The 144,179-nt window shown below is 39.7% G+C and overlaps 2 protein-coding genes and 2 long non-coding RNA genes across 11 annotated transcripts in view; 2 read left to right on the top strand and 2 right to left on the bottom strand.

The window, feature by feature from the left end:
• diaph2 (diaphanous-related formin 2) overlaps positions 1-13,641 on the bottom strand; it is a 346,005-nt gene extending 332,364 nt beyond the window's left edge. For 5 of the 8 annotated variants that reach the window (XM_077021909.1, XM_077021914.1, XM_077021915.1 and 2 more), the window contains exons 1-3: positions 13,521-13,572; positions 12,432-12,781; positions 364-396 (exon numbers count right to left, since the gene is read on the bottom strand). In XM_077021909.1, coding sequence (XP_076878024.1) covers positions 364-396; positions 12,432-12,518 — 120 coding nt within the window. In that variant the 5' untranslated portion in view covers positions 12,519-12,781; positions 13,521-13,572. Of the gene's footprint in view, positions 1-363; positions 397-12,431; positions 12,782-13,139; positions 13,279-13,520 lie in introns of those variants that run through there. The other 3 variants (XM_077021911.1, XM_077021910.1, XM_077021913.1) reach the window with 3 other exon arrangements.
• A 10,660-nt stretch (positions 13,642-24,301) lies between these two features.
• Positions 24,302-26,763, bottom strand: LOC143527641 (uncharacterized). The gene is made up of 3 exons (XR_013134198.1): positions 26,549-26,763; positions 25,209-25,636; positions 24,302-24,754 (listed from the first exon to the last, which is right to left on the bottom strand). It is a non-coding gene; the product is annotated as an uncharacterized LOC143527641 (long non-coding RNA).
• A 1,717-nt stretch (positions 26,764-28,480) lies between these two features.
• On the top strand, positions 28,481-41,502 carry LOC143527642 (uncharacterized). The gene is made up of 3 exons (XR_013134199.1): positions 28,481-28,526; positions 38,774-38,914; positions 40,701-41,502. It is a non-coding gene; the product is annotated as an uncharacterized LOC143527642 (long non-coding RNA).
• A 40,089-nt stretch (positions 41,503-81,591) lies between these two features.
• On the top strand, positions 81,592-129,429 carry glra4a (glycine receptor, alpha 4a). The gene is made up of 9 exons (XM_077021908.1): positions 81,592-81,893; positions 108,536-108,669; positions 110,947-111,014; positions 111,243-111,466; positions 113,366-113,448; positions 121,816-121,953; positions 122,051-122,265; positions 123,073-123,222; positions 127,982-129,429. Exons 1-9 carry the CDS (start codon positions 81,820-81,822, stop codon positions 128,273-128,275), a joined length of 1,380 nt encoding a protein of 459 aa, XP_076878023.1. The 5' UTR covers positions 81,592-81,819; the 3' UTR covers positions 128,276-129,429.
• Positions 129,430-144,179: the final 14,750 nt, after the last annotated feature.

Here is a 144,179-nt window from a genome sequence, read left to right as displayed (position 1 = left end):
GGGGGGGGGGTCATGCCGGTATGATGAGATGGGAACAAAGGAGAAACACACTAATCAGAGCAGACTGTAAAAATGAAACTGCTTGAGGAGAGACCAAAGGCGAACACGGAATGACAAGGACGGCCGGGTCAGTGTGAACGCCCTGAACCGCTCCACGATAACCGACCCAACACTGAAGCACTGACCGCACACTGACCCACTGACCACACACTGACCCACTGACCGAGGGCTGACGTGCTTTGGGCTTTGATCTCTCCACTGTCTGTTTCAGTTTCACAAAGAACTACGCAGAGATGGAAAAAAAGGCGTGGCGAAATCAACAAACGCACACAAAACAAAAACCAAAACAAAAAACCACCTTACCATGTCGTCAGCCAATGTTTTTATGTGTATATTCTGTTGAAGGGAAGGGACAACACAGAAATGAGGGCCAGTGTGACCACTATTGTGTGTATGTGCCCATAAGGGAGTGAGCCCTTGTTGTTTGAGGCACATACACACACGCGCACATTCATAGACCAGCATGCAGAACACGACACATACATGAGACTATGAGCATATATTAGAAAGGAGACTTTTCTGTGCACATGAACGTCTGAGCCACGCAGAGGGTGTTGGTTTCCGCAAGTATCTGTTGGTGATCAGGGCACAAATGCACCCATGTCACCACTGATGAAGTAAATGAACCCAGCAATTCAAGGCCTCCCAAATCCATTCACAAGTAATTGTTTTGTGTACTGCGTCCATGGCCTGCTAAAACAGCTACTCCTTATGAAGCACTTTTGTTTACAAAAAGAAACCAAAAAAAGAGACATCCTGGAAGGTGAGCCCCACTTTACCAAAGTCACATGTGGGGGAAGCACTCTCTGCTCCACACACACACACACACACACACACACACACACACACACACACACACACACACACACACACACACACACACACACACACACACGTGCGGCTGCTCTCTGCGGCTCTGAGGGAGCTCGCGCGGGCTGCAGGAAGGGACGGCTGTTTGCAAGGCAGCGCACACAGGAGGAGGAGGAGCCGGGGCTCCATATGGTGCCCAGTGTGAAGAGTGGGCTAACGAGCACGCCCGCGCCCAGGAAGCGCCATAAAGAGGGGCCTCCCGCGGGCCCCCGCCCTCCCCGCACGCCTCATCTGGAGCTCACGCCTCCCCGGGCCTCCTCCCGTTCAGCCATTACCACGCCGGCCCGAGGCTGCAGACAGCACGCTGTCTGATGGAGCACGCACCGGAAGCCCACTGCATCTACAGCAACAGTTCAGATGGGAGGACTGGGTCCATTAGGAATAAATCAGTTCCAGTCTGAGCCGGGAACAACCGACTACCCATACAGAACGCTGTTAGCCTTTGCTTTCGACTAGAGAAGAGTTTTAAAAGAACGTCAGTCACAACTCCTGGTCCTGACTTCCAGCATAATTGAGACACGCAGAACTTTACACAACATTGTAAACACTCTTATGGCATGGTTAAAGAAGGTAATTAAACAAACCAATTGACCAACAACAATTTAATAAGGTTGTATAATTATGTTCGGCTAGCCAGCAATATCAAACAGATTATTATCATACCAAAAAGACAACACAGCAATTTGTCACATAATAATTTAAGAGGAAACAGCCCTTAGGGCTACTGGAATTATTAAAATCTTTATTAAAATCAACTTTTTCATTATAAGGAATGCACTAAATGTCACAATTGCATTATTAAACTAGCCCTTAGCATATTAATAAGGGAAAAGAACATGAAATTGTGCTGTCACATAGGTCAAGGGTCCTTCACTCACAGTGGGGCTGTGCTTTCAGTACTGCAGAACCACAAACTAGCTGGTAGCGGTTTCATCCGCCGTGGTTGTTGGAATATGGGGTGATAAAGGGTGCATGTCAAGACCGTTTTTAGAAGACTAAAAATTGTGTGAAATATTTTTAAATACTTTATATATACTTTTTAAAGACTAAAGACGTGTGTCTACTGCAGGTGTCTAACAATTTTATTCAGTCTAAAAATACTGAAAGAAAACAGAATATTTTATGATAGTAAGAGGTCATTATTACAATGTGACAGTGACATTTGGTGAGCTTCTTGTCTCTACGATGTTCAGCTAGAACACACCGCCATCAACACCACCAGCTGCATTAAGCAAGAAATCAGTTTATAGCTTAAATCCAGAAAAAGAAATAAACGGCTACCACTGTAGCTACATTAGTGAAGCAGAACCATTCGGTTCTGTATTATGACCCAATTAAATGTTGGCCCACTAGGTGGCATAGAACAGACAATTTCCACAGAGTACTTCTGGGTTCATAAATATGCCTAACACAACTTTAAAAACTGAAAATAGGAACATTGTAGTTCACCAAAAGACCACCATCTGCTCAGGACATTGTCTGTTGTCTCATACTGAAAAGTGCCAGAAATGGCAACATAAGTCTTTCGGGGGGGAGGGGGGGGGTAGTTTGGAAAGACAAGTTGTTTTAATTAGTCTCAATTATAATCAAACAAAAGACCACTTGGCGCGCTGCCATGTCTCCCATGCTACGCGCTACCGTGTGCTGCTCACAAATCCTGGCGAGTTCCTGTCATTTCATCACGCACAGTTGGACCCTGTAAAACGCTCTCCTTTATTTGAAGTTTTGTTTAATCGACTCATCTAAGAATTACAATGCTGTTCCGTCACAACAGCTGAACGTTTTGTGATGGGATGTCAACCCGAACACAAGGAGCACAAGCAGTTGGGAATGTTCCTCACAACTCGCTAAGCGCTCAAGCTGCCAGTGCAGTACTACAGGATGGTGGTAAAGGTACTTTGCTTGCTGTAGTGTACCCTTGGATTCACTCCAAACCTGCGCCACCTGCCACTGATAAGCCAACTTCTTAGCAATAGAAGCAATAAATCTAAGAAGAGGACTTGAAGACACGAAGACCCTTGAGCTGACCGAGTGCCCCTGGACTAAAATGCTGCAAATCCTCATTCTCAAAATAACAGAGGTGAATCTAAATGAATTTAAATGAATCTAAAATCTAATCTAATGAATCTAAAAAGAATTCTAACCAATGATGCTACACAATAAAGTTCAAGTCTTTCAGTAAATATCTGTAGTGGTCCATATATGAAACATGAGAGCCCAGCTCACATCCTCTGGCCTCCCAAACTGTCGCCCCCTAGTGGTTGAATATAGAGGCACGAATACGGCGGCCCTCAACGAGCTTCAATTGTTCGTACAGGACCAAACAAACCCTTTGGGATTTGACATTTGAGAGTGACGGTTGCTTATCTAATTTGCCTTGCTGTGCAGAAAAGGCCAACACCCCTGCCACCCCTTCTTTCACAACTCCCGAATGGCGGAAACGTCATGATTTCCTCAACAAGGCAGGCTGTCCGCCTCGATACACGCAGCTCTGCAGTAAAAAAAGAATACAGTAAATAATTGGCTTTATTTTACAGTGTGCAAAACACCCGTCAGACAGCCTTGTGGAAAGATAACAAGACTGAAGTCTGGCCTTTCACAGACCTTGAGCCTTCATATCTTTACCATGCTAAAATGGTGCAGCCTTTTACGAATCACTGTGCTGGTCATATTATAATGTCACACTACAGTCTTCATCCTTTCAGTTTTATTTTACTGCTTTTCCAATCCTTATTATTCCCAAACAGGAATGTTCTCCAGTGGAAAAGTATGTGCAGGAAAATGGTTAAACATTACTAGACTTTATCTCAATACTCTGACATAAAGGCTGTATTTTTTCCAATACACATCTGTCTAGTTTACATTACTGGGAGTTTGAAGGCTAAATGTCCCTGTAGTTTCCTGTGCTTGGAGGAGAGCAGTGAAAAGAGCACTTCACCAATCAGCCATCTGCCCCCTGTGTCAAACACAGCTGAGCCCTCAACCTAAAAAGTTTGTTTTTCATCTAATTTACCTTTATCTTATAAACAGGCAGGCAAAACATTGACTTACCAATGCCAAATATGAAACAGGTCAAAGCAAAGGCTTCATTAACATTAAAAGGGAAAGAATTTTGGGGTTGTTGGTTATTTCAGGAAAGCTGAGGAAGTTGTTAAGTTCTCAGCTCTTGTGTCAGGAAAATGCAATGTGTCACAGAAGGTAGTCAAAGCTACGACAGGGTCACAGAGAAGTTGCTTTTTAGTAGCAAATTCTGTACAACTCTCTGGAGGCTTGTTAAAAAAAAAAAAACAATCAAGGCACACGTCTTGACTTTTGAGTAGAAATGACAAACACTGTTTACAAACTCTTGATTAGAGAGATCAGCATCCGAAATGCTTTACACGCCTTCTGAACTAAAAGCTCATATGATGCGATCACCCCTCCAGCAATACAGAGTGAGTTTCTGGCTGTGGACCAAACATTTCCATTTGAAAGGGTGATATCAGAGTGGACAGTCCCTGAGTCTTCTCCCCTCTCAGCCCAGCAAACGGCACCCAGACCAACTTCCCTTCTCTGCTTCCTGTGAACTCAGAACCATTCACACATGCCACATTTCCTGCCGTTTCTACACAAGTCCATAAAAGACACCAGTCCGCTCTCCTTGTGTCTGCTTGAGCAGTGGCCCATCAAGGCCTTCATGAGTCACACTGTAGAACGTTTCATTTACCACCTACACTATGAACATCGCAATAGGTCATGTAGCATTATTTAGTTCTTGAAGCCTTGCAACTACATTTCTTCTGATTCTGATTTTACTTCTTGGTTGCTTAAATAATTATGGGAATATTGTAATTTGGCTGAAAGTGTAAACATTTTCAACTTGGCTGTTCTGATATTTTTGTTTAAACAGAAAAAAATATGCACCATCCATAACAAGAGAAACAATGTTGGCTATATTTGTAACTTGCCCTGTGAAAGCTTTCTAGCCAAAAACTTTCGTCTCCCAACAGAGCTGCGACACATTTGGTTTCAAGCAGTACAACAGCTGTCTTTGTTTAAATGTTCTCATGAGAAATCGCTTAAATTAGAAATTTCTGAAATTGTGCCTTAGGACTAGTCAAAGGACAGTTTTTGTTTTATGGTTCAGCAATGCTGTTATAAACTCTCAATGTGGTATCTCATAAGAGTATTTCTTCTTTGGTTAAAATAAACAAAAAAATAAAAAATATATCACCAGATGAAGCTATATGGGCAACATGGTTTGGCAGGAGTTTACAGGACTAAGGTTTATAGGACTAATCTTTAAATACCCGTGCAACCATTTCATTTGGATCAGGAATGTGCTGAGACATGCTCTCCTTCACACACCCATTCTGTCTCTTCACACCTATGTTAACAACCGGCAGACTAGATAACAGAGCTTTCAGTTTTCCTACACACCTACAGCTTCATCTGAAAACAGCCTGTTTTTGAGCACAATGAGGAGTTATCTGTTCATTTTAATTACAGAGAAATTAAGAGTCTTTAAAAAAAAGCATCACTCACAGTTCCGCTACACTAATCCACAATTTGGTACATCACTTTACATGAAACCCAAAAGGCTTATTTTCAGTTTTGAGAAAAATATTAATTTGTGTAGGAAACAGGAAATTTGTTAGTGGGCCCTGTTCTACACTGGATTATCTTAAAACGGTCTGCCACAAAGTGTTCAGAGATACTCTGCCCTTCCTAAATTTCAGTCACATGACTACGCAGTTATCTAAATGCAATAGAGAAACCAGTCAAGCAAACTCAAACTATTTCCTTATATTCGTTATAGACAAACAACATTCCACTTAACTGGACAAAATTGCTACAGAATTATGTTGATTCAGATAGTCATCAAAACTATTTGTAACTCTACAGGCTACATTACCCAGTGCACAAACTGGGTTTGAAGACATGAAGACCAAACTTTGCTCGGTGTCTCTTTCTCATCTACACCCCACTGTCGAACTCTGCAGTCTCGCACAGAGATAACAATGATCACATCACAATAGTCACTTCAGCCTGTTCCACCACAAAGAACCAAGTGTTATTCAGGTGTGAGTTCATGCATGTATCACAGCTGATTTCTGTTCGATGGCGGGAGTGATGCTAATGTGTGGTTACGTTCGATTGGTCGGTGGTGAGCACCCTCTTATTTGGCGTGAAGGGGCACAGGTTTGATGCTAATATGGGGTTATGTTTGATTGGTTGGTGGTGAGCACCCTCTGGTTTTCAGTCAAGATGATGCTAAGGGAATTCAGAACCTGGGGAGGGGGGTAGTTAGAGTTAGAGTGGAGCTAAGTGTAGATAGGGGGTGAATCTCAGTGTCACGTTGTGCCGGGTACCCGGCCTCTCCCACATGGCCGCTCGTCCTGTGCCAAAGATGTTGCCTGGGCCTGCCGCTGTTGCTAAGTGCCTCTGTTGAGTTGTTGCATTACTAAATGCTTTGAGCTGTTGTTTTCGAGTTCGCTCCAATCGAGTAGTTGCGAAGAATAAAGACCCGCCCAACTTTCACTCGAACTTTCACTCGACACTCAATCCTTCTGTGCTGCCAGCACTCAGCCTGCTAGACAGCATTATATAACACAACTGCCCAAACACTACCCAACCAGAGTGCACCACTGTTTAGGAACCATTTAGAAATATAATGTGTTATAATAAACACAATATGTTATTATTAATGTTATTATTATAACTTATGCTCTTCCTAGAAAATCTGTATTTATTCTTTGCAGTTATTTGGAGTCTGATATCTTAACCTCAGTGCTTTAAGGTTTACATTAAAACTTGTACTAATGCCCACTTCACTCCTTGGTTGTAAGCACAGATAAGTACAGTGAACAACTCCTACAGGCATAACTCCATCTCCGTTTGATTTGATGAGAAAAACCTTCTTGAACCTGATATACAACAGTAAATCTACTGTGGAATATGACCCGTGAAGACCTTATTAAAAGAATGCGCCTGTCAAATGCATCATGAAGCAGGTAGTGAAAGTAGTTAAGGTAGGAGTGTCTGATTCATTGGATGGTAAGTATAACCCTTTTAAACTAAGCAACCATTTTAACAGATAGGTGATCACTGTGGTGAACAGTAGCAAAAATAAATATTTGGCACATTGGCACATTTTGGGCCTCAAGAAAGTTTTTCCGAAATAACTGAGTTACTAGTAAATGTGCCATATTTGTCAATTGTGATTTTTCACCGCAATCGCAATTTGTCCTCCGCTTTTACCCATCTGTGCAGTTAGAACACACACAAACACACACTAGTGATTACTAGGGGGCTGTGGTGCACACGTGTTCAGAGTAGTGGGCAGCCCTAGCCCAGCGCCCGGGGAGCAGTTAGCCTCAGTCATTGCCTCAGGCCTGGGAATCGAACCCACGACCCTCCGGTCACAAAACCAGTTCCCTACCACCGGACCATGACTGCCCCTATTAAAAAGTTTAAAAGAAAATAACATAGGTGGTTAGACTGAGTGTGACCAACATTTTGTCAGTGCATACAGGCTGTATAGGTGGTTATTGAGCCCTTCATGAGCAGCGCTGAAGAAGCATGTATACATGAGTGTGTACGAAGTCACACGGGTCTCGTTGTCTGGGCAGCTGATGAGACTAATCACTCCACACTAGTTTCTAACAAAACGTGCCTCGTGTTTGTAATGGGTGCATTTTCATATGCCTTATTATAGCATTAAAACTGAAAAATAGAATCTCAAGAGGTTTAACCACATTAAATATACAGATATAGAAGTTCGCTGCACTTACGCCAGCAGCAGAACGAGAGAGGGACGTCATAACATGGACGCAGGAGGGCCCAGACACCAAGAAGTTAGTTGTCCATCCCGCTCCCGCACACCCAGATTAACGTATGAAGGGCTTGGTAATTCACTGATGTGATGAATCAGACATGTTAAACCAGTGGAAGCACTACACCCTGTCGTGCTGTTGGCTCTCAGGCCTAGAGCCTGACAGACCTCGGATTAAATAGGAGGTGTTGCCTTAAATCACTTTCAACTGGAAAGTCCCAAGACTCAATAAAGCACATCTCAGCTTCATGCTGTGGCGTAAAGGTAGTAATTAACTTATTTATTTGTCATATAGTGAAGAGCCACTTTCCCTTTCCTGCTGAAAGAGGATATACTATAGCACAAATGTTGGGTGGAGTATTACTTTAGAAACTATTTAACATTTAATGATGAACATAATGCATTAGGCTTAAAACCTAAAAAGCTTAAAACCTTATTGATTCTATTTTATAGAATCATTGTGTTGACAGTGTGGGTTTTCTCTGGGAACTCTGATTTCCTCCCACAGTCCAAAGACATACATGTTAGGTTGATTGGTCACTCTAAATTGCCCGTAGGTTTGAGTGTGTGTGTGTGTGTGTGTATGTGTTGGGCCATGTGGTGGACTGGTGACCTGCTCATGGTTTCCCCTGGTCCTCACCTGATGATGCTGGGATTGACTCCACCCCCTCGTGACCCCAACTAATGGGATTAAGCGGTAAAGATAATGGATGGATGGATAGATGGATCTGTTTGCAAAAAGGCAACCTGAAGTCAGATTCCAAACATATGGAAGGCAATAGAACCACGATGGGGGTTTAGCTTTAAAAGTGTAACTACATTCCAGGCCTTTGCGAACCAACAACTTCTTTAACACCAGAGGTGACTTTCTGTTTCTTGCCTAATTTCATATTTCTCCTCTTTAACTCAACTGGTTTATACGAATCCAAAGTATAACAAATAAAAGCAAACGCAGGTATGCAACAAAATGACTTGCGTCTCGCCAGCATGTGAACTATTACAGATGGCATCATAATGGAGGTTTGCGAGCACGCAGCCTCTTGAACTTCACATTATGCAGTAACTGGAAGACTGCATCAGCATTTCTGAGCAAAATTATATTATACTGAGCCATAGATAAGCTCTTTTTATACTCTCTGAGAATTATAGATTGATACTACAGACCCATGATTAGTTTCCCAAAAGCATCATTAGCTAAAGGCATCATTAAATCAGTCATTAATTTGTGAGCGTTTCCCGAAACCCCTCGTAACTACTGCAGTAAGTAACCTCATCGCTACTGACCATGCTGCATGACAGCCTTGTTCATCCAAAAATGCTCCTTAGATCCTTGTGCTGTTTGTCACCTTGCTACAAGTTATCAGTCACCAAGGACTGCCTGTAAAAGCTAATGTGGCAAATGTAGGAGTTATTTTGAAATTGCTCATGTTAAATCAGCTTAATGTTTAATAAAAAATAATAAAAAAAAACCAAAAGCCGGATATTCGGAATCCGGACTGTCTTTATCTGAAAGCATTTGGGTTTTTTTTGTTATTTACCTATACACATGTTCCAGTGGGCTTTGCCCTCAGCACTCAATTAGCCGACAGCAAAAATGCACCTAAAAATGTATCTGACCACTTGCTGTCTGTGTGTCTGAACACAAATCAGGTTTACATTTAATGATAAAAAAATAAGCAAAACCAGTGTTCATTTAATGATTATAGAGTAACATTTCACACTTCCTTTGCTCAGTGGGCAAAATGATTGGCCCCAATATTAAAAGCTCTACATTCTGTGCAACTTCAAAAGAGTTCAAAGTACCCGAATACCTGACTGTCCTGCAGTCGTTCGCATGGCTATCTGCAGGCCTGTTCTTTTCCAGAATGCAAGACAGACCATTTACTGCAGACATTGCTTTCAACAGAATGAGCTGCAAACACTTAATCTAAGTGCAAGAATCAGCCCAGTTTTGCCTTTTCTCTATTTAACTACAAAAAAAGAGAAAACATTTACTTTTTTGAACTTACTCCAAAAGAAATCCAACAATCGAATAATTGTGATAAATTTGGGGGTTTGGGTTTTGTTTTTTTTTTGGTTAGTTTGTTTCTTATCTATTTTTTAAAAATGCTTCCAAATTGTACTATCGACTTCTTCAGTCAGTCTGTAAAAATTGCACATGGACTGTCAATCGTGACTATTGACTTCTCTGCTACACATAGAGTAGCTGACCAGTGTGTCTAGCTCTGGTTGCCTCCAAGTTCTTTGGGATTTATGTGAACTTGTTTTAATTAAATGAATGCTAAGTTTTAGCATGCCATCTTAGCAACTGATAAAGACTGAGTCTTACCAGTGATCCATGCCTTACGAAAAGTGAGCACATTTTTCAGTAGTGCCCTTTCTAATGACAAATCATCGAATTTACAGCTTACAAATCATCGAAATTACAGCTTACAGTTTCTCTCCTTAAATGGTGGGGTGTGGTACGTTAGTTTAATCCTTTATTTATTTTGTGCGATATGTCTTGTGAATTCACTTACTCTAATTGTCCATGTGGTTTAAATGAGGCACGGCCCTTGGGCATTATTTCTCAACCATGCCAAAAAAGGGCAAACTGAAGCCAACTGCCTGAGCAGAGCTGGATGAATGGGGACTTCCTCCCTCCAGAAAGTTGTTTTGCAACAACAGCCAAAGTAGATCTGTGGAGTTAGGCAACATGGAATATGCCTGTCCCTGAAACAGGACACACAGCAGTGAGCTCACTACTGAGAGGGTGAGAAAAAACGCCTGCATGACATCAGCCCTCAGTCAGGCAGTACGAGAGAGAGCCAGGCTGAGCTCAACTGGGAAAGGGTTATATAAGGAGTGATACAACTTAAAGTAAACCACACCATGTCTAGTAACAGTTCATTTGTTATCGCAATGGTATGTGAAGATATTGGGGCTTTCTGCATTTGGGAAAAATAGATACAGAGGCTCACGCTTGTCGCTCAGCATAAAAACTCAAGACTCACAGGCTGTGCTGAGGGTGACTGCACTGCTGGCCTCAGTGTGTTTTCTCAGCTGCTTATAGGCTAAACTCCTAGCTACAAGTAGCCCACCTAAACCTCAGAACCATTCAACAACCCAATGATATCTAACCTAATTTATAAAACAGTTGGGTCTAACTAGCTCTCGCAAAGAACCCTCAGCACATAAAACCCTTTGAGAAGTGGTGCACAGCAGCACTTTAGTTCAAGAAAAAGGACCTTTGGGCAAAGAACGATAGCCCAAAGCACAATACTCTCTCACTGCCCCCCTGGTAAATTTTCATCACAACATTTTAAGGGTCCTAATGTCAAGAACTCCTGCCTCAGCAGACATTAGTAGAGAAGGCCTTAATTAAAAAGGCAAAGTCAGTAAATAGAGGTAATTTGCAAATCGAGATAGTTAGAGGGGGGAAAAGTGTAGCTAGAATGGCCTAATTTTACTGTAAGTATCCTGAAGCCCATTAAAGCTGGTTACATTCCAAACAAAACACACAGCGTACAGACTAATGAGAAAATCAAAAATATATTGAAATGCTAAACCATGGGGAGTTGAAGGTGTCCTGAGGAGTTGAGTGTGGTAATTAATACATATGTGAGAAGGCAACTTTAAATCAGCTCTGCCCCACATAACTTCTAATAATTACAATTATACCACATATGTAGGGCCAATATCTAAACACACTGATCACAGGTCAGCCAAAGTGTCATTGGAGGCCCGTGACTACTCACGGAAAAGGCCCATCCACATTATGTGAGGTGAAGTCTTCATGCAACAACAGAGAAGTGTTATGTCCAACACAAAGCAATTAAAGCTGACAATGAGAAAACCACTCTCCTCTTACTGATGAGATTTGCTCCAAAAACAGAACTTATCAAGAAAAAAAAAAAGTTTTGCAGCTTCAAACATTACTACGAACGGATGCAAGAGACTAAATGATTCTAGTAACAATCATTCGTCAAATTCATCATTTATGCAGTTTCTGTAGTACTACTGATACGTTCTTAGCCTTTACCTATCTCACTGGCAATCAATGTCACTCTCATGCAGGCAAGACGAAAATACTTCAGCACAGCAAATACTGCACGCAGGATATCAAGTTGCTCAAATCTGCATGTGGAGCATTAACGTACTTAAAAGATACTGAACATTATGCTGCAAAAGCACCTAAAAGAATCATGAGATTAGGAAGTTCAAACTTTGTCATTGCTATCTCACTGCCACATCAACTGAAATGAACTGAAACCACTGTTGTGTTTTGAAACCACACATCTGTTACACTGAATATGAATCCTAATCTTACACAATTTGTGCAGACAACAAAAAAAAAATAAATCATGTGAACTCCACATGCATCGGGGCAGGTTGAGGGTCACTGCTCCTGAAGCCATTACAACAGAGTAAGTAGACCACTTCACTAATCCGCAGTGACGACATCACTGAGGAAAAAGTACGTAAATAAATGAAAACAACTGACCAATAATTCCTTATACGGTTATCAATAGCTGACTAACTAATACTACATTGGTAGCACAGGAAAAGCAACACTAATACCGAAGTAAGAAGTGTGTGTAAATATGAGCCTAACTTTCATAATGTAACTGTGAAACTGAAACGTGGGGGGGGGGGGGGGGGGGGGGGACATGGGGCTCCTCCTAAATGATGAAAGATGTTTACGTACCAGCTTCTTGTTTTTACTCTCATCCTCATTTGATTTCTTTTTGGAAGGTTTATTGGGATCCTCTCCCCCACTGGCCTGTGGATCCATTTCTGATAAAGTTTCTTTTACAATGTTGATATATGCCTTTAAAAAAATTATCTAATCTTTTTGATCACAAAAAAAAAATATCAAGGTTCTTCCAAATCCATCCCACACGTGTGGCAATATGCAGGATTATTCCAGCTAACGGTGAATGGTTATTAAAGTATCCAGACGCTTATAACGTGACCCAAGTAAAGTTGTCAGAAAGGTGTGGTGTGTCTCCAGATACACGGGTCCTGTTTAGCTCTTCGTCTTCACTGTTGTAAGGTCTGTTGAAAAATAAGGGGGTTAAATATTTGTCAACAAAGTGTTCAAAAGTGACAGCTACGAGCTACGTATTTCGAAATATCATAAATCACACGATCATGATCTGAAAATCACTGTCGCAGCAAACGAACAGGAAAGCAAAGCAGTCCAGTTCAACGTGTCTCCGGCTCACGTCAGCCTGCTGTTTAACTTACAGCACATTATATAGATAAATATGTACACACACAAACATAAATATATAAAAATATGTACACTCACACATACACACAACGCACATAAACCGGATTAAATGGTTATGTGCTTAACAGGTCGCTCGTTAGAAGAAACATTGTGGCCACAGCTCGAACAGCTGGTACTTACACAAAACAAACTTGTTGGTATACAAAATAAATGGTGAATTTAACAACATGGACCATAATAACTATATAGTTATAGCCGGAAAACAACACGTGCAATGTTGTCCAAGACTCCGTGAAGATATAACTAAGCTGTACGGATTCATCACGGAAACTGACGGTATTTTGAAATCCAAAAGCACATTTATTGGGAGAGAAATCACCGTTGCTATCCAAGCGGTTACTTTGAACACAGGAAACTGTTATCCCACCACCATGTTCTTGTTAACAAGAGCACAAAGCAATAACAATTTCTAAACGTTTAGACAGTTTTAACCTGCTAACGTGGGCATGTCTAAAATGCAATAAAAGACAAAATATTCATAATATGTTAAACAAAACTCACAAAATCTCATCCATGGCTTACCATCACAACCAAGCGTTAATGCCAGGCCCACTATCGGTCCGCCCGTCGACGTTTCCAATTTGTCCCACGGTTTGCAGCGCGACTGGAAACAACAGTAGCGATTGGACAGCCGGGACGTCAATCTGATCACAGGGATATTTAGAATTAACGGGGCGGAGGCAATTTTATGACGATAAGGTACATTTGTATCTCCATGGTAAGGTCATACCGACATGCCGATTATACCTTACCTCTGTTGCATAAAAGATTAGTGTTGGTAAAAAAAAAAAAGAGAGAAAAGGAAACGAGTTTCCAAATAATCAACCCATCGAGCGTTTGGTAAATATGATAATGTATCGCATATATAACGGCGAAGCAGTAGGCCTATGTGTTTTTTAAACAAAAGATCAGAATGCAAAAACAATATGATAAAAATAGCTTTCAGTTTTGTATAAAAACAGGTCAGTCAACAATCACATTTTAAAAAGAATGTATAGCCGCAATAGACTCATTTGAAGGAAAGAAATTGTGGGCTAAGTGAAGTAGACGGTTAGGAATTGACTATTCAAATTGTGTTTTAAGTGCTATTAAAGATGGTTAACACAGTTATACACAAGAGTAATGCAGTATGTTTTCAGATATTTTAAAGTTCAATTAGGTGTAATAACAGTGTAACAATAAGATAATTAAGAGCACAATAAATGCGCAGTCATGATACACACACACACACATTTCTTCTATATGTTCACCATTGCTGAGCCACTGAGGTGCTGGGGTGGGATGATGGAGGGATACACTCATGTTTACGTAATCTCAGCACAGGAAAGCACTGGAACATGCGTCTGACCTAGTGGTGTAATGGTATAATCAATATTAATCAGGATAATGGTGCACCAGGCAGTTAGATGGAGGGGCACGCCCACTGACACACACACACACACACACACACACATTATTTAACTTGAACACCTGTGCCTTGTTTGTTCTTTTCCTTATTTAAAGCTCACAGGTACTGCACAGGGCTGCATGTTGCTCACCTACAGCGCTTTAGAAGACATTAGCCCGAAGAAGCCTGCTATTCCTCTCCACCGCACCACCAGTTTCACCACCAACATGTGTATATTCGTGTCTTTTTTGGCTTTGTTGTCATCTCAACACTATGCTTTTTGCTTTTAACTTCACAGAGAATAAAGACTCTCCTTACTCATACTCACACCTCACACCGTCCCTGCCGCCGTCACACGCAGCAAACCAAAACCCAAAACGAAGGCCCAGAGAGCACACATTTGAAAATTAAACCACTCCATCACATCTTACAAAAACACAAAAACATAGGAATGCGTGGGAATGCTGTACACTGAGCAATCACCTCAGTTTTCTGGATATTCACTTTCAATTCTAAGGCCTGCACATCTGCACAAAGATTGCCTGAGGTGTGGCCATAGTCATCGGTGTATTGAAGTTCATGAATAGAGGTTATGGTGAATTTCACAGTGGCTTGTATACAGTGCATCAGAACGAGGCTACATTCCATTAGGAACTGTAGCTGGACACTATAATTTGGTTGGCATTTATGGGTCAGGATTGAAATGCATGGCATCATCGAATTGTTGCATGACTTTAAAGAACTTTGATGACTCTTCCACGATGATTTACAGAGCATGGCAATCAATGTTACTAAATGCTTTAGCTAGATCTATTTTAGCAGTGATATTTTTTTTGTTTACCTCTCTGGTCACTAGAATCTGGCGAGGCAGGCTCTAAAGGTTTTGCTTTCTTTCTTGACAGAACTGGTTATTACACAACAGTTGATACAGTTGAACAGTGAAGATATCAAGAGGAAGAAGCCAACTGTGGAAGCTTCTTGCTAGACAGCTGAGGTGAAGTGTTGAGGGGTCACCAAGGTGTTTTCCACTGAGGTCATATATTGGGTAGAAAGAAGGTCTGGTTAGGGCAGCAACCAACCTACAACAGGGTGAGGTAAAGTCAAGGAATACTTTAGCATTTGAAGACCAGCTTAGCAAGTCAGGACTAGCAATTTACCCTTTTATTATGTTTTTGTATGATATAAAGGGACTGGAACATGAACCAAAAATGGAATCTAATTAACCAGTGATCAGTCAGATTTTAGTTCTGTGCATGGCCTGAGTAATGCTAACATCAGATCTACCCTATTAACACATGATACTATAATCCAGACCTACCTTATTGACACATAATATTGTAATCCATCAGATCTACTCTAATGAATGACACTATAATCCAGTGTCTAACCCTAGGATGCACCCAGGTTTTAGATCTGTTTTTCATTTGGAGTAAAAATCAAACATAACAAACATTTGGAATGAAAAAACTAATATGTACAGTTTGTACTGGTTGAGACATTGATGTCGGTGTTGTTCCATCTCACCAACACACTGACAATAAATCTCATGGCACAATGTGAGACTTGGGCTACTGGCCTCCGGTCCATGTGTAGCTCTCCCTCCGTCACCGTAATCTCAGTGTCCTGGGACCTGCACACTAGACGTGATCACCTGCACTACAAATGGAGTAGAACGAGGGCTCTGCTGAACGGGGACGGAAAAATAACCCAGGACGTCCAGCGAAAAGTGAAGACGCAAGGGGCTTCCAGGTCTCAGCTACCAACCATGCTTCATGTTGCCTATGCAGCCGTGTCTTCTGACTTCTGCAGCCAACAGCCACACTGCGTGGACGCCTGCACCCGCCACGCCGAGACAGAACAAACGACTGTGTGTGGAGTCGCCTAGTTGTTCCTCTCACCTGCTCCCTCCGTGCCCATTAACCCTCCGCCGTTGAGCACCAGAGCTCCGTGGATCTACCACAGTAGCCCTGGCTTATTTCGCAGCTATCCTCAGGCACAGTTTCCTTAGACCCACTATCTGTCACCTGTGGATGTCACTGGCACCAGTCAGCCCAATGTGCTCCAAAGTTATCCATGTATTTCCACTGTCTCCTTTATTACTGCAGCTGAATAATGTAACACCTACATCTCTACAACTAAGACTTTGAAACATTTATAGAAATACATATACAGTACTCAATTCCTCACACACACACACACACACACACACACACACACACACACACACACACACACACACACACACACACACACACACACACACTCACACAGAATGCCAATAATGGCTGTGTTCCCACCCTGTTATTGCCTTATTGGACCAGCTGCTCCTCTTATTAAAGGGTAATGTTGACACACATCACCTTTTAAAAAACGATCAGACAGTACTTGCCAAAGTAAGATAATACTGCACAGACTGCAGTTCTTCTGTTTGTCCTAGAGGTAGAACTAAATGAAGGGGAATGTGGCCTATTACAACTTGCACTTTGATACAAACCGCAGCAAAAATAAAAGTACTTGAACATTTTTTGACAATGACACTTTTTCTGCAAGCTAGAAATAGGCAAAGTGACACCGCACGCACGCACACACACACACACACACACACACACACACACACACAGCACACAAAAAAGGATTCTGTAAAATTGTAAGCACACGAACATGATCTGAGGACTCATGTATCCAACATCAAACAGTCTTCTCAGAGAAATGCCAGCGAAGTAAGCTTTCAGGTGTACTTGCTTTGGTTAGGAGATTGTGGCATGGGCTCTCTTGCTTGAAAATTCTATGCACCAATTTTCTGTTTTGGTGTAAGCCAAGAAAGTTTGGTCTAAAATAGCACACTAACACAGCACAAAAAAATGCCCTGTACTGAATCATCTTGTTGTCTTCATTTGTATTGTGCAAACACTGGGGATGTTTCTGCATTCAAATTTATAGCTACCCATATTATTGCATTCAGATTATTTAGATAAATGTCAAGAGCTATTCAGGATACTGTACTGCATTTTAAAAATAATCAGTAGGCTAAATTATTTAATTGTTCTCTGGCTTATATAATCATAGCAAAGATTTGCTAAAAAGCCTCTAAGCCTTTATGAACTGTATCTATAGCAATTATTTATTTTTTAATTCAGTTTTTAGTTTTATTGCTAAATGCAATGGTAGCTTGTGCTATTCTTCACATTTGAGTTTAACTTTTTCTAGTATTTCATATTGTTATACATTGTGGTGACATAGAGATTCAAACATTTGTCTGGCCTTCTGTGAGCTGTTACCATTTCACCTGTCATGAGGAGGCATGATTTGACGCATAATGTGCTGATAATCTGAAGTTGCACACTTTCACAACTGTTCAGATTTCATGTTGGCTTGTGCAGATTTTACCTCTGGTGCTGTTGAGTCATTCAAATTCATGGGCTCCTCTATTATTTTGTACCTCATTAGCTACGCACAACAGAGGATGCTCTTTCTCTGTCAAATTAAAGGGCTTATTGCACCACCACATTACCCAGCTTCTACAGAGCCATCCCTGGATATATTCTCATCAATTACAGGCTGGTTCTCCCACTCTCTCCTGAAGAATCTGCTGCAGCTGGTGGTCTGAAACGGTGAGCCCATACCTGGATGCATGTTCACCCCCTTCAGTGAACTGTTCACTGCCAGAGCAAGGATTTGTGCTCAGAAAATTGAAACTGATCCTGGCCACCCGGATAACCACCTGTTCTCAAAGCTACCATCAGGCAGATGGTATCGAACTACGTGAACAAGACAGCATCCACCACAAAAGCTTTCTTTTCCTGTGCCATGAACCTTATCAAGCAAGACAGATGATTCTAACTTTTACCTTATCCTTCACACCCTATTTACTGCTCTTTAATTGAAAGTTCTTTAATAATGGGCTCCACAATTGGTGTGCACTATTTTATTAGTATGCAATTTATTGCACATTACTATCACATATTACTTAGAAACATCATCAGTGTGTGATATTATTGTCCCAGTATTGTCCTAGTATGATATGGTTGCTCTATGCTTAATTTGCACCGTGTATTTTCCTCTACACCTTTACATTTCAACCTTAAAAGTTTATGCTCTATGTACCATGAACATGTGTTTTATGCACATCTTAAGGTCTCTCGTCTACTGTTTCAAGGTTTCTAATTTTTCTGGTTAGTGTTGATGTCTTGTGAAATGTGAAAATATGTGAATATAATAACCTCCACATGAGCTCCATATTGCAGTCCCCACCTGCCGTGTTCCTTCCTTTCAGTTTGTAAGCTACATCCTAGTTGGATAAGGGTGGATGCCTCCCTCCTATATAACAAATACAATCACTGCACCTTGGAGGACAGCACTCTTGTGGGTGCCCAGACACGGATAGCCCAATTTGAACTGGAGATTCAGTAACAAAACCCCAATCTGCACTTGTGACTGAGCTTCCTGAGCTATCACTAACACACTCATCTCTGTCATGTCAGCACGTATGTCAGCACCCAGGCAAACACACTCCACCAATCACAACTCTCAATCATCTCCTCAGTCCCAGTCTCTCACTTACCACTGCATTCACCTATAACCCATTTCACATTCCTCTGTTAATTCCCACAAGATCCCACTGTCCGATGCTTCATGTTAGCCTACGCCAAAAATAAAACTTGGTTGTTGTCTTTTCTTCCCAGAATACATTTGCTTTGTTAAGAAGCTATCTTGCCTTACTGAGAAGCTACTTTGATTTGTTGAGAAGCTGCATGCTTTTATTTTGATAAAACATTTCCTGAGTCCTGAACTCTCACCTCACACCTCTGTCATCCTGTCACAGCCAATAACAGTGGCCAGATGCTCTGACTTTGTCCAGTGACACCTGTTCCTCAGTTCCTCTTCACTGGACTCAGCAGAACATATACACTCCTCACCTACCCACTGTAGTTTATGGTGTCTTGCTAGTGGGTTTAGTATCTGCACATTACTTAGTGTTGCAACTTCCTGTATTGATTCTCTTTGTACGTCTTTTGTTTGTGCTTTTTGCTTGTCAAATAGTTTGCCTTTTCTGCGTTATTCTGATTTTAACCTACCACTTGTCTGCCTACTCTTGTGGTCCGTAATAAGCATGAAAAACATGACATATAATTTCATGTCATGTGTTTATCCTGTGCAGATTGCCTAACACTGGGTGTAGCTACTGCCTGGACATTCAGTTGTTCATTAATAACGATCTAACTTCTTAAGCATTCCTCTAGTTTTACTTCTAGAAGTTCTATTGTGCGTTTGAAGTGATGTTGAGTGTTCTTTGTGGTATATCTGTTCTCAGGTTCATCCTACATCAGTGGTGAGTGTGAAAATCTCAGCTCTGCCACAACATCCAGTGGCACTTCCTCTTTGCTCAGTAAGATTTAAAGAACTACTTTGGGATGGTTAGGAGGTACAAAACTGTTTATTATGTGAAAGATGTTCTGTGTCAAAGGCTCGCTACAAAGTAAACCTGACATGCCAGTGAAGATGTACATCAAGCAGAACATAATTAGTTTGTTGTTAATACAGTGAACTTAAATAATCATATAACCATGTGCCCTTGTCATCTACACAAACTGTTGATTTAATAAGAGCAAATATATCCGAAAATACAGACTACAAAAAAACCAATTCATCTTTCATCTCAGTTAGCTTCTACAAAATAACATGTTTATTTCCCAACAACATTTCACATATTTATACCAGGTTATTAAATAAATTACACGGAGCACTGCACTAAGGCCATCATTTTATCATGAGTCACTGTGACCGATGACAGCACCCCCACCACATGAAGAAAACATCACACGTCCTTTGAATACTCAGTGTTTTTCCACTGTCACTGTACACAGAAGCTGCTTTCATCACAAGTTTATTTTACTTTGCATGCGATGCCTGTAACCTCTTCGTACCGTAGGATGTCTAAGAGTGCAGTCACTGAACCATGAATGCCTATGAATTCATTGTATAGTAAAGCATAGTATAATATAATATAATATAATATAATATAATATAATATAATATAATATAATATAATATAATATTAGTATAGTATGTGAACCATGTTTTTCATGTGTAAAACAGTTTAGAGAGACAATCTTCATTTGAAAACAGCAAGTCTATAATGCCAGGTGTAGTAATATACCCTTACTTGTTATGTAGGACATGGTGACCAACGCAGCCAGACAAAACAAAAATGGCCATCAAAGGCGTGTGTGAGGTTGCTTCTCAGAGACCTTTAGGATTCAGACAGAAGTACTTGATTTGAGACTGATGTCCAGAAGGAGATCATTCATCTACAAAATCTGCATTGAATGCTGCCTTCGTCTGCTGGTGTTCAGCACTGCTCAGTCACTGATCTGCTTCTGTGCTGCTCTGCGTACTCTGTTACACCCGTTTACACTCGGAGATAAAAAGGAATTTAGTGCTGCATTATTCAGTGCCTCCCTACTGTTATACAAGACTCAAAGACTATACATTTTCAAGTGCAGGTTTTTTTTTCTCCCACATCTCTAAAGTTTACGAGCATCACTTTCAAACAGTGTGAAAGAAAGCAAGTTCATTTTACACTGTAAAGGTATCATTACAAATAATTTGTCATGCGTTATTTGGAGTGGAGGATAGATCACATCTGCAGGAAAAAAAAACAATATACTGAGTAATAATATGTGAATTGCCTTAAAGAAATTAATTTTTTATTTTAATTTTAATTTTCATGTGTTCATTAAACTGCCAATAACCGAATGCTTTTCATATTGCCATGTAAAGTGTTGTCACATAAATAAATAAAAATGTACAAACATTATATAACCTTTATTTATATAGCACTTTAATTTTGCGTCCAACATTGAAAAAGATTAAAACTATTAAACAATAAAACCATACAACTATTAAAAAGATTAAACTATTAAAACCATTAAACTTTAAAACTATTAAAAATATTACCATAATAAAGTACATGAATGAAATAACATAGCTACACATTAACATCACCACATCTCATATCAAAATGAAATGAAATAAAATATACAATAACCCATATATAGGCCAGTATGTATTTATTCTGGGTTTAAAATCATGTCTAGCATGCATTCCTAATAGTTCAGAAGAAATGCATCTTACAAGAAAAACAAGGTGATGGAAAACTTTTTTTTTCTGGTATCTTAGATGATAATGTGATCACAGTGTGATGATAGTGTGATCGTACTGTGTTAGATCTCAGTGTGGTAGAAATACAGTGATAATTTCAGAGCTCGGGGGGACGCAGATATGGAAAGGTGAAAGGAAACGCTTAACAACTGCCAGCCAAAACTGGGAACATATGAACTATTATATAAGGGTCCCTCATTGCTAATAATTCCTAGATGTAAACAGTACTGTGCATTATGCAAAGACCCTACTGCACCAATGGGACTGAAACGGAGGAAATTAACCCTGAATGTTTATCATGTTTATGTATAGAAAGCAGTAGATTTTTGGAGGCTATTGACATTTGTGAATTCTGGTGTTGGAGAAATGTATGTACTTACTTTATTTTTATATAGCGCTTTTATGAAACCCAAAGATGCTTACAATACATAAGGAAACAGAAACATATAATACAAAACATACAAAACAATACAAAGAAAATTATGCAGATGTATAGCTATGACCCAATCAGAGGATGTACAGCTACAATGATACAATGGAGAATCATTAATGACATGATCATTAATGTTAGTTTGCATATCATATTAAATAAGAACCTAATGTTTCTTATTGTTTTCTGTAATGCGTCTTAAAAATAGGCTGCTCATGTTACTACATGGATGTGTTAATGTGTTCTGTCTTAACCAATTTGTTCAATTAATTGTTGAGAAGCATTCAGTCGTTCTCATGCGTCAGAAATCGTCTGAGTTTCCTGCACCAGCCTGTTCTGCTTGAGAAAATGCTGAGAATGTTTGAACATTTGCTTAAAGACACTTGTATGATTTACCTTGATGGAAACCTGGCACATGGGGTTACCATGGTAGCCAAATACTTGAGGATTCTCTCCAAGGACGCTCCTATAGAGCTACACGCACACGTGACCCTGCTGAGAGACTCTGAAAGGAGCTGATACTGGCTGCTTTCTTCTGTTCTGGTCTGAGCAAGTTAAATATGCAGAGAACATATAAACGACATTATATAACTGTGGCAAAAAAAAACTATGTTTTAATTATCAGTAAGATGAGATTCATAATACAACTGCCAAATATCAGAATGTGTTCTTGTTCACTAATCCCAAAAGCCACACCAAATTACCAACACCCACAAAAGTCAATTTATATGCAGATGTCACAGGTGTCACCAAATCCATGATTACTTGTTTGTACATTAATATTTGTGAGCAAATTCCATTTTGTAGTTGAAATGTTTCGAAATATTTTCTCTGTGCTCTGGTTGGCCGGGTGAAGAGGGTGTGCAGGTGTAACCAGTGCTGTGAAGCTCTGGTTAGTGCTGATACTGCTGAGTTGTGATTGTTCCTTCCAGAGCCCCCAACATTTCTAGATTGTTTCTTCTCCTCTTAATTTTCTTGTTTTTACAACTGGCAAAGATGATTTAATAATGAATTTTGTTACTTCATATAGCTTCACATGGAAATGACCTATATTGAGCTAGTTATTTAAAACTTTCAACAGCAAACAAGACAAAAAGAAGGAAGCACAGAAGAAAGATAGGTAGGAAAGGCAGCTATCTTCCCTCCATCAACTTAAAGCATATATTCCTCCACTGAAGTTGTTTTTTCCTCTCGTGTACAGGAAGCTTGAGCAAACGTGCAACAAAAGGCGGAGGAGTCAGCAGGCATAACTCCATGTGTAAACACATCAGGCTTTCAGACCCTATTGTTTAGTGTTGACTAAAACGTCCAACAGGATGTGGACACTGAAAGGGTGGGATTGATCTAACTTAAAGCAGGAAATGGCACCATGAGGTCAAAGGTCACGATAATGAATATGACATTATTATGAATAAAAGATTATTATATTGTGTTACATTTTTCAAATATGGCACTATTATATTCTATTGTATTTCCATATAGTCATAACACATTCTTTGCGCAATAAGTTAAGAATAAGTTTGATTCGTGAAACTGATAGGCCTACTGAATAGAGAGAGCATTTCAAAAAGCACTGGTTTTATATTATAATTTTAATACTGTTGACTAAGGTTAAGAATAACTTAATTCATTAACAGTGGTGATACTAATGTTTATCTTGCAATATTTTGATAGATGCACGTTTAATTGCTATTAATGGTAATTAATGTTAATGTTAATTAAATAATGATTGTAGTACAGGAAATTGTTCAAAAAGTAAAGAAGTAAATACATAAAAAATAAAAAATTAAAAAGAAATAATGAAGAAAATTGAAAATGTGCAACTGTAAAGAATTTTGGTCATATGCCACACTATAAATTTTACTTTCCATCTAAAGTGAAATTTCAACTGCCTAGTAAAGCGTTTAATTGTATTTTCCTGGGGAAAATTGCACCAATGAATCTTATAATTAGAAATAACTTAATGCTTGACATGATTGCAATCAGCGGGGTTGTAATTAAAATGCAAATTCAGAGAGAATATAATTGTTGCGAATAAAGCTTATGTCCCACAGGTAGAGTGAATTAATTAATGGACATTCTCCAAAAACACATAGCCATGCACTTTGCTGAACTTAACACTTTCACTAAACTCAAGTGGGCAAACAACCACACAGGCGCACGATACGCTGAAGGGGTGCTACCAACAAGGGGTGGGGTGGGTGGGGTGGGTGGGGTGGGTGGGGTGGGGTGGGTAGGGAATATGAGGGGTGGATGTGGGGTGGGGTGGGGAGGGGAGGTGTGGGTGGAAGTGCATTTTCATTGATACAGGCCATACAAACTGCATAAAGCCTACACTAACCAAATACATGTACAAAAAAAAGTAATAAAAATCACGCAGTAAAAATTACGACGATGTAATAACTACTAATGAACACGTGAGTTAATTTTGTTGTTCAACCAAAAATGTGTTTCATGCGACAACAATAGCTAAAGAGTAGTAGCTATTAGGACATGTGGTCGGTGTCAACCATATTCTGACATATTCATGATATTATGCTGCATGATTCGAATAGAAGAAATAATCCAATTGGAGATGAATCTTTGGAAGAAGGCCGTTCATGCTATATGTACTTTTAGCACGCGAAAGTAAACTGAGAAGAAGCAAAAATTGAGTGGAAGGTGTAACTTTTGGTGGGCGGGGTGCATCTGTATTCTTTGCTGTTTGCTGTTGCTCACTTGAGTGTGGACACGGCATCCTGATGAAACAGGAGTCTCCTAAACAAATAATTGAAATAGTTTAAATGTATTGTCCCACACGGCCACACTACTCGGTTTATCCATAGACAATTATGTTCTATTTTTTTAATTGAAAATATATAACATTTCTGTTAACTGTTGACAATTGCTAAATTATATATAAATCTTTTGTTTACTTGTTTTTGTATTGCTGGAGAACATTACGTTCCAAGATACAAATTTTAAACTGCATCTTGCAACAAAGATGGAAGTAAAATTTGTTTATATTTATTTATATTTACATTACATCTGCATTTAGCAAATTCTCAGATGCAGAGTGACTTACAAAAGTGCTGTCATTTACTCATAAGTGGTATCCCAGCCAGTACAGTAGGTTAGAGTTCAAGTGTGAAATAAGTGCAAGCTGTATATCAGACCATAATAAGTGAAATAACAATCAATATGAAACAATGCATGCTAGAGTTTCAGTTACCCAACAGTAGAATTAACATTATGGGTGCTGGATCAATGCTCAAAAGTAATCTTCAAATAGATAAATCTTCAATCTGCGTTGGAAGCCTGGAAAGGACTTCATTATCTGGACAGCCAGTGGAAGCGAGTTGCACCATCTGGGAGCAGGACAGAGAAAAGTCTTGACGCTTCTCTTTTTGAGAAGTGTGGTGCTTCAAGCTGAGCCACGCTGGAGGCTTGAAGTACTGGAGGTACAGACCAAGTCTTGACCACCGTCATATATGGAGAAGATGGTGGATTTTTGGCTTTTTAGGTGAGGTTTTTAATCTGATGCGGGCAGCTGCTGGAAGCCAGTGAAGGGAATGCAGCAGTGGAGTGAGGTGTGAACTTTGGAAGACTGAAGACTAGTCACGCTGCTGTGTTCTGGATCAGTTGTAGAGGTCTCATGGCCTGTAGAGGAAGACCAGCAAGAAGTGAGTTGCAGTAGTCGAGCTCAGACAAGAGACGGCACAAGCACCTGGGTGGAGAAAGAGCTGAAGCCTTCATATGTTTCAAAGGAGAAATCTGCAAGACCAGGTCAGATTTGAAACATGAGCTGAGAATGACACCTGGTTGTCCAACGTTATTCCCAGGCTATGACCATATTTATGTACAGTATATTGTTTGTCAAATTTATTAATTTACTATATTATATGTCAGAAACCATCTTTACACACGTCAATCTAAGCTTCCAGTGATCAAGCCAAAGCCAACACTAGAAACGATAGTCCCCTAAGAGAATGAGGAAAGAACCTTTAGAGGAACCAAGACTCAAACTAGTCCATCCTCCTCTTGTTCACACTGGACAGTAAAACAGCTCTTTAACTACCTAAAACTGCATATACTACATCTTTCATATATTATGTATTGTATTAACACAACTATTGTGTTTTCTAAACTGAATGTCACTGGTAATTTGTTGAAGCTGGTGAATCTCCCCTAAAACAGCACGCCTCTCTGTGCTCTTTAATAAATACTCAGCTCATCAGCGTTTTTGTTAATACACCCACGGCTCCACCACATCGTGAAATATTCGTCTGGAGATTATTATTAAGGAGAATTTGAAAGCACATCTAAACCTGTAGGAAATTACACAGGTAATCAGTGGGTGTTCTTTATTACATTAGCAATTTAACTTTAGTTGATTAATAAAAATGTAATGAAATCCTTTCAAATTATCCAACAGTGTTTCTATATATTACCTGATGATTTTGATACAATTTAACTGTATGCTTTCAGTGGATGATGTAAATGGACATCTAACTGATAAACTACAAATAAAAAAGAATTTCTTTAATAATTCTAGTGTTTCTGTTGACTTACCTTCAGAATTATTTCATTTCCTGGCAAGCCTTTTTTTAATCGTCTCATTATAAAGATTCAGTCGCCCCTCACAGTAGACATGCAACAGAAGAACACTAGATCTGTCTGATCTACATTCACAGCATTTCCTGTTTGCACAACATACTGCACACAATCTCTTCTCACCAGTGAAACCTAGCTGGAAGGCTGCACAATGTTTGCTTTCAACAGTGGAATTGGTATCCGATAACACAGGCTTTTGCTGGCAAGAAGAGTAATTTGTGGCTTCCTCTGCCCAATTATCCAGTGAGGATTGTCTTCGTGCTCATTCTGGGGCTGCATGGGTCTGAGAGGCACACAGAATTCACCACAATCTCCCCCAGCTCCTTCTTGCATGCAGGTCAGTGTCAGGTGGTGTTTCAGAGAAAAGCTCACTCATAGCTGCTAGCATTTCTTCAGAGTTCATATCTGAGTTCTCCTAAAAGTGGTTTAGAGGATTATAGGTTTACAATTACCTGATGTAATAAAAATGAAGGGGAAAAAAAGATGGTTACTATGTTTTAAGTGATTACATTTTAGACTTAGACCTGAGAATAACATGACAGCAAGACTTTCGTGTCTTTGCACGCAGAGCATAAGTACTGGGGGTGAGTGCAGTGATTTGATTTGATTTAAGGGTTTTGAGTTATACCAACGCTTGCAGCCTGGCAACTGTTGCCGAGGTGTATGCACATAAAAGTACCAACCATTCATCGCTGTGTGTTTGACTACTAGAAATGGATGGAGCAGGTGAACGACAAAGAGAAAAATAAAATGAAACAAGACATTAAGAAGTCACATTTGTTAAAAATCACCCTTCTGACAATCAAACAAAAATACACTATGGGATAGGAAAATGTTCAGTTATAATTATTACAAGGACAAAAATGTTGATTGTTAGATACTAAAGGAATAGAGGTACCCATCTCTTTCATTTCCCATCTTTAGAGTGAAGAAGTGTCATGTCTCTTCAGTGACTGCTGAACTAGAAAGATGCAACTCCATGGTGATTCTGATAGTCTGGCAAGTTAATGCAATCAAAACTCACAGGCATCACAAACTAATGTGTCATTGAATGAAATGTAGCTGGTTTTGTTTTCTGTTCATTTTCACTTTTTGATTTAGAGTATTTATTTTAGACTGTGTTTTAAATGAATTGTGGGAATGTGTAATATCGGTACATTGCGATGTTAACAGCAGAAGCCTAACTGTCACCGTCTGTTGAAGTGTCCTTATTATTCAGAAAGTCTTGGTGAATTCATAATCTTGCACTGCCACCTTGAGGACATGTAAAGAACTGCACATGTGCTGAAACAAATTACGACGACGTCACAAAAAATACAGCGAATACATGCTGGGCAATGCGCTATGCATGGAATCAGTATTTGGAGAAGTTCTTTTGAAAAAGGAGAACTCAGTAACTGTTGAAGGAGTGGTTTGTTTTGCATCACATTGCACCAATTCTGGAGTGTCAGGTGAAGAAGCTGGGTAATTCAGGCCCATTACTGGTTTCCACTTAGTCATGCACTACTGTAATGCACCAAATCAACACTCTCTCAAGCCTGGTATAATGTCCTGGACAGTTTCATGAGCCATGGCTGATGAAATGACAACCTCTCTGTGTGAAATTACTACACTTAACCTTCAGGAAGGTGAGAGACATCTTCCTGGATCTTTCACAAGGGCTTTCAGAAAACTTAAAGTACTGGAGATGCTTTGTAAATGACATAGTATTGGTATGCAAAATAATTGTTCGTGCGTGTTAACCTCCTTAAATAAAGGAACGCTAGGAAGGATTTTTGCAATGCATTTTTGTATATTTTGTTGCCATCCTACAGGATTGCTACCAAGAAACTGGCAAACCAGACCCCCGATGTAACTTTTCATGTTGTATCTACTGTTTAATTATTACATTCAGGTTGTGTCATGGAAGAACAAGCCGTCTCCTGTTTCTTGCAAGGTGAGAGTCCATCAGTGTCGTTAAGCAAAAGCTTGTCTCAGTGGTTCCCAGTGGGAGCCCTGGTCTGTTTTATGTTTACTCTCCTGTGTGATAGTGAGTGAATCCACAGCCTGTGGCGTTCCATTCGGATTAGATTCCTTCTCTCTCTCCCACTGTCTGGCCCTGTCAGCAGTTTCCACAGACACTAGCTAATCCCTGCCCTCAGAGGAATGACCATTACGGGGAACCGCCACTGCCAATAGAATCACAAACTCACCACAGCCACTAGTCTACACGTACCTTGCTTATCTTTTTTTAAAATCTATCACTCAGAACAAACAGGGAGGCAAACAGGTCCTGTGTAGAAAAAGGCCGGCCCATCACACTTAACAAGCCTTTCCTTTCCTGCTCACGGCCTCTCAAAAGCGTTTACAGTAGCCAGTTGCGCCAAAGCTGCGGCTGCAGTGGCGCCTGCAAAATGGCGCCCGAACAAGGCAATAAAAGCTGGACAGGATGGTGCTTTTACATCTCAGGGGGAAACTCGATTTCAGCGCAGCGTACTTCACTTCACAAACGCACGCACGTCTTAAAAAGAAAACGTCTCAAGTGGCAAACGGGCGGAATTATAGCATGGAGGGTTTCATTAGTGCTTAAAGTGGGTTAAATTACATACTGGTGTGACGGCAAGTCATTTTTGTCCAGGCAATAGCTGTGTAAAAAAAACTAAACAAAACTGATTATGCTGACATGCAGTATATAAGACAGCTTAAGTAACCACTAAGGACCATGTGCGTTTTTTCTGTTTTATAATGAAAGAGTCAAGGGTGTGGCCACATTGTGTTTTAACAGCTTTAACAGAGCTCACGCAGCAGAGGGAGGGATGCATCCTGGTTAAGGCTTAATCTAATTTTAATTCTGGACATCAGCATGTTCCCGCGGTGACAGTAAAGCAGGAGAAAACGCGGCTCAGGCTGTTTCTTTAGCCTCTGGGCTACCTGGCAATAACCACTCCGCTTACCCTAAAGCTCATCAAGCTCTTAAAAGCAGCCACAAACGAGCTCGCACACAAGCCCCTGGCTCAACACCACTTATTACATTTCTATCATGCATTTTTAATGGTTGCAAAGATGAGACAGGTGCCTCCCACACCACGTAGTCCAAATAAGTGAGACCTTGATCTAGAGCAGAACGGGACATAATCTTTCCATATATATTTGTAATAACTTGTTGTTTATGTGCGTCAGCATCGCTGGAACAGAGCAATAATGCTGGCGAAACCCCTGCAGAGATTCTGAGATTGACACTTAAAGGAATAAAGAAAAAAAGTACTATATACATATATATATAATACACACACACACACACACACACACACACACACACACGCACACACACACACACACACACACACACACACACACCGCTCAAAAAAATAAAGGGAATACTACAATAACATATCCTAGATCTCAATTAATAATATATTCCAGTTGAAAATCTTTTATAACATAGTGGAATGCGTTGAGAACGGATCAATGTAAATTAATGTAAATCAATATTATTATCCCATGGAGGTCTGGATTTGGAAACATACTCAAAATCAAAGTGGAACATCAAATGACAGGCTGATTCAACTTCAGTGGAACTTTCTCAAGACAAGTTAAAATGAGGTGCAGTAGTGTGTGTGGCCTACACGTGTCTGTATGACCTCCCTACAATGCCTGGGCATGCTCCTGATGAGGCAGTGGATGTTTACCTGAGGAATCTTCTCCCAGACCTGGATTAAAGCGTCAGTCAACTCCTGGATCTGTGGTGCAACGTGGTGTTGGTGGATGATGTCCCAGATGTGCTTGATTGGATTCAGGTCTGGGGAACGGGCAGGCCAGTCCATTGCATCAATGCTTTCATCATGCAGGAACTGCTGACACACTTGAGCCACGTGAGGCCAAGCATTGTCATGTATCAGAAGGAACTCAGGGCCCACTGCACCAGCATATGGTCTCACAATGGGTCTAAGGATCTCATCCTGGTACCTAATGGCAGTCAGTGTACTTCTGACTAGCACATGGAGGTCTGTGTGGCCCTCTAAAGAAATGCCTCCCCACATCATTACTGACCCACTGCCAAATTGGTCATGCTGGAGAATGTTGCGGGCAGCAGAACATTCTCCACAACGTCTCCAGACTCTGTCACATCTCCAGACTCTGTCATGTGCTCAGTGTGAACCTGATCTCATCTGTGAAGAGCACAGGGCACCAATGGCAAATCTGCCAATCTTGGTGTTCTGTGGCAAATGCCAATCGCCCTGCACGGAGTTGGGTTGTAAGCACAAGCCCCACTTGTGGACATTGGGCCCTCATACCACCCTCATGGAGTCTGTTTCTGACAGTTTGAGCAGAAACATGGTTATTAGTGGCCTGCTGGAGGTCATTTTGCACAAAGGAGGAGTTAGTTGTCCTGCTGAAAAGGTCTGTGGTCACCACCTGCAGAACCACTCCTTTATAGGGGGTGTCTTCCTAATTGCCTCTCATTTCTACCTGTTGTCTGTTCCATTTGCACAACAGCAGGTGAAATTGATTCACAATCAGTGTTGCTTCCTAACTGAACAGTTTGGCTTCACAGAAGTGTTGTTGACTTGGAGTTGTTTACGTTGTTTAATTTTAAAGTTTTATATTATGCTCAAGCAACTTGAATTACATCTGCATTTTATAGCTTTTACTACATTCTGTAAACATGAAAAATTATTCATAGTTCACCTGTAAAAACACCTAACAATCTCAAACAGTAGAGTAATCCCACCAGACTATTGCCTCTGCTGCCAGGTGGCCTTAAGGAGTGAGTATTGGGAAATGATTGTTACCAGATCCAGATGAAAGACTCTTCAGAATGCACTTCTCTAGACTGTTTTGCAAATGAATGATTAGTCTGACTTCATAAATATTCCTGACTGAAATCTCTGTGCTGTTATTGATTTGTGTTTCCTTACCCACTTAATTATCCTACAAGGAGAGAGTGAGAGTGAGAGATAGAAAGAGAGAGAACAGTAGAGGGAGAGAGAGAGAAAGAGAGAGAGAGAGAGAGAGAGAGAGAGAGAGAGAGAGAGAGAGAGGAGAGAGAGTGACAGAGGATTTCCCCAGAGAAACAAATCTAGTTTAAAGTGCTGACAAGAGGCCATTATGCTGCTGCAAACCAATCAATTCACTTTTGTAGACAGAAACTGACTCTAAGGCTATTTGGTAGAAAGATTAATTATTTTGAAAACAATAACCTGGCAAACAAATGGAAATTAATACTCCAATTTAATACTGTACTCACCACATCAGTGCACCTGAGCTGTTTCTTCCACTCTCCTCTAAACTCAGGCACTGCCGTTGTGTTCAGTTTCATTAGGCATATTATGTTTGCAGAAACGAGACTGGGCTTTAGTCTACTTTTCGAATTTGACATGTATGACAGAAGCATTTCTTGTTCTTAGAATTGTAGTGTTATAGTACATTACTACATCATTATCCATCTGTCCTAACAATCATATGAGAACGTATACTGAATATGCATACATACCATGCATATTTGTGAAAGTTCGTGTATGTTAGGGATCTGACAGACTTTTATAGCAGTCCGCTGTGACATGCAGACAGAAAATGCACAGAATGCAATCTGATGTCAGCGTGTAGTTGTTATGAAGAAAAAAAAAACATTTTGTATTCGAGTGAAGAATCCTTATGCAAAAGTACCATTTTTACAAGAGTTTTTCAAAAAACAAACACTTTCATGCATGTTATGCATGTCCTTGGGTTTTGTGTGTTGCGACAAAAACAGCCTTAAAAAACAATTATTTTCAAGCGAAACCTCTTCGGCCTGCTGGATCTTTGTAGGCATGATGACTATGTTCTCTCTCCCAGGGAACCAGCATGACTGACACAAGTGCAGTGCTCTCTGTGTGTGATTCCCCCGGAGCATTTGAAATAACTCCAACAATGTTGTTCCCTCTCCTTCTTTTGTCAGGTAAAGCTCATCTTCATCTGTGAATGTGCAGGGTACCATACTGGAGAGTAGACGATTTACTCCCACATATTCATGCCACAGGTCTTTAACTCTTTCAGAATATTTTTCAAATGGTGCGCTGTCAAATTTTTTCATCTTTGTGTGATGCTGTTTGAAAGGTACAATGCAGTGAATGGGTACCTAAAAGTACTGAAGATGAGCACAGAAGTGGGCTGTTTTGTACTGATTTCACTGTGGACTGTAGAGAAAGCTGCAGGTGAAAAAGAGACATTTTTCACCTGTGCTGTTGTGGGAATGTCCTAGTTACAGCAGCATATCTTCTGTGATTGGGCTGAACTCCACCCCTGCTTTACTACAATCTCAACCCCTGCTTTACCACAATCTCAACCCCTGCTTTACTACAACCTCAACCCCTGCTTTACTACAACCTCAACCCCTGCTTTACCACAATCTCAATCCCTGCTTTACCACAATCTCAATCCCTGCTTTACCACAATCTCAATCCCTGCTTTACCACAAACCCAATCCCTGGTTTACCACAAAGTCAACCCTGGTTTACCACAAAGTCAACCCTGCTTTACCACAAACTCAACCCCTGGTTCACCACATACTCAACCCCTGGTTCACCACAAACCCAACCCCTGGTTCACCACAAACCCAACCCCTGGTTCACCACAACCTCAACCCCTGCTTTACCACAATCTCAATCCCTGCTTTACCACAATCTCAATCCCTGCTTTACCACAATCTCAACCCCTGCTTTACCACAATCTCAATCCCTGCTTTACCACAATCTCAATCCCTGGTTTACCACAAACCCAATCCCTGGTTTACCACAAAGTCAACCCTGCTTTACCACAAACTCAACCCCTGGTTCACCACATACTCAACCCCTGGTTCACCACAAACCCAACCCCTGGTTCACCACAAACCCAACCCCTGGTTCACCACAACCTCAACCCCTGCTTTACCACAATCTCAATCCCTGCTTTACCACAATCTCAATCCCTGCTTTACCACAATCTCAACCCCTGCTTTACCACAATCTCAATCCCTGCTTTACCACAATCTCAATCCCTGGTTTACCACAAACCCAATCCCTGGTTTACCACAAAGTCAACCCTGCTTTACCACAAACTCAACCCCTGGTTCACCACATACTCAACCCCTGGTTCACCACAAACCCAACCCCTGGTTCACCACAAACCCAACCCCTGGTTCACCACATACTCAACCCCTGCTTTACCACAAACTCAACCACTGCTTTACCACAAACTCAACTCCTGGTTTACCACAATCTCAATCCCTGGTTCACCACAAACTGAACTCCTGGTTTACCACAAACACAACCCGTGGTTCACCACAAACTCAACCACTGGTTCACCACAAACTCAACCACTGGTTCACCACAAACTCAACCACTGGTTCACCACAAACTCAGTCCCTGGTTCACCACAAACTCACCTCCTAGTTTACCACAAACTCAACCACTGGTTCACCACAAACTCAACCACTGGTTCACCACAAACTCAACGCCTGGTTCACCACAAACTCAACTCCTGGTTTACCACAAACTCAACTCCTAGTTCACCACAAACTCAACCTCTGGTTCACCACAAACTCGACCACTGGTTCACCCCAAACTCAACCACTGGTTCACTACATACTCAATCCTGCTTTACCACAAACTCAACCCCTAGTTTACCACATACTCAACCCTTGGTTCACCACATACTCAACCCCTGGTTCACCACACACTCAACCTCTGGTTCACCACAAACTCAACCAGTGTCGCTCCTCTTCCTTTTAGTCCATGTCCTCCTTTAGGCCTACCTCTACCACTCTTCCTCTCCTTATGGCTCTTGTTCTGCAGGACCTCTCCTCATCACCCACCCTCTGCATCTTCCTCAGTGTTGACTTCCATTTTTAGATTTCTGTGTCTAGTATAGAGATGCATGTTGAGTGTTTTTCAGAACATTGTGTGCTGTGTTAGACTGGTGTTGCACACCAGGTAAGATGCTGAAAATATGCTGAACGTTCTGCACATCTGTTGTGAGCTCTTGATCCTTGAGAGTCAGGTGTCATTCACTGGTGTTATTTATTATTTTAGATCATACACAAAACACAGTACATTACAGAGAGATATACATATTTAAAATGATGGAAGATTTTATCCAATCTTTATCTAATCTGATGTTGGATTACTATATAATTGTCACAGTGGACCGAGCACCCAAACAGAGGGACACGTCCACAGCTATGTACACACACACGCACACACGCACACACACACACACACACACACACACACACACACACACACACACACACACACACACACACACACTCTTAATACCTCAAAAATAAACTCAAATGTTTATCCCCAAAAGTTACAATTGTCACACTCCTGGGTTTTTCCGGCTGTAGCACAAACAATTCAACCCCTAAAAAGCAGCCAGCTGTGCGTACCGTCTCATAGAAGGTGAGTGTGTGGTTGAGGAGCAGCACATGACAGTTCTCCAGACGCAGTCCCTCACCAGCCAGGCGTCCCACGAACCGCACCAGCTCTATGACTGTATCCACAAAGCTGGACAGGGTCATAGTGCTGGGAAGAGCTAACACTCAACACACCCTCTCAAATGAAAGACCTAAAAGTCCTAAATTACATTTAGTATGCACCAGATGTGCCTCATACTGAAAAAGAGTTTGCACCTGCCGATCACCCCCCTCCCAATCACCAGATTATTGATGGTTTGGTTCCTGTTCCTCGTCCAAGCCCATGGGTACTCTCTCCTGTGCTTGATAGTGACACTCTGAGTGTGCTACTGCACTGAACAGTGTCTCTGCACTCTGGGGTCAGCTGCCAGCGCTCATACCTTTTCCTACTTCTTTCCTTTATCGCTTCGCCAGCTCGTCGCTGTGCTCTTTTGCTTTGTTCTATGAAGGAGAATCAAGCAGCTTACGTGTCTCATCCACTCTCTGCCCACGACGCAGTTATCTTGTGTCACAGCGACAACATGTGGCTTTCTGAGGTGTTTTTTTAGATTGCCAACACATGCTCATAGGTCCAATGTCCAGAAGATTGTAGGTTTATTACTGTGATACAAGCCTTCTGTTCATGAGTCAGCAATGCTTTAGACTATGTAAATTCATTCTACATCACAGCCAGGGCTCCTTTGTATTCATGTAGCTCATTAATGTATATATGTTTTATAAGATGTAAAAATACCCAAATATACATTTATGAGATATTAATAATGTATTAGTACAAATTAACATAATATTTTGTTTTATTTTTCACTCAATTTTATAATGCATATAAGGGAAAAGAAAATTCAGTTGTGTGTGTGTGTGTGTGTGTGCGCACGTGTGCCTGCTAGCAGGGGCAGTTATCCTGCAAGCCCATTAGACTGGTGTATTTACATATTCCCTGCTGACTGCAGTGTGGGGCTAACCTGCCTTCACTGTTTTTCTTATGGGTGTAGTCTCTTTCTTTTGAGTCTTTTGAAAGGGTGGTTATTTCCTGTTTATTTTTACACATAAAAAGACAGTTGAGCATGACTCTTGATTTGATTCCCTGAGTATATCAATTATTCAATGTTTTATGCTTTATTAAGTGTTCGATTTTGACCCTTTGTACAACAATGGTGGAGCATTTAATTCACGTTCCATCTCATAATAGCAATTAGTATTTACAAATGCTTGCTTCTTTCTTGTAATAATAGACCATGACCCTTATCATGTAATTTCCAACACTGATTTTTACAATCAACTTTGTGATCTCACAATCACATCGTGAGACGTTTCACACAAGTAAGAGAACTCAGCTAAGTGGCTTGTCTCAAGGTCAGCACTTATGAGACAATGCAGACAGGTGTGCGTTCATATAAAGAGCAGAGGGCCCAGCAAGCACACAGAGCTACATGTGACTCCTCACCTGGAACATGCAGCTTCCAACACAGCAAATTAGAGCTACGACTATTGACAAACGCATGACGAAAGTCGTCCTTCAAGTGAGCTGCTTTACTGGTTTACACAATGGAGCCAGTGATATAAGCAGAACGCTAAAGCAAATATGCTGAAAATGATCAACAAAAAGCCCAGATTTGTGACATATTAGCAGCTATTGTAAACTGTAGACCTCCTTTGCCACTGGGTGGCAGACCAACACAATGTCAAAAAGAGCAAAGACAAGCTCACGTCTGCTGGGCTGTGATTTATAATCCACTATCTTTCAAACAACTGAATGAAAATGGCACCAGTGACTAACTGTAGCTGCAGGAGGGGAACTGTGTCACTGGCGCTGTTATATACTCTTTATCTTCATACACACATTTACTCATTCCTACATGTGGGTGCACAAACAAATCAAATGCAAACATGTCGCAGAGCCAACATGTGGCTTTCTGAGATGATTTTTGAGGCTCTCACCACAGGTCCAATGTCCAAAAGATAATGTCCTGAGTGTGAATTGCATAAATAAACAGTTTTAGAATTACATTACGTCTCATCTCCATGACAACAAGGTTAGAAATCAGTCCTGCCATTTCCATGAAACTGTGAGATGTTTTATGTCTTTCTTTGTTCTTACTTTTTGTGTGTATTGAGGGAATAGGTATTTACTATGCAGAAACTTCTAACCAGTGGTTGGCTTTGGCCAATAGCACAAGCTTCACAGAGAGTACAACTGGTCACACATATCCAGGGGACTAGCAGCACATTCTGGGCCCTGTACACTCTCAATGTCAGTGGGCCCCTATAAATGCCAGTAAACGAGGCACATAAACAAAAAAAAATGCGACCCTCTCCCTACTCGGGCCCTTGGTAGTCAGGTCCACTTTTCCTCCCATTACCACGCTCATGCACATATCACACATGACAGTGCACACACATTATTCTCCACTTAAATAGGTCACAGTGTGGCATGATCAGTGTGTTTGAGGTTGCAGTTGTGGGACGCAGAGCCTGTTGACATATAGTTGACTGGGGTTTACCAAGGAACAATAGACTGGACCTTTCGAGCCATGAGAAACACACAGAAGCTAAAAGAATATTCTGGAGGAGACTTGTACATTCAAACCCAGCTTGGTGGCCTTTTTAATGAGAGGAGTGTCATGGCTTAGAGACTTGTGTCAAGGTTGTGTTCCTTCTTCTCTGGCACACTGATCTAAAGTTAGCATACCCGTCATATCCACAATGTCGATTCCAGTTTATTGGGGTTATGAAAGTCAGTTATAAAAGAAAAATAAATTGGAAAGATACCATAAAACATTCCACATCGAAACATATGATACTTTTACATTTGAACTTAGTTTATTGATCATAAATCACTATTTTAAAAAGTGAATGCAAACAATAATTAATTATCAACCATAACATATTAGCTCATTTGAGCTTTCATACTTAGCCAGGTAGAAGTTACCCCGTATGTCAATATAATTGTTGCTATTATTATTATGTTTTTAATTATTATTATTATTATTATTATTATTATTATTATTATTATTATTATTAAACAAACAAAAGTGAAATCATTGAGTACCATAGTTAAATGCTATTGCATAATTATGATGACTGTGGAAAACAATATCTTGCGTTTTAGGACTTGTGAGGTTGGGTGAACTGAGGCAGATCAATATAATCGCTATAGCAAGTGCAATCGTTCGTTTAAACAGTCCTTGGAGTATTGATTTCCTTCTGCAGAATGACTCCTGCATATTATTTCAATTCATCACATGTTCCTGCCTCTTCCACTACCTCCACAATAGTCTATACCTGGATTGAGTCCTTAGCAACAATAAAATGATAATACATGTATATTTATTGATTTGCATGTTGTTGCACTGAGCCAGCTAAGACCACTGAATCACTGCCCAATGGCAGGCCTTCTTTGAAAATGCACAGTGTTCACCTTGGTGTTCACTTGATTCTCATGTATGTGTCAAATGTAATGTAATGATCTTTTATCACTTGGTGTCAGTGATGTACAGACAGCCCAGGTGGCTCCAGGTTTGAAATGAAAAGAGTTGCTACTCTACTTCCTCAGCAGAGGACGAAGCAGCACATATAGCAGCTATCAGTTGCTGTTTTTTAAAGACACCAGCTGATTCTTTGTCAAATACTAACTAGGCTACACTATAAACAAGACACTGATATTGAGCAATGCTATAGAACATTATATTGCCACCATCCACTCTTGTAATTCAATAGGAAGAAGTAGCTCAATATAAAAAAGCCAAATTTTTATGCATGTCCTATATTGACAGGGATAAAAAAATTCCTATTTCTGGCGTACGTAGCAGCGAGAGTCCTTCCCCAGAGGCCTGGGATGTCTGCTGGAAAACCCCTTTGTTCTGAAGCAACACCTGAGATGCCTGAAGCCTCCGTGATTTTAACAGCATTCAACTGTAAGCAGCCAGAAGACATTCTTTATATTTCAAACATGTACATGGCACAAAATAAACTTTGCATGTGATATAATGCCAGTGAAAGTCTTTTCAGGATGAAAACACACACAGTCTTTGAATTTCTTGTATGTTTGTTGTGGCATAATAATAATAATAATAATTATATATTATAATTATTATTATAATTATATATATCCACTTGTGATTATACACAATTATTGTGACGATGGGTGCGGCGTTAAGGACGAGACACTGAATCCTCTTTGCAGCAAACGTCACGGAGCTTTAATAAATACATATAGAGCGTATAGCGCACGTAGAACACTGAAGATATACAGAGACGTGTAAACATTAGACAACGACGAGCACAGGACACTGCGCGAGCGCACATTAAATAGACAGACCACATTAGCCCCACATGATTACGAGACGATTCACAGGTGAGACTGATTATCACTCGACATAACCATAACCACGGGAATCCACTGACGCAGACAAAGCACGTGGACAACGTTGACACACGCCCAAAAGGGAGGGGCCGGGGTCCTCAACGTGACATATATCACATACACGCCCTCACGTCTCTCTCTCTCTCTCTCTCTCTCTCTCTCTCTCTATATATATATATATATATATATATATATATATATATATATATATATATATATATATATAGTCTTAAAAGACTAATACATTTACGCCTTTAAAAATAAATAAGTAAATTTAATAACTTTGAGAACTAACGTGAAGTTTCTTAAATGGTAAAACCCCCATATTTCCCAAGTCTCTTGAGGGTCCTGTGAACTATGACGGTCTGAAAGTTGAAAGTTCCATCCATTGAGCAGCATTTGCTGCCAATATTTACTTCCTTTGGCAAACCGCTACTTTAAAGCAGTCCGTGAGAGCTCTGCTACTGTGGTACTGTGAAGAAGAGGTGTTCTCCTTTTGCACAGCCATATAGATTTTTTGCTTCTCATGATTCTTTACCACTAATCGACTGAGAAGAGTATAGGCTATAATCACTTTTTTTGTATACACTGACCTTAGGGTTTTCCCTTAAATCTCTGCTTTATCAAGTTTGTTCACCTCTGCCTTATCGTAACTGTATCAATAGATCGTTGAGCAGCCATAAGCACATTTCATATTTGTTTCTCTGTCTGGTATAATGCAGTGAACCTTGTCGTTAACACCAATCTCTGCTGTTACATATGTGCTAGTAAAGACTTAGCTTACAATGGTGATACACTACAAAACATCATTCATCCAAAATACTTACAATCATAATGCAACCTAGTGACAAGAAAATTGCACAAGGTGATACTTGACTTTATATCTATGCTTAATATAACTGAAATGGAAATAAACAATTAATACATTAATACATATACATTAAAATTTATTTTCTATTTCATCAGGCATTTTCTCAGCCATGCATTTTCATTCATTCATTTATTTCTCGTGGGACGTTTTCAGTCCTTGTCTGTTGGCTGCCTAATCTAATCATTGGTGCACTAAAGCAGCCCAAACAAAGTTGACCAGGCAGCACTGAAGATCCAAGGTTACTCGGACTAAATCAGCTCACTCCACAAGACAAACAAGGACACAGCGATGACACCGTTAATAACTTCACAGCTAGTGGACATGGGGGACTTAGGAAGCGATATAGGAGAGGCTGAAGGTGGAAAGAGAGAGTGAAAGAAAAAAAGAAGCGAGATAAATGAGTACAATCATTTTTTTTTAAACAGTGTTTCACGCTCTAAGCTGTATATCTCTTTTACACCTCCAGACTATGCTGGCCTCCCCCAGGCCTGAGTCTCACCCCTCAGTCCCAATGGACAGAGACAAAGAGGAGACTGAGAGTGGAGGAAGGACGGGGCTCACAGCTTCTCTCCTCTCTGCTCATGTCTTATCTGCTCTGCTTGCTGTGGTTCTCAATGTTTGTTGCCTCCCAAGTGCTTTCTTGGCCTAGTAAAGGTTTCCCGCTTTTAAGCGAGAAAGACGACCTGGGGCTTCTTCAGGGTTCATCAAGATCGTTCTGTGCTGTTTTCTGATTGGATTGATGTTTGACTGACAGAGTACAATGGCCAATGACAGAGGTCTAGACTTGATTCAGCCACAGAGTCAAGTCTACAAGCTGCAGCTTGTCTTAGATTGCACTTCTTTTTGATTTTACTTCAACATCGACATGTTGGTAATGCATATTTTGGTGTATAACATACACTACCAATTTTTGTACAAGATCTGTTGATTTGTGTGCTATGCATGAGGTTGGTGTAAAAACAGAAGCATTCATTTTCTTTTAAGAAACAGTTATAATTAATGAGATGTATTTTACTTTTAAATCAATCTATGATGAATTTGTTCCATTAGAGATATGGATTAGCAATCATCTTTTAAGGCTAATAAAACAAGTAGAATGACATTAAGATGCCACAGGAGGGGATTCGGTATTAATCTGTGGAGGTGTGAGAAGTAGAAAAAGGAATATAAACCTTTAGTCAGAGCTCCTTAAATATTTATTTTCACTCTTGACTAAAATGTATATAACACTGATGATACTGTAACTAGACAAATAAGCTAATGCACACTGCACCAACAACAGTGTTAACACACTACAGAAATGTGTGAAAACAACACTGCCTTATTTCAACCCAACCTCAAGATATCCTCTTGCTCATTATGCTATATGTATGTATTTAGCTGCTTGATGTCCTGTTAAAAATAAAATAAATAACAAAACAATGTTGGTTCATGTTATACTGTAAAATATCCAACCCATCAGACATAGACGAGTATAGAGGTGCTAACAATGCAGTTTAGTGATAAAGACAACACCATATCACTTCAACAAAACAATTATGATTCAGGACATGTGTGAACACAGTGCATGTTTACAGAGCCACTTACACCTAAACTGGTGTCAGAAATTCTCAGGTGATGAACAGATTCTTCCCTTAAGCCCTTTTGCTTATGTGTGGTTGAGAAGAATCAACAACACCCCCCCCCACCTCTCTCTCTCTCTTTACTTAATATCTGTGAATTCTCCATAGAAATCTTTCCTGTTACCCTCCTGAATTATGAATGTAGTTTAATGAGGATGTTTCCCACCAGAACATGGTCATTGGAAACAGCTGAGCTGGTAGATTTTCCCCAGTGAGGTACACATAAAGCTTCTGATCTGTTCAAAATGGCATGTGGTCTACACTTTTTTTTTGCTACAGAAAATACACTTTCCATTCGATAAGGACAGTTTTGTCTGCTACTGTCACAGGGAAGACCATCCATGCCAACTTGTATTTCCCCAAATCTTTTCAGTAAAGGAACACAAAGAAAAAAAGCTGTTGTGCAACCCAGTTCAACGTCTGGGTGAATGCAAATACGTCAAATGTTTTCAGCATGGTTTCTTCAATTTCAAGTATTTGAGATGTCAAAAAAAAAAAATGTAGTGATCGATTCATTTCAGGTACAAACAACCAACTCCTTTATCATCCTCCAACTGTAGCCTGAGGAGATTAATGAACATTATTATTGGAATATAATTTCTATTAGATGTTATGTATTATTATAATGTAGTATGTAGAAGTATCCTTAGGAAACCTATTCAGGTGGACCCCTATGTGCTCATCTACATCTACATGGTTAAGTGTACAACTCTGGTGGTCCGTCCTTGCAGAATCAAGTACAACCAAGAGAAAAAATGACGAGGCTGGAGGGGGTCGCGTGAAATATGGAACCAGATGAAAAACTGACAAACTGGATTCTTTGCTGCACAGCAGAAAATGTTCAAATTGATGCTTCTGAGGCCCCGGCTGCACATTCTCGTTTTTAGCTTCGGCATAATGAATTACACGCTGTCATATTGTTTATGTGCTGGGGCGGAGAGTAAACATTTTCCTGATATACAGGCCTCTGCGGATCAGCCAATGAGGCGCTAAGCCGAGGGACATACCATGAAAAACGAGGGCAAAAAAAAATAGATGCTGTGCTACTTTTCAGGCCCTGAGAAATGTGACTGCATGGAAGCATCTCTTTATATTCCCAAATAAGAATGACTTAAAGTGTCATTTTTTTTCAAAATATAAAATATTGTTCAGATCCCTGCAGCAATGGCAAAGTATGAATTTTGCTGTTGTATGTTTGAATTGTGCCAGCAATGCCATTTGATCCAATGGTATAAGTGGTGACTGCAGCAGAGATAGTCTCAATCACCTTTCTCGAATTCCAAGGGCTACACTAACACAGAAGTGCACACGACCACAGTTTTTTAAAATGTAATAACCTCATTATTAGAGACAGTCAATTCATCAAGTAGTTGTATTTTGCTGTGACTGTTAATTCAATAAAGAAAATAAAACGAGGGGAAAAACGCTTCAACATTAAATGTATTTTGAAGCCCAGCTGGCTGTCACATCTGGGCCCTGTGTCATCTTGCATCATCTGGCGTCGTGCGGCGCTAACAGGCTGACAGCAGCAGGAGGCAGGCGTGCTTTTCCCCTCTTGAAATCCCTCTGATTGGGCAGACACCCACCGTATTCCCATCTGCATACAACCAAAGGCAGAGAAGAGAACTCTGACACCATCTACTCATATATTTCAGCTGAATACCAGTATATATTTTATTATATTTACGTAAAAGTCTCTGAGTAAATTAAATACATACATACACACACAAGAAATACTAGTTTACCACCAATAGGCTAAACAATGCTTATGTAACAGTACCATTACATGTTACAATTACATGGATCTGTCTGATGCTGATTCCCTTTCAAACCAATTCTGGGGAAGCGCATTAGATGTTATAACCAAGAACCGGCTCATGAAGCTGTTTTTGGCATTCACGTGTACTAGAAGTAGATACAGCTTTCAAAAGTTCAATCATATATTCTCAAATTAATCCTCCCAGTGGCACTCTGGATCCCTTTGAGACTCGTGAGTTGGTGGCATATCTTAGGCTGGCTTGTCTGGTTTAACACAGAGCACGGTTTACCTGCACTTCAGGATCAGACAAGCCTGTACATATCATATCTAGACCAACTGTCACATTAACAAAAAGCCAGTGAGAAATGCCAGGAAATAGCCTAGGACTTGCTCTTTGTTATCTGCCTAACTCCGCACTTGACGAGACCTGTCAGCTATTAGATGCTTCACTAGTTAATTAACCAAATAGCACTGCTTGTGTTACCATTACTCAACATACACATGCAAATTAAAGTTTAAAATAATTTATAAAATCTCTAGGAGTTATAATGTGTAAGTTCACATTTCATGATGGTTTCATCTTAAGGTGTAACTGCATAATCCCGTACCTATGCATAACTGCATAATCAGTCATATACATTCATACACCATTTGAGCTGAGAAATATATGCATTCCAAAATTCAGATGCATCAGTTTGTTCATTTTGAGATATACAGGAAAGATGCAGGTCACAAAATGGCACAAAATGCTCAATATGAAAAATTTAATAATATGTATAACCTGTTCTTTATATATTATATATCTACAATGTGCCATGTACCTTTTAGGTCATATTTTGGTAGCATACATAACATACATAACATATTCTGAATATCAGTTCAAAAACAATTATTTAATGATATAGCAAAACATTTTATTATGTTTTACCAAAAAGTATACAATTACATGAATGGTTGAGACTTACAATATAAGAAATACGTTGTGTGTGTGTGTATTTTTCAACCACCAATAAGGCTGTTACAAATAAAATAGTTTCCATGATCAGTTTTAACAAGTAATCATAACAATTTCCAACTATTTCCCACAGAGTAAAAGCCCATTAGTGGGGTTTACCGAACCTCTCTCCCTCATTCTGTTCATTAGTGGGGTTTACCGAACCTCTCTCCATCATTCTATTCATTAGTGGGGTTTACCCAACCCCTCTCCCTCATTCTGTTCATTAGTATGGTTTACCCAACCCCTCTCCCTCATTCTGTTCATTAGTGGGGTTTACCCAACCTCTCTCCCTCATTCTGTTCATTAGTGGGGTTTACCCAACCCCTCTCCCTCATTCTGTTCATTAGTGGGGTTTACCCAACCCCTCTCCCTCATTCTGTTCATTAGTGGGGTTTACCCAACCCCTCTCCCTCATTCTTTTCATTAGTGGGGTTTACCCAACCTCTCTCCCTCATTCTTTTCATTAGTGGGGTTTACCCAACCTCTCTCCCTCATTCTGTTCATTAGTGGGGTTTACCCAACCCCTCTCCCTCATTCGGTTCATTAGTGGGGTTTACCGAACCTCTCTCCATCATTCTATTCATTAGTGGGGTTTACCCAACCTCTCTCCCTCATTCTGTTCATTAGTATGGTTTACCCAACCCCTCTCCCTCATTCTGTTCATTAGTGGGGTTTACCCAACCCCTCTCCCTCATTCTGTTCATTAGTGGGGTTTACCCAACCCCTCTCCCTCATTCTGTTCATTAGTGGGGTTTACCCAACCCCTCTCCCTCATTCTGTTCATTAGTATGGTTTACCCAACCCCTCTCCCTCATTCTGTTCATTAGTGGGGTTTACCCAACCTCTCTCCCTCATTCTGTTTTGCATCTGCACCATTTAATTTTCTTACTCATCAGAATTGCGTGACATTTTATATTTTTGAATTCATTAAGCAGCTATGACTAGATCTAAGAGGTGTCTCCATTGTGCCTGGCTGGTAATTGTAGGAGTGTGTGTGTGTGTGTGTGTGTGTGTGTGTGTGTGTGTGTGTGTGTGTGTGTGTGTGTGTGTGTGTGTGTGTGTGTGTGTTTGTGTGTGTGTTTGTTTGTGTGTGTGCAAGCAATATTAGATATCAAGGGACACCCAAGACCAGATCAGTGTGCATGTTAATTAACTGCCTATCAATTCATACTGTAATGAGAATTAGACTCTCTTAATGAGTATGGATGCTTGATGGTACCCATCTGTATTATAGTGATAGAAAATGTGTAATGGATCAACATACTGTGATGCCAACAGCAGTGATGGAAATCAGCAAGATGTTCCAAAAGCACTCCAAAGCAAATTGTAGATGAAAAAGTACCTGAGCAGCATAAACAATGTTGTTTTGGCTATATTCTAGCCTATTTGATTTGATATGAAATAAAAGTTCAGAATGCAGCTTTAATTCAGAAACCCATGACATACAGAACATCATAACATTAGCATTTGCATGGTTTCTCCTGACTTTCACACCATCACCAGGTGACATTTTAACCAATGTTAACAGACACCAACCATATTTATTTATGGATATGTGGAAAATGAAGAGCCGAGAGGCACCTTTTTTTTTGTTTTACTTGATTTTTTAATTCTGATGTCTGTAATATCCTAGGAGTTGAGGCTGATGAAAGAAACATTGATGCAGTGAAATGATAATGCTACACTAGTAGATAGTGATAGATGACCAAAAGTAAGGGATGCAACAATAATCCACCCCCCCCCCCCCACCCTCATGCACCAAGCCATTAATTGATGGTTTTTAAGCTAAACTGAGCTGGAAATGGAAGAAAACCCCTTCCAGCTCATTAGATCTTGATGTATCTGATCACTGGTATCAACCAGTTTGCCTTGCTCATCTGAGTGGAAATTAGAAATAATGGCCTTTAAGATGTGTCAGCCTGAAAGTTCCTGTTCAAACAGGGATCTTAACTTGCAGTATGGCTATTTATAGGTGATGGGCATGGTGGATTAACAAGGATCCCTGGAGTTCGGCTGGAAGAAATTACTTGGAGAGGTTTTGGCAAGGTCCAATAGTCAATTTCAGCGTCCAAACCCCAGCTGCTCTCCCAGGCATAGGTTGAGTGCTTGGTTCTGATTACATTTATACAGCACATGAGTGACTGTGATTCTTGGAGAGTGGCTTTTTGACTGTCTAGCCTAAGGTCTGACGGAAGAGTAAAGAATTTCAGAAGACTATGCTCTCTGTAGGTCCTGCTGTTAGATGATGGCACAACTTGAAAAAGTTGCGTCATGAAAAACATAGTCAGTATTCAGCAAACGTTCTTGTTGAGTGCAGCTTACATATTTATCAGTATAACAGCATGTCCACTTCTGAACCCACGCCATTGCCGTTGTTAGCACAGTGTGCTACCTGCTCAGTTAGATGTGCTACAGGAGCCCTATGGGTTTAAATAAGACAGATCATATTTCATTTAAACAACCAATCTGAAGTACCCTTGAAAATTATCATTCTTTTTTTACAGCAACACAGTACTAAACTAAAACCTTATGCAGTATATAAAAAACAGAAACCACGATGGGAAGTGCGTATTGGTAAGGGATCTGTTTTAGGGTCATTCCTTCCACAGTGACCTCTGTATTCATTATGAAAACATTTACTATATTCCGTGGAGGAAAGAGGAGATCCACATATGGATTGTTTTCAGATATCAAGGAGAAATGTGTATTTATTCACTGCACTCTCCTTCCCCAAACGTGATGAACGTGGTTCTTGGGCTTGGATAGTCCTATTTTAACCCTTGATCCTCGGGGGTAGACGTACATCTCCAACAGATCTGCACAGCTGAGCACAGAGGACAGTGCTCGGAGGGAAACGCCAGCACCACCAGCCTCCAGCCACTACGGCATCTCGCCAGCAATTGTCAAAGTGAAAGAGGCCGGAATGTGTTGGAGCATGAGCATAAATCTTCCACTGCTCCTCCTGTGTAGACGGGCCACTCCGCCCTTGTTCATACTGGACACACTTTGTCCTTTTGTATGAGAGGACAGGTACAGCGTGCAGTCATGCAATTCAGCTCCCTCGCATCGAGGTACTCAGGTGATATTTTATATTTATCTGCTATCTACCCAAGATGCCAGGCTGGCTATATATATTTGTGCCTGAGGTCAAAAAGCACATACTGATGTAAAGGTCAGGTTTGTGCGATTTCTCACATTCCCTCTCATCATAAAACAAAAAATGTAAAAAAAAAAAAAGAAATCTGAATATATAAATTGTAAAACTGTATATATAATTTCAAAAAATACAGACAAATATGTTAACATCTCAAAAATTGAGTCATTCAGAATACGTTGTGTAGTAAAAGGACAGGAATGCCTGCAATACGTTAGGAGCTGAAACTGCACTGTGCATAAGCAGTTATGTTAATCATGTGAAAAAGCTCAATGTCAAGCTGAATTCTTGTCATAATTTTATTTTAAATTTTATTTAAAAGCTTTTTATTTCTTTTTTCCTCCAGTTTTTCAAATGATCCTTTATTAAGAAGCATGCGGATGGGATAAGCTCGAGATGTGATGAGTGAGATCACAAGAGCCCCACTTCTAATCTGGCTTTTGAGGATACTGAGGTAAATAATAATGAAAAACACAGAAGTAAAACTTCTCTACAAAGGTGCTTGTGAAACTGTTTTGTAGTTTTATAAAACTACACAAAATCACTGTTGTTGGTGAATGATTACTGTGTGCAAGATGTATGAGACATTTTTTTCTGCTTTCGTTATTTTTAGTTTAGTCAGTTGGCACTTTATAATAAATAATTTTGGCCTAAGCTTTACTGAGCACACTGAAGAATATAGTGTATGTTTCTACAACTGAATCAGTTACTGGACAACATGAGTGCTGGGTAGCAGGCAGCAGTATAACAGTCTCGTAATATTTAACAGTAGTACAGAGTGGTGATCTGTCTCTAGGTAACTACTGACACAGAGGTCAGGTCTGGTACCTATGGTAGTACCATAGCAACACAGAGAGTTCTTTGCATTATGTTTAAACATACTTTCTCCTAAAATTCTGGGCTTTGCTCATAGTAGCAGCTGACTCCATATATATCAGGTAGTAGTAAGCCTTTTTATTGTCTGCTTTTCTGCATTAATTTTACATAAAGGCATAATGTAATGTTTACATATAACACATTATATTCAATTCAATAATGCTTTTATACATGAATACATGTGAAACTATATATGTGAAACTCTAACTCTCTTTCACTCTCTCTCTCTATCTATCTATACTATATACAGTATAGTCATGTCTATGTCACGATACAGCCCTGGACCCCTCCCTTGGGACGTGTTCATGTAGTCTACATCTAGTTATGTCCATATGTGTATTTCCGTGGGTGTGGGTTTATGTGAGTGTGTTCATCGGTCTCACCTGTGGCTTGTCTCATCATCACTCGGGGCCCGTGTAGTTCGTCTATTGAATGTGTCCCGTGCTCGTCTTTGTCAAAGTCCCGTCAGTGAGAGTGTATGTGAATGTGCGCTGTCTGCGCTACATTTCTATTATAAACGTCTTTGTATGCTAAACGCACTCGCATCGTCATTCTGTCTATCCTCACCGTTACACTCTACAGTGTTATTCCCACCCACCTCATCGTGCTATGAAGATGCACTACACCAATTAATTCAGGAGATTGTCTCTCTTAAACAGTCTAGGCCACCTGTCTTTCCTATTCTCACCAAGTGATGATGATGGCATGGGGAAAAAAAACAGATTGGAATTTATTAAAATTCCTCCCCTCATTTCTCCAAAACTCTCCATGATCCAATTTTTTGAAGTGTCTGTATAAAGCCTCTCCTCCTCAACCTCTCTTTCCTCAGGAAAATAGTGTGTGCAGCAGATTAACAAGGCTAAACTGAATCTGCTGGCTTCGTGCGTTGTCTTTGATTAGAGGGAGAGGCAGTCCTTTCCCTGGGACTCTACACGAGGACGTGTTCTCCTTTTCAACAGCTCCCCTTGAACAAGCTTAACGCTGCTTCCAAGCAGAAATGGATATAAAATATGAAACCTTTGGGTGTATGGTTTTTGGACAAAACATTAATTTGCACACAGATTCTTCAGAACAGTCAGTTGGTAGCCAAAGCTTTTCACTACCCTGGATGCAAAAATAATAATACTGTATATTTATTATGCACTGCATATATATAATATATATTAAGTGTGTGTGTGTGTGTGTGTGTGTGTGTGTGTGTGTGTGTGTGTGTGTGTGTGTGTGTGTGTGTGTGTATGCAGTATACATTATTTATTCTGCTCCATTACATCATTAAAACAATGCATGACAGACAGAGCTACAGACTAAAATCAAAACTTTAAACAACCATGTTGCAAAATGACCAAAGTATATGGCACAGAGGGGCTACGTGACTGGGGTGATAACTGATTGTATAGGAATACCTGTATAGACCAAACTGTGGTCTGGGAATTCTTGCTCTGTACACTTCTTTGGAAAACCTCTGCCCCATTATCAACATGTGAGTTATTTCCCAGAGAGTAGTGGTCACATCATAATGTCACTAGGTCTCCACCTCACCAAAATTGGGACGTTGTGCTATTAGGGAATATAAATTTAAAGCCAATTTCTATAAAGTTTCTGAGGATGCGGTTCCTGTAGGTTTTGCAAACTCTGCTCACAACTGAGCTCAGTAGTAGACAAATCTTGTGTAGACACATATATTGGTCGATAATACTCAAGAAATTCTGAGTCTGGGTTGAAACTAATTTAGAGTTAGGGGCACAGTGTTGGGTTGAGGGGCAGTGTTGCAGTGTTGTCAAACATGAAGATTCCTTTTGCTGAATATATTTTCAGGGTCTATTGGATTCTCGCTCTCTCTCTCTCTCTCTCTCTCTCTCTCTCAGTCAGTTGTTTTTCAGGGCACTGTTTTCATGCTGTTTCTCTGTTATTTACAAAATTGTTTCTATAGCTTCCTTACAGTATGTATCATACAATTTTGCAGCATCTATCTACCATTTACAAGATAACTACATTATGACATACTAAAGTTCATTGCTTATTGTGCAGTACTGTATTGCCATGTATGTGTGGTTTGGACATAGGTTATTGTGTGTGTAAATAAACATAGATTGACTGTCTGTCTTGACACACGGCTTTTAAAAAATGTTTTTAATAATTTAGCATGTTTTGGGGTGTTTGGGGTATTCGCCTGTTTGCTAAAACATATATTACCACTAACCTTAGGTTTATTTTGTGGAAAATTATATTGCATGTGTACATATTCGTGCCAAGTTTATAAAATATATATTAGTTAAAAAAACATCATGAAAACATTTCACTTAGCAGCTGTAACTGCTACATGCAGACTTCATGGTAATAGTTTCTTCAGGCAGAAGGGCCAAGATGTGCCAAACACTTCCCGTATAAATACTCATTGTAACAAAAAAGATAACAATGCTGAAGCTGACTGTTGCAAAATATCCTCAGTATTTTAGTTAGCTGTTTTATGATAACAAATCCTTTATGGGTATTGCTTTTCTTCATGATCATAGCACACAGAAATAGGTTTTCTTATGGAACCAAAATATTCTGTATTTGACAATTTGGGAAACATTTTTCTTTAGCGTTACTGATTTGCAGATGATTGAGAGTTACAGGTGTGATTAAGAGGGATTTCTGACATGACCATTTATCCTTTACAACCCTTTGACAAGCCCTAAAAGAATACAGCTTAGATGCAATTTGTTGTGCCATATATTTCCATGTGATGTCCAAACTAATTATAACTAAACTAATGATCAATTTTATTTATTAAAAATATTGTCCACTGGTGAAAGTGGATAACCTTTCAATTCTAAACATGGTAAACAGTATTTTTAATTACAAAAGATGTTCTCTCCATACGTAACATGGTGCCTTTCCAATTGGATGAACACAGGGTGGTGTGATGGTTTCCGTGGTCATTTGGATCTCAGTGCTTTAAAAACAGCTAAATCAATATGCACCGACTTGAGTTGTTCAGGTCATAAAGTTCCACTATAATATCGCCAGTTAAGCACTAGACAGCAGAACCATTTGCTCCATATTGCCTTTGTGTGAATCAATACAACCTTTATGAGTACCATTGCTGGGATAATTCTCCATGCCTTATTCCTTTTAGATAATACAGAATGGAGAATAAAGCCTATAAATATCATAAATAAGCATGTTTCTTCAGATGACTTCACGGCTATTTAAGGTGAGGCCACAGTCCTCCACTGGAGGATGTTGAACGTGTTGGTGGAGCCCTGATTGTGTGCTAGTCCTGGCCAGCAACGTCTGGCTGTCATCTGATTAGAGCTGTTACGGTGTCAGAGTATTGAGCCTAGTCTGCAAATATATTCACCTCTATTTACCTTATCGCTCCAGTAGAGTGAACTGGAGCAAATCTGCCTTACGCTTACATTGTTATACACTGTGTCCAGGAGTCTGGACTAAATGCATTATTAATATAAACAAACAAATAAATAAATAAGCCATCTTCACTGTCTTCTGGCCACACTTCTGGCACTGAATGAACTGTGCAGCCCTTGGCATTATCAAAGAAAACAGAATCAGCAGAGCAAAAATGACAGAAGAGGAGAGGAGTGAGTAAACACTGCCCCTCCCTCACCCCATCTCATTGCAATGCTGCGCACCTCCCATTTTGTAAGAACTCCATTTTCTGTCCCTTTGAATCAAATTAGAATTGTAATGGAATGTTACTAAATGACCCTTGGACCGGAGCAAACAAGCCGAGATACCCCGTTAGGCCCTTCACTGTCCTACTAGTCTCATGCCGGTTCTCCCCCTACGTTCCCACGACTCGAGATTTGTGGCTTAGACGTCATTAGAGCACAGTTCCTATTCAACCCCAAGTCTCTGGAACAGACGCGGGATCCTGCTTCTTCTTCAGCAGTGTGACCAAGCAGCTCAAAGCGTAGGGAACGTCCCACCGCACTGCAGACTGAGGTGTACAGGATGCTATTTGTCACACTTAATGAACTTAATGAACACTCTCCACAGTCTGTCAAATGAAATTCTAGATTGTTTTTTGAGAAACACACAAGTGCTGTCATCTTGAAAAATAATAAGTCAGGTCTATTTTTCATCTGCATATGAACACGACATCACAGGGATAGGCAGGGGTAGGGTTTAAGGAACGCATGCTTACACACACACTCACACACACACACACATACACACAACTGTTCAAATGTATTCTGAACTGTTCAAATGTAGACTGAATAAATTATTTTGGAACAAGAGAGAAACACCTCAAAAACAAAATCAACAAAAGGGTAGAAAAGGCTGAAAAGTAAAGAGTACAAACGGGTGGTCTATAAAGTACAGCTGTCTGTAGGCGATATGTTCAGTATCAAAGCATGTTCTCAAATTGTTCCGACAGCATTTAGCTATAGTGCTCCATCAACGTGAAATGAGAAACATTTCCAGAAACGTTTGAAATCAGAGAAGGTAATATCTGTGCCGGTGTTATAGAGGGGGTGAGAGGTGAGTGTGTGTCAGCACAGTCTTTGTTCTCCACTCTTCTCTAGTATAAAGCAGCTGTGAGTGAACTCAAATATGAACAAATCAAAGGCCAAAAGGCAGCAGTAATCACTCTTGGAACTGAAGCAGATGAATTTGGGATGGCTGACAATGTACCGACATGGGGGGGAAAACCTGTGGGCTTTAAATAAGAGAACATGAGGAAAGAGAGATCAGGGTTAGTAATGTGGGGGTTGAGAGTAGGGATGTGCAGATTGTGAGTGTTTGTGTGTGTGTGTGTGTGTGTGTGTGTGTGTGTGTCCCTCCTTCTGGGTGCTGAATGCACCGTGACCATATCTTTATCTGATTTTAAGAGATCTGTTAATGAACTGATCTGCTATTGTTTTGAAAGGTTTCATGTTGATATTTGTATTCCTTCTGTTACCTTTTCCTCTTGCTGTTGTTTTTCTTGTCAGTGTCACTCATCATGTGCTGTTATTGTGGCCAAGGCTCACTGGTGAAAGAGATGTTTTTATCTCCATGTGAATTTTATCCTGGTTAAATAAAGGTTTAAAAATAAAATCATACAGTGGAATGGCAACGTGAATGGCAAAAAGAATTTTAAAAGCCAGTAAGAGTAATTCAGATGACATACAGTGGGGCAAACAGCAGTGGAGGTTGGTTTACTAAAACAATAAAATTGGTGGCCAGTCTTGGGCATGTCAAAGTCAAATATCCAGTTCCATATGTATGAATTAAAAACATATCATTCTTGTGGGGTCACGTTTGAGGTCATTATGTGCATGCTCTGATTACTGCTTTATTCTCCTTCATGTAGGCACCATCGTTCACCAGCTGCATGGTAACAGGAAGGCAATTGCTATTGTGCTCTTTTCACCACTGTGGTGTAACTTCTTCAGGCCACTATTTCTTCACTGGAACAGATGCTTCTGTGGTCGAGTGGCACTTTGATGTTGTTGTTAGCAGGAATTTTTTAACTGTCTGCCAGATAACAGGGCAATAAATGCATTTTGGAAACTCCAACATGGACTATAAGGGGTGAGACGTTGTAGGAATTTACTTTGAGGTTAATAATATTATGAATAAAACCATGGTGTTTGGATGAGGCTTTTTTATATACAGTATATCACTAGTGTTCTATGAGGAAAAATCACTTGGTCCACACATTCTCCTGTGTTGGCATTAGTAATCACATACAGAGGTGTCATATTTTGTTCAAAATTTGATTATGAAACGTGCACCATGAGAATGTCCTTATACTCAGAATAGGACCTAGAAGACCTTGTTATGTGCAACTGCCTCCTGCAACACTCAGCTCTGAGTTCAACATCTTTCTGTGTGGGGTAGGAGGTGTCTCCTATCAGTCTGTCTCTCTCTGTCTCACTCTTACATACATACGTACCCACATACTCAGTCCTTCACACAGGACTGCTTATCACACTGGAGGAAGCAGGTATCCCTGCACACCTTTAGGGGTTTTGTTATTGATCCAACACGCAACTGACTCACTAATTAACACCTCTGAGCTGAGCTTCTAAAAACGGCAAAATGTGATCCCAGGTAGAGGATATCGACTTCCTGTCTTCCCAAAGCATGATGACTCACCCACCTGGAGTTAATTCCTAAGAAAGGTGGCATGCATGTAATTAGTGTACCAAATTAGCACACGCCACACTCATCATTCCACTATAGGCTCTCTATATATACAGACTGAATCAGGAATATGAGTGTTTCAGTGAACGTGACTACAAGTGACCTAGTGACTGGAGATCAGAGGCCTGAATCCTGGAACAACTGATAATAACACAATTTAAATAACATTTAAACACTTCACTTTATAACAAACTTTTTTAAAGCTTCTATGCATTTTATTTCTGTTCTGTATGTCTCTCCTGGTTTACATCCTCTATATTTGTGCAACATGACAGACCGACATATAGACAGGTATAAACAAAGAGAAAGACAGTAGGACTGGAAGGACTCAAATTAGGACTGGATTTACATGAAAATTCATCATAATGACAAAATCTGTCATGTCCCAGTTACAGCTCTGTATGGAAAGTCTTATCACCTTCACACTCTGGGACGTGTCTCTCACTCCTGCATAATGGGGAAGTAAGATTCTGGAGCCTATTTATATATATCATCTGATAATAAGGAATTAAAATCTGTTCTCATTTTGAAATGACATGAAAGTGAAATCTAAACAAACATACTATACAGAAATGTATCAAGAATGGTTATTATATATATAGTGTGTTTTGACCACTGCTTTAACAACACACCAAAGAAAGATCATGTGCTGTTCAACCAATTAGTGGAACGCTAGTTTGTGTTCGCTAACCAGACAGATGGATAGCCAGAAGGCATTCTGCATTATCCAGAGCCCACAGACAATTAAATTAATTATTCATTGTCTGTGTTCTATCATTTATTTATCCAGTTAGTTCTATACACACTGAACAGATTTAATATGAGACCTGTACTTATGAAGCAAACACCCAGCAGTGGTATCCATTTAAAACACAAAGTAAACATATATTAGAAACCTATAGGTAGTATTTCATAACAGTCTTGGACATAGCATCATCATGTACATAGGTTTTGGTACCGCATTAAAGCTGTATGTGCCTGATACTCAACATGTACAACAAAATCAGACTCAAACCACAAACTGAAATGACCAGATATTGTGGGACTAAACGCACTGCTTATAACCTTGACCTGAGCATGTTACAGATGTAAACTCACTGTTTATAACCTTGACCTGAACACATTATGGATCTAAACTCACTGTTTATAACCTTGACCTGAGCATGTTACGGATCTAAATGCACTGTTTGTATCCTTAATCTGAGAGCATTATTGGTGACAACCTGAACCGCACATTCCCTTGACCTGTGGCCACACTGAGAACATTAAGAGTCCACCTAACTCTGAGGCTACGTTATACCCTTGCCTGTGCCTGTCCAGCAGGCTAGCAGCTACACTGGCTGTTCACATCTCTGTCCTCAGCTGTCCACCATTTTGATTTGGTGGGTTTTTCAAACACTACCACTTTATTCACCTTCACTGGGCTACACTTGCTGTGCATTTGTATTCTTACCATTTCCTGTACCCTGTCTTTCAGAAGTGGTTTGTATACATCCAGCATCGATACATTACATTACAGTAGTTCCAGTGCAGTAGAACATTAGTTCACTGTCTTGGACTTAACACACACACACAAAAGGTCAAGAGGCTTTTGTCATTTCAGCTATATACAGGTATACAGTGACGCTAAATAATGTTCCTCCAGGACCATGGAGCAACACAAAAGATTATAAGTGTAAACAATAAATATGAAAATACAGATAACAACACAGTACTACACAGAACAGGGCATATCATATTGTGATTTAACATACTTATAACATATTACAGTACTTTTAGCACAGAGAAGCCAGTGCATTAATTTAAGAACAATACAGTGTTTCTTCAATATTTGTTACTGTGAGTTGCAGGGTTTAATGACATTTTATTTCTGTTCTGTATGTCTCTCCTGGTTTACATCCTCTATATTTGTGCAACATGACAGACCGACATATAGACAGGTATAAACAAAGAGAAAGACAGTAGGACTGGAAGGACTCAAATTAGGACTGGATTTACATGAAAATTCATCATAATGACAGAATCTGTCAGGTCCCAGTTACAGCTCTGTATGGAAAGTCTTATCACCTTCACACTCAAGGACGTGCAGTAGTCGCAGGGGTGCTATCAGAGGTTCTCTGCTAGATGGACACCAATGAACATGGTGCTTGTAATATTTTCCACAGAAAAGTAATTGCTATTGATTGGAGAGTGAGCACTATGTACTTTCTTGAAGTCACTATCTCTTTTGTTTTTTCCCGCATTCAGAGTCAGGTTGTTGACTTCCTACCAGTGTGTTAGCCACTGCACCTCCTCTCTCTGACAGAGAGATGCTGACAGATTGCTGTTCTCCTTTGCTCCTAATTTATCAAGCCTCCGCCGAAGTGACACGCAGCCATATTTACTGTGATTGAGAAGGTGCCTTTATGTTAATCATTACCGACAAGCATAACAGAATTGAAGCCAGACATAACGTGCTGTACTAAATTCAAATCAGAATGTTTCCTACATCTTCATGATTGCTTTTCATGAAAGCAAAAATGCTTTGAGCACTTCAAGTTAAACTTGAATGAACTGTGAATGAACGGTTTATTAGACTCGACAAAATGAAAATAGACCTATTGTTTTTCTCATGAAGACATAAGGTCAACTGGCTCTTGCAGCTATAGAATTGATTTTGGCATAGCAGTTGATATCATTCTGACCCATTTCTTTATGTAGAGACTCAGGACTAAGCAATATTCTCATGATACGATACAGCCAAGAGAATGTAGTAGAGAGAATGCAGTCACCCCCAGGACTCACCCCTGTCTGGCTGACACCACACAGTTCAGGAGATGAAAGGTAGGCTAATTAGGGCAACTAATCAGGCTTCATTAGAAATCCATCGGGTTTTATAAAAACAAAGATCCGTATCTGGAGAAAACTAGGCATAAAATATTCCTTGCCTTTGCATGAACGGAATACAAAAATTTTAATGTAACTTCCTACAGTTAAATTCTAAATTCACATGTTAATTGTTAAATTTTTCAAAATATTATTTTATAATACAACCCAAAATAAAAAGGCAAAATAAGCATAACAATTGCAATGATCCCAATTTCTCTGACTATAATATAAGTTCCATTAGTTCAGTTATTATTTCTTCATTCTCTTTTTCTTTCTGTCCTGCTTTTAAACATATTTTAATAGTTACAGCAATATTAAGATATATTAATATTAAGACAAGGTGAAGTTTGCTTTAAAGACCTTTCTTTCAAGACTACTTATCTCTGGCAATAAAACTAAAGTGCAATGCTCCTCCGTGAACAGACGCTTGCAGATTGCATTCCAGAGTTTTAAAACCGACTAGTCTTGCACAACATCAAGGTAAAAACCAGTGATGCAAACAACCATGACCTACAGAGAATATCCAAGCCACAGGCAGAGACGTAATATCCAATAGGGTCAAAAACCAGAGGGGCATAAACAACAGAGGCCACCAAATCCAGAGGCAAAATCCAAGGACCCACAAACAGAAACAGGCAGTGATTTATACACAGACATAGAAAACAGCACTTGGCTTGGTTTGCACTTGCAATAACAGTGGCAATATTTTGCACAGAATGAAAAAAAAAAACAGAGTGTTAGGATTGACTAATGACACACAGGCGAGTCTGTTTAGTATTCTGGGGGTTGTGGTCTAGTGGTGATGGTGTCCCTGTGTATTTTGGAAGCTGTAGTTGTCCATAGTAGTCAGTGGCTCAGTGGAGTGTGTGACTTCAAATGAAATTAATAAAATTTAGGTTTGAAATAAGCAGCAGGATGAACAGCAAATGTATATCTTGAAATTGTATTGTATGTATATCTATATTCATCATTTTGCAAGCTTTAACTGACTGGTCCTGACTGGTGTTTGAAAGGAGGACGCTTTAACTCAAGCATTCTAAATGCTAAAAGCTAACTATCACCTTTTCTACTTTTATTTAATGTGAGTTGCCAATTACTCTTTTAGAATTTAGACTTTTTAAATATTAAATCAGAATCAGAATCAGGTGTTCCTATCACTTCCATGACCACAGGTGTATAAAATTAAGCATCTAGGCATGCAGACTGTTTTTACAAACATTTGTGAAAGAATGGGTCGCTCTCAGGAACTCAGTGAATTCCAGCGTGGAACTGTGATAGGATACAACCTGTGCAACAAATACAGTCGTAAAATGTCCTCGCTCCTAAATATTCCGCAGTCCACAATACTTCCAGCTGTATTATAAACCTTGTGGACAGCCTTCCCAGAAGAGTTGAAGCTGTTCTAGCTGCTAAGGGTGGGCTAACGTCATATTGAACCCTATGGATTAGGAATGGGATGTCACTTAAGCTCATATGTGAGTCAAGGAAGGTGAACAAATACTTTTGATAATATAGTGTAACTCTTGAAGTTATTGACCTGATCTGCCTCGGAGTCTTTGGTCAACATATTCAAACCCAAGCTGCTTCATGGAGATTGTCCTTGCACACCACAAACATAAACCTCAACAACTTCAGAACCAAATAAACAGGATAAAGTCAGTAAAGTCCATTTACTGAGTATATAACCATATTTGTGACTTGTTCAACTTACATATTGCTATTTCTTACTTACACACTGCTATTTCACTACTCATATCCCCTCATATCCACAAAGACCTAATAATCAGGTATTTCTGGCTTCCCTCTACTGTCTGCCCTTGCTTCAATCTGCTACAGAATTATAGGGTGCCTCTCTTCAAAGGGCAACAGAATGCAGATTGGAAGATGTGGACGGTCACAGCTGAACTAGTAGCTGGAGGCTTGTCTCATCCATCACTGTCCAGGCCCTATCTGCCTCTCCATCACCTATGTCATGTCACTTTTCAGCTGTCCTACAAATTCATTTATATGCAATTGAATATGCCAAGAATACCTGTTCCCACAACGTTTTGAACTTAAGAGGACGGGCCCCTAAGATATGTTTCCTGTGTTTCCCATTTAACATTACTGGCCTTAGTGATAACCTATAATTTTCTCATCACATGACATCAGGCAGAGTTGAGAAAGGTCTGATGAGATTTTACAAATAAAAAAATGAGGGAAAAATAAGTCAGCCATGCTTCATACTGGAGCGTAAGATGGCTCTGCTGCGTAACGCAGCCTTGGCTGCCTGGCATAGCTAATATGAATGTGAATATTATCACCTTGCTAAAACATGCTGCTGATCTTTCGGCATGCGTATCTCATAGGTTACTTCAGCTAAATTTGATTAAGCCTTTCATACCTGGCCAAATCAATTAGCCAATCTGTACTGGATAATAAAATCTAGTACATGCGTTGTATGTATAAAGTAATTTCCATACCTTTGAAGTGGGATATTCGTTTTACCATCTGTGGCATGCACATGCACAGCACAGATTACGTGGATCTAAACTGAGGATAGAACTTGGATAAGATGCGACAATTTGTAATTACAGGAAAATATGGTCAGGTTTCCTCACTGAAGTGTTTTAGTCACACAGAGACTTTTCTGTTCTAGCTTGTTCTGCCCAGCAACAGCCTCTGAAAAGGGCCTGTCTTAGGGAAGCCCAGTGTCACCTGAAGGGTACTAAACAAGAAGGCCAGGGATTCCTGACCAGCCAGTTGTAAATTAGTGAGTATGGATTTATCATGGCAGAGAGAGAGAGAGAGATGCAGGCAGACAGACTAAACCATGGATGGCCATGGTTTATAAATAAAGATGACTATTTTTGGCACATTCAAACATTCAAACAGTAGGAGGTTTTTATGTAATGCTCCCACAGTGCCCATCATATGAGGGAGATGTAATTGTCATGAATAAATAACAGTGAGGTAGTATAGCCCATCTGCTGCCATGCAAAGTTTGTTAGCCATCTTCCAACTCTGCTCTAGTCCAATTGCCAGTTTTTAAACACATGACTGCTGTTGGGTAACAGACCACAATCAACCCAGCAGCAACACCGATATGGACATTTTACACTGACATCCAAAAACAGCAACATGGCTGTTCCTGAAACATGTATACCAGCAGAACATTTACTACCATACCCTGCTCACTGCACACAGAGCAGATATGAACAGTGTAGAGGGTGGCTGACGAATTGTGCTGTATTTATTTAGCACCTTTTGAACAAGACTTTTAAAGTGCTTTACAAAGTCAAATATATGAAAATTGAATAAATAAAGGTTAAAATAGAAAACAAAATAATCAAAATACAAGAGCAAAAAAAAATTATAAATTCTGTGACACCCATGGTGGACATGTGCTGTCCGTGAGCAAGGATTCCCAGCATGCTGTGCACTCTTCATTTAGTTAAAAATCAATGTTTTAATGTTGTCGTCAAATTTTTAATGATCAATTTAGTGTAGCTGGATTCTTATTATTTTGATTTCATTTAGTGTCTTTTTTAATGTCGTTATTCATACTGTTTAATAAAGAGAGTTTTTTCATTGAGAAAAAAATGTGTTTTTCTTCACTGCAGATGATACAATACATTAAGATAATAATAAAATATAAAATATCAAACAAAGAACAAACTATAGGTCATGTATCAAATGATATAAACGTTATCAAATTGTGAAATTATTTCAGTAAGATGTGTATTATGGATGTATAATGGGTGACATTATTGAAAAAAAATCCTTTTATAGGGAGCATTTGTTATTACGCTGAGAGGCCTGAAACTGAATTTGAAGCTGGTCCCGTGGTTTCCTTCTCCAGACAACAGCTGTCAACAGCATGTGACAGTAGGCATTATGAAAGACACATGAAGCACTGGTTCAAATAGAATAAATAACCAATTTCTAAATAGTTTATAATCCTGCTTGGCTATACCGAATGCCTTTCTTCAACAGCAGGTAAATCACCCACGACCCTCCCAATCAGCAAAGTCATTGATTAGGTCATGTTCCATAAAATAAAAAAGAAATAGCCTTGTCAGTATTAACCTGAAGGCATAGTTGTGTATTTTGTTGCGACCATAGATCTAACCTTAAGGTCAATACATTTTCATACATTTGTTACATACATTTAACATGTGTATCTTTGGTCTACTAAAATGAATATTTACCCTTAAACGTTGAAGACATTAAGTCATTGTACATGAGAAGATGTCTGTACATAACATTATAAAAATCTTATCATTTCCTCCAAAAACACATAATAATCCTAATAACAGAAGAGCGTTAAGTCTTCATAAAGGTGAAAATGCATTAGATAATTGATTGTTTTAACACAACACAGATATAATTCACCTAAATGAATATATAAAATAATATAGATGATGGGAACTCTTACTCTTGAGAGTATCAATAACCAGGAAATAAATACTCTAAATAGGTTAAAAGAGTTCACAAATTCACACCTAACTAAGGCTAACCTCTGCCCTATCCCACCTGTCTTTAAACGAGCCATTCAGACCCTTAAATAGGAAAAGAGGGAAATGTAGTTTCATGACTCATATTTGGCTCATGCCTCACTGCTGAAATGATGACTGGCGCTGGTGGAAATCCTGATGTCTGACTTTCTTTTGACTTGCTGAAGCAAGATCTTTGCATCCAACATTCATCACAAACAACTGCCACAGAAAAGGGGACAAGACAATACAGAATTTTTAAGCAGGGTTTTTTTGACTCAGGTATGGTTTGATCTCTGAGTTTCATTTGGATTAAGTAGGGTGATGCTCAGAGACATGGTTTGGTCCAAAGTGGGTACCAACTATGGATCTTGTGTGTCTCCATTATGAATTTTATATGCTTCAAAAGGTATTTACATTCTTTTCTAAAAGTGTCTAATGTGTGTGGGATTGTAAACATGCCATCACCAATGTGTGCAAACTAATTCTTGGTTAAAGAGTAATGGTCCCTATCTGCACTGTACAGAACTTAATTTCCTGGTGCATATTCACCTGTCCATAAGTATCAAGAAACACCTCAGACACCGTAATGGAACAGTCTCCAAGTCCTTTGTGTTCATTTATAGCACTTTGGCATTGTTATTGGTCACTCATTTGATGTTCTCAAGACTGTGTCATTTGCATAATGCTTCTCTCTAATTTGGGTGTATCTGGTACAGTCTCAGCCTCTCAGATAATTCCAGCTGTATTTGTCAGACTTTGTTTCTCCAAGCACTTTGTGCTTGACAAAACGGGTTCGTTCTAAACCTTGCTGAGAAGCTAACTGCTATTTGTTATTGTGTCTCCATACATATCATTTAAGTATACCACTATTCATTCAGCGTTTACCTTCAACCAGAAGATTTTTGAGGTACTTGTGTTACCAAATTGAAGTCTTTTGAAAGTGAATCTTCCAAAGGGTATTATAAAAGTCGTCAGTCTGCTCCTTTCTGGGTATAAAGGTATCTTCAAGATGCTTGAGGCAGTGTCTAAAAATGAAAACTTAGTGGATTCCTCTGCAGTAGGAAAGACATACAGTACCTATCTCTCTTTAACTTAGTCAACAGAGATATGTAATTTCCATTCCAGTTTAGAACCAGTGACTTCTGTCTGACAGGTACACTGTCACAATTGTCATTTTTGCATGCAGTTATTAAGTCTGACTGTCAAAGAGACATGAACCTGACCAACATTTCTGTTTTAATAATTGTAATATTATTGTGATATTATTAATAAATATTATTATTATTTATATATACTTTGATGATTTAATGGTCAGATTTAAAACACTTGAGTGCAAATGTTGTGTAGCTACATGATCACACCACATTTAAGCAAAAATCTATTTCCCTCCTGCCAAGTTCATTTCTGTTTCTATCACATGCACATGTTAACAATGTTTCCACATCCACATATCCATACCAATATGGGTTATGGTAGAAACACCTGCAATGATTTAGTCATCTGCTACAGTCAAAACATGTAGCCTGTTTCCATGACAACATACCTAGAGAAGGTACTGCACTCCATTGGTCAATAATCATTTTAAGTCTGAACAATTCAAAAATAATTTGCTTCACATAACTTTGTAAACAAAATGTAATAATGAGAAAATATGAAGTGGCAATTTCACTAGATGGACTTAGAGTTTCCATCCTGGTGACGTAAACTTTGCATATGCAAGGGTCAGCAGCCAGTGTGCACATTTCTTTACTTTGTAATTTTGGGACACTTGAAGACCATAATCTTATACACCCTTCACTTTTTTTTTCTTACCTGACTTACAGAACAGACAAAAAACAAATCACACGTATGTGTATGACGATCTGCAAGAAAACCTCAATACCAAAACAAATTTTAATTCTCACCTTAACAGTACAAACATGGAACACGGAGTCTCACATAACTTCTCCTTAAGGTGAGGGACTCTCAGTGAGGATATGATGAAAGCTCTCCTGAGAATGCATACTCACAAAGCTCCTGGGTTTAATGTAAGTTTGTGCAGCGTGTTCAAAGAATGTGTCAGTTAGGTGTCATGTCACCCATGCTGAGATATCCCTGTCCCACGCAACTGTCATTCTTATCTTTCTCAAGTCAAGAACCATTGAAGCAGTACCAGAAAAAAAAATGCAGAAACTAAATAGTCTGAATGATTACTGCCCAAAAACGGTCCACCATGGTAAAACACCATCAATGGACACACCATGGTAAAATACTATCAATGGACGCAATCTTCTGTGAGATTGAAGAGCTCTGGAATTTAATATTTTTATTGCACATCAAAATAACTTCTCCTGAATCCTCAACCCTCCCATCTTATCAAAAAGACTAAGAAAAGTTACCCCTGTCTAATCAGATACTCAAAGATCACTGAAAGCAGCTTCTAGATTTACAGAATTATGTTCATAATTACCAGTTTCATGGCAACCTTGCAAATCCTGACCACAAGGCAGAGCATACAGTCACTACAAATTGCATTTCATTAGTATTTGATATGCAGTTAGTACATTAGTACATTTTGACTAAAATGTTATAACATTGCAACTTAAACCACCAAAAGTACTTTTGATTGCATTATCTTAAATCAAATCACAGGGCAATATTTGGAAATATTTTTGGAGGGTGGTTTCACAACTACACTACAAATGATAACCCTACAAAAATAATACTGATCCTAGAGGTTTCCTGAAAATTCAGTTCAAGGTTTGCAAGGTCTTTAAATTGCTATGGTGATTGTTGCTATATGAGGCAAGAAATGTCAAACACAACTTTAAAAAGAAAGCACTAAGGTGTAGATCACTGTCTGTCTTATTATCTCTTAGGGGCACCAATACAGCATGGGCTTATGAATCAATTGCTTATATATATTTAATCATGTTAAAATGCCTCCACTCAGCTAATATATGACCACTCTGTCGTCATACATCATCTGCTTATTCAAGTATTTTACATTGGTCTGTTTTGTTTTTTTAACAACAATACTGATGCTATTCCTCAATTGAAATAGGAGTGTTATTATAGTTTGTTGCTCCATGATAAAGTCATTAGTCTAAATGTATTCAGTGAAAATGCAGAAATGAAACTCATTTACTGCCGTTCCATACCTTGAGAGCTATTATTACATGTTTATTCTGTGCTTATTTCTTTTCTTTTCAAATAAGACAGTAAACATAAAGTCTTTCTAGCAAACTGAGAAAATTGCATCTTCATCTAAATGTTTATTCTGTGATTTTTTTATCCAGACATATTAAATCCTTGCTTACATACATATATGCTCCTTCTAAAACGCTCTCTCTCTATTTAATGAAGACTTGAAGTCATGACAACTCAGTTATTCCACTCTCATTCAAGCCCATTCAAGTCAAAAGTGTCAGTGCCACCTGCCTCAGTGGGCTTGAAGCTCTCTTGACCTGTCTTAATTTATAAATTGTTTATCTTCAGTTTGATTGGATGATCACTCTCTAAATCAGTGATAGAGCGGGAGGAGCCAAATTAAGAGGACTGGGTACCTATGTATGGCCTTACACAGCCCTTATTGGATTTCAACTTTGCTTTGTTACTGTTTTATTCAATTTCATGCTGCCGTTTGTATTCATTAGGATGACAGAAAAAGTGTATTGGCAACGATAGTGAAGTTGGTCTATAAAAAACATGCCTGCACAAGATCTTATGCAGGAAAATGGACTTGCATTATCATCTAAATGTGTCTGACACCTTGTCCTTACAGACCTGATGTGCATAGCAACTAGACAAAATGACTTTTAACTGAGACCCACCCGACTAGTGTGTATGCCATCTGGGTGCTAATTCCACAGTCATACACCGCTATCAGCACTCTGATGTTTTGCACATTGAGTGGGGGAAGCCTTCTGTATGTCAATACTGTGAGAACTTGCCTAATATTATATCTCCAGTGAGCAGTAACCAGGCAGGGAACGGAACACCACCGAGACGTGATCAACTGCTTCAAGCAAAAAGATCCCTGCTGGGTAATGCAGGCGCACACAAGAGGTGTGACTTCAGAAATACAATATCTGCAAAACAGACTGTTGAGTTGTGATGTGATTTGTGAGAAGCGTCATTACATTACACCATGCAGTGTATACAAAATGTGCACAGAGACCAAGTATGGTTTCCCATAGACACTATAAAAATATTGTCTGTGAACCAATTCAAGGAATGACGAGCTTTCTACACTTGGGATAAAGAATGGAAAAATAAAAACAGGTCAGTGTGGCAAACATCAAAGCACCCTTGAAGGTGCTGATGCCTACAGCCCACGGTTGGTTTATATGACCATCATCCAATTCTATTATAAAGGTATGATGCACAGAACAAAAAAAATATATATATATACTGAATAAATAAGAAAATTATTCAATATACATTCTGCATATATTTGTGCCCTTCTTGTGTGTACATGATTTCTGCATCACTGTCTGCCCTAAACCTTCTAAAGCTGTAAAGGGAGAGAGGAACTAAACTTTTAAATGCACAAGTCAGCTAGTTCCACATGGGTCAGTGATATAGAAACAAAGTGCTGAATTTGTAGGGCTGTTTTATTACTCTCTGCACTGATCCAACAAACAGGAGTGAACCACTGGCCTCTGCAGGAGGGTTTGGTCTTCCAACCGGCCCAAACTCCTCAATGCCCAGAGATGGGGGGGATCAAGTGAATACAAACATGTCTCTGTCAAAGGCACAAAGCAAATGGCTAAATTAATTATCCAGCTGGCCTGGAAAGTAATTAACCTGTATTAGATTGTATGCAGCTGTCTGCTATCAAATTCTGAGGAAGGACTGTCAAGCAGTGTTAATTTTGACAGCAATTTTTTAAATTTAGTTTAGTCTAAGTCTTTTGACTAAAATGACATTTAGTTTTTAGTCATAATTTAGTGATTGGAGATGGTTTTAGTTTTAGTCTAGCTTTAGTTGACTAATTATCAGACATGTGAACAAGTCACTAAGTTGCAAGTAACAAGTAAGTCTCAAGTCTTCACAATCAAGTCTCGAGTCAAGTCCCAAGTCATTACAATTGAGTCTCGAGTCAAGTCCCAAGTCAATGCAAGCAAGTCTCGAGTAAAGTCCCAAGTCTTAAACTTCAAGTCCTACAAGTCCTAGTCAAGTCACCGGATGTAATTTCAACATTTAACACAATTGATGCAGTTGATTAGTAGTACCTGGAGCCGGTTGCGAGTGTATTTTGTTGAGCGGGGGGGGGGACACAGATTCGTAAAATGGACGTAAAATGGACACAGATTCAGTGTTATATCGCCGGTGGATGGCGATATAGAACGTATTGAATCATATATGTGGATCTGAGGTAAATAAACTGGATATTTTTTTTCGGCGTGAGATATCGGAAGTGTGGCGTGAGAGCGTGTGAAAACGGTCAAATGCGTGTGTCTCACGCTCAATGCGTGAGAGTTGGCAACCCTGGTAGTATATTAAGTTAGTCAGACTAACTAACGCTAGGTTTAGTTCGCTTGAGTGCGATATCGTCGCAATTGTCGTCGTCACCTAACAACACCCACACACCCCCCCCCCCCCACCACCGCTTTCGAATTATCGTTAGTGTGGACCACTGACACAAGTCAAGTTGCTCATGTGGACCCTTGTAAAAGTTAATTTTCGACCCCTGAGTTATCACATCCCAGCTAGCTAGCTAACCGTTATATCATTATGTGAAATATACATAGCAGAGACTTGCTTTTGTTTGTGCAGTCTAAAATGTCGAACAAAGTTTGAAGTGGTTGCCTCTCCATCTCTTATCCTGACTCCACATGTCTTGCATGTTGCAGTACTTCTTTTATTCACAATAGCATAATCTTTATAATTGAACAGGATAATTTTTGGGAGCATTTTGCTTGTCCTCTCCGCACAAATTCAACGCTGCTGCCCCCCCCCCCCCAATCGGTTACGGATAAACTGAGCTGAGCAGTTCACATTTTACAGCACCATTTAATACATAATGATCCAGTTATGTGATTCTATATTACTTATTTATTATGTTAAAATAAGGATTTCAAGTCTTTTCAAGTCTTAAAGCTCAAGTCTGATTCCAAGTCCAAGTCAGTAAAGGTAAAGTCTAAGCCAAGTCGCAAGTCTTCAGTGATGTTGTCGAGTCAAGTCAAAAGTCATTAGTTTAGTGACTCGAGTCGGACTCGAGTCCAAGTCATGTGACTCGAGTCCACACATCTGCTAATTATTAATTAGAATTTAGTTGACTAATTACCAAAATAATTTAGTTGAGACCGAGGCCCAGAGCACCCCCGTCGCGGGCTGGGGAACAGCCCCAAGGGCCTCCTGGTCACCCCAGGCAGGAGGGAGGATCTCCATCTTCAGCAGGAGCTCTTCAGACCGGAGCCCCATGGTCCCCAAACATCCGGGGGCCCCAGCGTTATAGGGAGGGGCTCTTTAAGACCAGGCTCTGGTCATCCCACACCCACAACATAAGGGGGCTCCTGCCAGGTGGAGACCCCTACAAGGTCCAGGAAAACCGACAAACCACCGCCAGGGAGAAGCACCTGCAAAAAAAACACACACACACACCCACACCAACACAAAACACACAGGCGCACTTACCCTGATCCTCCTACCATGGGGGAGCGGTCTCCATTCCAGATCAGGAGAACCCCCCACATTCTTGGTCAGGGCCTCCCTCAGGAGCTACGCCACACTCCGTGGCACGGGATCACAGCCGGTCCCCAACCCCCCCAAACACACACTTAAGGGGAGGAGCATGCGTGGAATTACACTGAACATATCACAAACACACTAGAACAAAACACACACGCAAAGACTAGACAAACAAAAAACGGTGTACAACTGACAAACAGAAGGGGACAACATCTGCGCGTTCGACACCCAGTGACTCGCCGCTCAGGTTCACAGTCGCTCCCCACATTAAACACAAAACAAACGGGGGGCGAGGCGACAGTGACGAGCGGTATCAGCGTCACACACCAAACATTTAACGTGAAACACAAACGAGCAATGCAAACTGATTCACACACCCGTTCCCACGTACACACTTCACACAACACAAAGAGCCTTTCCAGGGCCGACTGCCCTAGTCCTCGGCGTGCCACACACACACAGACACACACACACAAGCATGGCGGAGCTCTTCAGACAACACACAACAAACATGAAGAGCTTTCCCAGGGTTAACTGCCCTGGTCCGCGCCGTGCCACACACACAACATATAAGCACAGTGGAACTCTTCAACATACAACAAACAAACACCATGCAGACAAACACTCACCACGAGACATGACCACGAATGAAGGAGAAAGAAAAAGGAGACTGGCGGCTTCCGAAAGTGGCTGGTCATTCTGTGACGGGCTGGGTGAGCAAAACAAAAAGGAAGCGATCACGCCAAGTCTTAGGGAAAATGGATGGTTTACTGAAGAAATTGCGCAAACCAAGAACCCGTGACATGATCCGAATTAAAGATATAATGACCAGTGGTCAACTGGTACAAAGACAAGACATATATAGACAAACAAACGACCCTCAGGTGAGACGGATCGCAGGCCCCACCCACCTGAGGGACGAACACAACAACAACAACAGGACAACTGCCGCTGTGGACGGAGGCGACCCTGCCGTACCGTGACAGAAAAGACCTATAAGATTTGGCTTATTGGTGATATATTTACAAAACCATTTTAAATTACTGAGTAGTATGCGATAAAAAAAAAAAAAAAGATTATACAACTATTTGTGACTGTACTAAAACAGCCTCAAACCTGTAACCCCTTGAATAAAGAATAAATGGTCAAAACCTACAGGATCACTTTCCAGATCTACTAAATTAAGCACTCCACATTGAAAGGAAATCACAATTACCGTTAGTTCTTTTTAAAGGTCCACTATACTCAACATGTTGAGTGGTCTCCACATAGTAAAGAAGATTAGCATTCACCAGCTCTCAATCTAAAAAAACAAGGAATTTAGTATTCTCCAGCTCACCAGGTAGAAAAAACAAATCTCCGGAGGGCAGAGAAATCTTCAGAAGAATAAAAAAAATCTACCTGCTTGGAACGATAAATCCCTGCAGACAGCTGGAATACCCCTTTACACCTGAGCAGACTAACTCTTTGGCTGCTGTCAAGGATGCCCAAGTGTGGCTGACTCTGCCCTAGGTGACACCTGGCCTTAAGCAAGTGGAATCAGTGTAGTGGTCATGCTTTGATTGCTCCCACCCTGCCAGCTCCCAACCCGCCAGCCCAAGCCGCAAAATTCCTTTTAATGATCGAATTAAACATTCATTACTTACAGGATGACGACCAGTGCTACAGCTGAAGGACTGGTGAAAATTTCATAAAAGTTTAGAGGGAAAAGGCTGTAGTCTTCATTCTCCTTCATGCTGTTGCTCTCTGTCTGTTGTGGGTGTACCAACACATAAAGAATTGAGAGCACGGGGAACACTGGCCAAGACTTTTTCTTTTTCAAGTAATGTTTCAGTGTACAACTGACTTGGTTTAATTCCTGGGAGCTTATTATAATGCCAAACTGCAAGCTATTTCTGTCTAGAAAAGAGATCATTCACTTTAAAGAAGATACATCTGGAGTTTTAACACTGAACTTTGGCAAATGAAAAATAACTTAGCATACATTTTGGGAACCAAATGTGAATCTGTCAAAGAAGATTATCAAACAAAGAAAGCTAATTTTAGATAAACTTATCCAGGGCACATTTAGATACACCTGCTGTTCAGCTATACTGCAATCACATTGATCTGAGGTTCACTAATTCAGCTCTGACATCAGGAAGAATTAATATTACATTTGGTTAACATTCCTAGGGAGTAAGGGAGTGTAAGAAGTAAAACATTCAGAGATTTCAGAAATGCTTATTCTTCTATTCAAATAATTAGAATAGCTACTCCTGGAAGAGCAGTCTGTAGTCTCAGAAACGTATAGTTACCTCCAAAAGTCATTCATTTTTTAGGGTTCACAACTACACAACTACAATGTGCCTATGAAAGGGAGTGTGTATATGAAGGAGAATTTGCCTATTAAGGCCAGTGTGTGTATGAATGAGAGTGTGTGCAGGGAAGTGCTGTACACCATCCTTGTCTTTTCTGAATAATAATGGCAGGGACTGTCAACAAATTACAGCACAAACAGTAAAAGCATACATGTGAATTCAGGCCAGTCCTGTACAATCAATCTCCTACAAACAATGATGTGTATGTGTACTGTTGAAACGGCTATATGATACTGAACAAAGTGCAGCCTTGTGCATTTTTTATCACTGTCATCAAAACTTTAGCCATCAGAAATATAGAATACACTCTGATATTGATAACATGGTGATACATTTTGATCTTATTTGTAAATGGTGACACTTGAACTTGTCATTCTGATGGCACTGACATTTTCATTGACTTTTGTAGTGATAAACTAACGATTTTGAACAAGGTTTTTGCACATAATCTATTGTGGGGTTCTGTGGGAATAAACTGTTTTGAGAAACACAGTCATGTTAATGATGATTATAGAAATGCATCAAAGTGACTGAGTATAACTGTTAGCACCATAATGTATATATTATAAATAAATCTGAATTAAGCTTCATACAAGGTATTCAATTTAGTATGGCTTTAGGTGAGTAGGAATGCTTAGTGGCATACTACTATACACCCATATTGTATCAGCTACAGTTTGGAGTTTTTGTAGTATGAAACTGAGTATAGTAAGACTGGTAGATATTATACCTTATTCTTCATATAATATCTGAAGCTTCTTCCCAGACTGACATTTTGAACCGGAACAGTCTAGCTGACAGGCAGATCATTCACAACGTTCTATTTACAATTTCCAGAAATAACATACTGTCAGTGCAATTTCCATTTCAACCTGCACTACAAGCATTGGTTTCATTTATGTCTCACTACCTTTTCTGCATCATAAATGAATCATGATGGATTTGAGCATTTCAAAGTTCCAGCCTGCCACTGCTAATAACATTATGGGCTGGTTTCCCAGACCCAGATTAAGTCTCAGTCAGTAAAAGAATGGTTCACCATTGCCACTGCAATTTAGTCCAAGACTGGCCTAATCCATGACTGGGAACTCCGCCCTATTCTTTTTGTCCATGCTCAATACAAGGGCCAGCTTTACATAATACAGCTTTTCCCCATTTGTTTACACACTACAACTCAAACCTAAGGCTACAGTTACTAAAACCTGACATGTACCAAACTCCTAAGCCTGCAATAAATAAACAAACAAATGTATTTTTCATCCAGTTTGCAATTCTAAATCACAGATATAACACTGCACAGTTTACTACATTAGATACACATTCAAAAATAAATGTCATATTCATTCGAAGAGCACTGGCATTCAAATATTATGCTTACACCATAAATAATTACACAGTCCATAAAAAACTAAAAACTAAAAGTGTAGTTTTATGGCTTACACACACTTCCAGTTGTTTATATATATATATATCCTTAACACATTTCTCAAAATGTTACATGCATATCCTTATATATTGTTTGATATTGGTAAAAATGGAATATTGACTTTAAAAACATTCTTCTCAAAATGAAATTTTTACACCAAAATTTCAGACTCCCTTTGCATATGAACTTTTGCAGTGATCATCTAAATTTTTAGCTTTGCTGTATCCATAAAGCAACCATAATAGACTAAACATGTATTTATTATATCGACAATGACAAAGACCCTTTCTTGAATTCATTATGCTGTGCATTGTTACTGATTATACCTAAATGCATAGTCTGAGTGGTTGGCAATTACTGAGATAGCATCCACTGTGGTTTCTTCTACAGCAGTCAGAGAACACAAATTGCTCCCATTGTGTGTGCATTACATGCATGCTACTGTGACGGGCAGGGTGAGCGAAAATAAGTGGAAGCGATCACGCCAAGTCTCAGGGAAATAGGATGGTTTAATATGTAAAGTGCGCAAACCAAAACCCGTGAACTGATCCGAATTAAGGATATAATAACCAGCGGTCAACTGGTACAAAGACAAGACATATATAGACGAACAAACGACCCTCAGGTGAGACGGATCGCGGGCTCCGCCCACCTGAGGGACGAACACAACACCACACCCACAGGACGAGCTGCTGCTGTAGACGGGGGCGACCAGTAGGGGGCCGCCGTACCGTGACAGCTACACTAACATACAGCTACAACTTCTTAAATGTGTTACAGTCCATTGTAATGACTTATTTGAATCTCATTAGAATTGCAGTCATAAATATTCAATGGCAAGAGGGGACAAAAAATCCAACCTTATTATTAATAAGGTGGTGAATATATGGTGAATATGAAATAGTAACAATTTACATAACAATCTCTAAAAGGGTTAAACAGGCTTCTTTTACTGAATGTAGTTTCATGTTTAAAAGCCATGATTTCAGAGGCCACACTGAATCACCGCCAAAAGAGTTGCACACATTGAGCTGCCTCAAATAATTCAGGCCCAGGACGTTCACCTGACTGCTCGTTATCCTGAGAACGCTGTTAGATCAGGATGAAACTGCTTCCGTTTTCCATGTATAAGCGTTCACTGTTACCTTACCTTACATGCTTGTTATTCAAACATGCCCTTTGCCATACCATCTCATTGACACAAACCAGGATTATGCAGGTAATGAAGAAAAACAAGATTCAACATGATTCATTTCTCCACCTGTGTGATTGTGTGTAATCTGTGTATTATCCTGAAACTAGGCATGACCTCATATTTTTCACGTGTTTTGTGAGACTAGAGGGATGAGGGATTTTTACAACAGGGACCAAATTTCTGATTCCACTATTTATTCTACTATGATTCCAAGCTGAGGCAAAAGATTGTTTGAGAAATTCTGAAAATTCTGAAATTATATTGGGAGAAATTTAACCTCATCAAATATCTCTTCTGGTGAGACTGTTTACAGACTTTTCTCTGTGTCAGGTAGCGGCCCTCCTAATCCTGCATTTTTACATTTAAACTGGGGTAAGCATACAGGTCCATAATATATAGTGGCCACATTTTAACAGCTGGCTGCTTCATAGCGAGCTATGTGTCAATTTCAGGTAAATTAGCCTTAAAAACGACCCACTGCAGTTTGTAAATGTCTTTAAACACTCATTGTCTAATATAATCTGGAGCATCACAATAGATCACAAGGCTCGGTATATGGAATTAAGGAAATTACAATTGGGACAGGGCTTATTCCATTAATGACCACAGGTCTGGGGTCAATATTCTGGCTCAGTCAAACAAATAGGTCTTTAGCTAAAGGTGTAGATTTAGAGAGTTACCAGGAACCATTCCTCTGCTGCATGCTATAGTGGCAGTGCATGATTTTGATCTGTTTTCTCTTTCTGTTTACTATTGTAGACATTTTCAGGTGCAATTTATTCTGCTGTTGCAGTAAATATTTTCAATAAGATCTTACAGATATTTCCACTACTCTCTTGAACTTTTGACATGATTTACAAGTTTCATTCCAAAATGCTTAATCACTTTTAACACCCTTGATTTTAGTGTGGAACACACACACACACACTCGCACTCACAGTCATTGTTTGATTATAAAGTACAGAGCCACATACTTGAAAAATAATATGTTATAGTTTAATTACTTACAGTTTTAACTCTAGGGTTAATGCGGCTCTTAAACCACAGAGAGTAAAATAACCCAGGAGCCATGGCATAGTGCATGACATGGGATCTACCATTAAGTATAAAAGGGGATTACTATTTAACATTTCAGCCAGAACCACAGAAAAATGCAGTAGTTTCTTTAATATGTTAGCACATTTACCTTTCTTCCACAACCTGTTCCACTCAAACCTTTCACCAGCCTTCACTTTTATTCATAAAACACACAAGGTTTCCAAACCTTTGTCAAATTGCGATTTGATAAGTCAACGTTGATTTATTCTCAGAGTACATAGAAGTGACCATCATTTACAGCGTATTCAATACAGAATTCAGAGACAGAAAAAGAAATCATCAATACAAAAAGTTAAACTCGGTTCTCAGTGTTTAAGATACTTAGAAATTATTAAAAGATTGCTACCCCAAACCCCATCATCCCTAAGCAAGACTAGTAACGTGTATTTGGTTGTAATTGTAAGTTGCTTTGAATAAAAGCATTAGCTGAAGCCTGGAAATGGTTCTGTTTCAATTTGTGTTGCCCAATGAATGTCTAAGATGGAGCACCAGCTGATAGCCAATAGTATCAAAGCAAGGCTTTGATGTATCATTTGTTGAACTTTTTAACACATGCAGGATAAAAAAGTATATTGCTGAGCAAGGAGGAAGAGATAAAAAGTGTAAAACTTGGACAGATGAAGAGCCGCCTAGCAAGAACCTGATAGACTGGTCTAAGTTAAGTTGGAAAGTGTCTTCAAGGAGCCATCTTTTCAAATTGAGCCGTAGGAAAGCTGAAAGGTAGGGCAATGAAACAGTAATTCTGTGGCTCTAAACTCAATATCTAAAGAGTAAGTCAAAAGCTACTGCTTCTTCCATGTATTTAAAACATAAATGGTTTGGAGTCCATAATCTGAAAAATGCTGCATGCAGAAAAGATTAAATATAGGTAAATGAAAAAATAGCAGAACCACAAAAAAAATATTAAACCAAATGAAATGAAATTATGACAGGGCAAGATAGGACAGCACAGGGCAAGACAGGACAGGACAGCACAGGGTTTAAGAACAGGCCAGGGTTAACAAGCACATCTTAGTACTGGATTTTAAAACACCTTTAATCACCTCTTATCAAAAGATTTCGATCCACTTCAAGAAATATAAGAAAATTATATAAAAGAAAATTAAGCAACTAAGTTGCAAGTGACTCTACAAAAACAGTAGCAGGCTATGTTTAAAATAGATTTAATAAAGAGTTTGTGAAATCCAGATCACTAGATGTCAGTATAATGGCAGTGTAATGTCAAGAAGGAAAGATGCTCCTTCAAATGTCCAGGATCAAAGGTTATACTTAATTCAAACTGTTTACCTGTCTTGCTAAATCTAGAAGAAATCAAAGATGTAAACAGAAGCCAACATTTCTGTTTGAGAAATACATGTCCAAGAGGCTGTTGTTGTACATAGACATGCAGATCTTAAACTTCTTCTAAAAAGATGAAAAATATTCCATAGGTTGGTGATTTCCCCAAAGACCTTTCTAACAGAGCTCTCATCAGCCCACAACTATCACTGCTTCTGTCATTAAATCCTGACCTTTTCCTCCTCATGTTTGACCTGTCAGGCTATTGATCTTAATGCTGAATGCTCTTATCCCAGTTCACAATTCTCTGATGCACTATACCTGGTGGAATCCATCAAAACCTGCTAGACTATGGGACAAAGAGTTCATGATTAAAAAGGTCAAGTGAAGTCCATTCAAAACGAGGGCAACAACATGCCAGTAGCACATTTGGTCAATGTTCAGTTGATGGAAAATTAAGGTGAAAGGAAAGGGTTAGGTTTGAAAATACATTTAAACAAACTGGCACTTCTATAATGTGGTAGTTTATTTCACACATCTTGAGCTCTCTATTCACATGTCTAATTTTGATTCAGATAATCTTTCCATATGTGTTGAAAGATTGTGGAACTGAAAACAAAACAGGGCATGTGTAGGGTCATGGTAATGCCTCAAGGATGATGATGATGATAATAGCCCCAATGTATGGAAACCAGGCACAGGCCTGCATACAAGACCTGTCAGGCTGAACACAATCCACTGACACCCCTACATACAATAAATAATACACTACTCTGACTTTTGAATAATACTCTTATACTATAAATGTTTGAGAATATTTTATGCCTCCTTCCATCTGAGCTCAGTACAAACTATCCTTTTCATTCCTTCCCACATGAGTACACATCAAAAACAGGGAGGAGGTGAATCCTAATAACTACATTATGTTAACAGAATCAATTATAAACTCAATTACAGACTCATTAGCACTAGATCAGCTTTAATGGATGAAAATCTAGACTAAAGTATAGATCATTTTTAGGATTTTAGGTTAGTGATTTAGAAATGATTTTGACAAATTCTCATTCATTATTTCACACTGACATTTAGGACTCCAAAACCATTTGTAGTTCTTCTTTCACAGATAACCCTTTTTACACAGTGTAGTGTTATTAAACAGTACTTATATAACAGCTATACACTCACTGGCCACTTTATTAGGTACACCTTGCTAGTAACGGGTGGGACCCCCCTTTGCCTTCAGAACTGCCTTAATCCTTCGTGGCATAGATTCAACAAGGTACTGGAAACATTCCTCAGAGTGTCTGGTCTATATTGACATGATAGCATCACACAGATGCTGCAGATTTGTCAGCTGTACATCCATGATGTGAATCTCCCGTTCCACCACATACCAAAGGTGCTCTATTGGATTGAGATCTGGTGACTGTGGAGGCCATCAAGAAACCAGTCTGAGATTATTTGCGCTATATGACATGGCGCGTTATCCTGCTGGAAGTAGCCATCAGAAGATGGGTACACTGTGGTCATAAAGGGATGGACATGGTCAGCAACAATACTCAGGTAGGCTGTGGCATTGACAAGATGCTCATTTGGTACTAATGGGCCCAAAGTGTGCCAGGAAAATCCCCCGCACCATTGCACAACCACCACCAACCTGAACCGTGGATAAAAGGCAGGATGGATCCATGCTTTCATGCTGTTGATGACCCTACCCTCCAAATGTTGCAGCAGAAATTGAGACTCATCAGACCAGGCAATGCTTTGGTAATCTTCTATTGCCCAATTTTGGTGAGCCTGTGCAAATTGTAGCCTCAGTGTCCTGGTCTTAGTTGACAGGAGTGGCATTCGGTGTGGTCTTCTGCTGCTGTAGCTCATCCGCCTCAAGGTTTGACGTGTTGCGTGTTCAGAGATGCTCTTCTGCATGCCTTGGTTGTTCAGCTCGAACCAGTCTGGCCATTCTCCACTGACCTCTGGCATCCACAAGGTATTTGTGCCCACAGAACTGCCGCTCACTGGATATTTTCTCTTTTTCAGACCATTCTCTGTAAACCCTAGAGATGGTTGTGTGAGAAAATCCCAGTAGATCAGCAGTTTCTGAAATATTCAGACCAGCCCGTCTGGCACCAACAACCATGCCACTTTCAAAGTCACTTAAATCACCTTTCTTCCCCATTCTGATGCTCGGTTTGAACTGCAGCAGATCGTCTTGGCCATGTCTACATGCCTAAATGCTTTGAGTTGCTGCCATGTGATTGGCAAGAATCGACATTTGCGCTAATGAGCAGCTGGACATTTGTACCTAATAAAGTGGCCGGTGATTGTATATGGCTATGTCCAAGAACAATAACTCCCTAAAGGAGTCTAAAGGAAACTCCCGAAAAGAAATCTGACTTACAGCCTGCTGTGGCCTGGCTTTAGAGACCAGTCGTGTAAAATGTGATTTCCTCTGAGTGACTTTATTTTTTATAGAAGTAGTCGTAAGGGCTTGCTCTGTTAGAGGCATGGTGATTTGGATGCAGTGTTTTACACTCTGAATGCTGCCACTTTCTGGTTGAAAACTGGAATAAATCAATATATTATTTTTATAAAACAATTACCATAGCCCTGTGGTGCTGCAACAATAGCTTTACAGGCTGTTGGTGAATTCCTAAATGTATTAAATTGGCTATAGAAAATATCCACCTGCATTGTGATGTATTTGACCTTTGTCAGTCATCAACACCAAATACTTTAATTTGATTGCATATGTATATACCCCCTACAAGACAGAACTGCCTTTGGCACTGGTGAGTGTGTCAAATGTGAGTATCTTTGGGGAAGCTATGGTCAGCTGCTGTCAAACAATATGTTTGAGGACTGTTTGTGAACAATGATAAAGTTATCCTACACACATTCAGCTGAACTGTCCATCCATCCCAGGACATAATTTTGTGTGTGTGTGTGTGTGTGTGTGTGTGTGTGTGTGTGTGTGTGTGCCTCTGTTCTTGTTTGTATGCTCTTTCCTCCTGGATTTTTCTGTACTTTGCTCCATCTACTCCCCGTCTGTCATTACAAGCTTTACATCCCCTAGTGAGGAGAACCACTGTGACGCTGAGATGCTGCCAACATCATGAGAGGGGATTTTGAGTCTGTAGTGCAAAACATTTTGCTCACCATTAAGGTCCAAAAATGAATTTGTGGCACTATCGCTGTTTTTCCATGTCATTTCACATGCCAAAGATGTGACACTGAATGGCATTGTGGTCTCAGGTATAGTTAGTCCTGTCTCTGTCATGAAGAGGTGAAACCCCATGTTGGTCTCTTGGTGGACTCCCTTCATACTCTGACTCTTCTTCCTTGGTTTTGAAGGATTGACAATTCTAGGAAGATTCAAAAAAGTTCAGAATGTTCTTATATACTTGCCTGCAATCTGTAAAATGTTATAAATGTAAATAAACAGAAGTTGACTCCAGTTGTTTAGTGACAAGAAATGCTTGTTACATCAGAGGTTGCTTAGGTGTGTCAGAGCAAGGATGACAAATCAAATCAATTCAATATTACAGAATAAATGGGTTGCCATCCATAATTTAAATTACAAACTGGCAAATTGTCCACTCTCTATGTATTGGTGTCTCCTGGGCTAGGGTCTGCTGTGTTGACTAAAGTGTACTGGTGAGGAGAAACATGATGGGGTTTAGCACATTACAGTCTCTCAGTAAGTCGACTCCTGTGCAGTCCAGGAAAATGAAGTAATGTAGTGTACATGAATCCAGAAGATTGGTTAGGTCCATCCAATGAAGATTTCTTTTAGCCTATGACACCTAGGGTGATAGCCTGCGTTAAAATGCAAATGAAATATGATGTATTAAGGCCTTCTAGCTGTGTAGGTGATCAGCTGCTAGTCAGACTGCACTCAATGTAAGTGGTGAAATAATACTGACATGGCTCAGACGAAATTGATTGACAGTAGAAATGTAGTCACAGAAATGACATGCAAGCGACCTTTGTCCTCTATAGCAACAGTGACAGCTGCATCTACATCTGGGTACTGATGAGAAGGTGTAAAGTTTCTCGTGCAGCCTGCATCCAAAGGGGAATCTTTTTACTTTTTTGCAAGTGATTATCTGTTTATGCTGTGAATAGGTTTTTATTTTATTGCGCTTGTGATGATCCTTTCCTTAAAAACATAAACCATGCATTCAGCATTTCAGCCGTTTCTTTTGCATATTAAGTAAAATACTGTATTTGTATGCATTTCTAGAAGAGATGGGTGTTTGATCTCAAAGGAATACATGGAAGGGAAAATGGTCATGTCTGATTCTGAAGTCACTGGGCATGGCATGTAAAGACAATTGAAGAAGAAACAAACCATAAAAGAAATCAGGACAGTCTTGACAGTCATGTTGCAATGACTGACAATAGAGCCAAGCAGGTGAATTCTTGATTTGATTTGCAGCCAAGTCAATTTCATCACCTGAGCACAGATGTTAATATTAATTATGCAGTATGTTATTGTGTGTTGCACCGTTTTGAACAGACGTCAGCAATCCTATTAAGGCACTGACTGGCAGCCAGCGTCTTAAGTAAGAAACATGGATGAGTAAAACGAAAGAGAAAACAAATGCTTGACTGTGGCTGCTCGCTCTCCTCCGTATTGAGGATAAGAACTCCTTCATCATCGTATCCAGCACCTCCTTCCTGATCATTACATGACACTGTAAATGATTCTCAGTCACATCGCTTAGAAAAGGGAGATGACGAGACACGACTCTGCCAAAGTCAATATGCTGAATATCAATATTTGTCTCCAAATGTACACATGGGCCTGCAAAAAAAGACCCTTTGCTACATTAAACGGTCTAGCAACAGAGGAGCGTGAACAATGCGTTTGTTGTTACCACATGTTTTATTGTCAAAATAAATGTGAAAGTAAATTAGACTTTTCTTTCAAGGAAAGGGGTGATGTGAAGTTATGTCAGTATAACATGTTCTGCGTAAAACATTTCAGTGTACTGTGATAATATTTAATGAGTTACCCATTACCATTGTACAAGTGAACCCATGGCATACAGCAAGAAAGAAGATACTGCAAACATTCACAAGGCATCAAATACAGAGATGAATGTGTTTATAGGTTACAGAATATCTATATATCTCAGACTAAAAATCTTTTTTATTTCCATTTTGCTTTCTCCAGGTCTAGTGGAGCATGTGTGGGTTATATGGCATAGAAAATGATTTCATTTATTAACATTTATTCACAAGCTCTAATGATCTTTCTCTCTTAAGTGATCTTTTAGTATGTTCACATGAGTCTGTCACAAAGCCAAGAAATATGGAACTGGCCCTTTAAATCATCTCTGTTAGAATTCCTGGAGCGAGGAGCTCGCTGTAAAGAGGAGGGAGACAGAAAGGAGGAATGCACACACTCTACAAACCACACGCAGAGACACACATGTCTGCTCTCTCACTGATTCTCCCCAGTCCAGCAAGAACCAGCACAGGAGTGGATTTTACTGTCAACTCAGACTGAGAGCAAGAACAGAAAACTTTGTATACAACCTGGATCTTCAAAACAATGATTTCTTGTGCAGTGTTACTTTCTAGACAGTGGAAGTGGTAATTCCTAAGACTATAACTGAGAGTCTTCTAACAAGGCTGAGAGAAAGACTGGGAATGAGAATGCTCTCACAACTCATACGGATTTTATATGTTTTGCTTTGGGGCTTTTTCCAAGCAGGCTTTATCAGGTAAGGTCTGATTTAAATTTTACTACTAACCGTTGGCTATTTGTTATGTCAACTATATCAGTTATGATTGGATATCATCTGAGTAAAGTTGCAAAAATCATGACTGGTAAAAGCTTTAAAAATCCTAATCTAACCATTTATCACTTATCAAATTCATAGGCTCCTGCAAATGACTAGGAATTATTAACCATGTATTTTGCCCTTTTTCCCCTATAAACCTAGTTCATAACAATCACATGGTCACAAACATCTACTCTGTTATAATAAATGTTCCTTTTTTCTGTGATAAATATATTTCTGTATATTGCTTATTTAAATTTTACTTCTTAATATTGTCTAGTTCAGTAGAAAACAAATCTGTTGAAAAGGTGGTGTGTGGAGTATGGGTGGGATGTACAGGAATGCAGAAACCTTAAAGGCTTCAACCCCTTTTGATTTATCAGGATAAAACCATTTTAATGATCAGGCATAAAATGTTATATAGCATTAATGTTTGAACATATACATTTGTATTAAAGTTTATCTAAGTGAGATGACAAATGCACTTTATATTTTATTCTTTATGAGTAGTATTTACTGCAAAGGGCAGCTACTGTTTTTACACACACACACACACACACACACACACACACACACACACACACACACACACACACACACAAACTTGAGTAAAAGTGCTCAACACCACAAAAAATGGGTTATGATTTGAGGACTTAATTCCAACTGAATGTGTCTAATCTATACAGACCACATACAAACCAAATGTGGAGACAGTGTATTCATTACACAAAAACCAGTCTCTTCAGGAATCTTTTTCATTTTCTGTCTCTTTGAAAGGTGAAAATGGTGAGCAAATTCCTTATTTAGTATCCTGATGGACTCGGTTATTATCTGGCTGCATTTGAGATATGTATAATCCCATAGACAAAGAGAAGAAAACTGCATCCAATCAACGGAGCAACAAAACATCCTTATGAGCAAAAAATGAGCGAAAAAAGTGAGTGAAAATGAGTGAAAAAAGTGACAAAACACAGTATGATGAGAGAAATAAAAGTCACATCGGTGATGCTTTCAGGGGTCTGCGGAGCAAAGGAGAAATGAGCCCATAAGGGGGCAGTAATTTCATCTCTCTGGTGGGCCTGAGTAACCAGCACAAATAGGTGTAGGACTGGGTAGTTAGATACTGCATGTAAAAAACAAACATGAGACTGTGAGTCACCGAACACAGAACACAGACCCATGTGAGAGATGCCAGATGGTGAAAAGTAGGAGTCTGTCTGACAAAAGACGTGCTCGTCCATGGGGCTTCCTGCGCTCCAGAGAAGAGCCAGCATATGTCTGTGGAGCCAGTAGACCAGGAGTTCTGATCCAAGCTCAAGACAGCCATGCAAGACCACCTGCAATTTACCACTCTTTAGCAGTGAAACATCTAGGTCTTCCTAGGGCAGTTCGATTTATGTGCAGGATCATTTCATGATGGGAATTAGCACATGTGAAGTTTCCATTCATTGGCTGAGAGATGAGCATAACATATTATTAGCAGTCAAAATCTTTATGTACCTCAAACAAGCATGTTTCAATGTCCCTTACTGTGCCTTAGACCTACATGTCTAGGAGATAACAGAATTAGTTTGGGTTGGAGGTGTTTGCATGTGTTACATGCCCCTTTAACTCAGGGACCCATGGAAAGGGTCAGAGAGGTAGGCATCTTGTAAATATGCTAGTATGTTAGCTGGTTAAATATCTCAGTGAAAGCTCTGCTCATGTGTTTGAATGCATTTGTGCTATTTATTGAAAATCAGCCTTTGTCTGTAATAGTTTCTTTTGTCATTATTCATGGCAGAGACAGTGAAATTTGGATTCGAAAAACAATTTAGCAAAGAATGTCTGGGATTGAGTGTAGGAATGAAAAGAAAACCGCATTGTCAATTATTAGTAATAAAGATGTATACAAATGCAAACATTCTGTAAACCCAAACTCCAAATGCAAAAAGCATGTTATTGTCTCTCTGGACTGAATGAGTTTAAATGCGGCGTTCTAGGTTTGGAGAAGAGCACCTGGTGCTTCAGTATCTTAACCTAATGACTACAGTTCCTGAATAGTGCAGGGCAATGAAACAAGAGACGAGAGAGAAGGGCACATAATGGCTACATTTCCCCCTCATATCAGCAGTGACCAAGTCAAAATTTATTTTTGTGGGTTCCGCTTCAAGCTTGCTGAAGTCTTGTTTTGAATCCCCTGATAAGAAGGTGTGTTTGTCGTTTTTTGTTGTTTGCTTGTTATAACTTTTTTTTAACTGGCCAAACATTAAATATTCGGTTATGTTCTGTGCAGTACTTGTGTTGATGCTAAATGTCCCAACTGGACTGAGGATATTTTGACATTAATAAACACGCCCACCACCTGTAGGAACACACTGGGCCAAATTAATTTCATTTTAAATCACAGCAGCACTTCCTGTTCATCCAATATGTATCTGTTTTCATCAGCGATCAGTAAACTGATGAAGAAACAGCATGTAAGAGGGGTCAGACATACACACAACAGGGTGTGGCTGTGTTCAGTACCAATGTAAGCAAGGATATATGGCTGAGAGGTAACGTTTCACTGAAAGCAGTTTCCCCAGAGCCACGGTAATCGAGGCAGGGTTAGCAGGCAGCAAGACAAGTGTGATCAATAGTTTCATCCCGCGCTGGTACTGAGAGGAGAACAGGAGCAAGCTCATTACCTTGGTTAATGTGTCTGAGTGCCACAGATCATACAAGCCACATATCTCATAAGGGCTACAGAATGATGCTTCAAGGGTGCTTGTCAACAGGATAAAAAAAAAAAAACAGTTTACATTACACATATCATAGCATAATATAATTAATCTTGTATAAGGTTAGGTTAGGTCAGGTCAGATCAGGTCAGGTTAAGGTTTATTCGGTTAGGTTCGATTCTGTTTGGGTAGATTTTGTTTGGTTAGAATCAGTCTGGATATATTCACTTTGGTTTGTTTTATTTACAACAACCTTCCTACTTCTTCCAGCCTTCTTACTTTTTTCCCCAGCTATGACTTTTAAGTGGAGTAGACTCAAAGTTTATAGGCATGCGTGAAGTGACATTTCCACATCCCACCCTCATCCCTAGCCACATAATAATGGCACGAAGAATAACTAATGTGGATGAACCCTGTGTAAACTTTTAATCTCTTCCAACTCTCCATAATTATTTGCATGCTAGTTGTCTGAAAGTCATCTGTATGCATTGCAACGTGCCCCTCAGGCTGCAGCCTGAACTGGCCCGAGATGTAGCCTGGAGCCCATCCATTTTTTACAGCTCACAATTAAGTACGGTAGGATCAGCTCACACAGGGTCCCGTGGTCCAGTGTATACACAATACAGAGCTACAGGCTCATTTAAATCCAGGACCTGGGGGATTCCTGCTGCATGGTGCCTGACAGGCAGAAGTAAAGTGCTAATGATTAGAATGGCCATGTCCAGTCTGCATCTATTGCAGTAAGCCATTATATTCAGCATTATGAAACAAGCACTAAAGAGATTTCGTAATATTAAACTTGCTACACATGCCAGAGCCTGAAGACGAAGTGTGATGGTGGAGAAGAGGTAGAAGGTAAGAGGGAGAGATGAGTGGGAAGAGGCACAGAGAAGAGAAGGAGGTATAACGGAGAAGAGAAAGAGGCATATGCTTCATTCTGATGTGCCACATATCAGATCTACTTACATGGTGGGTTGAACACACATTAAAACAATTCTAATAGGAATATTAAGGACATTTTAAGGTAATAAGTATCTATCACCTTAAGCTGCATGCACCATTGTAGTAGAGTAGAGTAGATTTATAAATCAGAGTTTTTTTTTTTTTTGTTATTATGACTAATTTTAACTCAAAGTGACAAACATTTAAATAATTTAAATGAACATAAATAATCTGTATTACATAACATTTAGAATGAAATTATGATCTCTTTGCTTGGAAGGCTAATAAGCAGTAATTAGTTGCACTGGCACTATTAACAAGAAATTTCAAAGCAGCACAAATTTGTCTTTTTTTCATTCTCATTAATGTGTGCCCTTGTGAACTCGTGAGTACGTTTCCAAGTTAGAGAAGGAATGTCATCATACAGTCTACAATCACTATCACTAAACTGCAAGCATGACCATATCCATGTGTGTCTATGTATGACTATTATGGGATCTATGAATAATCTCAAAAGCCTGTAAATTAACAGTGGAGCACAAATGTAATCATTGCAATAGCCAAAGGATGTTCCCAGATATTCACCATAGCCTCAGACTACAGCTACAGATTAACTGAATGTCTCCTCCCCAACTCCAAGTGCTTAGTGTCATTGGTTTCCTAGACACCGGGACTGTCCATAGTCAGAGTGCTGACAGGCCTCGCAAATCCCAGGAATATCCTGAAGGCATCATTGAACACAAAACAATGTTTTGAAGTTGAAGTAAAACACATCAAGGCAACCTTTCCGTTCCTCAAGCAAAAACATTTAAATTCACATCCATGTTGTATAATGAAAAAATCATTTTATCATTATATTAAAAAATCTCAAATTTTTGTAGGCAAAATTCACTTTTTGCCAGATGACCTTGAAACAAGCATTATTTATGGAGATTACAATGGACAGATATGCATCTCAAACTCAGCTGAAATCTTTATTTATTCATCTGTGTTTACTGTGGATGAAGACTGGTGAGAACCTCAGGAACAATTCAGGAACTGGAGGGACATACATTAAAGATCACACACTATATCTCCCTGTGTGTGTGTGTGTGTGTGTGTGTGTGTGTGTGTGTGTGTGTGTGTGTGTGTGTGTGTGTGTGTGTGTGTGTGTGTGTGTGTGTGTGTCTGTGTGTGTCTCCAACAGGAGGGAGTAGTCCTCAGTGCTGATGAGATTTCTTGAAAAAATAGCCTCTGATCTGGATATCTATCTATCTATCTATCTATCTATCTATCTATCTATCTATCTATCTATCTATCTATCTATCTATCTATCTATCTATGTTTCTGTCTAATGACTATTTACATTATCATTCTCTCATGAGGTAATCTTATATAATGCCTCGTACATTGTTATCCAAGGTCAATAAGCTCTTGCTTTAGATACAGTACAACTTCTATATATTTTGTCAATTTAATTAATCAAAACTGCCAGCTCACATTCAAACTAGACTGACTGATTAAATAGGTATATTAGATATCATGAAGAAGGCTGGAATTTCAAAAATATCCTGCCAACACTGTTCCCATCAGCAACTAACTATCAATGAAGTGCCTGAGAATGGCTAACACAAATTATGTTTGGCAGCAGATGTCTAACTGTACTCTTGGCTAGATATTTTTGGATGGTGAACAACTCTCAGCTCAGCAGAGGCATGTGTTAAAACTATTGTCACAAGACACGCACATACCAGCACAACACCCACCACCGTGCCACTATCACTGCAGGTTCACTGGTGTGCTGAGCTTGGTCTGCCAACCAGGTTGGATCCAGTGATGGTCCAGGAATTAGAGACTAACTAGTCGTAAAATAAATGTATAGTCTCTAATTACAGACAAGTATTTCAAGCAACAATATAACATCAAAGCATCTGACTAAATGTAACTAGGGAAGATTCCCTATTTTAATAAGAGCGCCACCTCATGCATTATTGCAATAGCAATAAATTAAAAAAATATTAATTAATTATTCCTCTATATTACAAACATAATTTACATAGGTAACAAATTTATATTATTTTTGTAAAGTGAAACCTACTTTAGAACTTCTTCCTAGTGGTCTTGAGATAATGAATATCCTTTGCATTCTATTGCGTAAAGGGCAGCTGTGATTTCATTCACATCAAGGACATAAACATATTAACAGCCCTCACCAGAAGACAAGTTATCTCCTATACTCCAACTTTCCTTTTCCTTTTCACCAGATTGTGTCACATATGGGTAGTGAAGAATCATGTGGATGGTTGTTGATAAGCAAGAAATTTCATCTAAACCTGTTAGATAAAAGAAGGGAAAGTGACAGGACCCTTTTCAATGCAGTGGAATAAGAGGGCAGGTACACTGGATCTGTGTACTTCCTCTGAGCACTTAATAAATTAACAGTACCTGTTAGGGGCAGCCCTTGATTCTGGTCCTCTGATGTAGGAGCACATTAAAGTCAGCTGCACCAATCACAGTGTTACCCTTCACCCTCTGAAGGTGTGACCTGGGTGTTGACCTCTGCACAAATGGCAGCACTCAGCCACAAATGCCAAAATGTTTACCTTATTGATATTTTGTATGTCACGGCTCCAGTGCAAAGATTTACTCGGGCAGTCAGTTGCCATGACAATTGGAATTTATTGATCTACTAAGATTGAGGTCTTGTCCATTATCCTGCAGGATGGCTGATTTGTATTAAAAGGTAAATGGAGTCAGGGGTTCGTTCTCAAGGTTATGGCACCAGGGGCCATGCTGAATACAAGCGCCATGACCTCAGACCTCAGGTTCAGTGCCAGGAACACTCTAAAAACCCATTAGGAAGATTGACTGTTTGTCCTTGAATTGAGAATAAAACTAAATTTGAGGGCTTCTATTGTGACTCGTTTTTATACAGCATTAGAGGCAATGCTGTTGATTGCTTCATAGGTCAAGTAGTGTAATTTTTATTTCTCAGGGGATGATATTAATAAAATAAAATCTCACATATTTTGCTTGGTGTAAGCATTATGAATTCTCTATAATGTGTATAGGTTTCATTATTTGTTTATAATTATTCATAATTATACACATTAGTGTATAAACTGTTAATACACATACATATATATGTTAATATATTAACATATACACACACACACACACACACACACACACACACACACACACACACACACACACACACACACACTACCTATGTGTGCAGTCTTTCCTTTGTGCCCACAAATGCAGAACTTGACAGCTAATCACAATGCAAACTTCACAGCCCTTATGTTTATTTCTGCCTTCCTCAGTGAGTCACTTTGCCAGCACATGAAACCATGTACTATTCTGTACTGTCAGGTTGGACTAATTACTGTCCATCCTCACTCATCTGCCCATAATGGGCTTTTAGCAGAACTGCATAGCAAAACTCTCTCAGCAAGAAGTGCTCCCTCAGAACGGTTAGGACCAACACACAGTAGCAGAAAAGGCAAGACTTCATCTGTAAAATAATCTAATTAAGAGTCATATGTAGTCAGTAGCTTCATAGCAATTAACATAAGGCCTGTCTAGTTGCATTGGCCTAATACATTGCATCGCCCTCAGCTGTCAAGATCAGCCTATGTGCACACAAAGGGCGAGCGCACGCGCGCACACACACATTCACACAATATAAATATATATACACACACACACTATTGGCCTGCTAATGAAGTAAAAAAAAGAAGTTGAGCATGAATGACTTGATACTTTCTAAACTGCCGAGGTATTCTCACACTGCAATGTGCAAACTAATGATGCAAATTCAAGCTACTGAGATCTGGGCTTGCACATATGAGGGCTATTTGGATGCTGAGGACATTTACAAGTTTCCAACCACCCATATTTTTTTTAATGCTGGTACAATGCAACATGCATGAAATGATCTCGGCATTCTTCCAAAAATGATCACTGATCAGAGATCCATGCCATTAAACCCTCCTGAGGTAAATATAAGACCTTTGACCTGGTAGTGCTTTCTCTGCACCTTGTGCATTAAGAAGCATGGTATCATGTAGCAGGGCCACATTTACGTATCAGCAAATAGCAAGCAAATGTGCCATCTTTCCTACCAAGTGAGATGACAGCATGAGAGGAACTCTGGTGGACCACTGGAAATGGATGGGCGTTATTCAACTGGCACCCTAATCAGGTCTCGCATACAGATACCAACCATGCATTTGTAGAAGCAGAGCAAACAGAATCCACAATATATTATAGGAGCACTTCTTGGAATTTTCAAAAGCTAATATTGCTCTTGGCCTGTTAGGGATAATTTGATAAAAATTGTTTTTGTGTGACGTCTGACACTACGGCATAATTTTTGTGCCACATTTGGCTTTGCTTTAGGAAGCTTCATCCACCCAAAGAAACTAAACAAATAAACTCTCTATTTGACAATGGAAAAGGATTTGTTCTCCATATGCTTTAATGTGGGAGTGGGCATAACCACTGTCTTGCACCTCAATGAGCTTGTGAGGATTACACATAATCCTCAGGGAGGGCGGTCTCAGTCTAGACTGCATTCCTCTGTCTGCTCCTACAAAGAACAAACTACCAAGCACCTCTCAAGAGGAATAGTACCTTCTCTGCACAGTAAATCGGTTTAGGGTGTAATTCCACATGAGACTCTACTGTAGAGCAAAATTTGACTACTAGTCTGTCATTGCTAAACTGATTACATTTTGTGTGAGAACCTAAAAGAATCAGTGGTCAGTCTGCTCGTACTGAGATATACAGTGTGGACACTTGACCATTACACTTTTTTGAGTTTGTTGGACATCCCATTTCAAATTCATTGGCAATTGAATATGGAGCCCTCTCCTACCCACGTGCCTCAAACAACTTCTCCTCTTATTGTAAGGATTTCCACAAGATTGGAGTGTGTCTGCAGGAAATTGTGCCGATTCAATCCAAAGACCATTTGTGAGGCATTGGTTATGGACCTGCAAGGACTTACTAGCAGTAGATGTTCCAATTCATCCCAAAGTTGATTAGTGGGATTGTGGTTAGGAGTACCCTGTGTAGCCCTCAGAGTTCCTCCATACCAAACACATCAAACCATGTCTTCATGAACCTCGTTTTGTACAAAGGGGCACAGTCATGTTGGAACAGAAAAGGGCCTTCTACTGCCACAAAAGCAGAAGCATATTATTGCCTAAAATACCTTTGTTTATTATTGGACTGCCATTAGCCTTCACCTGAACTAAAGGGCCTAACCCAAATCCTGAAGAAAATAGCTTGAGTTTCAATGCTCCTCCAAACTTTTGGTACCTATGCATTCTGTTAGCATTCTGATGGCATCTAGCAAACCCAGATTCGTCCATCCAACTGTCAGATAGAGAAACTTGATTTAGCACTCCAGAGAACACGTTTCCACTGCTCCAGAGAGCACGTTTCCTTTGCTCCAGAGTCCTGTGCTGGTATGTTTATACCACTCCAGCCAATGCTCACCACTGCGAATAGTGATCTTAGTTTAGAGTGTAACTGCTCAGCTATAGAAACCCATTTCAGGAAGCTCCTGACACACAGTTCTTGGTGCTGCTTTCAGAAACAGTTTGGATCTCTACTGAATGATGCAATCGTTACATTGTATGTGCTTTGGCTCTTGTTCTGTGAATTTGCATGGTCTATGTATTTGTGGCTCAGCTGGTGCACTGAGATGCTTCAACTTTACAGCAATAGCACTTAACACATGATCACAATAGTAAACCTTTTGTTTACACATGGATTCATCATGAAGAAAAGTCTAGAATTTACCATGAGACAGGCCTGTTTGTGCACCGTTTGATGTTCATTATCAAAGTTACTGCTGAAATAATTTTTTCTGCACCTGATGATGAGTCACTGGTGTTTTATGATGGAGACAGTATATGTATGAAATAGTGACATCTAACTTTCGTATAAGTGTGACTGGCGGGGTGAGCAACTAAAAAGGAAGCGATCACGCCAAGTCTCAGGGAAAAAGGATGGTTTAATAGAAAGTGTGCAAACCAAAACCCGTGCAATAGATCTAAATTAAGGATATAATGACCAGCGGTCTACTGGTACAAAGACAAGACATATATAGGCAAACAAACGACCCTCAGGTGAGACGGATCACGGATCACATTTTTTTTCATTGACTCAATCTAAAAAACTAAATTCATTTAGTCATGAATTAAGTTTTTTGGATTGAGTCAATGAAAAAAAATTTGTGTGATTGATTAATTCAATTTTATTACATTGAGCCAATGCTTTATTTTTTTCAGTGTAATTCTAATACCATTGAAGACAAAACAATAAAATATCCACAAAGATGAATTAACTTGGAGAGTTTAACAGCGAACATGGAGAATTCTTGCTTTAAAACATATTTATTGTAATCTTAATATACAGCGGTTCATTACAAGATACTATGGGATAACTGAAGAAAACATTTATTTAGCCGATAAGAAATTTACACTAACAATCAACTTTCTTATTCACTGCAATTGCACTGGTGTATCATGCTATGTATCCTTGAGTTTGTGCTACCTTAAATTTGTTGGGAGACAGTCTGTGTTTTATAATTCAACTGATTTTATAATTCAACTGATGATGATTTCATGTGTTTACTTTGACTTTCTTTCCCACACAGCATCTCTAAATGTACTTAATTTCTAGCTGTGTAATAATTGTAATGTAGATTTGATTGAAATTATAGCGGAAAGCACATGGAATAATTACAACAAACTCATTTGGGATGCTAGAATCAGATGTCAGTTTAACTCGGAGCATCATGGATAAATCAAAACACATAAATAAGACACAGAAATATAGTGAAATGTATCCAAATGGCAAATAAGCAAGGAGGTGACAGGTAGGCAACGCTGAACACAGCATTGAACATAACATTAGACAAGCACCATGTAATGTGGAAAACACAGGCTATATATACACAGTCTAACGAGAGGGAAATGAGGAACAGTAGAAGCCAACATAGAGACGAGAACACAACAGGACAAGAAAGACAAAACTGGGAAAATGGAAATCCTGACAGTCAGATGTCATACAGTTCGGGAGGGTCTTGAGTACAATTCAATTTCATTTCAGGTTTTTTTTTTACAGTTACATATCATAACACTATGTAACAGCTCATAACACAGCTTAAATATTGGAGATTTGTATTGTGTTCTTTGGGTATGTGCCTGTCACGGTGACAGCTCCGGACCCTTCCCTGTGGGCGTGTCATGACGTCGTCTGCGTGCTGTTATGTCCATGTTTGTACTTCCGTGGGTGTGGGTTGTTTGTGAGCGTGTTCGTTTGTTACACCTGTGCCTTGTCTCGAGGTCACATGGGTCTGTGTAACTCACCTATTTAATGTGCGTTCGCGCAGTGTCGTGTGCTCGTCTTTGTCTAAGTTTCATGCCAGTGTGAGTGTCACATTGTTGTGCTTGCGCCTCCGCAGTGAAGCTACGTGTTTATTGTCAAGTAAAGTTCGTGTTTGCACCCATCTGCTACGTGTCGTGTCCGTTCCTCCGCACGTCACAGTGCCAATAAATCTTTAGTTCTGAGTGAGGCCAAGCTAAACTTTGATAGTATAGATTGTTTCAGTATTAGATTGTTGAAATTCATCCAAACCATCATAAGCTTTGTCTTCCAAAAGCCGAAAATGTAATACTTGTTTACATTTTAAGAGCCACTTTAAATAGTTTGGTTTTTTTTTCTTCATTACTGAAATGGCAAAGTTAATACTTCAGCATAATGCCAGAGTCAATACACAAAGAAAGGGCTAAAAAATGCCTTCTTGATGGCAATAGAAGCAGACACTAAGAGCAACAGGATGCTTATGTTAGCCTTGTTGTGTCACTCAGACCCAGGTGATTGGCTCAGGGAGACCCAGCCCAATATCAGACCCAGCCCGATGATCAGACCCAGCCCAATGACCAGACCCAGCCCGATGATCAGACCCAGCCCAATAATTTGGTTCAGCAAAACAAGATTAGATCACAGTTCTTGTACACACAGTAGCCAACATACAAAAAAAAAAACTAAATAATAATAAAATAATTTTAAAAATACCCTCAACTTAGTCTTTTATTGAGAAAGGACTACTGCTTCAGGGACTGAATGCAACAAACACCAAGACTAGAGTGCTAGAGGTGCAACTTCTTCTAATGTCAAAAGTTCAAATGAAAAGTAAATTGGGACTGCATAGAGACACTATGCCTAATGAGGCCATAGAGACCTTCCACCCAGACCTTCTCCTGAATCCAGGAACCGCAGGAGCAAGCCCAGTGCAGAGGCAGAGGGTGATGGAGGCCAAGAGGAGTTAAGTCTGAAATCCCTAGAGGAAGAAGGATGGAGGAAGGGAAGGAAATAATTGACTACCTAACCAAGATGAAGTGCACCACTTGCCTGGAGGAAACAGACAAGAGAGTTTGACTAGGTAGCTCATATATTTATGACTCAGCAGGGCGTGTATTGTACAGCAGTTAAGAAGAACAAACTTATATTGGTCCATGAGCTTATTTTCAGTGCTCATCATTTTAATCTTTGAAGGCCTGCTATAATATATTTACATGTACAGAAAAACACAATCTTTCTCACAAAGCACATTTTTAAATCAGGAAGATTTATTTTCTTCCTTCATGTTTCTTTAAGCCCTCCCTCCTAATGAGCCCAGAGAGCTCTGATTGGTCAGCTCTCCCTACTCAACCTCTAGCCAACGTTGCTGCCTGGTGGACAATAAGGATTGTGTTATGACATTGCATCATCTTGTAACAAAGGACTGGAATTCCAGTGAACACATGAAGCATCGTGACAACAGTGTAAACATCTCATATTACAAAAAAGGTCTGCACCTTTATAAGAACATTTATATGTGACCCGAACCAAAAGCTTGGAAATAATCAATATTTAGAGCTAGCCAGAAGACTATTCCACAACTAAGGGGCATATATTTCTGAATATGATCTCTGCCACTTGGTTGTGTCTCAGTGTATGTTGTTCCTGTCAACATCTTGCTTCCTGCTACTGGTTGCTGAATTGTGTCAAAGCCTCCTTTGGGTTTTGTCTGGTGTGAGATATCTCTGCTGCTGGTGGAATGATCTTCCACTAGCTGTTCAGACCAGAGTCTCTTGCAGCCTTCAAACGTAGACTGAAGACTCACCTGTTTGTTGAGTACTTAAATGACCACTAACACTGCAGATAGCACTTGATGTCCTTGTACTTTATTGTATATGTTAATTTATGTCTATGTTTAATTGCACTTCTAGGTATTGGTTAATTCCTGTTGTTTCAAGTTTGATCATATGCTTTATTTGCAATACTATGTAATTGCATTGATTCCTGTAGTTTAGTAGTAGTCTGGTTCAAGGGTATCTTGAAGTCGGACCTATCTACAGTACTATCTCGCATGCATTCTGTGAAGAGATGGCCAAGCACTTTGTAAGTCGCTCTGGATAAGAGCATCTGCTAAATACCCAAAATGTAAATGTAGTGTCTCCGTATTGACCCTAAGTCCTGCCTTTTCCAGCCAATGACTTGGCTGGTGCCTGTCTGGCCATTTTTTTAGCCATTGACTTGTGTGGTGCCTGCCTGGCATTTTTCAATGATGGATGTCATGGCTGACATAGTTACTCCTCCACTCCCCTATATATATTTGTGTGTGTGTGTGTGTGTGTGTGTGTGTGTGTGTGTGTGTGTGTGTGTGGTAGAGGACAGCCTTATCACTAAGCTATAAACTATGAACTTTTGAATCTGTAGCATCTCTGAATCATAACTGAATGCAGCACTGAATGTAGCCCAATAACATAGGTTCTAAAATATAGTAAGCCAGATCACATAGTGAACAGATTCATTATAGCTGTCTTTCAGTGCAAAACGTTTGTAGCCAGATAATAAAAATCTTGTCATACATGTTCTGAAGTGACAGCAGTAACCAATGATCCCACATGTGTGTTTGTGTGTGAGATGAGTACTGAAAAGACAAACCAGACATTTAGACAACAATTTAGAACATAAAGCAGTTGGTGTTTTTGTTCTTGCTGTTTGTGTTGTTTTGTACTGTGCACAAATATTATTTTTAAGCAACTGTACATCAGCAAACATTCAGAGAGGCACTTATTTCATAGGATTTCTAAGTATGTCCATGAATTACTTTTTTTTTTAACTTAGCTGTGCAACAAAAGATAGAACATGCAGTTACATGAGGTGAGTTAAAAGAATTTCAAAACAGCAACCTTAATCAAACCTAAAGCATGATACTAATAATCAAATATGGATTCAGATATAGCATGTTGGTTCAGAATAGTGGATTGAGTCATATTTAATTTCTCTTAAAGTCACAAACATACTCATACAGAAATGTCCAAAATACCTAAAGATTTACCTAAAGATGATTAAACATGATACAGTAAGTATATCTCAACAAGTCTTTAGTCTGCATTAGAAATCATCTAATGATCTTGCGTTCCAAATTGTGAGATTTATAGGGAGATGCAAAGCACAAATGCAAAAAACAAAAACAATGGCAGTTCAAATACAAACCAATAGGATGAGGGCAAATATTAGCATGGCCACAGAACACATTCTCAGCCAGTTCCTGGGGGTTTCTGCACAGCACAAAGGCCAAATGCATGTGGGATTAAAATGGGCGGGAGGATGAGGTGGTGAATAAGGGTCAGGTGTGTGTGGGTAAGCTAATAAACTGCCAATTGGGAACAGTGGAGGACATTTTCTGTTACCTGAGGTGTAAGTGATCAGATGACCAATGTTATCTGGATGGGCTATAATGGAAGTTCAGCAGCATACATAGAGCATTGCTGCTTTGTGACAATGGCTGTGACAAAAAGTGCTATGTAATAAAGTTGACATGATGGAGTTAGACCATTAATGGCTTTAAACATCAAAAGACTGCAATCAATACAATCTGAATAGGACCAGAGTAATGTGCTCTCACTGCTGTACTCTAATCCAGATGTTATGATAGCATGTACTAGTTTTTTTCTGAGTGATGCAAAGTATATATGTCCAGAAAAATAATATAATTGTATATTCAATAAATATTACATTTAAGGTGTACAGTTTTGATGAACATATAATCAAATATTGACTTCGGTGAATGCTGAAGATGTCTGAAGTGATGCTGCAAACGTATTCCATAAAAACCTTTATTATAAAGGGTACCTGAGGATAAGACAAAATGCCTAAAAGGGTCACTAGAACCTACCCCTATAGCGTTCATCAGCAAGTGCCTGATGGCCAGGTAGCCCATGTCACTGTTTGTGTTACAGATCTTGGCAGTAAGATCCTGTTCTTGATGCATGGAATGAAACATAACTAAAGGTGGAAGGAGCTGGAACAGGTGCATGAAGTTGAAAGATACTAAGTAGATATAGTTGGACTCCCCTTTACACACAGTATCAGCACCGGAGCCAAACTCCTCGATCGGGGTGGTCTGTCTTACTCAGGCTTTCTCAATGAGGCGAGGCACCAGGTTGGTGTAGGGATACGCATAAGCCGCCAGCTGGTGTGTAGATCAGCACCTCTGAGTCTGTAGCCATATCTATCTCCCAGAAGAGGGCGGAATAATCCCTCCAGCCCCACTCAGAAGAAGTGGAAGTGGCTGCATATAACTGGCCCAAAGCTTATCTGTGCCTGCTGTGGTGGAAACTCAAGAACCCAGTGGTGGACACCAGTGGTGAGAGAGTCATGAGACATAAAAATGAAACTTTCTTGGCTGGCTCAGGGAACTCCTGCCTACTAAATAGTACCACTACTGGGTGAAAAGGATTGCAGCTTTGAAAGTCGTGGAAGCAAAATTCAGGGCATGGGATGAGTTTGGAGTAGGATATGAGAACATTCCGTCCCAGTGGAGAAGTTTAAGTATCTTGGAAAATCGAGTTTTAAGTATCAAGAAAAAATCAAGTAAACCGAGCAAAAACGAGCAACAGCAAGAGCAGAGAAACAAGAATTGCACATTTTAGGCGCAGCACACTGGAGTTAAACATGCTTGATTCACTGTTTTCAGGGCACGTTTCAGCGCACGTGCCCGGTGTGCTGCGTCTGAAACGCGGAATTCTTGTTTCTCTGCCCTCACTGTTACTGTTTTTGCTCGGTTTACTTGATTTTGCTCCTTGTGTCTGACCTACTCGATTTAACCTTATTTTTGTACTCTAATATTGAAGACAGTAATCTCATTCCATACTAAAATCCTTTTACCAGTATACTAGGCCTGAATCTTAAGGATACCATTAAACTAGAATGAAGGGAACACATACAAATAAAGTATATGCTATTTATTTATATGTAGTCAAGTAAGTGGAGCATTGGTTATTATTTATTGCCCTGAAATAACTATGGATCATTCGATTGCTTCTTGGGTCTTTAAGCAAAGTTTGAAGAGACTCAAATATATGGACAGATAGTGGGAGGTCATTCCACCATATACTTGCTAGTATAAAATAAATGTCATGAGGCATATATTTCCTGTCTAGTGATGCTAGATCATGCTAGCAAATGTCAGGTGATACTATAAATGCTGCAGGTGAGACTTTCAGGTAGGAGGAATCAAGTCAATTTGGGGGATGTAGGCAAACGTGAGCATTTTAAATCTAATATTTTCAACTACAGGAAGCCAACTGAGGGAATATGGAATTTCTCATGTGTGTAAAATAGGGAAGATTGAATCGTGCAACCACTCCCCACATGAGGTGCAACAGTCTAGAGGTATGTACAGAAAAATCTGCTAAATTTGCACAGGTTCACCAAAATTGGACAATTGTAAAATTCAAGTTGGTACAGTCAGAATTTGGTGTAAACAGTGAAAGCATGAATCCATCTGCCTTCTATCAGTAGTTCAAGCTGCTAGTGGTATAACACATGGGGGATATTTTCTTAATACCAACCAAGCATAGTTTAAATGCCACAGCCTCCCGGTGTACTGTTGCTAACCATATCCTTTTAAGACCACAGAGTACCCATCTTCTGGTGACTACTCACTGTACTCAAATGACTTCCACAGTTACTGGATATAAATCCAATAGAACACCAATGAGATGTGGTAGAACATGATATCGACCTTAAAGATATGCTGCCAATAGTATTTGTGTAATATTATCGTGTCACAATATCTGAGCAATGCTTCCAGCACCTTGTTGAATCTATGCCACAAAGACTTAAGGCAGTTCAGCAGGTACAAGGTGGTCCAAGCTGGTAATACCTAATGGTGTACCTAATAAAGTGGCTATTGAATGTATGTATGTTAAACAGTTGGGCTCATTTTAAAATAAGTAGCTTAAATGATCAGCAGTTGACTCATAAATGTAAGTGAAGTTCCCAAGTGCAGGGTATGCTATTTTGAAGTACGCTTACAGTTTAAAAACTGTAAGAATCTCTAAGGTTTAATAAAAAATACTTCAGTTGCTCAAGTTAAAATTAAGATTACATTACTTATGCTTTGATGTCAAAAATCTAGATGAACCCAAGGGAAGTACCAGAAAAGCATTACATTTCAAATGTTGTAGTTGTGAACTTACCGGAAAGTTCCTCATAAACTTACTGCAAATGCTTTTTTAACTGGAGTGTCCTTTGTGCTTTAAGTGGGCCATGAACATAACTGGGATGAACATAACTGCAATACCCCCTTAAATATACCATAAAGGGAATACATCCTTAAATATACCATAAACAAATCTATTAGCTCTCATACCTCACATATCTACTGTGCTACTGTTCTGTGAAGTCTGTCTCAGTCTTCTTATGATACATGTTTTTACAGAAAAATTATTGTGAAACAATGCAATGTATAGAAATTATGACATTCATGCTGAAGGACATAGAATGATCAATAAACTATCTCTTCTAATTAACACGTGTTCGTCCCTCAGGTGGGCATGGCCCATTAGGGAACCTGACACGTGAGGATTGTTTGTTTGTCTCTCTATATATGTCTTGCCTTTGTACCAGCTGACTGCCGGTTAAATAAAGATAAAAACACGCAAAGCCCAGCACAGACGGTGCAAGCACGCTGACGCGGATGCTTGCACGGGCATGAACTTTAGACAAAGACGAGCACAAGACACTGCGCAAACGCACATTAAATAGGTGATTAACACAGACCCTCGTGATCTTGAGACAAGGCACAGGTGAGACTACGAACACGCTCACAGACAACCCACACCCACGGAAGTACATATATGGACACAACGACACGCAGACAACGTATCGGCACGCCCACAGGGAAGGGTCCGGAGCTGTTCCGTAACAATAGGTATGCAATGATTGGGAGAAAAGGTATCCATATGATGCCAAAGTCACTCATTTAAAATATGCTTTTAAACATGTGCAACCTTTAATTCTTCCATATGCATATTAATTTATTCAGTAGGCATACCATTTCAAAATGAACCTTATAAACAGATTATGAATTTTACATTTCAAACATTCATTAACAATAACACAGTCACACTGCATGCAGAGATGGTGAGGAGATTCACACTAAGGTTTGAATTATTTCATGAAAACTGAAAATGTTTTCAATGAAATTATGAAGTGAAACAGAACACGATTTTATTGTACAGTTTCAATGAATCCACATATTTCTTGCAGAGATTGTTTTTAAACTTGTTACATGATTCTTGATCAAAGATTACAAAGGACAGCCTTTGTTAAAGGTAAACTAAAAAAAAGCTTTTTATAGGCTGCTTACAAGCATGTTATTCCCAATGGAAGGCAGTTTATGAAAGGCTGAGATTTGATCAACGTAGCAGAGATGAGAGACGCACATGACTACACTTTAGTCCTTCCTGAAGGAGAGTGCTGTCAACGGCCTTCCTTGCTTCAGTGATAATTCCTTGGGTATCAGTAGCTGATCTAATAGATCTAAAAGATCTAATTATGTCAGCACCTCTAAAAAGCGGACTCTAAATGTTCTACACTTCTACCATTTTAATAGTCACACTATGCAAGACATCCAATATGTAAGCACCATCAAACCGCTCAAATCTGAAAATGTGTTTCAACAGCATCAAAAGGGTTAACATATGAAGTAGCTTCAAGAGTCAAAACATGAATTTACCAACACTTATTCCTATATGCTTGACCTCAGCCTATTCAGTAATTAGCCATTTTTAATTTCAAAAAGAATTAGTAAAATCAAAGGTAATCCAAGAACTGACAAGGATTTCTATTTAATCTCTTGAAGGGAACAAGCTTAATAAATGTGCAATGAAATATTGGTGCAGAATATACTGAAACCCAAAGTGAATCAGACATAACCCTTGATTGATCACATCACTGAAGCAAACCCAGCTTAGGAGAATTTAAAAATATATATGCATCTAGAACGTAATTTTATATGCATGACACAAGCTATTGGGCAGTGATGGAAAATGTCCAGCAGAACACAAATTCTCCTTGAAGCTGTAGTATTCTCTTCCTCATTAGGGTCCATCTAAAATTGTGCAGTATCACACTTCAAATAACAATTACACATAAGTCTTTTTCCTATCTCAGATAATGCAAAACTCGACTGGAAAGACAGTCCAAGATTTTGAACAATATAACCGGGCAAATGTGGTCTAATAACAAAATGTCAAAAATAAATAAATTCTCCTGTCACTTGGAAAGCGGTAAAATAAAATCAAGCGTCCACGTAGCATTACAGTCCTGCAGCACAGCTGTGACAGAAGAACAACCCCATATAGCACTGCTGCTTATAGAAGGCAAGACGAATGCAGCGCTGGAAATTACACGGAGCTCCAGATCTTTTTTCTCCATGGTGCTACTGATCAAAGGGGCGGGGGAGGAAGGCTCTGACAGGAGAGCTCTAAAGACAGCAGTGGAAGAGCTGGGCGCTCCCAGTGCACACTCTCAGTTCATTCCAAGTTTAAAGAAAAACTAAACCGAAGCATGTGATTAAGTTATTGATATTCGGATTGTGTTTAACGACATGACATTGTTCTTTGGAAGAAAAGAAAATGCTTTACCATTCCACATTCGACACAATATGTAGTGGAGGCAGAAGGCCACAACAATCTCTGGCCTCATTCCCAGATCTACCAGTTGGCAAACATGCATGCTGACCAGGAAGACAGAGGGTAGGCATGGTAGCCACACATTTATCTTCCTTAGTGGCAATACCCATCACAGGTTAGTCTCTCATAAGGTGCCCTAAATGCAATTGCTAGCTTGACATTCTCTTTACTAATGCCGCATAATTACTGGTATTACATGGCAGTGCACACTAGTCATATAATGGAAAATGTAAGCCATTATATGTGTTATACTATGTAAAATAAGCTTTTTTCAGGGCAGTAAGTGCTTATTTTTCATCCAAAATTGGACAATTGTATGTGTTTTTCTTTCTTTCTATGCAATACCACACAGGGTATTGTGTTGTGAGGTCTGGTCGACCCAACTATAAGTGTTCCATCTGTGTTTCAGTGTGCTTGAAGCAGATGTCATGCTGAACGCTTTTTTGTAAATTACACTCATGAACTAAATGTCTATGCATCTCACAATAGAAAACACATTTTTATAGAAAAATGTTTTAGAAATCAATTGTCAATTGTATTAATTTTTATGTACTTAAATGCATTAATTTGTTAGTGTTTCATGTGTTACAACATGCTTTATATACTAATACATGCATAGTACCAAGACAAATATCCACAATTCAGCTGTGGTTAAATTATGCTTATATAATTGCAAACTTAAAACACCTATCATCTATGATTTCATCTATATTTCATTTGTCTGTATCTAATTACTGGCCCACTACCACTGTCTGCCTGCAAAGTGTCATAATATCCTAAAATTACTATTCATTCAATTTCAGTATGGCTATCCATGGATGGCAATTAGCAGTTTATATTTGCAGTACAAAATATATGCTGGATCTAACTGAAACAGGTGTAGCTCAGTACATTTAAAACGGAGTTGTGCTGCATCAACACTTATAACATCACTCTTGTTTAGGTTTCTCAGGTTCTGGGTGGCATTTTCACACTAGCAAGTCTGCATGACTTAACTTTGATCTCGTCAGAACTGTTTCCAACTGTGTCCAGGAGATTTCTTTGCTCATGTGGGCTGTGTTATGGGTTGTGTTGTGGGCTGTGTTGTGGGCTGTGCTTTGGGCTGTGTTGTTGGCTGTTTTGTGGGCTGTTGTCAGGAATAACACCTAATATCTTCCTAACTCGATTCACCTGCTGCTCATGACCACACCCTCTCCCCAGCTGTTCACATACCCCTTCGTTTCACTTCCTGGTTGTGAAGTATTGCCAACCCATGTTGCATACCGAGCGTTTCAATCACCTGTTTGTTTTCCTGGGCACCGACTTCTGCTTACTCCCTAGACCTCGTCTCCTGCCTAGCCCCCTGGTACCTTTCAGACTCTGCTATCCCGTGGTGACCTCGGACCGGCCTGACTACCCCAAGTTCAATACGCGAGTTAACACTCGCATGTCGATTACCAGCGCGTCGACATTTGTTTGCTCGTTCTGTCTAATAAAGAGCATTGTGCTTTTGCACATGGACCCCTCTCAGTCTCGTCATTACGTTACAGCTGTGTTGTGGGCTGTGTTGTTGGCTGTGTTGTGGGCTGTGTTGTGGACTGTGTCGTGGGCAGTGTCGTGGGCAGTGCTGTGGGCTGTGTTGTGGGCTGTGTTGTGGGCTGTGTTGTGGGCTGTGTTGTGGGCTGTGTCGTGGGCAGTGTCGTGGGCAGTGCTGTGGGCTGTGTTGTGGGCTATGTTGTGCGCTGTGTTGTGGGCAGTATTGTGGGCTGTGTTGTGGGCTGTGTCGTGGGCAGTGCTGTGGGCTGTGTCATGGGCAGTGCTGTGGGCTGTGTTGTGAGCAGTGTTGTGGGCTGTGTCGTGGGCAGTGCTGTGGGCTGTGTTGTGAGCTGTGTTGTGGGCTGTGTCGTGGGCAGTGTCGTGGGCAGTGCTGTGGGCTGTGTTGTGGGCTGTGTTGTGCGCTGTGTTGTGGACAGTGTTGTGGGCTGTACAAATGCCTGACCTCTTTGACTCATAAACATTTTATTCTAATATGATGCAAGATCTTGTGTATGTATTGCACCCACTCCATCGGCGCAGATGGAAATTCTGAAGTGAGGGGGACCAAGCTGTACAATATATACGTTTATGCTTGTAGATGCTAGATTTCGGATGGGGTCAATATAAATCTGGAGGGGACATGTCCCCCCCGTCCCCAGTGCCATCTGCCCCCCTGACCCACTCTAAAACAGCTCTATTTGAATGCACTACACATAAGTAACCATTTGTGGGGAAAATACATCCTATACAATACATTTTTTAAAATCCACTGACACGAATTGTCAAGGAGGTAAATTACTTGTAATGAACACAGCTGAATTTAAAGCTATGTTAATTAGTTTTAAAGCAAAAAATGTTACATAGCCTTTGTCACTAAATGTTATTTTAATAACACTGACAGCAGTTTGTGACGATAAGAGTATTTAAAAGAGATAATAAATGATCAGATCAGTGATTGTGTTTGTTCTTTTCCTTTGAATCAAATACTCGTGGTTCTTGGTCATATCATTTGTCCTACTGTGTTGTAATGTCATGTAGCTGTTGTACGCTACATCATCTGGATTGCAGTGCTGGATTTGTTTAAACTCTTTAGCATTTTGCGTATGCTCTTCTGTCGTTTATTGACAACAGGCTTATTTGTAACTATCTGTATTGTTTAGCGTAAGGGGACTTAGCCATCACAGAGTTTGAGCCAAAGATTTTTGTTTTGTAAAATTTCATGATTTTCTTTTAAGGATATGGTGAGATTGATATATTGTTATATTTAAGCACAAATATTCAAAAAAGGTTTCACTCAAGCAAGCTGTAAAGAGAGCACCACTTTTACCATGCTGTCATATAATGCAGATCACTTCATCTGGATTTTGGATATATCCACACTGCACTGCTCATTTACATTGCTTATATATGACATTTCAGTGCTATGATAGCATCAAGATAATCCAGTGGATCCCTGACAGCTTTTGGTAATGTTTGCTACTAGTAGATCAATTTGCATAATTGTACTCATGGTAATGTTTTTTGTATATGTTGCAGTTTTACTGTTCAGAGTAAGTGAGAGATTACTTGTCCAATGCTTATTACTTACTATTTTTCAGCTTGTGCGTTATTATTATTAATACTACTATTAATCCTTATTTGCTACTAAAATGACTATTTATAGCACCACACGGCCAGAGTTTGGTTCCCTTATTTCTGTCCAAGCTTTCCATTACATACTAAATTGTCACTACAATGAATATTAGAGCTCCTATAAACAGATGAATATGGTGTAGAGTTGTTTGTGAATACTTAACATTACGCTGTAGCTCAGGCACACTGCAGTGGTACAGCTGTCTGAAAGGTCACTCGTTAAATCTCACCAACGTGCATTTCAATTTGACAAGATCCATCTTTGATGCAAGCAGTGTTCTAAGCAACGTGTACTATATGGAGCCAATTACTCCTGACATCTCCTAAAGAAGCACGACATCTACACTTTCCTTTATATGCAAACACTTCAATGTTCATGCTTTGATGATCCAGTATCATGTTTCACTCTATACTGCAAACATTACATAACATTACATTTCCTAGATCCTGTCAACAAGGATGCTCAGTGCATTTTTCATTTCCCACATGCACTGCACCTATCTCGGCTGTCTTACATGATCAGAACAGATGAAGATGTTCTGGTCCAAAATTGCTTTGTCTATAGCTTTCCCAGGGCCAGGAGAGAGAAGGAGTACAATAAGCAAGGGTAGTCATTAGAAATGCACAAGGGTTGAAGCAGAGGTTAGCTGATGCCTGGAGAACAGTCACCTCCAGAGGAACAAAAAACAGCTGAGGTCATCACCCAGTAGAGCACTACAGATCAGCATGGGTCAACCGGGATTCTCTTCAGTTCGTATCTTTCTTAATATTTCCCAGACTGGTCTCAACATTTCTTGAGTAGACTATTATTTGCCTTTTTCTCTTGAAACCTGTTTTTTTTTTCCTTTTTGGTATGCATTGTCATTTAAAATTTAATCAAACTGGGTCGTGGTATCAGGCTGTATCCGTTAAATAGAACAGTGGGCAAGATTTTTTAAAAAATTTGCTGGAGGCATGATAATAAACTCATACATCACTGCCATCTAGGACTTGTTCTTATTGCTAAGTGCCCCACTCAACCTTCGTTAGACAGTCTCTTTCCCTTTGTTCTTGGGTCCTCTACCAGATTCTTGGGAACTTGAGGGCATTGGATAGTATCTTAGCTGTTCTCAAGGCTGCACTCTTCTGGATGGGGATCTTGGATGTTGTTCCCAGGACCTACTGGAGCCACTCCCCCAGTCTGGGTGTTCTAGGCCCTACTGCTGTTTACCACAGGAACCACTGCCTTCACCTTCTGCATCTTTTACAGCTCTTCTCTCATCTCTTGGTGTTTCTCAAGGTTCATTTATTCCTTGTTTCTGATGTTAATATCATTTGAGATTGATACATCTCTTCTTCTCTTGGTCCATCACTAGTATGTCCTGTGTTTGTCAGTCTGGAAGTCCTACAGGACTTTAGCTCAGTCCTTCTCCTCCACTTTCAGGGGTGTATCCCATTTTGACCTCAAAACCTCCAGCCTATACTCAGCACAGATGTTTCTGTATACTACACCAGCCACTTGGTTATGCCGTTCCATGTACGCTCTGCTAGCTAGCTGGATTGTCTCTGGGGCATCTTTGCACAGCCTGTATCTGGGGTCCTGTCTGCTGTGGTAGATCCCAGCCTCTATTGATCTTGTATTCAGAGTTTGTTTCTCTGCTGCCACGATTAGTGCCTCTGTGCTGTCTCTCAATCCATTTTTTTCCCAGCTATCGGTAGAATTTCTCCATATATTGCATTTCCACTTTTTGCTAGTGGTACATACAGTCCCAGGGTTCATCATCCCATGGTGGTTCCTGCTCCTCCTCTTTTTCATCCACTTCAGGTTTCTTCTGCCTGAGGTGTTCACTAAGCACCTCATCACTTGGGGCCATCTTCCTGGCGTTCTCCTGGATCTTGTATACTGGCACTGGTGCTCAGTAATGCTCAACCCCCATCCATCCCTATATAAATCAGATTGGGTATTACAATAGCACACCTAACCGGAACTGTGTAGTTAACTCAATCTCATTTTGATTCAACCTCAGTCTAACTCAACCTCTTTTTGTAATTGCACATCTCTGCTGGCTTAGCACAACCAGTCATGGAATTGAGGCATACTGGAAGAATGCTTGCTTGAGTCATAGTGGAAGAAGGCTTTTTGAGGCATACTGGAAGAAGGCTTGTTTGAGTCATAGTGGAAGCAGGTTTGAGCAAAATATTTGCGCCATCTGGTGAGCTCTGATTCTGGACTAAGAAACACTCTTGTACTGTACTACGGTATATGTGGCCAACTACAGTTATGGGAAGTTCCTGGGCTGAAGCCTCACAGGGGCATGGCAGAGGAGTTGGAGGCGATTTGTTCAGGCATTCACATCACTTCTCTTACACCGCTGGCTGGTGACACTTAGACTGATGTCTGTGTGTGTTTATAGGGGTGATAAGTGATAAACAGTTAAAGATTTGGCCCAGATCACTTCATGTGTTCCAAGATGCATTTCAGCCACATAAAGGTATAAGCCCATCCCTCAGAGCCACAAATGAGCAACAAAACCCGTCCTTTGTCACATGAAGTATTTGTCTGTCATGTGCTTTGATGTGGTTATGACTTTATTAAACCATAACAAAAGTGATAACAAAAGTGAAACTTAAAGATCTTATGTACACATAAAAATACATTCACAGGTTCATTTGCTAATAGCTAACATATATGTATTCATGTATATATTGTACATCTTTATGCATATATTTCCCACATTTATCTGTGTGATAGAAGAGGTTGATTCAAAAAGTTGCACTTTAATACCATATCAGCCATGTTTGCTGTTTTATTTTCGCAACATACCATGATAAAGCGCATAACTTACACAGCACAATGCAAGAAACGGTAGCCAGAAAGTAATTATGCAGTGGCTCCGCAGTGTAATGCACACAGACCCCTGGAGCTGAGGCGGTGCGGGCGGCCCTCAGCGGCACAGGTCACGAGTGACCCACTCACAATTGATTTAAAGGTGCGGTCAGCAATCAGCCTGGTTTCACAGCAGCGAATAGGGAGAGGAAGCCAGGTCCCTAGGCTTCATGAGCTTGATAGGGAGGTCAAAATCAGCCTTCCTGAAGCTTTTTCTCCCTCACAGTGATATTCACACAGGGCTATCAATGTGTCACAGACACTGCCACAACCATCACCCTGTGTAGAGGATTTAAGACACACACATTTCCCTTTGAAGCATTAAAAGCCATTTCTTTCATATTAAACTTGACAGGAATATCCAAAATGACATAACACTGTTTCTGATATTCTTCATGTGTTTTACTATGTCTTATGCTTATCTTGCGTATTTCTTATGTTTGTGCACAATAAAGTAATAGGTCAAAAATTTCGCCACAGAAATGTATTTTCAGTTCATGTTCATCCCCTACATGCAGAAGTCTTACAATAGATAATAGCTCTGAATAGATAAATAATGCTAAAATATTTTTATTGGGTATTTTTAATTTGTTTGTTAAATTAAATTATGTAAGGTGACCTTGAGTGCCAAGAAAGGCACCATTAAATAAAATGTATTATTATTATTATTATTATTATTATTATTATATGAATACTGATAACAGCTTAATTGATAGCTTTTCATTGAATTTTAACAGAACATTCATATTTTAACAGTTAAAACGTCTATAAAAATAACAGGTCAAATTAAATGCTTTCTCCTCCTCTCACCTTCACTCTCTCTCTCTCTCCCCCTCTTTTTCTCTCACCCACTTTCTCTCTCTCCTTCTCTCTTTGTCTCATTTGCAGACCGGGCTCCTGTAATGATGAAATGAAATTCACAGGCAGACCAGCAGCTAAGCCAATGTCCCCATCTGACTTCCTGGACAAGCTGATGGGAAGAACATCAGGCTATGATGCTCGCATTAGACCCAACTTTAAAGGTGAAACATTCATAGACATCCAGGGTTTACCCAACTTTAAAGGTGAAACATTCATAGACATCCAGGGTTGACCCAACTTTAAAGGTGAAACATTCATAGACATCCAGGGTTGACCCAACTTTAAAGGTGAAACATTCATAGACATCCAGGGTTGCACTGCTAACCTCTATTTGCCACTAAAATAATTTGATGCCATGCGTAGTTTCTGTGAGCCATCCTCCAGATCTTTAAAAGCAGTCAGCTTCTGACCACAGGACTGCTGTTGGATAATATTCCCAGTAGCAGGCTCCTCTCAACACAGGAATGAGGCTGTCATATACCACTGACCCCACCATGCCACTATCATGCCAGTGCGACTACTGTGTTAAGAAATCTCCGCCTACCAATTAACATCCAGTCAGCAATGTCCCTGTGGTCAGAAACGGATCAGTGGTGAATAGACAAGAAGGTGGGTGACAATAGCCATGACAGAAAAGGGGTCACAGTATGTGACTGTATACCCATAAACCCACACAACAGGACATGGGTTACAGTCTTTTACTCTATACCCATAAAACCACACAACAGGAGATGGGTTACAGTCTGTGACTGTATACCCATAAACCCACACAACAGGACATGGGTTACAGTCTTTGACTCTATACCCATAAAACCACACAACAGGAGATGAGTTACAGTCTGTGACTCTATATAAATAAACCCACACAACAGGACATGGGTTACAGTCTGTGCCTCTATACCCATAAACTCACAGCATATCCATATCCAACATTCTGTTGTTGATTGAGATAATGAAATTTACTGGTGTGAATCAATAACAAACTAGACTAAATGATAGCAGTTAATTAGCTAAAATAAGTTTATAATAGGTCAAGAACGTTGCATGAGGATTTCAAGAAATGTGTATATAAATACAGTAGCAAGATAAGTTTGGAATAATTGAACTGAAGAAAACAGGAGAATGAAAAAATTGCGAAGAGTGTGACACTCATTGAATGATGTTTTATCCCAAACACCTCCTTCTGTTCTTTGTCAGGACAAAGGTGGCATATTTTAAGTTGTCTGAGTTTCAGTGTGTTTTTTTATATTCAAATATGAAATGCTTAAACCTTTAGTTGGTAATATAGGCTGCAGTGGTCTGAAAAGTGAGAGGGAAAATAGCTCACAGACGTCTACAGATGTGTCACATTGAGAAAGAACTAGCAGTAGTGAGATCCTTGTTGCAGATTTCAGTAGAAGTGTGGACAGCTCTGGGTTCCATTGAACTTTGGCATTTTTCCCTTCATTTTCAGTTTTTTACTGGTTCAGCATCGTTTTCCACAGAGGAAAATAAAGAACAAAATATCTTCCTGAAACCCAATTGTATTAAAAGATTATCAGAAGTGAATGAAGCTCCCTATAGCCTCACGTGCCATCATTTATTTATTTACTTTGTCTATATGATGACGATCATCATTATTATGTATGGTTATTATTATTGTTTGGATGTTATTGTTATTATATTAGTTGTTATTATTGATATTATTATTATTATTATTGTTTCAGTAACTGGAACATGGCAGTTCTCTAAATACAAATTTAGTTGGTTTCTTTTTTTCCATTTATATTTTACCATATTTATTTTTATTTTTATTCCCTCTCTGAAAGCTTATATTTGTTCCATAACTATTGCCAGTATTTTTCTGTTTCTTAAACATGGAACATAAAATCCAAGTCATTTCTTTAGGGCTATTGTGTATGTTTATTAAGTTGCCATGTTATATATATATGAGCTACTTTGCCATCTACTTTTACAGTAGACATTGTCTGAATTAAGCTCTTAAGCGTTTTAAACTTGTTTAGGTGGACAAGCTAAACGAGAGTGACTGAGGGAAGGAGAGCCTCCCTTAGATGGTAAGAGGAAGAAACCATGAGAGGAGCAAAAGGAGAACCTTTAGGTCTGAAGAGTTTGGAGTTACTGCACAACTGGACACCACATGGGCTAGTTAGGGGACAGTGAGAATTAGGAGTTGGGAGGTGTGTGAGGAATATGAGACCATTGTGTATGTTTGTGTGTGTGTGTGTGTGTGTGTGTGTGTGTGTGTGTGTAGCCAGGCTCATCTGGTCACATTTCTGATTCCTTCAAAAACTTCACTTGAGTTATTGATTTTTCAAATGTGTTCCATATTCTCCCATATTTCATAGAGGTTTAATCCTAACCATAAATGGTTGGTCAAACACATTTTAAGTGGGCTTATTCTTAATGTTTACACAATTATCTTTTCTCTCTTTCAACAGGCCCTCCAGTTAATGTCACCTGTAATATTTTCATCAACAGTTTTGGATCCATTACAGAAACGACAATGGTATATTTTAAAAACATGATTTGAGTCATTAATATTTGAGTCATTAATATATTAAAATTTTAATATCCATGTGAGAAATCACACAGTCTGTCATTCAAACAGTCTTTATTCAAACAAATCTGCATTTCTTTAAAAAAACAAATGCATTTTAGTAGCTTTTTAATATACATTTTTTTTGTATATCATGTTTTTTTTCTAAAATTCTGTGTATTCTGTGATTCTCTGCAGGACTACAGATTAAATGTGTTTCTACGGCAACAGTGGAATGACCCTCGTCTGGCCTACAGCGAGTATCCAGATGCATCTCTTGACCTGGACCCATCTATGCTGGACTCTATATGGAAACCTGACCTCTTCTTTGCCAATGAGAAGGGTGCAAACTTCCATGAAGTTACTACAGACAACAAACTTCTCCGGATCTTCCAGAATGGAAACGTACTATATAGCATCAGGTACATTTTTTTATTTTATTTTGTTTATATTATTTTTTGGTGAATAAAAGGGCACCAACATGAACAAAAGACAACACAACATTAATGATGGACCACAGTCATGTGAACAGGGCAGGTTCACATAACAGGAAACACAATGACATCATAACACCCTATTGGTGTTACCCAAAGGTGTTAACACACACCACAAGTGTGGGAGGCATGTTGAAGCAAAAAGAAGAATTATATACATCTCTTAACATTACTGAGTGACTGGGATGTTAAAGAATAATTTAAAAAAAAACTATCTTGACCTCTCTGAATAATTCAAGATTTTTTATTGTCTTGGTTTTAAGGTTTGAAAGATGAATCATTTTTGACTACCACAATATAGTTGTGCTCTAAATAAGCTATAAATAGTAATTATAATAATAATCATTAATAAATGATACTCTGAGATTAAAAGGCACAATGTAGTAACAATCCACTTTAAATGGCTGTCTGGTCAAATTGAACTACTAACTGATGAACACGTATTTTTTTCTCAAAATGTCAGTACTGAGTAGAGGCAGGTTTGGAGCTCATAAGACATTTCACAGGTGTTTATGGACCATGAAAATTAGACTTCATGTATCGAAGGAAACTGGAAAGGTGACATACCAGAGCATTTGGAGTGTTATCATTCAGTAGTAGTACATCATAATCAACACAAAATTTAGCAGCATTTCATTGATGAAGTAGGGGGAATAATGTCCAACCATAGGGACCTTGTACTGAAACTCCCAGATATGGACTATTTATGCTGCATCATATAAGAGTGGTATTACTGGGTTCTTTTTTCATCAATACCTTCTAGGTGGAACACAATGTTATGTATATAACCATCAGAATCAATAGTGATGACTGGTTGTTTACAACTGAAATGCAAGGCCAGAGAGATTAAAGATGTACAAACTAAGGGAAAGCGACTTGCCTAGTTCTTAATCTCCTTTACATTGGTGTTTAACATTTGGTATGGCAGATATGTATGGTTGTGTTAAATCAGTGTAGTAGTGAAAGCCAATACCATGCTTGTGACTAATGGTACCTACTGGCAACATATACAAGCAAATAGCAGTAAGGCCTGTCCAGTGGATATCTGTGATTTATTATGTTGAATGCCCCATGGTAAGATAACCAGCACAAACAAAGGAATGAAACTCTGGTCAAAGGTCAGTAATAAATTGATTACTAAGGCTGTGTGTAATCTGGGACTAATTATCTGAGTATTAAACTGAGAATTCATTCTTGAATGTTAACCAGAGGTCTCTTTTGGAGTATACCCAAGTATGGACTGAGGGAAAAAATGTAGTATCCTAGTCTGCAAAAAAAAATTTTTGTATATGTAAAAAATTGATCATTTGAAATTGTAACTCCAATTTTATGTAATTAATCCTTTCAGGTGTATCAGTGTAAAAAGCATATTGCTGACAATTTGACAAAGAACACTATAATGGTACAGTAACTGAAACAGAATATTTAATAATAGTATGGTTATACTAATCACAACAGCAAGGTGTAACTCTTGGACCCCAGATGGTTAAAGCACAATCACAAATGATTTACTATTTTATGGCTTACGGCTTATTTTCTTATAAAAAAAAAAGATTACAGCAGGTTATTACACAGCTTCTACCCAAACTGCCTACTATTTGTGGCATTTCTTCTCAAAGTAAAGAAATTCTGCTAGACAACTTGCTATTACTGACAGCAACACAATTCTATGAATTAGCACAAATCCATCAAATGTGATTTTGCTATAAAAGTCCTCTTGTTATCTTTTGTGTTTCAGACTCTCTGATTAATCTTTTCCAAACCTCCTATATTTCACTTATTTCTTGGAAAATTCCTTTCTCTCTTCTCTCTTTTGCACTGTCCCAGGCTAACACTCATTTTATCCTGCCCAATGGACTTGAAGAATTTTCCAATGGACATTCAGACCTGTACTATGCAGTTGGAAAGTTGTGAGTCTTTTCTTCTTCTTGTATTCTTCCACCTGCCCTACTTCTCAGCTTTCTTTTCACACTGAGCTATATTCACTTTAAAAATCTATATTATCCTATAAAACAGAAGCAAATGTCCATTAGCATAAAGATTTATCCATAAAAGCAGGATTTGGGCAGTGCATACTCCTCATTACAGCATGTCAGTGATTGAGAGAGTTGTCCACCACCTAAAATCTACTCTGAAGTGGCCCTATGGCACCAGATGGGACATGATACACCTGTAAATGTTTTTTTAAAACATGACGGTTTTAAGAACTTGACTTTTATTTTGAAATTTAAATATATAGTACACAAGCCTATTTCAGAATAATTTGGCTTATTTAACAATTTATGAATTAGTTGAAATTACAAATGGTGTGCAACAAGTGTTCGTATTCTTAACTCCCAAAATGACAGCTAACATAGCAGCTGTTCTTTACATATTTTTGTCTTTAGATTAATTTAGCACGCTGATGATCTCTCAACATCAGTATTATTTATTTTATAATTTGCATGAACATCTTCACTATTCACTTCACTATTGCAATATCAATTAAATGAATATTAATTAGAACTATTATATGACCTTTTTTGTGTTTGAACAATGCAGTGGTTCTGCCTAATTAATTACACAGAAAGCCATTATCAAAACATGCACAAAGGGATGTGCTGATCTTCTTTGAGAATGGTGCCATGTTCCATAGTGAAAGTTCAGCGCAGATAGTGCAAGCACTCACATACGTGACTCACACAGGCACAAATTTTAGTCAAAGATGAGCGCGAGACATTGTGCGAATGCACATTAAATAGGTGTAGAACACATACCCAAGTGATCACGAGACAAGGCACAGGTGAGACTAACAAACACGCTCACAAACAACCCACACACACAGAACTACCAACATGGACATAACTAGACGCAGACAATGTAACAACACGCCCACAAGGAGGGGTCTGGAGCTCTAACCATGACAGAACCCCTCACCAGGGGCTTGCTACTCCCGGAGCGTCCCGCGCAGCTGGAAAGCCCCGAACCTACACCGACGTGCAGGTCCGGAGCCGCCGGAACCACGAAACCCCGAGAGCCATCTTCCCTATGGTGGGAACTGCTGCGAACGGCTCTAAAACACCTTCCCTGGGAAGACAGAGGAAAATACATTTTTAACACGGACACAGTTACAAACACACACACAGGCACATTCACAACAAAAGGCACAAGAGGGAAATGGGGGTTTGGGAAAAACATTAGGATAGACACAGGCACAGGCACAGGCAGCCATGAGATTGCTCTCCCCACTTGCAAGCACGCAGCCCACTGGGCGAACGTACACCTTCCTGCTTCACTCGGGGAGCTTCTGCCTCTCCTCTGGGCGCCACCGGAGGGCTTGCCTTTCGCCGCGTGCTGGCTGCTGTACAAGGCGCCTCTACTGGCGCCCCGAACCCCCACTTCGGTCCGCTGGCTACGCCAGTGCCCTCTCGCACTCCTCGGAGTAGCGTCGTCTCGCCCATTGATGTCTCCATATCCTCCTCCTCAGAGGCCTCCCGATCTAGAGACATGGGTTCCTTGGAGGTAAGATAGCGGGAGCAGCTCATACTGCTCCCCTCCGAGGGAGCACGAGGAACGCCCTCTCTGTCCCGGCACCCCTTCTCTGACCTGACAGTTTCCTCCGAGCACACAGAGGTGGAAGGGCTAGCTTCCTCCTCACTCTCGCTGTTCTGCTTGGAGGGCGGCGAACAAACGTACGGAGGTGGGCTGACGTCTTCACCTTCCTCACCGCAGTACTCGGTAGGTGCCGAGTAAACGGACGGAGGGGGGCTGATCTCTTCATCCTCCTCACCATAATACTCGGTGGGGGCCGAGTAAACAGACGGAGGGGGGCTGATCTCCTCATCCTCCTCACCATAATACTCAGTGGGGGCTGTGAGTAAACGGATTGAAGGGGGCAGACATCCTCTTCGCCCTCCCCGTGGTACTCCGTTGGCGCAGAGCACACAGAAGGCGGAGGGCTGACCTCCTCTGTGTCATTGTGGGAGCTGCTGACACGGAAGGAGAGCAGCTGGCTTTGCCCTCACTCTCCTCCTCTGAGTACTCGGAGGAAGGGGGGCTCTCTTCCTCTCCAGACTCCTCGCTCCCAAATTCGAACTCGGGGGGGGGGGGGGGGGGGGGGGGGGTCAGGACAAAGGCACCTGTACCCACCACTATGAGCTCCTTCGTGTCCTCCTCCAGGTCTGCCAGGGGGAAGGAGTCCCTCATCAGCGCGCGGTACCCCTCTCGAAGAAGACCTCTTCTCTCCTCTCCTCGTCCACTCGAACATGCACAGGGGAGGAGGCATGCCGACGCTTGCCCTTCCTTTTACCCTTCTTGTTACGGGGGATGTACCCTCCGTCTGTGATGATCGGAGGAAGCTGATGCGATGAGGCACTTTGTGGTGAAACATATACTTTTATTAAGCACTTAGTGAAAGTTTAGCGCAGATAGCGCAAGCATTCACATACGTGACTCACACAGGCAGGAACTTTAGTCAAAGACGAGCACGAGACATTGCGCGAATGCACATTAAATAGGTGTAGAACACATACCCAAGTGATCACGAGACAAGGCACAGGTGAGACTAACAAACACGCTCACAAACAACCCACACCCACAGAACTACCAACATGGACATAACTAGACGCAGACAACATAACGACAGGCCCACAAGGAGGGGTCCGGATCTGTAACCGTGACAGTGACCACTTATTTTAATTGCATTCCAATCAGTTAATTTAAAGATCTTTATTATAACACTTGTAATAAGAACATGATTAGGCAGTATAAAATATGACTTACAATAAATTTGTCATAAGAAATATCAGATACAAGGTTATGACTTTAAAACTCTAGAAAAAATGCTCTTTCTTATCACTTTCATAAAAGAAAGTGCAAAGGAAAGAAATTCACAATCCAGTGCCCTGGGTGATTGCATCTAAACTCTTAAAATGATTTTCCAAGATATCAATAATGAAATTTTTATTTTGTGTCCCTTTTATATTATATGACCTACCATAGCTTCCATAATATGTGATAGTTCTTCATCTATAAATCAAAATAGCTCCCCACACTAACACACACACACACACACACACACACACACACACACACACACACACACACACACACACACACACACACACACAAGCACACCCCTCCTAAAAAATGCCCAAACACCCAGCTTGTATTTACAGCCAGCCATGTGTTTGTCTAATTTGATCAAGACTTCAGTTTCAGGAGTGGGAGTGGCGAGTTAAGGTGTTGCTAAATGATCCTCAGAATATGGAGGGTGTATTGTGTGTAGTTATAACGTCTGATTGCCTTTTAACTGAGCGTGTATTCTTCTTCAAACGGTACTCAGGGCAAGTTCAGAGGGCATGACCAATATTAGTCCACTTTAAAAAATTTTAAAACTGAAACTTTAAATATATTTTATCAGAATTAAAATGAGTTAATATTATGAAATGGAATAAATGATGTGCTGTCAATTTGGTACCAACCTTTTGGCTGATATCCAGAGAAGATGAGAACTATTATAAAAATTAACATGTAGATTAGAATTATGCTCAGAAAACCACTAATTTTAGCAAATGTCTATCCCAAGATGAATACATCGACTTTCGTGGTCTGAGATGATCTAAGATACATCAGAACTGATTCTAATGTATTGACCAGGAGTAAATTCTGTCAGTGTTGTTGATGTATTTGTTTTCTTAACCTCATAGCCAGAGCTAATCTTCCCAAATGGGTACCATCCTTGAGGGGCCAAGTTTTACGATCGACTCTGCCTGTCATGTGTGAATGAAGGCAGAGAAAACAACTCTGGATGGATGCATTCTCTTATCTTTCATGTGCTGTAATAGCAAGAGGGATATTTCCTCAAGGGAGGTCAACAGACATATACTGTGATTCACACCAAGCCAGCATGTGTCCAATCCATATTTCTTACTTCCAAAAGATCATTATAAACATTTTAGCAATATATTGTTTATACAATATTCCAAACAATGTGCACAAACCCAAAAATGTTGGTCTTTCATTATATCCACTGTGGTACACTTAGGCTATTATACACATATTTGTAGTACAGCATCTCATTCAAGCAGCACGGCTCAACCCCCCTCTTACTCACTACCGACCACGTGCAATACGAAGGTGTGAAGATGTTGAACATCCCTAAAAGTAACATTTTTGTTCATTTGTTGCCATGGCAGCAGAGGCCTACAGGGCAACTGGTAGGAGAATGATGTTGGGAATTAATCCTCATTCTGCCAATGGAATTTAACAGTCAGGAATAAGAGGTACCAGCTTTGGGTGCAATGTAACTGGGATTTGGTCGTCATATATTAAACAGTAGCACTTGTTAAATCTTCTGCATAGGGTACCTTTCCCTGCATTATGCTAAGTGAGTGTCTTGCTTTATCTCTTCTATTAAAACACGCTGACTGGTTGCTTTCACCTAAGTTTCAAAACTTTATAATTGGGGTGGGAATAGGTCTGATAAGTGTTGATGACAGTGTGGGTTGATTGAATTAGTTATGTATCAGACCTGGAGAGTAATTTATATGATGTTTATCAGAAGTTTGAATATTGGAATATTGAAGTTGGAATATGCATATACAAGTGTGCTTACATTTGCCCTAATACTGCTTTCCCCCCCAATGTACCATTTTGCTTTCTAAACAAACACTTCATGATTGCTGTTTTTCATGTGCCCGAGTACCAAGGAGGATGTTGGTGAAGGCTCATGGGGAATGAATTTGACATTAGACAAGTGTAACTGCCCTCTGTTCAACTTTTGTATTGATGTCTACACCTTCTTAGAGTCATCCAATCCTTATTGTGTGGTGACTATCTTAACCCTTTGATGCGCAACATGGGTCAAAAGTGACCCGGCTGAGTTTTTATTTTCTATATCTTTGCAATAAATTAATTTAATCATTCAGCCTTCAAGGTATTCCTCAATTAACTTGTTTTTGATCATCATATATCCTTAATTTATTTTTTCATTTCTTACTTTTTGAATAAAAACCCTTTTTGTATCACTACCCCTCTAATGCACAACATGGGTCTAAAATGACCCGCATTCATTTTCTATGTTACTTCATGTTTGGCTGAGTGTTTCTATGGTACATCTTTTAAATTAATAAATCATTAATCATTTTCTATCCCAAGTTTGCAGTAAATATCTTGTTTTTGTTTATTACAAATCTTGATTCTTATTTTCCTTTTTTACTTTCAGAAAAAACACATCTTTTGTATTTATACATCAAGTTTACACACATGGGTCACAAACGACCCACATGCATTTACCATTTCATAACTCACCACAGCTCCCATCACACAAGTATTGTTTTTTCAATTATTCTAACATTACTTTAGAAAATATTTTGATGATCTTTGGGAAAGACAATTGTACATACTGTAATATTTTATTAGGTTTAGGTTACCTTGAGAGTGAGTACATTACTTGTAAGAAGGTCACAAGTAATTATTATTTACTAGCTAACTGCTGAACCTTGAAGAGGCCTGTGGTTCTCTAGTACAACATGGTGGGTGTTTCCATCCTCAATGTCTACACCAACTTCACCTGCACAACACCCTGGTGATATGGGTGGTGTGAATTCACCTGCACAACACCCTGGTGATATGGGTGGTGTGAATTCACCTGCACAACACCCTGGTGATATGGGTGGTGTGAATTCACCTGCACAACACCCTGGTGATATGGGTGGTGTGAATTCACCTGCACAACACCCTGGTGATATGGGTGGTGTGAACGCTGCATGGCCGCTATTCATCAAGGAACTGAGCAAAAATCTTGTCATGACACATATAAAGAGGTACATGGAGGGCTCACCCAAACTCCAACAGCATGTGCTTGAGGCAGTGGGAAGATGTGGGTTACAAAAACAAACCACAGCCACCACCCATCCTCAGAAAGACATCCCCAAAGAGGGCCAACGACAGAGGAAGAGGTGCGCTCGCTGCCCTCTTCCCAAAGACAGAAAGAGGAAAAGGTGCAGAGACAGAAAGGCCAGCCAGTCCAGGGGGCAGGTGAACCAGATGCCTGAACCACCTCAACTGACTCCTCTCTACAAGATGGAGCAGCGAGACTACTCCGAGTCTCTCCCAGATGACCGTACTCCTCACCTTATCTCTAAGGGAGACCCGAACACCCAGCAGAGGAAACTCATTTCAGCCGCTTGTATTCGCAGTCTCATTCTTTGTCTCATTGTATTCATGATCTCATACTAGCCAAAGCTTACAGTATGACCATAGGTGAGACTTGGAATGTAGACCAGTAAAAACCCTTCACTACAACGGTCCGTTACAGCATTCACTACACTGCAGAGGCTGCACCGATCTGCCTGTCACCCACCTGTTTTCTGCTCACTGTCCTCACCCGAGCGTCTTTTCAACTGTCCCTCGTCCCCTTGTTTGTTTTTGTATTCAAGTCCAGTTTTCTGTTCAGCATTTGTTGCATCATTAGTCTTCCACACTAAGTGTTGCGGTATTTATCTTATAGTCATCATAGTCAGAGTCATAATCTTAAGGTCTTGTTGTGCTGTCCTGCTTTCCCTATTTGTCTTGTTCCTCCATTTTCTGTTTTTGGATCTTGCCTATACCCTTTATTGGTTATTTTGAAGATGCTTCATTTAAATTTCCTCTTCCTTTGATGTCTGCATTTGGGTGGTCACTTTGAAAACCTGACATTGTGTGTGTGTGATAAAATGAAAAATATGTGGCAAAAACCAAATAAATGTTTGACCCCACTCACTACTAAAGTAACAGCTTAAAACTAGTTATTATTGGATTATGTTACTTTATTTTATATCACATTTGGATGAAGGGGTCATTTTGACCCATGTGTGTAAATTCAATGTACTATTATAGAAACTATTTTTGTTCAATAAGTATTAAAGTACAAATGAAAATAATGATCAGCAGTGATCAAAAACAAGATATTTAATGAATATTTGGAATATTCAATCATAAAAAGAATAGATTCAAAAGACAGGAACACAGGAAAACCCTACCAGCATTATATGACACTGGATATGAATGCGGGTCATTTTTGACCCATGTTGTGCATTAGAGGGGGTATGCATATGTTGCGCATCAAAGGGTTAACAGGTTCGATGGACTCCAGACTTTATAAAAGTCTTGCTGATTCAACCTTATTATCTTAAGGTGGTGAATGATATCATGAAACATTTTACCTTGTTAAGGTAAAATGTCCTAAATATTTTGCTCATTTTCTCTTAAAAAAAAACACATTTTAATTATACTTATTAAACAGTTGGGACCTCAGTCAGTCTGGCAACTTTCAGTTTTATTATCTTATCTTATTTATGTCTTCAGACTGAAGCATCCTCTAAAGTATTATTGTAACATTACAATTTATTGTGAGCTTTTTAGCGGTTTTCTGGTATGAGCCTTATGTTGCTTTGGAATGATGGTGTATGAAATATCTCTGTCCTCTTGACCTTTTCTCTCTGACAAATGTGTGTGTAAATGTAAGCAATTCATTATGCCAGAATAGTATATTCCCAACACACTTCAATATGCAGGCACTCAGTGTCCAATCGAATTGGAGGCAATATGGAGGTGTCCAATTGAATTGGAGGCAATATGGAGATGTCCAATCGAATTTCTGTGGAAGCTGATGCTACCCCTCCCCCCTCCTTTACCATGTCACTATTCTTAAGTCACAATTCCTAACTATTCTTCATTGTATTGAAAATAAACAGGTGTATAAAGATTCTCTATTCAGTTGCTGTTTGTCTAAAACCCCACAAATACTTTGTTTTATTTTCTTTATTAAAATTCAATTTATTTTGAATAGTAAAAAAACTCATGGCAGTATTTTTTTTCTTCTGCAAGCATGTTTTATCGTTGCTGGAGGGGAGAAGGCAGGTATTGTGAATAATTAATGTCCTTTAAACCAGACCCCAAGAGGGTATGACAGACATCAGATGTGTCAAGCATTCTATACTGTTATTGTAAGCCCCATGCATTTTTAACAGAGTTATAATTGAACTGTGGAAGAGATCCATCAGAAATGGAGCACACAAAGAGATGGAGAGAATAATCACAGTACGGCTAAACGGCATAAGCATGTGTTTGAACGGGTATCTGAATATACATTAGACTTGCAAACTACTAGTCTGCCATTTTAAGACCCTTTAGCAGATGACTTCTAACATGACAAGTAAGCTATGCATGTTATACAAAAAAAGTAATCTCTCTCTCTCTCTCTCTCTCTCTCTCTGTCTCTCTCTCTCTCTCTCTTTCTCTCTTTGTGACTACAGTTGGCTACACCATGAATGATCTGATTTTTGAGTGGCTTTCTGATGGACCTGTTCAAGTGGCTGATGAACTGATGCTCCCACAGTTTGTACTGAAGGAAGAGAAGGATCTCGGCTACTGTACCAAACATTACAATACAGGTATACACTCCACTCCGATACTGCAGACACCACAGACCATTTGCTTATGCCCACCAATGATGCTGCAATCTAACTGACATGAAACTCTGTCCCACAGGTAAATTCACCTGTATAGAAGTAAAGTTTCACTTAGAGAGACAGATGGGCTATTATCTCATCCAAATGTACATTCCCAGTCTGCTGATCGTCATACTGTCCTGGGTTTCGTTCTGGATCAACATGGATGCTGCTCCAGCTAGAGTGGGTCTGGGCATCACTACTGTTCTTACGATGACTACCCAAAGCTCAGGATCTAGGGCCTCTCTGCCCAAGGTATCTCAACAAGTACTTAGTTCTACATACAATTCTACATACAGTACAAGATTATTGCTACTGTTTGTTCACCTGCTACTGTTATATGCGTTGAATCCTTATGTGTGTATAGATTCAAAATTCTAATGACAATTCTGGAGAAACAGGGCATTTTTGGACATCAATGTATGCAAACAAAGTGCTTTGTATTTCTTGATTTTTTGGAGGAACCAGCTTATATGACAAAAATATAGGTCCTTATATTACAAAAATTCAAGGTTCCAAGTTTCATTGCTGCTATTGCAACAACTGGAAATGCAAACAAATATTTCATCTTGGTTTTAATATTGTGTATTTATGGATTTTCTGAACATAACCACAGAGCATCATAAAAGAGTAGATTTTGATGACCTGTAATAGTAGCTGTTATTTTTGTTTGGATTAAACCCGTAGGAAGGACTTCACAAAGTTTATATGGCTGGTAATTCTGTTGCTAATTTAATGAATAAACCTGAGATTACCCTGTACAGTTTATTTAGAAAATGTTTTAATTGCTTGATACCAGCCATTATTGTAAATTTACAGTTTTACACATGCACACACACACACACACACACACACACACACACACACACACAAATATGTACATATACGTTCACATATGTGTGTGTGTGTGTGTGTGTGTGTGTGTGTGTGTGTGTGTGTGTGGGTGTGTGTGTGTGTGTGTGTGTGTGTGTGTGTGTGTGTGTGTGTGTGTGTGTGTGTGTGTGTGTGTGTGTGTGTTGGTATGCTGTGCAAATATTGACTGATGATCTTTTTGTGTCACAGGTGTCTTATGTGAAGGCCATTGATATCTGGATGGCTGTCTGCCTTCTGTTTGTTTTTGCTGCCTTGCTGGAGTATGCAGCAGTCAACTTTGTTTCAAGGCAACACAAGGAATTCATCAGACTGCGCAAGAGGCAGCGGAGACAGAGAATAGTCAGTATGCACGCCCACACAGCATACACACATACACGCCCACACAGCATACACACATACACACCCACACAGCATACACACATACACGCCCACACAGCATAAACACATACACGCCTACACAGCATACACACATACACGCCTACACAGGATACACACATACACGCCCACACAGCATACACACATACACGCCCACACAGCATACACACATACATGCCCACACAGCATACACACATACACGCCCACACAGCATACACACATACACGCCTACACAGGATACACACATACACGCCCACACAGCATACACACCTACATACATACATGCCCACACAGCATACACACATACATGCCCACACAGCATACACACATACACGCCCACACAGCATACACACATACACGCCCACACAGCATACACACATACACGCCCACACAGCATACACACCTACACACATACACGCCTACACAGCATACACACATGCACGCCCACACAGCATACACACATACACGCCCACACAGCATACACACCTACACGCCCACACAGCATACACACATACATGCCCACACAGCATACACACATACACGCCCACACAGCATACACACATACACGCCCACACAGCATACACACATACACACCCACACAGCATACACACATACACGCCCACACAGCATACACACCTACACACATACACACATACACGCCTACACAGCATACACACATGCATGCCCACACAGCATACACACATACACGCCCACACAGCATACACACCTACACACATACACGCCCACACAGCATACACACATACACACATACACACCCACACAGCATACACACATACACGCCCACACAGCATACACACATACACGCCCACACAGCATACACACCTACACACATACACACATACACGCCCACACAGCATACACACATACACGCCCACACAGCATACACACATGCACGCCCACACAGCATACACACATACACGCCCACACAGCATACACACATACACGCCCACACAGCATACACACATACACGCCTACACAGGATACACACATACACGCCCACACAGCATACACGCCCACACAGCATACACACATACACGCCTACACAGCATACACACATACACGCCCACACAGCATACACACATACACGCCTACACAGCATACACACATGCACGCCCACATAGCATACACACATACACGCCCACACAGCATACACACATAAACAGGATACACACACACAGTTTATTTAGAAAATGTTTTAATTGCTTGATACCAGCCATTATTGTAAATTTACAGTTTTACACATGCACGCACATGTGTGAAGGCTGCAAAAGCAACTGTTTTTTTTTTCTTTTAGTTTTTTAGTCTTTTAGTTACCTGTGTAAATTCTAGAACATGTTGAGTTATGGTTTCTACATATGTTTCATCCTTATTCTCATTGAATTTATCATCTTTCCATCAGTTCACTTTTATGTTTTCACACAATTAATTTCAATCACTTCTTATCGACATTATAAATGTACCTTAGAAATATTAGAGGTCCACATAACCATAACATTTTGCTCAAAAAGCAATCTCCTGATTTCATGTACATGTACCCCCAGTTTAATATCTCTCTGAGCTGTGTGTTTTCCTCACTATGTTGCCACCTTAGTAGACCTTCCATTAAAAAACCTACAGAGGATTCTCTAGGCTATGGGTGTTATAGTCTATTATGAAGGGCCAGAATCCAACAACGTTTAGTGATTACTCTGCTCAGTCATACCTACTAAGTCTGGCTATGACATCAAATGATGGATGTGGTCCTAAGAAACGGTGTTCAATTTTCTGTGTAAATCAGTTGGTTATGGAATATTCTTTTTAGCTTTCCTTGACTATGAAGCTCCACATCTAGTAAGAACCATTGAGCTACAGCAAGGAAGAGCAGCAGGCTGTATGTTATGTGTTCAGTTAAGCAGAATTTTATTGTGGCCTGGATAATGTGTATTTTCCATGTGTATTTTCAGAGCAGTGAACTCAGTATAACAAGTTTAGTCTTGGTTTCCATACCAAAAACAATGTCAACAATGTGCCATTCTATACTGATTTTCACTGCCAGTGCTCTAAAAATCCACATGAACCGGTCTATATTTGGCAAACAGTAAAAACACTGCAACCACATTACCCCAACAGCTTACATCATAGGACTCGCTTGCTGTTGTAAATGTTTAAAGTTGCTTTTCACTCATTAGTGTAGGTTCAGTATCCTCAACCTGGCAAACCGCATGAGGTTTGATTCTGTGGAGGAGGGACAGACAACTCCCTCCAATATTGTGAATTTGGTCTGCAGTGCCCAATTTAAATGTTCATGGTACACATTGGTCATTTAAACCAAATAAAGTGGGGGACACAACATGCTTTATGTAATGATGGGGAGGCAGGCACGACGAGGCAAGTCCGTTGCACATACACACGTTTATTGTAACACTTAACGTCAGCGTAAATAGCGCACAGCAATAAACGCACACAACACTAAGCATTGGACACAAAACTAACGAGGGCTTACGAGCACGAGACATTGCGCGAACGCACATTAAATAGACAAACTACACAATCCCCAGTGATCACGAGACGAGCCACAGGTGAGACCGACGAACACGCACACACACAGCCACACCCACGGAACTACACACATGGTTCTAACCCGACACAGACAACATGAACACACGCCCAAAGGGAGGGGTCCAGAGTTGTTCCGTGACACTCTATAAACAATAAAAGTCATTCTGGGACTATAAAGAAATTTGATTCTTCATTTTATATGAGCTGCACTTTTATTTTAAAAAAGTAAAAAATAATAATTACTTTCACAATTATTTTTGGCTACTTTATGGTGGTAAAAAAGAATGCTTGCTCCATTAATAGGTAAATTATGTCATTCATGTATTTGTATCCTATACATATTCATTCAATGAAATATTTTCCCAGGAATATGTAGGGAGTTTCATATTTGTCAATGTTCTGGGGAAATAGGAAAGCTTGCTCTGATACATTTCTTGTGCAAGAGACACAGTTGGGCCATTGTGTGCACTGCCTTCCCTATCCACTCTGACATTCACCATGGTACCTGCAGGTGTAAATATGCCCCAAAATGCTTTGCATCGTCTTTATTCTCCAAAGAGAGAATCTCAGCATCAGCATACTGTGGTACGGTATGTTTACCTCCCTTCCCATCCCCTCCCACCCCTCTTCCCTACTCCCCTGTTCAACTCTCCGTTTTATTACTTTTCATTACTTTTTACTTTTTTTAGTTTTTTTTTTTTTAAGGCTCTTCTTCCCATTTGAACAAGAATGACTTGAGTCGCTCTACTTTTATTCCATGAACTAATTCACAACTCTCTCTTTCAGAACAAAAAATCTTTGTCCCTCTGACACCACCATGTTCATTTTCCAGCAGCAAATGTGCTGAATTTACAAAATAATCTCTCAAACCTTTTCTGTGTATGTCTTCTAGTACTATCCTCTTCACACTATGCATGGACCATCACATGGGCCTTTAAAATCATAACAGGAGAGATAACATAAGTTTACATAATTTACTGCCAATGCTAGAGAGTAACAATTCTTTTGCATTACAAAAGAGTAGCTACAGAAAAAAGGTGGGCGGGAAGGTATAAATGTAAATATGCAAAAACTTAAAGTTTTGCCATGCTGCAAAGTTTACTTCATGCCATGCTGTCCTAGTTTACTTCATTCCCTCCCTCTTCCAACTTTCCTTAGTATTATCTACTTTATAATGTAGAACAGACTGTGTTACATAATTTTAATACATGTCAAAGGAAATGTTAGACACTGTCATCTTATTTAAAAAAAAATTATTTTAATTTTTTAATTACATTATGCTAGTGATAGCATCACTGTAGGACAGCATTGTATTTTTATACAATAAGCAAAAAAAAACTTGGCCGGGACGTTGGGTATATATAAAACCTACAATGTCACAGTTGCATGTAAAATTTTCAAAACCATTTGAAATATGAGATTTGAGATATGCTCTATTTTACTATTTGGGTAGTAAAGAGATCAATGGCTTTTTGTCAAACTGCTCTAATGTGTCCAAATGTAATAATATAGTTTACTGAGTTAAAACCAGATACATATTTCAGATACAAGTTAACCGTGCACATTAGGACTAATATCCTAAAATAGCCCTGAAGTAGACATTCCACTTTAATTCAAAATAATAACGTGAAATAGACACATTCCTTTTTTTCTGTCAGACTGCATCCCAGAAGATGTCTTGCAATGTTAGCATTGACCGATATGTCTAGTATTATTTTCAAGGACTTGAATTGGGAAAAGCACACAGCAAAAAAAAAAAAAACTGTTAGCTATCAAATGGCAATATCCTATGAAGCTTTTTGTTGAGGATCAGACTTTTCAAATGAAAGTCTGTATTTTCAAACAAGAAAATATTTTGTGTAACTGTAAGATCCCTTAGAAATTATAAATTTTTGAGACATTCTGTATAATGTTCCCTTTGTTGAGTTTTATATATTTATTTATAATCTGTTACCAAAGCTATAGCTATGTCAAAGAAATAACATTAAATCACAATACAGAAGCTCTTTCACACCATCTGAAAATGAGCAGTGGGAGAATTATAATAAGCCTTTTATTGGTTCGTTATGGTTGTAAATACATTCATTTTCCTGACTTCATATAACATATATACTGGAAGACGCTCATTCAATGCCATTTGTTTCTTCTTTGCTTCCCTGTAAAGGAAGAGGAGATGGTCCGGGAGAGTCAAGGCTTTTATTTCCGTGGTTACGGACTGGGACACTGTCTACAGGCGAAGCACGGGACAGCTGTAGACGGGTCTACAATGTTTGTCTCCTCCCCTCAAATGCACGTGCTGTACGATGGCGAGTCAGTACGGAAGCGCTTTGTGGACCGGGCCAAACGCATTGACACTGTATCGAGGGCTGTGTTCCCACTCAGTTTTCTCATATTTAATATCTTTTACTGGATCACCTACAAGGTCCTACGACATGAAGACATTCATGCCAACTTGTAACCACAGTCTCAACCTATCCCAATTTACTGCTATAGTTTATTTGAACCAAATGGCCTGTAAAATGTATATTTAAAGTGATATACTTGCTGAAAAGATTGTGCCGATGATAAAACAATGTGCTCAGGTGGGAATTCAGATTACAAGAAGATGCCCACTTGGAAAGACCTCTGGGATCAATGAATGCACTACATAACTGGGACTGAGGGGCTCTCCTTTCTCATTTTAAGGGGTTCTTGAATGGTGGGCAAATAGTGGCATTAATTTGCGTGGTATGACAACAAGCACGTCTGACCTAGAGAAAACTTTATATATGTTCCTGAGACAAGCCTTAGAGTTGACCAGTCATGTACACCATGATGTGTAAAAATGAAGTAGCATTAAATAAATTACTTTTTTGTTACTTTATTCTGGCTAATCAATGCTATGCCAAATATTGCTTTAGTTAACATTGATAAAGAAGCCAGTATCTGACAAAGAAAAGTTAGCACAACAGTGCTGTGGTAAACTTGACTCAGACAAACCAAGGCAAAGAATTTGTTTATTTATGTCATTGCATCAGATGTCTTCAACTTCACCAAACATTGGTGTCCTCCTACTCTTGATTTAGAAATTGTACTTAAATCTTGTGCTTTTACCTGTTATTGATGTGTATGGTTTTAAAACAATAGTGCAATCTGTGCTGGTCATGCACTAGCTTGCTAGTGCGTAGCTTTGTTTCCACGTAACTATAGTGATGATGCAACAGAGGCAAGCCATTTTATCATCAGCTGTCTGAAAAGCCATGCTGGGTGGAACAGTCCTGCCCCTCATATGGGAAACGCAATGAGACTTACAGACTAAGGAGCAGTTTGTCGCCTTCTGTCAAAAAGCCATTTACTTTGAATGGAACAGATAGCTAATGCTGTTCATTAGCCTCATTACATTAGTTGCATTAAATACTTTTTTTCTGTGTGCAAACTATTGACTTGAATTTTATGTCATTTGATTGAAACCTCAAAAACAATGTTTTTTTTTTACAACTTAAAAATCTTGGGCTATAAACAGAATTTACTATTAAATGATCTTGGGGCTGACACTGAATATTGTTTTACTAATGAATACAAATATGTATTACCATGTAAATTGTACATAGTTGTTCAATGACAGACAGCACAAATGTGTATTTCCTTTGGCCTCATTTTAAATAAATATATTCTATCTAGAAATCTAAATGATGTGTTGAAGTTCTGTAGGCAGTTAGATTCATTGTCTTCATGGTATGAAGGTGTAACAGGAGGAATGTTGAGCTTAAGGAAGGATGCAACTCAGCAAATACTGAGGTCAAGAAAAGAGTTCAAGAGTTCACAGAGGACATTAAACATAAAAGCATTGTCCAAAGCCTTGAGCTTATCTTATGATACTAGCTAAAGGAGCACAGCACAAGCTAGTGCTGCACTATCAACTCCACCTGTTGCTTTTATTTTGGTTTGGTGTCTCAATACAGCTAAAAACATTCACATTCATGTAATAAGTAAGTACAGCATTCGTTTGAAATCCAAATGCAAATTCTCTCAAACCTTTTAAAGAATGAATAAACAAGTCAAATAGAAGGTCATAATTTCATTGTCACATTTTTATTTACACAACAAGCTGCTCTTCTGAGTAGTTGCCAGTAAGAGCATGTAGCCATATCTTTTCAATTTCCTGATCTGACAAAAAAAAATTTCCAAGGAAAGTGTGAACGGAAATCTCCTCTCAGTCTCCACCAGTCTTCTGTAATTTGCTATATATTGCCAGTTCTTTCTCTGCTCTGAAATGTAAGAAAATGTATCGACGTGATGGGCTTAAGGATAAACACGTTTCATTTAGCTGGCACAAGAGTGAAAACATGACCTCTTCAACCTGCACGTAGCTTTAGGTGTGATGACTGGAACTACTGTCTGAGCATATATATGGAATATATATATATATATATATATATATATATATATATATATATATATATATATATATATATATTAGTGGTGGGACTTTAACGCGTTAATTTCGATTAATTAATTACAGGAAAATTAACGCACTAAAAAAATTAACGCATTTTAACGCATTTAACGGACGAGACACTTTTGCACCGTGGAATGTTTCTCAGTGCACGAGTTCCAGACATACAGATTATATGGACGCACAATAAGATCATGATGGATATGACTGAAGAGGCTACGCTGGTGGATGGGAAATTTAAATATAAACTTCCAGATGGAAGTAGGCTACAAACAAAAATAGTGTTATTTACACTTTATGTAGGAAGGAGTTCGCTTATCACAGGAGCACTTCCACCCTTCGTTACCACCTCAACGCAAAACATGTTGCGGCTAAAGCTGGGCGTACACTGTGCGATATTTTAAATCGTGTACTCAGCTCCAGCTCAAACTACGACTAAATCGCAGGGAGAGTCGGCTCGTGGAGCTGCTTCAACAGTGCGATACTCTCACGAGGAGCGATTTGAATTTCAAACATGTTTGATATTCTTGCGACGCTGCGATTTCTGATCGGGAGTTGTGAATCGCTCCTCGTATACCTGTGTAAACTATACGATGCACGACACGCGATTGAGCCGAAACGAGTGAAAAATCGGCTGAAAATGGGCCAAAAATCGCACAGTGTACGCCCAGCTTAACGCGCAGGTCAGTAACGATAACTTAGCTGCTAAATGTATTCCTAGTACGATAGGGTGACCAAACGTCCGTAATTCACATCCTGTGAGGAAATGTCCTGGTTTTTAAATTACCTTCATTGGACCATTAAGACTGGATTAAACTTTCGCGAGTGGCCGTAGCGCGCGACTCCGCACGCGTTTATACATGACGCGTCACATTATTTGTGTTGTCCGCTCTCAGTGGTCGAAGATAAAGACTTACAAGAAGCGCTGCACATTGCGTCAACTGATGCAAGTTACGAACTACCGTCCAGGGGTGAGTTTCCCAAAACGTTCTTAGCGCCAAGTACTTCTTAACCTCGTACGTAAGAATGAGGTAACGAAGTACTTGGCGCTAAGAACGTTTTGGGAAACTCACCCCAGAAAGACAATGTCGAAGAAAATCCAGCAGCTGTATGATGAGGAATAGGAAGTAAAACAGGTTATTGTGAAGAGCGACACAAATGTGGCTCTGACTGGGGATCACTGGACCTCTGTTAGCAACAAGAATTATCTTGGTGTGACAGCTCATATAGATGATGAATCTATAGATGATGAAGATCCAGTCATTTGCTTTGAGCATGCAGAAGACCACTTCTAGGCACTATGGAGATGCCTGTGGCAGAAGCCTGGGAAATTAAAGAAATTGCTAAAATGCTATTAAAAAACATCTTCTGATTTACTTCAATTCTTCCAATATCCTGAGCAAAACTCCCAAAATTAAACAACATTTTTGATCAGAATTTCCAATGTTCTGAACTGTTTTCTGCACACTACACATATATTGGTCTGTGTAGTAGACTGGTGGAAAAATAAACAAGATGTTGAAGTTTATGATTATGTTCATTGATTCATTCATCATTCAAACTTAAATTAATATTTCTCATGTTAAATACTGAAATGCGATTAAAATGCGATTAATTTCGATTAATTAATTACAAAGCTTCCGATTAATTCGATTAATTTTTTTGATCGCGTCCCACCCCTAATATATATATATATATATATATATATATATATATATATATATATATATATATATATATATATATATACATGGAAAAGCAGGATAGAACAGAGTAACTAATCATGACAACACAAGGTCAAGCACTAGGTCGATCTCACCCCAGAGAAGAGCCAAGATGTGCAGACTGTGCAAAGGAGCCTCTGAGACAATATAGTGTACAATGCTGGCAGGACACATATAGTGTACAATGCCTGTTGGCAGGACACATATAGTGTACAATGCTGGCAGGACACATATAGTGTACAATGCTGGCAGGACCCAAGATACTGGCAGGGCAAGCACACACAGAGAGACACAACAAAGTGGCAGAGATCATATACAGGAAGTCCAAATGGGATGTACTACAGAGAACGGTGAAAACCACAATACTAAGATCCTGCGGGATGCTGACAGATAAACAAAGAGTGACGAACCAACCAGACATTGTGATAGTAAACAAGATGCAGACAGCAGTGGTTACACATGTGGCAGTCCCAAGTGATGGAAACATCTGAAGGATTGAATATGTGAAGCTGGAAAAATACCAGTGATGGAATGAAAAAATAGAGAGAATGTGGAAAGTTAACACCAAAGTTGGCTCACTGGTGATGGGGCCACTTGGGGCTGTGACTCCTAAGCTGGAGGACTGGCTATGATCCATCCTAGAAATGATAACATCAATCTCAATCCAGAAGAGTTCAATGATATGAACTTGCACTTATATAGAGCCACAGTGTCCTGGGACGCTTTACAATCAACACACTGCTCACTGATTTACATCCAGTTACACATCACATACCCAGTGAGAAATGGCAGTCAATTGTACACAACGTACTCTCAATCAGAAACCACACCCTCTGGGGGACTGCATATCGGGTGCACGAAAGAGAGAGAGGACAACACCCAGGACAGAGTGCCAGCCATCACTGGGCATGCAGGCATGCATTCGTTTATATACACACTCACACCAGGACAATCCTAGAGACAGCAAAAATGTCCCTTGGAAGGCTCAAGTGTGAGGAAGAGATATGACCACCCACAGGAAGGGTGAGTCTGGATGACACAGTGACATATATATGGAGGGAGAGAGGGACAGAGTAGTCAAAATTTAAAAATTGCAGTGTACAGGGTCTTTTGACACTGGTCCATATATATATATATATATATATATATATATATATATATATATATATATATATATATATATATATATATATATATATATTGTGTGTGTGTGTGTGTGGTCCATGATATGATATATTTATCTTGTTCACTTCACAATTTTGAATATCTCTACGTTTGTTTTACAGTACACTGCATATACTCTTCTTTGCAGAATCTTCTTTGAAACAGTTCTAATATTTCAAACACTGAGCCCTCTCACTCAGACATCACCGCATGCAGCCTCTGGTCTCCTGCTGTCTGGTAGCAGTACAACCCGGCCTGTAAACAGCTTCTTCCCCAGTGCTGTAGCAGTCATTAACCACAGTTAACTCTTAGCGCTTAGCAATTGGAAGTCCTCAGCCTCCTGAACTGTAACACAAGCTGTGACATACCACCTCTGCCAAATAAAGCACCTCTGCACTGTAAAACTGTTCATATCAGCCTGCAAAATTCTGTAATATCCTCGAAATGTGAGTTTATTTCAATATTCTATCCAGGATCACTCTTCTACCTTGCTATCTTATACTGCTGATTTCACATTATTTATTTTATTCTTCCTTAGTTAAATGTAATATTTCAAATAGAAGACAAATTTGTCATGTGTAGCATCACAAAATACAGTGATTCTGATTTGTTGTTTTACATATTATACACGGTTCCTTGTATGAATTGACCACATGGTTTTATGAATGTTTCCTTGTTTATGAACATCAAGATTGTGTTATTCTGTGTAGGTCTGATGTTTCCTATTTTTGAGATCCATCTTCCAAGATATACATTTACAGGTGCACACTCAGACTCAGACATGATATCCTCACAAAAAAAGGTGTCTTTGATGTAATTTTAGCTGCACAACCCATGCAGAGGCCACAGAAATCTGATCTCAGAGTACCCTGCATCAGGCTGGATGAAGTTCATTGTTTGCACTGTCAGCCATGTCCTGCAAATGCACCAAACATAACACAATTGTTAGGAACTGTTGCTAATATAAGTCTCTCCGTGTTTTTAGCCATGGATTTCATTTCTTCTTTGTTTCTTTTATTTCTTAGGATATTTTACAAGAACTTCAAAATGAATTAGAGTACATTTAAGCTTGTTCAACAGAATATATATGCAAGAGGTCTGATATTGATGGGATCTAGAATGAGGTGAACTGCATCTGAAATCTAAAACAATAGTCCAACAGGGATGGTGCAGTTGCTCAAGCTATCAAACTTGTCGACTGCATCCATCCAGTTTATTCATGAATGGAGTCTTGGCTGTTAGCTTTGGTTTTATATGCACATTGATTATTTGTAATGGAACAACAGAACAACAGAATAATTAGACAATAATCTGTCTTCATGTTTAGGAACACCAAAGGAACATCAGATTAGGACTGAGCTGAGGCCATCCAGAGAGAACACAAACACATCTGAGGCCTACTGAAGCCACGAGGATGGCTTCAGTGCCGTGATTAACACACGTATATGTAAAAAGATCACTAACACCTATATCTAATGTGTTTAATGTATACTAAGAAAGCCTGACATAAATGGAAATCATCAAATTTCCATCACATAGCTTTCTCTGCTCCTTCCCATTATAATGAGTTCTAACTGAACTTTTAAAGACCTGAAGAATTTAAGGAGTTCAAGAGGGATTTTATTGTCTAATCAGTGAAATGAAAAAAAATTCCCTTGTGCAACACAAACGAACATACGTGTAAACAATAAATGAGATACAGATAACATCTAAATTAGCACTGACTAGTGTGTGACTCTGACATAACTGGTTCTGAAATGGGTTTCATCCAGGCTTCTTGGAACCTTGGTGCTATTCAGAGAACCAGCATGTGTTATCACCAGTTTTTTATTGGAATCATGGATGTGTTATCAACAGTGGGTGTTGCACAATAGACATAAACAATAATAAGGTGGAGGAGCACATGTAGTACATAGATTACCTGCAAGCATGGATCAACTATTTGGTGACAATACATTATATTTGTCATGTGTAGAAAGAAGAGGAAACAAATGTAACATTCCTTGACTAGGCAGCAGCACACACTATGGTTGCAACGTGTACTCAAGGTTCAGAACAGCACCAAAATTACAAGACAGGTAAACATGAATCAAAAGGAAGTCCAACCCATAGTTGAAAGATCCAATAAACCAGAAAGCACCAGATAAATAAGCCAACAAAATCAAAAGGGCCAAAAAACAAAGAGAGTTACCAAAAATCCAGAAAAAGCTATCATGGCCAAAATTAGGAATTCAGGAAACTTAGTCAGCAGGCATCGAGACTATGGCAATACTTCACAGAAGGCTAAGCTAACAAGAGTGTCTTTATTGGGCATTGGAAATAAGCAAGGTGAACATGATGTGAATTCAGTTGACGAGGATCTGCAGGTTTTGTGGGAGTTGGAGTTAGTAGCTGTAGTTTTGGAGTCATAACAGAAAAATGAGTCAGTTTTTTTTTAACCCATTATTGAATGGTTTAATACAGTTAAACATATAAAAATAATAAAATTTTTATATTAGAATATTAAACACTTTGAAATATAATAGCACTACATATAGAATAACAGATAATGCAGTCAACCCACCATCATGGTTCACACTGAGAAATCTACTGTTTTTTGGTGGGAACAGTGACAATGATGGTGGCCTTGAAGCATGTAGGGATGGAGGTGTTTCTCAGCGATATGTTGAAGATATCCTTAAGAACATCCGCCAGCAGGTCTGCACATCCTCTGAGCGCAGGAATGTTGTCTGATCCAGCAGCCTTCCAGGGATCGACTCTACGCAGTTCTTCTTACATCACCCACAGTCAGGCAGAGCTCCTGATCATCGGGAGGAGGGGCAGCCTTTCCCTCCGCAACTGTTCTGAGCTTCAGACTGTGCACAGCAGTCTTTCTGATGTCTGGAAGTGAGGCATCACTATCGCAGGCAAGCTTTCACTGCTTGGATATGGTAGGCTCTGGGTTTTTTGGGTCTTGTCTTGTGTGATAATTACTAATTGATCTGTTTAGCTGCAGTTCTGGGTTAACTGTAGGTGTGAATTTTAGAGGTGGGACCAACACTGATAAATTCAAATTGTTTTATGGAATGAAGAACACAAACTATTCTTGCTACCTAAATGGGCACAAGATGGCAGTGCACAAAGACAAAATGGCTACTCCAGACACAAAAAGGTATTATTTATTGTTGCCTCCAACCCACCTTAATTAATCTTTTGCTCAGCCCTCTATACAATCCACAAACATGAGCCTTGACGAAACCAGTTCTACACACACCAGACCCTGTTACAGTTCAGAGACCAACCAATTACGAACAGCCTGGAAGATTACCTTCTGGAGATGCTATGCAACCTTGGCTTGCTACAAGAGTCCATGCTAGGATAAATGCTAGCCCTAGCCAAGCAGCTCTACCAACCACCCTGCTCTCCAATGTCTGCTCAACAAACTAGACAACAAACTAGACTACATCCAACTCCAGCGCACCACCCAACAAGAGTGTAGAGAATGCCGAACTTTAGTTTCCACAGAAGTATGGCTCAGTTGTAGAATTCATGATAGCACCATCCAGCTGGGCAGGCCAGCATCAACACAGAATGGTTGTTATTCTTCTTGTTATTATTGTTATTTTATTATTATCATTGTGTCTGTGTTAACCTAGTCATTTTAAACACTAAACTAAACACTCTTGCACTTTGCTTAATACCACTTTGTATTGAACGTATAATTGTTTTGATATAGAACTTATATAGAAATACGTATGCCTTATACTTATGGAAGAAATGCTTCCTATGCATGTTTACTAGAGTTTCTAGTTCAGTGGCATCTTTGACTGTAACCTACTGTACGGGCTAGAGCACATTCTATGAGTAGATGACAAAGCACTTTTGTAAGTTGCTCTGGATTAGAGTGCCTCCTACATGCTGAAAATATAAAAGTAAATGTAGTCTCCATGCACTGCTCACCACTGGTGGAGCATGTGGTTGTTAAATGCAGACCATCCACCTACCGCACAAATTCACTACTGTGCTCATGGTGGTGTACAACTCCCCTAATAACAACATGAAAGAGCTCTGTATGCCTATTAATGAACTGCAGCTCACATAACCAAACAGACTTTACTGTTGTGATGACATGCAAATCTCAAAGTTTGTGTTCCATCAACATGTAGACTTTGCAAGAAGACGGGTGACCACAATTCATCTTACATAAACATCAGTGCATACCGAGCAGTGCCACACCCGCCAGTCTTGGATATTCAGGCCACATCTCGTGTCATTCTAACACCAACGTGCGCACCACACATCAGATGCTCCAAGCGGGTTATGGAGCAGGTGAAGGCCCGGCCAGCAGAAGCCATCCTACCACCTTCAGGATTCTTCTGAGCGCACCGCCTCGGGCACTTTCAGGAGACCTGCGAGCGGTGGCGTCTGGGAGGAGTACGCAGCATCAATGCCTGGTTGCATCAGCAAGCGATGACATTACTGTCTCTAAAACCACCACCACACATCCCAGCCGGCAGCCGTGAATGACTGCTGAGACGTGTGTGCTGCTCATGACTCGGGATGCAGCCTTCAGAGCTGGCGATACAGATGTCCTGAGAAGGGCTGAATTATCCTTCACTATCAGGAACACCCATGTTCAGAGAGTCTATCAGTACACTACACACGTGGCAGGACATTCAGGTCATCGCCAATTACAGGACAAGGAACTTTTTTATGCTTTCTGTCTGCATAATCGTGCTTAGGGACTACTTATTTCATGGAGACTGAGTAACATCTCATAGAGCCTCTTTTTTATAGCAACATGGATCTTATCACTTGCATCAACATTTGTCTGTGATTCAGAAGTTACCCATCATGATGGTCTATATACAAATGGACAGATATCAATGTACAAATCTTAAGATTCCTTTGGGAAATAAGTGCAGTTTCTGGAGGTTTTGGAAGGATAATGGCTAAAACTCAATTTTTTAATAAAACAATTTATTATTTTTTCAGTGTGCACTGCTCAAAAAAATAAAGGGAACATTTAAACAACACAATGTAACTCCAAGTCAACCACATTTCTGTGAAACCAACCTGTTCAGTTAGGAAGCAACACTGATTGTGAATCAATTTCACCTGCTGTTGTGCAAATGGAACAGACAAAAGGTAGAAATTAGAGGTAAATAGCAAGACAACCCCTATAAAGGAGTGGTTCTGCAGGTAGTGACAACAAATCTATCCTCTGTTCTCATCCTTTCTGGCTGATGTTTTGGTCACTTTGGCATTTTGTCAGTTCTCTCACCATAGAGGGAGCATAACGGTGTCTACAATCCACAGAAGTTGCTCAGGTAGTGAGAACATATGCTGGTACAGTGGGCCCTGGGTTCCTTCTGATGCATGACAATGCTAGGCCTCATGTGGCTGAAGTGTGTCAGCAGTTCCTGCATGATGAAGGCATTGATGCAATGGACTGGCCTGCCCGTTCCCCAGACCTGAATCCAATCGAGCACATATTTTCAACTGGAATATTTTATTCATTAAGATCTAGGATGTATTATTTATACATTTTTTATTTTTGTACTTATAATATATATACATTATTTTTTTTTAGCAGTGTACTATGGACAAGGGTAAAATATGTGCTATGTTCCAAAACATAAGCTTCACATATTTTAAAGTTTAGAGTTAAGAGAAAATATCACTGGAAAATATGAATAGCTTCTTTTACTGTGTAGTAATCCAATTTCTCTGATTCTCTCTTAAGAAGTATTATGGCAATCTTATCTTTGCCGTTTATAAATTTGTATTTGTATTTTGAGTGCCATCTCAACCCTCTTCCACTTGTTTTTGTTCTTTCATTTTCACTGTTTGTGTTCCAGCGAAATTCCTCTGTGGAGAATAATGCCAGACATCAGGTCTAAAACTAAATTAGGAGGCAGATCCTGTTCAACTTCCAGTACACAGGAATCAACATTTCCTTTGTGCCCATACGCCCATCTGTCAGACACAGCCTCAAGGTTGAAAGCCTCTGAAATAGACAGTTATAGAAGATCATAATGAGACAATATTTGTAACAAGATTTGTAACCCCCAGTGTACCCATATAAAATAAGACGAAAACAATAAGTACAGGGCTCAGATTACACAGCACTGGGTTATGGTTCTAATTTCTCATCTCTCTGAAAGACTCAAAGTATTCAAGTATTGTACATTTGTAGATGGTTGATTGTCCTCAGACAATAACAATAATAATAATAATAATTTTTCAGTCTGCCTTCCGCAAATAATTGAGGGTAGACTGTGTAGGGCTCTAAAAATGGTAAGTAGTAAGCAAAACTAACTCAACCGTACAGCTGACAGAGGGAAGCACACACAAAACTTGAAAAACTTTAGAGTGAAAAATACTGTAGCATCAGCGCAAAAGAGTCAAAAGTCACTTCAGCTCAAGGAACAAGCTCTTTGTTGCAACGGCGAAACCTTTAACAAGGCTCACACAGCAAAAACAAACAGAAAAGGAAGTAGGCTAAACTAAACTGGGGAAAGGAACCGAGGAACAGAGGGTGGGAGGAAACTAAAAGGCAAGCGAACTAGCACTGTAACACATCTCCAAACACAAATGTGGCCAAAACGGAACATAACTTCCTGAACAAAAACACCGCCTAACCAAAGCACAACACATTACGAACATTACATTTAAATGACAAAGCGTGGCAGCCCTCCATTAAGCCCGACTTGCTTCGTCACCACGGTTCAGCTTCCGCCTCCTGGCTCATGCAGACTTCCACCTCACTCGCTGCTGGCCTCCACGGCGTCATCTACGCTCATCGATGATTGAAACCTGAGGGAGGGTGTGCCAAGTCCTCCGTGAGCTTCCCAGTCATCAGATGTGAAGTTTGCACCCTGCTTCTGACAGCCGTCTCTCCACCGGGCCGTGGTGTTAACGTCGAGGGTTGTTCCTCCAGCTTCACGGCACTGACTGACACGGCGCCCCACTTCCAGCGTGCAGCTGCCGATCACGGAGCTCCGCTCGGCGAGTTCTGCCTGGAGCATTGCTGGAGTGCCGTGAGGTCATCGCGCTTTTCCGGCTACAGATCCACGAGCACCTGTAGTACCTTCCCCTCCACAGCCAGACACTGCTGCGTTGTACTGACGGGCACTGTCCAGACGTGATGCTGGCAAGCATCAGCTGGATTCTGCTCTGCTCTCCGCAGCCTTACCTGGTGAGCTGTATCTCTCTCTTGGCTGCCTAGACCCGTCCAGGAAGCAAGTGGAAAACATGGTATACCCTTCCCCTGGTTTTCATCATTTGCTCCCCAATGAGATCATAAACATGCTGCTAGATCACATCAAGCTCTATGCCAACACACCACTTCTGACACCAACGTAGCATCCCAGTGGAAAAGTAGTCAAAAGGCCTTTCTGTTTGAGGAACAAGCTCTTTACTGCAACAGTAAAACCTTACCAAGGATCACACACAGCAAAAACAAGCAGAAAGAGAACTAAACCAAACAGGGGAAATGGGAGAGGCATTAACAGACATCAGAACATTAGCATAGAAATACAAAATGCAAATTTAAGCAAAAACGGAATATGTCCTACTAACCAGAACACTTACACACATGCTTTGTAGAAATGCAATTAATATTGTGTGCTTAATATTAGGAGGGTATTGTTATATGAAATTATACTGGTAATGTTTTTCAGAATCAAGTGAATACACACACGATAAGGGGAAGCCTGCAGTGCAAGCCTCTGCCCACTAGAGGGAGATCACACTGCTAAGGCTCACCTCCCTCTTTATATCATATCTTCAGAAAGGCCACTCTTTTGAGGCCTTGGTATTGGTGACATGCTGACATGCTCTGCCATTAATTGCTGTCCCCTTTGGCTTATTCCCTGTGAGGACTCTGTTTCCTTCTGGTTCTGTGAGACGCTTCATGTCCATCTAGCTACTGGCTTTGCCCTCTTCCTCCATGGTGTAGTGGATTGAGCACAGCTCTCCCAAGCATAGTTCTCCGGTTCCTCCCTCTGAAGTATGAACTTCCACGCTGTATATATGCTACAGTCACATTCAGCCCAGTAGGATGTGGAGCTCTTTTGTCCCTTTCCAGACACTCTTGGACCTGGTCATGTCTGGCATCTCTCTTTCACGCCACTCTTGTAAACGCATTCTGTATGGCACAGCACATACAGACAGTTTCCTCCCTGTCTGTCTTCTCTGCTTAAAACTCCATCCAACTCATTCATAAGCAACTCACATCATCCCTCTTGAGTTCATCAGTGCACGAGTACTTTGTGGTCCCCTGGTAGTGCAGTGGGCAGAGCTGCATACTGTAGTGCTCTGATACTTCACTTCAGATCTTGCTTTCAGTCTGCAGGCGTTACCCTTTTGTTTGTGCTTCCTCATGCCTCCATCCTCTTCCTCAGTTGGTTCCACCCCTGGTGGCTCTCACCATCAGAAATGCCAGTCAGCCATTGATGGACTCTTGTCATCCTTTGCTGGTGTTGTTGCCCCATTACCCAAAGAGAAAAATATCCACCTATACCACCTGTAGTGAGTCAATACCCTGGATACGCAGCACACATTACACATTTTAAATTTACTGTTTTGCGGAGTTGGCCTTGACCGCTTGCTAACTATAGCCAGCAATGTTAGTTGACAGTCTAGTTAGCTTGGCAATAGTCACATAAGCTAATGACAAAAATGATTAAAATTAGGTGAGCCCTTGGAAAACCTGCTTTAAAAATAAAAGCAGCTAGTGTTAATATGAAATGCATTTCACATTCCACAGGGGGATCCTGAAGGGTAGTGGAAAAGCTCCCTGCACATGATTTATTCTTTGAATATTTTATTCAGTGAAAAGTAACATTTAATTCACGTTCACTATAGCGCAAGCAAAAATAGAAATACACCAGAAGTACAAATATTATATACAACAATGCTCAAGTCAGAAGACTGGTAAAATAGACTTTTCAGGCTACATACATCACAGTAGACCATGGCATTTCAGAAATTAGTGTTGTTTTGTTATGGATTTGTTATGAATACACTAGTTAGAGGGCTGATTGTTAAACCAGGACCAAGAGTGAAAAACACCCTTCAATATTGAACAGAGTGTGCCCTCTGGCTGCCAGCAGGTTAATAGCAGTTGTAATGTCAGATAGTCATATATTTATTTCTATTAGAAGTTATTCAAAGTAGTTTATTTTTCTTCTGTCTCAATGAAATATCAGCAAATTAGGGAAGAATGAATTATGAATTCTAATGCTGAAACAATGGATGACAACAACAATATGTGGTGATATCTTCGATTGACTGAATCCACCCCTTGTTCTTTTGGTGCACAAAGTATTCAAAACATTACTGATTTTTTGCACTTCTTGAAATGGACATAAAAGATTTAAAGTCAATACAGTGAAGATTATTTAGATAAGAGGCTAGTACTTGCATGTGGGGCAGACCTATTTCCACTTGCAGGCACACATGAGATCTGCATGGTTTTACAGCTCCTATGGTCACTGTGTTCAGTTGGTAGATCTTTTGTGTAAGTGAAGTGTTGTCTCTGAAGTACCACATGGGTCTCCAGTATGTTTGCTCGCAAATGGGCATCTATTCAAAATGGTCAGATACAGGCACAGCAGATATACTCCAGCATACACCAGACACTGTTTTCATTGAGAGTAAAAATATATATATATAATATTGATTTGACAGTTTATGTATTCGAGCTGAAGGGAAGTTGAAGTGGCTGTAGCTGGTCGTGTATGTTTTGTTAATATGTGAATGTATTTCTGATCTAGGTTATACATGCTTTATTTCAGGAAGTGTGCCTTCTCATCCCATCCTTTTGTTTTGTCTCACTGTTTGTAACGTCCATGGTGCTTAAAATTAGCCTTTGTCCTATGCAATAATATTGAGCAATTGGCCTAAAAAATGCAGAAAAAGAAGAAAAAGGACATGAAAATTAGCATGAAAATAGTTACACCATCATATATACAACTTGTATTTACAATATAAACTTATATAAATTTTCAATATATATGCAACTTATTTTTACATTACCTAATTCAATGCATTATCAAAGCCAAAATTACTGAGCAATTTGTAAAACAAGCTCACCATTAGAGAAACTGCTGTCTGCATTTAAATGTAGATCTCCTCACTGATATTGGAAATTAATCCCTCAATGTAAGTACTCATATGTAAGGCTCTATTACGAAATACATAAAAGAACTGCATAGCCCATCGTGTACCCTTAGTCTGTGTAACGTGTGCCTGTTTGAATCGAGAAAATTTCCATGTTGCATCTTGAGCAGGTTTGAGTAGGCGGTAGCACAAACACTGAATTAGGCAAAAATGGGTTCGAAGATACTGGTGGTCTTGAAATGTAACATCTACTGTTGCGCCATTCCACTACCATGTCACAGGCACATTTATGTCTGCCCAACACATTAACAAATAGTCATACATGCGTATGTCTTCTAGGAAATTTGTCAAATGCAGTAAAAAAGTAGCTTTAATGTCACGTGCATACATGAAATGTATGTCTGTTTAAAGCCGTTTACCAAGCTTGAGATGCATAACCCCTATGGTCCATAAGAGGGCAGTATAGAGCCTACATATTTTTGACCAGAGACTCTGACGTGTGGTGCATTAAAGAAAACATGCAGGTTCCAAACACGGTCCAAGGCTGTACCATATGTAGACTCACAAGACAGTGGGAGAGGTCTATATGGCCTACAGCAATAAATTAACTATAGCCAGGTGAGCTGCCATTGCCTCATTTGCATAAAATCATAATCCACCCACTCTTTAAACATTGACAAGAACAACACAGGGTAGTAGTGATCCATTGCTGGCTGAAAGATTACTTTTGCTTGTTATGTCTAATTACAAGTAGCTTGTAAGTAGCTAACTACATGAATTAGAAAAATGAAGCCATCATGTCAGAGTATACTGCTGGATTCATTATGAGTTAGGCTCATTTCTCTATAAAAATGTGCTATTTATACATTATAGCCATGTTAATAAATTGGCCTATTAGCTAACCACATATGCTATTAAAGTTCTTTTGGCCG

This window comes from Brachyhypopomus gauderio, chromosome 11, assembly GCF_052324685.1.
Source record: "Brachyhypopomus gauderio isolate BG-103 chromosome 11, BGAUD_0.2, whole genome shotgun sequence".
In the NCBI taxonomy this organism is placed as follows: Eukaryota; Metazoa; Chordata; class Actinopteri; order Gymnotiformes; family Hypopomidae; genus Brachyhypopomus; species Brachyhypopomus gauderio.
Note: the sequence above shows the minus strand (reverse complement) of the source record. Positions and strands in the feature narration are given on the sequence as shown.

Bases quoted from the DNA above. Each gene is read 5' to 3' on its own strand.
- glra4a (XM_077021908.1), top strand. From the start codon at position 81,820: ATGAGAATGCTCTCACAACTCATACGGATTTTATATGTTTTGCTTTGG. The intron at 108,670-110,946 runs GTGAAACATTCA...CTCTTTCAACAG, and splicing joins CATTAGACCCAACTTTAAAG to GCCCTCCAGTTAATGTCACC. The intron at 113,449-121,815 runs GTGAGTCTTTTC...TTGTGACTACAG, and splicing joins TACTATGCAGTTGGAAAGTT to TTGGCTACACCATGAATGAT.